At 42.9% G+C, this 144,179-nt stretch overlaps 2 protein-coding genes and 1 long non-coding RNA gene across 5 annotated transcripts; 2 read left to right on the top strand and 1 right to left on the bottom strand.

The window, feature by feature from the left end:
* Positions 1 to 17,287: 17,287 nt before the first annotated feature.
* Positions 17,288 to 18,727, top strand: NEUROG1 (neurogenin 1). The gene is made up of 2 exons (XM_081903554.1): positions 17,288 to 17,472; positions 17,911 to 18,727. The coding sequence occupies exon 2, from the start codon at positions 17,912 to 17,914 to the stop codon at positions 18,593 to 18,595; it is 684 nt and encodes a 227-aa protein (XP_081759680.1). The 5' UTR covers positions 17,288 to 17,472; position 17,911; the 3' UTR covers positions 18,596 to 18,727.
* Positions 18,728 to 88,803: 70,076 nt separating this feature from the next.
* On the top strand, positions 88,804 to 134,443 carry MACROH2A1 (macroH2A.1 histone). Of its 3 annotated transcripts, none has more exons than XM_081894143.1 (9): positions 88,804 to 89,039; positions 100,622 to 100,829; positions 115,958 to 116,064; positions 116,331 to 116,528; positions 118,205 to 118,312; positions 124,589 to 124,679; positions 129,541 to 129,630; positions 131,122 to 131,296; positions 133,758 to 134,443. In XM_081894143.1, the coding sequence occupies exons 2-9, from the start codon at positions 100,658 to 100,660 to the stop codon at positions 133,921 to 133,923; spliced, it is 1,107 nt and encodes a 368-aa protein (XP_081750269.1). In that variant the 5' UTR covers positions 88,804 to 89,039; positions 100,622 to 100,657; the 3' UTR covers positions 133,924 to 134,443. The 3 variants fall into 3 exon arrangements, with proteins under 3 accessions (XP_081750269.1, XP_081750267.1, XP_081750268.1); XM_081894141.1 differs by lacking the exon at positions 124,589 to 124,679 and adding an exon at positions 122,682 to 122,781 and having other exon boundaries at positions 88,805 to 89,039; XM_081894142.1 differs by lacking the exons at positions 88,804 to 89,039; positions 124,589 to 124,679 and adding exons at positions 89,562 to 89,808; positions 122,682 to 122,781.
* On the bottom strand, positions 111,545 to 118,198 carry LOC309360224. The gene is made up of 2 exons (XR_014163954.1): positions 117,132 to 118,198; positions 111,545 to 111,990 (listed from the first exon to the last, which is right to left on the bottom strand). It is a non-coding gene; the product is annotated as an uncharacterized lncRNA (long non-coding RNA).
* Positions 134,444 to 144,179: the final 9,736 nt, after the last annotated feature.

The following is a 144,179-nucleotide window of genomic DNA, read 5'->3' as shown; positions in this document are numbered from 1 at the left end:
CTTAACTTGAAGCACCACTTTAGCTAATGGGGCCTCCTGCTGCCGCCACACTGCCACCGCATGATTTCTGTTCTCACCCTGAAGCAAAGTTCTTAACCTGAAGCACTATTTCTGGGTTAGCGGAGTCTGTAACCTGAAGTGTATGTAACCTGAGGTACCACTGTACTTCTTGCTCCTACAGCAGCTTTCCTTTCTTACAGCCTTCCTAAGGTTGTTGTTTTTGTTACATGTAATAACTTTTTATGTCTGTTTCTTTAAACACCTCCCCTGTCCTTTTCCTCTCAGAGACTTCTTTTCCCTCTCCAAAACTCTCTGTCTCCCAGTCACCTTTACTCAGCATGTGAGGAGTTGCTGGTGCCAGCATCAGTCCATTGCGGATGGGGAAATAGTATTATTTATTTATTTATTTATTTATTTATTTATTTATTTATTTATTTATTTTATCATCATCATCAAACATAAAAAACGTCCCTAAACAGTGAGTGAGCACAGGGCAAGCTGTGGCAAAAAAACCCCACATGAAGGTGGACTGAGCCCCACTGGCACATCCCATTGTTTGCGGAATGTTGGAATATAATAAGTAAGTATCATCATCATTTTGTAGATGATACCTGTATCAAAGCTGTTTTAGATACAGTGGTACCTCGGGTTACAGACTCTGCTAACCCAGAAATAGTACCTCGGGTTAAGAACTTCGCTTCAGGATGAGAACAGAAATCGTGCTCCAGCGGCGCGGCAGCAGCAGGAGGCCCCATTAGCTAAAGTGGTGCTTCAGGTTAAGAACAGTTTCAGGTTAAGAACGGACCTCCAGAACGAATTAATATCTTAACCCGAGGTACCACTGTACTGGGAGATGTGGGACAATAGAATTTCTTCAGATTTCCCCCCTCTCCCCTGCATTTCTAAAACAAGCATTCACAAGTTAATAAAAATGATGAGTGTTGTATGCAATGCTAATCCTACCCAGAGCAGACCCATTGAAATTAATGCACCTAAGAGAGTCACATTCATTAAATTCAGTGGGTCTACTTTGGGTAGGATTAGCATTGGATACAACCCAGAAAATATTTATTCTAATTGGCACATATAATTAAATCACTTCCAATGCCACTTCTTGATTTGTCAAAAATGATCTTTTCCTTGTAATCTAAGGCTCCCACACAACTAAATCATTTTTTGGGAAGGGGGGGGGGTGTTCCAGCTATAGAACCCTGCACATCTTATGCTGCAGTCATCATATCTGACAGCAGTGGAATAAAATATTTTCAGTGCAGAAAGAAGGAACCAATTTCTTCAGAAAATACATTTTTTTAAAAAAATCTCACACACACCCATAGAGATCTTTTAAATTCAAATGCATTAAAGAAACGTCATACTTTTATCCATTCCCATAAGGCAATGCTGTTTACAGGAAACTGCAAGGGACATTACAGTATTAACCAGCAAAGGAGCATTAAGGCTCTGACCACTCAGTTACCTGATCACAGGCTCTTTCATAGCCATCCAGACAACTAAACTCAACAATATCATATATAAAAGGAGCTCACTATCTACTCTATTGCCTTGCCGTACTTTGGCCTTAGATTAATAGGAATGTAATGCACATCTCATTAGAAGTATTGTCCTCAGCAACAGCTGTGAATTAGCCAAGCTCTTGAATTAATTGGGATTAAATGTATGCTGAATTGAAGAGGGCTTAAAAAAAAACCACCCAAGAATCCTAAACAGAATACAAGATTAACCATGCCTTCTGATTACAGTGCATATATCCTACTCATTCACCCTTCCATGTTTCTTTAGAAATTATTCTAAAAGATCACTGATAAATATGCTATCACTTCCACACTTTCAGGAAAGAAGTTGAACATAAATGTGGCAGATCTGCTCACTTATGGTGTTAAATATTCAAATACTACTCAGCTGGTCTAAACAGAATTTCTGGTCCTGACCAGAGATGAATGGCTGATGAAGATGATGGACTACACTGAAATAGCGAAAATGACCAGGAAAATCAGAAACCAGGAAGAGAGGAACTTTAATAAGGAATGGGGGGAAATTTACAATTAAGAGAACACTGGAAACAACTAAAAACTTTGGTAGGATTTGAGTAACGCTTGTAATATACTGAAAAACTAAGGTAAAAATGGATTGTTTAAAGAAAAATAGAGAAAATGTGTAATGCAGTTGAAAAAGATTAAAAATGGAAACCATAAAAGGATGGAGTCTAAAGATTCAGGGAATCCTAAATTCTGGTGATTATGTCTAATGTTTGAATTTAAATATGTAGTGTAAAACTGAATAAAAATTGTATAAAATAAATAAATTAACAGAATTTCTGGAGGAGTAAGAAGAGAAATTCAGCTGTTGCCATGAACAGACTTCTTTGTAATGTTGTGGTGCATGCAGCCATGCTACAACTTTTTTCATCCCAAAGAAAAGAGGAGAATGTATTCCAAACATGTCAGCCATCAGATACGTAGCAATCGTCAGAACAGTGCCATGTTCCTTGTTGCACGGGCACCTTTTAACTTTCTATGCTCGCTGATATGGCCCTGGATGTGCCTGGAAATGTACCCCATGACAAGTTACAAAACTAGGAGTTCACAAGCAGCAGGTAGCAGCTCAAGTCACATCACAAGAAGATGCTTTGGAATACATTGATGAACTCTTCCACAACAGAGAAACCTGAAAACTAAGGCTGCAGTCCTATGAATACTTAGAAGTAAGTCCTATTGAATTCAATGGCAGTTACTCCTAGGTAAGTGGGGTTAGCATTGCAGCCCAGGACAGTAGTTTTACTATTTAATACAGTCAATTGAAAAAGATACTGATTTTCTTCCAAACTTCTCCTAAACTTAACTCTCCTCCCACATCTACTTGACATACAGGTCATCAATCTTCTTCTTCTTCTTCTTCTTCTTCTTCTTCTTCTTCTTCTTCTTCTTCTTCTTCTTCTTCTTCTATCACTCATAGCCGAGTAAGATTATCTTCCATAAACATAAATTGGCTGTTCTCCAATTGGAGCACTGGCAGGCCAGTGTTTCCCAGTTGTCAGTGTTTATACTACTTTTTTTAAGATTTGCCTTGAGAAAGTCTTTAAACCTCTTTTGTTGACCACCAGCATTGCGCTTTCCATAGTAGTTGCTTTGGAAGACAATAATGAGGCATCCGCACAACATGACCAGTCCAACAAAGTTGATGTTGAAGAATCCCCCATCTAACTGATGTACAAGTCATCAATATTATCTAGCCGTCTACTGCCATTCAGCATTTCTTCAAAACATTGCCAACCATAATAGCTGGATATTAGCTAGGTGGGTTGGTGAAAAAAGGGAATGCATCCCTCAACAGGAAAACCATATGCTAATCCTTGATGCATATCATAAATGGCAGTAGAAAGTATTAGCAAACAACACTTCACATTTACCTTAACCTCCTCCTTTGGGAAGAGTGGTGGGATGTAAATTCAATCAATCCATCCATCCATCCATCCATCAATCAACCAATCAAATAATATTCAATCAGATCTAATAGGCATGTTTTCTGATATTAGAATCATAGGGTTGGAAGAGACCTTGGAAGTCAACAAGAATGCTCCTAGGATCTGCATGGAAGGAAGCAGCTGACGTAACTCTGAGAGATGGCCATCTGGCTGGATCCAGTTCCCCGCCCCTGGTCCAGAGAGAAGAGAGCAAAAACCCCTTGCTGTTGTGTCATAGCTTCTTCTAGTCTTGGCCCTAGCTGTTGCAGTTCCATCTAGACTTAGTCTGATTGCATTAGTCTCTGCTAGAGAAGTCTTTAATGTTTGATGTCTTACTGTGCTTTAATTTTTAGGAAGCCACCCAAAATGGATGGGGTAACCATTAAAATTAAAATTAATTAAAATTAAAAGATGCCTGCTTCTTGGGAGAAAAGTGATGACAAACCTAAAGCAGAGACATCACCTTGCTGACAAAGGTCCGCATAAATAAAGCTATGGTTTTCCCAGTAGTGATGTATGGAAGTGAGAGCTGGACCATAAAGAAGGCTGATCGCCGAAGAATTGATGCTTTTGAATTATGGTGCTGGAGGAGACTCTTGAGAGTCCCATGGACTGCAGGAAGATCAAACCGATCCATTCTGAAGGAAATCAGCCCTGAGTGCTCACTAGAAGGACAGATCGTCAAGCTGAGGCTCCAATACTTTAGCCACCTCATGAGAAGAGAAGACTCCCTGGAAAATACCCTGATGTTGGGAAAGATGGAGGGCACAAGGAGAAGGGGATGACAGAGGACGAGATGGTTGGATAGTGTTCTTGAAGCTACGAACCTGAGTTTGACCAAACTGCGGAAGGCAGTGGAAGACAGGAGTGCCTGGCGTACTCTGGTCCATGGGGTCACGAAGAGTCAGATACGACTAAGCGAATAAACAACAACAACAACCCAGTCTTATAGGTGGAAGAAGAAGAAGAAGAAGAAGAAGAAGAAGAAGAAGAAGAAGAAGAAGAAGAAGAAGAAGAAGAAGAAGAATGTAACAGGTCCCTGGTAATACCTAAAATTCTCTGACAAAGAAGCAATGGGAGACCCTCATTTTTTGCCACATAAAGTCCAGCGTTTACCCAGATTTGTCTCCAGGCTAAATACACACAGGATGATTGTGAGACAGAGTGCAGAATTTAAAAAGAAACACTGCCACCTTTTAAATCCAGCAACTTGAAGAAATGCTCTTATTCCAGAAAGAGGGTTGAAGATATAATTTGGAGATATTATTAAATTATTGGACTCAGTGAAAACTTAAGTCCTGCAAAATTGGCCAAATTCTGTGGTGACATGTCCAGCTACCTTAAGTATCTCACCAACCTCTGGCCTCTGCAGAATGTAAGGGCCATCTCTCTCTCTCTCTCTCTCTCTCTCTCTCTCTCTCTCTCTCTCTCTCTCTCTCTCCCCCCCCCCCAGGGTATCAACAAATTTAACATTTTAGTTACAGAGCCAGTCACTGACAGCTACTGGGAGCCCTGAGCTGAGCATTATGACTATAGCATCACAACATCCAGAACCATAGCAATAGTTCACACATTTTCAGTTGATGCAGTTTTGGGTAGCGAAGCACCATTATTTCACAGGCAGACTGATCATGGGAGAGCTATCTTATTTGCAGTGGCAAAAAAGCAGGTGTTTGCACAGCTGCAGCTAATGCAACATCTTCAGCTTAGCGAGTGCTTCAGAGCTGACCGACTTGTCTCTATTTATGACCTTCTCTACATTCCTACATTCCTATTTGCACTCCATGGCAATACCTTGCTTAATAGTTCTAATCTTAGTTTTAGGCTAGTGATGGAGATCTGGCACAAGAGATGGGCTGTCTTCATGTGTGATCTTAGGATCCAGTTCCCCAATTCAACGGCCATTGTGTCCATGAAGAAACTATTGGGACTGCTTCATAGGGGGTGAGATTTTGTCCTCTGCTATTGGAATCTAATAATGTAGTTTTCAGAGTTGCACTGCTGAGGAATAGTATCACAAAGTGGGAAAACTAGTAGTTCTATGATACACATACTTATGGACGAGATTCAGTATTAGTTACATTCAAGAATTAGTGGCCCCAGAAAATGCATTCAGTGTGTTCATAAGCCTGGCTCACTACCAGCATATAGATGTACAACCTGATTTCCAGCTCCAGCTCTGCATTCACACCAACCACAGAAGCCAGTTTCCATATGCAGATTTCCCTGGCTGAAGTGGGAAGTACAACTTTTTGTGGGATTGGTCTTACTCTTTGGCCTTTAGGGAAAGATCCAGTTGCCATGAGGGATTACTGAGGAGAAGAGGCATCGAGTTTGTCAGTAAATCTCTGGGTTTGTTTCAGAGATTTCAGTTTCCTTCTGACTTTTTCCCTGTTTCCTGCACACAGTTCAAGGGATGTTTAAGGACCGTGGTGGCAATGGAAATTGGTCGTGTTTTCTCATCCTCCACCACACACACTGCTGTCCTTAATTCTGTCTATGAAGACTAAAACATGCCATTTATGAGATCCTACATGGGGATCCTACAAGGGATCCCACTGCATGCAGGGGGGCGGGGGGGGGAATGCTTGATTCTCTCCAGGCTAACCCTCAGTACTAATGAGGTAAGGATTTATGCTTGTGCAAAACCCACGGACGGCATAGAGCAGTATTTTTGTGCATATCTCAGATGAGTCTGACCCTCCCTCAAAATGCAGGATTTGTCTGCAAAGCTCAGAGGGGGCTGCCTTCACTGCCTCTGTTCATTTTGGGGTCCAGCCCATCTGCTTGTGATATATCCACTCCACTGCTGAGAAGAATGATTAGGATAGATTAACATGGGATGCTTCATTGCCTGTGTACAGGAGATTCTGTCTGAGTTCCATGCACAGAAAACCCCAGTGTCCTTTTTTGTTTTCCATATACAGTGGTACCTTGGGTTACAGATGCTTCAGGTTACAGACGCTTCAGGTTACAGACTCTGCTAGCCCAGAAATAGTACCTTGGGTTAAGAACTTTGCTTCAGGATGAGAACAGAAATCGTGCGGCGGTGGCACGGTGGCAGCAGGAGGCCCCATTAGCTAAAGTGGTACCTCAGGTTAAGAGCAGTTTCAGGTTAAGAACGGACCTCTGGAACGAATTAAGTTCTTAACCTGAGGTACCACTGTATAATGGCATCCTGTAGGGAGCTGTGCTCTTAGAACAGCTATATCACATGGGAAGAGGGCCACATGTACATTAAAAGTATACCTCATTCTTCACCAGACAATTCTTGTACCTGATAAAGAGTTATTTTATAATTTCTCTAGCAATTCAGGTAGAATTATATTATCTATTCCAATCCTCTTTCAGCACTTGGTCATCCTGGGAATGGGACCCTGGTGATCTTCCTGAATCTTCTAGCAGGTTTTGATGACCTCAGCTATGGAATCCTCTCGGTTACCTTTCCTAAGTAGGTCTTGCAGGTGCTGTGTGTTAATGGAGGCCCCAGTCCTTTCTGGAGGGACGTTCTCCATTCTCAGACGGTAGTGCTGAGAAACTACCTTATGGTCTTGGTGTCAACATTAGTTGACAGGGACTTTGGGGCGGTGGCTCCACAGCTGTGGGCTAATTCCTTGGGGAAATAGTGCCAACTTTAGATGTGCTGGGGAACTCTTTTTGTACTCCCAAGCCATTTGTTTGTTTGTTTGATGCTGTCTTTTGCATTCCATTTTAGAACTTTGTAATGTCAATGTACTTTAGTATGTTCCCTTTTAATTGCTTTGATTGCTTATGTTTCAAGGTGGGATATATACATGAAATAATTGAAACTACTTGAGATATCATCATGCCTATGTTGTATTCTGGAGTGTGTGGGAGTTTTTTGTTTTCTTTGGGGGTTTGTTTGTTTTTTGGCAATAAAACTGGCAATAAAATAAAAGACCAGTGCTCTAAGGAACCAAAATTTGTAAAAAAAACGAGCAAGCCAAATTACGAGGAAGAATAATTCTGCTTGTGTGGAACTTTGCAGAGGTTGCCAAAGAGAAGGCATGATACTAGTTTCCAATAGAATAGTGCCTGAACACCAAGTTATAAAGGAATCAGATACTACAGCAGTTGTAAATGCACAGGCGTTCTGGTCTGTCGTCCCCCCCCCAGCAATTCCATCGCTGTGCACACACTATGCCCCCTCCCTCCCGGTCAGCCCCTCTCCTACCAAGATGAAGGAGAGCCCTCCCAGGATCGTGAGCTGCAACGAAACACAATTGAAGCACTGAAGTAAAGCATTCATTATGATTCCAAGCAATGGGCCTATTTTGCCTGGCTTGATTCCCCCCTCCCTTCTTCCCCCCTTCAAAAAACAAGAGGAGAAGAAAAATAGGAAAATCTCTTGTGGCTGCAGCACTTGTACAATGCCAAAGGAAAGGATTATGCCAGGGATTAACATTTTAAACTCTCCTATCAGAGTTTCTGACTCAAAGATCTGTGGGACAGTAATCGTATTACTGTCTTCTTTGGGATTATTGCTTAACCAGATTCGAGCTTGGATTTTAGAGACCGGCCGAAGAAAGTTATTTTGTTTTTTACTGAACTCCAAGAGAAAGTGCAGAATATTGTTGCTGTTGTTGATCAGTACGGTCTTTAGCTTTTCTTTGCCTTCCAGGCTGGGAGAAGCCTATAAGTCCCTCTGCTTATTTCCTGCCTCCACCTAATTCCTAGCAATTTATCCCATATTAAAAGTTCTTTAACGAAGAATGAACAAGAATCAAGCACCTGCTATGCAAATGACAGCAAATCCATCCCCACTTCTGCTGAGGGAAAGGGAGGGCTGAGAGGGAGAAAGGAAGAAGAGAGAGGCAGGGCCCAAAGCAAGCAATGTGCATTCATTCCGCTTGAAGGTTAGGGTTTGCAGGCTGTTCATATGTAAACAGGCTTCAAGACCTGACAGATTGCTAAATGCTAACCGAGGAAAAGCCGATATTGACCAGAAGTCCTCACTCTTGCCATTTGGGAAACAAACCTCGTCACACAGCTACATTTCCTTTCCTTTCCCCTTGCCCTTAATTTCACTCTCATACCATATTCGTCTCCTTTCCTACCTTATCCATGCATTTGATTCAAAAGCCCACCTTTCATGAAACGATGAGAGAAGGGCATGTTACACATGAAATGTGTTTTTTGTTTTTAAAAAGGCTTAATGCAAAATATTATCAAATAGCAACAATAATGCATAGTTTGTCTTTTTTTGTAAACTGCTTAAGAGGGTTTATTTGCAATTAACAGGGACACAAATCCTGTTAAATAAATAAATAAATGTTACACACTTACACTTACACACACACACACACACACACACACAACACACCATACCCCAAACCCCAAACCCAGTAAATATACAGGAAGCAATGAAATCAACTAACAAATGGCCCAATCACCCAAATCCTACCAAAAGCCTGTTATTTATTTCCTTCCTTATATTTGGTGGTCTTACTCAGAGGGGACTTACTGGAATTAATGGGCATAACTTAGCTGTGGTCTACTCTGTGTAAATCTTAGTTCAATACTATAGTAATTCTTTTTTCCTTCCCCCCCCCCTTTTTAAAATTTCATTACAATTCTACCACATCTGTCTCTTCATGCTTAAAAAAAGGGGGGAGGCTGTATCAATGTTCCCATATAAAGCAATACACACAAATGAGGAAACAATCAAATCGGGTTTTTCTTAAAGCTCTGCTAATGTTCCAACCATGGTGGGAGAAAAATTACAGTCAAAGTTAACTTTTCCCTTGAATTCTCTGCCTCCTCTCCCAACTTCTCCCACGGCACCTTTTTGAATAACATACCTAGGTGTTTCGTTGAAACTTTTTTTTTTTAAGTTCTGTTTTTCCCTGTCTCGTGTGGCCCTGTATTGAATTGCAATCCTATCTCGTGCAGGTCTAATCCTATCAGAGGATCGCCTTGTAGAATCCTCTTGGCTGATCTCTTTCATCCCCAGGCAGAAACGCCAGACACGAGGACCTCTTCAACTCAAGATGCTGCAGGCCTTTCTCCCCACGATTGTGATCTAGCTTTAAAAAAAAAGAAGAAGCATCGTATTCTGTCACTTTATAGGGGGTAATAAGGTTAAATTGCACCTATTGCCAATACAACATTACCGTCAACATTAGACTCTCTTTGAAAATGGCCTCTTCCATCAATCGCTGGGTGGGGAAGCTTTTACACTGTCCTGTGTCGGGATCATTTATTTTCAACCACTGAGAGCTTGACTGACATTTAAACTGTTACTCGGGCACAGATATTGTTTGGGTTGAAAATGTATTGTTTAGGCTGCTCATAAAAGAAATAAGTTAAATGCCTTGCGAAGCCCCCCACCCCTCGCCCTCCTCAAATACACACCCTGATAACCATAAAATCCGTGGAATAGGAATATTGTTGAGGGAGACAAAACCCAGCCAATGGTTATCAGTCGGTGTGCTCACTCACTCTCTCCTGCTTCTTTAAAGAAAGCCCCACCACCAAGGAAGTGAGACTTTGAAAGCTCCCTCTTTTAATATACACCAGGAGCACCAATAATTGATGGATGTTATAATTCTTCATTGGGCCACTCATCAATAGTCTGGGAAAATTGGAAGTGAGGTGGGGGGGATGTCCAAAAGTGATGGTAAAAACTTAAGATGCGACAGAAGTAGCTTTCTTTGCTCATGCTGTGAGTGTTTGAAGAAGAATAAGAGTGCCTCTGCACTGTAACACGCTAAAAGAATGAAGAAGACAAAGGATTTCGAGAAAAAGGTTTGGATAGAATACAGGGCAAGTGAAACTGAAAGGAAGCAAAGGGGGGAAAGCCCCATTTACAATGGAACAATGAGTGTACTAATCGCTTTGATATATTATACAAGCCCAAAGACCCAAAACATTGTGTAATTATTTATAAATGACTTCTCCACTCCTGTGTATAATACTGAAGAAAGAATAAAACTGCAGGCTACTCTCTAAACTATTTCTAAATAGGCCTGCCTCAAAAGGACACAGAAGTGTTTGAAACAAAATAATTAATGGTTGATTTTATGGTTGTCTCATTAAAACATTGTAATTGCGGCAAACAAAATGCACGGTGCTCGCAGGGAACACTAATCCAGTCTGAGTTCCAAAAATGTATATAAAATAAAAAGGAGGAAATATGGAACCACTGCGTCTCTTCCAAACTTGTCAGTGTAGAATGTAGATCTCTGCACTACAATTTCCATGTAAATGTGGTGTGTATGCAAAATCCCTTAGGAGCATCTTTTCTGACCTCTTTGCTTGACTATTTATCTTCCCAGATACTAAAACCCTTTCAGTTTACGGGGGGGGGGGAGGCGAGGACTGTTTGAATCAACACTCCCAAATGCCGGACATAAAATTTAAGAGAAAATGAGAAGTAGGATACCAGAGGAGGGGAATACTTCACCGTCAAGATTTGCCGCCCTGCAACTCCCATCATCTCTGCCCCTTGACTATGCTGGCTGCAATGTGTGAGCTGAAATGAAACATAACATCATTGAAAAAGACAGCACTGAGAACTGCATCATTTAGCTGGAAAATTAATCTGAGAATTTATTTCTATGATCATCCTTAAATTTGGGGAACAAGGGCTTGGGCATGATTCATATATTGCCACCATGACAGAAATTGTACCAGTGTACTGGAAGAAGCAAAGATCACCAGTGTTGAAGCAATGATTCTTCAACATCAACTTTGTTGGACTGGTCATGTTGTGCGGATGCCTGATTATCGTCTTCCAAAGCAACTACAGTGGTACCTCGGGTTAAGTACTTAATTCGTTCCGGAGGTCCATTCTTAACCCGAAACTGTTCTTAACCTGAAGCACCACTTTAGCTAATGGGGCCTCCTGCTGCCGCCGCACCGCTGGAGCATGATTTCTGTTCTCATCCTGAAGCAAAGTTCTTAACCTGAAGCACTATTTCTGGGTTCGCGGAGTCTGTAACCTGAAGCGTATGTAACCTGAGGTACTACTGTACTCTATTCCAAACTTAAAAATGGAAAGTGTAATGCTAGTGGTCAACAGAAGAGGTTTAAAGATTGTCTCTAGGCAAATCTTTTTAAATGTATTATAAACACCAACAATTGGGGAACACTTGCCTGTGAGCACTCCAATTGAAGAACAGCCTTTACCAAAGGTGTCATGGGCTTTGAAGACACTCGAACTCAGGACGCAAGATAGAAACATGCTAAGAGGAAGGCACGCTTGGCAAATCCACACCATGATCAACTCCCGCCCAGAAAACTATGGCCCTACTGTGGAAGGATGTGTGGATCCAGAACTGGCCTCCACAGTCACTTACAGACTCATTGTTAAAACCGTGTTTATGGAAGACAATCTTACTCGGCTACGAGTGATCGCCAAAGAAAGAAGAGTCATAGGCAGACAAATTGTTTGGTTCCTTTCCATGCCAGCATTATCACCCTTCCTTGGGTAGACAATGTTGCCACGGGGAGTAACCCTGTTATTAAACATACCTCTGAATGGTATTACCAGAGTGGAGTGGGGTCAGACCATCGGGAATTAGTTCCAGTGCTGCTGTGGCAGCCTGTGAATTAAGCCTGTGAGTATTGAAGCATCCAGATGTTGGCCACTGGAAACCAATCCCTTAAAAACCGACTATCCGAGGGCAGTCACTTAACCATAACATGGCCATTGTGCCAGTTTCACCAACAGGTCATTTTGGGGAGATTTGCGGTGGCCTGGTGGTGTTGTATGTGACAGGTCTGTGCAGTGAGAAGTTGATGCCCTTAATGAGAATCAACCTGTGAACACTGTCTGGCATGTGCAGTTCGAAAGTGAAGTGTCTGGCTTGGGTAAACTGGGCTGAATGATGATTTTGAAAAGGGAAGGTGGCTGGACTGCTTTTAACTAGTTAATCATGTGTCAGCAAACACAAGAGCCTCTGTTTCTTTCCATACTCTTAGCTATTGAACTGCAAAGTGATTCCGATATGTCTCATGGGGAAATCCCCTGATGTCTCTTGTTCGCTTGCTCAGAAGTGACAATTCTCAGTGCATAACGGTGTTCAAGATATCCCACCATTTCGAGGAGCAGCTCCTTAAAGCACACCCAGCGGCACAGTATCAATAAACATAGAGCAAGGGCAAAGCTCTTGTTGTGGAATAATCTCTTTAAGAACAGAATGGACAGGAAAGCATCGTAAATATACAATGCTTGTCTCCTCCCTTTCTTTCTTTCTTAATCCACACATCCTCAGCACTGAAACAATAAGTTCATTTGTACAAATGCCATAGTCACCATTTGCACATCTGTCTCTATAACCCTTATCACTAGACATTTATACACCTAAGAACATACTAAGCAAGCACAATGATTGGAATTCTAAATATGGAAATGAATTTAAGTTTATTTGGGTTCCAAGAGTCATGGAATTATTTATCATATCCAAGATACATTTGATATCTGAACTTTGGAAACTTTGAAAAAGGAACCATAATTAATTTTCTAAGGCTGTAATCCTTAACACGCTTACCATTTCTTACTCATTCACCATAGATTTGCATGTGGTGTAGCGGTTAAGAGCGGTAGATTTGTAATCTGGTGAACCGGGTTCGCGCCTCCGCTCCTCCACATGCAGCTGCACCTTGGGCTAGTCACACTTCTCTGAAGTCTCTCAGCCCCACTCACCTCACAGAGTGTTTGTTGTGGGGGAGGAAGGGAAAGGAGAATGTTAGCCGCTTTGAGACTCCTTAGGGTAGTGATAAAGTGGGGTATCAAATCCAGACTCTTCTATGGTGTTAGTGCTCCTGTTGCAACCCACCTTGAATCAGGCCGCAACCCACGAGTAAACATGCATATTACTGTGCTGCACAAGAACTCATTCTGAGCCTGCTCTTGTAGGAAAAGGTTGTTGACTGATTTTATACCTAATATAGACATATATTAGATAACTATTGAATTAAAAGCTGATGTCAAGGCATTGAAACAGCCATGGGAGAAGCTGCCAGAGTCTGGATAAACTCTAAAATGACAGCCATTGATTCAAAGAATGGAGAAACGCTTATTGTTGTGTCACTTTAATGAGATTGTTTTATTGTGTGTTTTAATTATGTATGTTCCTATTTTAATGTTTTCAAGTGATTGTTTTATTTTAATTATGGATGTTTTCTAAATGACAGCCTTCACCTATATGGAGGTCCTGTTTGTGTGGCAGCCAATTAAGATCAGAAAGCTATGCTTTGATGCTATGAGAGACAGGGTCTTCTTCGTAGTGGTCTAACAGTTACAGAAGTGCTTTCTGAATTCATTATGCTTGGCTTGTTCAGTGCAGACTTTCAAACAGGTCTTTAAAACATTTATCTTCCAGGCTTCCTTCCTTCAATGTGTTTCAAGTTATGTGAATCTGAGCTATGTATTTTCTGTGTTGAAATCTTCTGGCTTTGTTTAGACCTATGAATTACCTCTTAGCAATTCATACTTATTTGATTATCAAATTCTTGTCTATACATCTTCTTTGTTGTGTGTGCCACTTTGTGAGGTCATGGCCCTGAAATGCACACTAGAAATATTTTCAATTGATCAATAACAACTGCAGTAACTTCTACAAAAAAAAGCGTTCTGAATTTTGTGAAGCTACTTATACACCAAATGGACTGGAATGTTAGCAAATTATCTGGGCATCAGAATGCGAAAAACTAGGAACAAACTTACGCTGTTTCAAAAACCATTTTGAATAAGGAACAGTTGGGGGAAAGGAAAAAATCATTTTACAAAAGACCAGAGAATAGATCAATTATCAAAGTTAATATCACATCCCTTGAATACCCATCAATGTTAAAATTTTAAAAATTAAGCACAATATAAGCTGATGTTTTGACGGAAATGGAGTTACTTTCAAATATTTTTCAGTGAAACAGGGAAATCTGAGCACATGCTAACAACTATCTTAATATATTCTCCAGTCAAATGCCCATTCTTGATCTTCTACATGTCAATGAGTCTTCTCCAATTGACTTCCATCAAACACAGACCCCAAAAGTGCAAGTGGTATTATCTTTGCCGGCTTGCACAATTTATTCACAAAATTAGTAGACTGCCTACTATTGAGCGAATCTGAATTATTCATTGGGAATAAATTATCCAATAAATTTAGCATTTCTTTCTGTTTGCAAATGAATTAGTCCTCATTATTCCTGGGCATTTGCTATTCATAAGTGTTCACTGAATAGATTATTATGCAAACAAATTTCAACCTATGGGTGCTTCCAAAATTCTCTGCTATTTATGGTGAATTCTTACTGATCAATAAAGCACATGACTTTTTTCCTGCCTGACCCCTGGCTGGCTGAAGACAAAAATCTATTTAAACAAACAACAGAAATTTGGACAATAGCTAGGAACTGGTGAAAAGAATATCCTTCTAGATCCATTTTGAAGCAAATAATCAGTTGTGTGAATTTTCAAAGGGAGCCAACTAGTGCAAGTTCGCATAGGTAAGAGAAGCATATATTTACTATAGTAAGTGCATTGAAACCTCTCATTGGGAGACCTGTAACTTGCATCAATAGATGGCATTGTGCATTTACCCTTCTATAAAATGGGAGCAGTGGTATGCCTCACAGGGATATTGTGAATGAAAAATGAAAGAAATATGGTTAAAGGTCTTTACAAATTAAAATCCGTATATAGATACGGGTGGGCAACCTATTGCCTTAGGGCTGCAGGTAGCCCTTAGCCTCATTTCAAAAGCCTTCTGCAAGTGGTGGGTTCAAAGCTCTGTCAACTTGAACAGATCATCTGTCCCTCCCCCAGTAGCCTATTGGACAGGGAAAGGAAAGAGAGAAGCCAGAGACTGAAAGAGAGAGGAGGGAAGAGGGTAGCAAAAAGAGTATGAAAGTGGGGTGGTAGAAAGGGGGGGTGACCCCATCAAACTTTGGGCTCTGGCATCACTCACTGTTGACATGTGCCCCCTCTCCAAGATTACCCCAAAAAGGAAAAAAAGTATGTTGCAAATCATAAATTGCAGCAGAAAGTATTAGTAAACATCACTTCACATTTACCTTAACCTCCTCCTTTGGGAAGAATAGTGGAATGTAAATACAATCAATCAATCAATCAATCAATCAATCAATCAATCAAATAATATTCAGATAGATCTAATAGCATACTTTTCTGATATTAGAATCATAGGGTTGGAAGATACCTTGGGGGTCAACAAGAATGCTGCTAGGATCTGCACTTTGAGAGATGGCCACTCAGCATCTGCTTAAAAATACACCCAGTAAAGGCTGGCTAGTAGGCAAGGTGAGGTAGGAAATTTTGGGGTACCATTCATGACAGGAAATGGCCAGTTATATTTGGGTGTGATGCAACGAAAGCTTAGCACTTTTAGTAGCAACTAATTTCAATAACCTGCGGGGTGCGCTCCCGCTGCTCGGTCCCAGCGCCTGCCAACCTAGCAGTTCGAAAGCACCTCCGGGTGCAAGTAGATAAATAGGGGCCGCTTACCAGCGGGAAGGTAAACGGCGTTTCCGTGTGCGGCTCTGGCTCGCCAGATGCAGCTTTGTCACGCTGGCCACGTGACCCGGAAGTGTCTCCGGACAGCGCTGGCCCCTGGCCTCTTAAGTGAGATGGGCGCACAACCCCAGAGTCTGTCAAGACCGGCCCGTACGGGCAGGGGTACCTTTACCTTTACCTTTAATTTCAATAACAGAAGAAAGCACGATTCAACCTGCAATAGCCCAAGATTGTAGATTCAGACCCCACGTTGGGCAAAAGATCCCTTCATTGAGGGACTGGGCTGCATGACCCACTGGGTCCCTCCCAATTCTTTGGTTCTTTGAATCCCATATAGACTTAAAGCGGGACCAAGTGTCAACCGACCAAGTGGGACTGAGTAACCCTACATAGGACCAGACTTAATCTCTCTCTCTCATCAAATCTGTGTGTTCTACATGCAACAGAGTTCAAACGCGTTCTTTTAGCCAGAAATATATGAAAGCTTTAAATTGAGATGTATTTTGGAGTTTCAGCACAAGGCTGGCTGCCTAAGGGAAGAAGAACTTATATATCAAATCCGCTCCCCGTTCTGCCTCCGGCCTCTTTCTCTGCGGGGTCTGTCGAGAGAAGACAAGAGACCTCAAAACGGAGGTGATTTTTCTTTACCCCGTAAAAGCAGCGAGCATTGTGCCTCCCTGGAAATCTGCGGTGATACTATGTCTCTGCTGATGTCCTCCAGTGATCCCTCGCGCTTTTATTCACGAGGTGACAGAAAAGGTCTCCTCTGAAAGAACTAAGCCCCGCAGGAGAAAAGCGGGGATGGGATGAGGTGGGAGGCGGAGGAAGAACAGCCCCCCCCCCCGCATTCCCGCTTGGCGCACTGCTGAATGAATGAATGAATGAATGGCCCCTGGAACCTTCGGCTGCGAGCGCTCGGCCTCGCTCGCCCAGGCTCCTCCGGGGGCTCGCGAAGGCTAATCACTTTGTTCCCATCTCCCTCCCCCTCCCCCTCCCCTTTTAATAGACTAATGAAGCTCAAACAAGTAGGCTTAGCCCAGTGATAGCTCACGTGGCTCCCCGGCAGCTCTCCCTCGCCATTGGCCGGCGGTAATTATAGGCACACTCCCGTGAGAGCCCGGAATCCTCGGCGCATAAATTATGCAAATAGGGGAAAGTGCCGCACGGGGCAGACCTGATGCCTGGATTCATTCATTCATTCCGCCGGAGCTTGCCGGGGGGGGGGGCGCCGGGGGCCAGCCGCGCGAGAGAGGCCCATTGTTTTACGGGGTATATAAGATGTCTGAGGCCAGTCGTGTGCCACACTCGTTGCTCACACGACTTGATAGCGGCAGAGATCACTTCAGAGACAAGAGGGGTCGCGTGTCCCGCCCGTCGCTTTTCTCCCCGCCGGGATCTCCGAGGAAGAGAGACCTCGGCGCTCTCGCCGTCCTCCCGCTGCTGCACTCGGGGGCTGGGCGCGCGTGGATGTGCGGACGGCCGCCCTGAGCAAGTGAGTAGGAGCGGGGCAGGCAGGAGGGGTGGGCGCAGGGGCTGGGCGGGCAGAAGAGGGGGCAGCTCTGCTGGCTGGACACAAACGACAAACTTGAACTTCAGCCCTGAAAGGAAACGACACTGACGCTGGCAGAATAAAAGCTAAACATTTCTTACAGTTTCTTTTCTTGACTGGGCTTTTTTTTAAAAAAAAAACCCTCACATTCACACGTTATTTGTGTTTGGTTTGGGTTTTTTAAAAAAATACTATTCATTTTTAGTTTTCCTTTTTTCATAGAATTGTAAAAATGAAGGAACCCCAAGGATGATCTGGTCCAACACTCTGCAGTGCATCTCCTTATCTCCTTTTCTCGAGTTCACTTGTGGTTCTGTCTCCACTCTAGAGTTGGTAATAATGGTGCCCCCTTTCTTTTTCTCCTCTTCCTCCTCCTCACAGGATGTCCTCGGCCCTGGAGACCAGTTACTCTGACCTGGAGAGCAGCAGTGACGTGCCCTTTTGCCTCACGGACGACGAAGGCAGCCTCAGCGGCCTACAGACCCCTTCCCTGGCCGCCCCCGAGCGTCTCGCTTCCCCAGAGCGCGGCCTCGTGAAGGGCGAGGAAGAGAAGGACCGGAAGAGGCGTCGGGGGCGCACCAAGGTCAAGAACGAAGCTGTCCTGCACACGATCAAGAAGACCAGGCGGGTCAAGGCAAATGACCGGGAGAGGAACCGCATGCACAACCTCAACGCGGCCCTCGACGAGCTCAGAAGCGTCCTCCCCACCTTCCCTGACGACACCAAGCTGACCAAGATAGAGACCTTGCGCTTTGCCCACAACTACATCTGGGCCCTCTCTGAGACCCTGAGGCTGGCTGATCAGCGCCTCCAGAAACCTTCCAAAGAGATGGTCCTGCCCAGCTTCTTGAGCTCCGCAGACCCGCCCAGCCCTGGCAGTGACGCAGGCTCCTGGATATCCACTGCCTCTCCATCCACCTCTTCCCTCTCTGCCTGCACTTCGAGCCCTGGCAGCCCGACAACATCAGAAGACTGTTGTTACGGCCATACGGAGAACCTCTTCTCCTTCCGCTGCCTCCACAAAGACTTGTTGCAGAGCACTTCCTGCTTTGTGCAGTACCATTAGACGAGGGCGGTTTGCTCCTTGGGTGGGCAGTGCCCCTTCTCTTAGCATTGCGAAACGATCAGTGCTTGCCCCGGTGGCTTGGCCTGCTTGGGCTCTAGGCTCCCATGAAAACACAGGGAGGGGAGGTGTACTTTGGGCACATCAAAGCAACTCAGACTAATGTCATCTCCAACCCAAAAAGTCAGTGATGTTAAGAAATGTTCGCATACACACCCAGATATGTGAACAACGTAATGCAATGTTTAGGCTGGCCTCCAGTTGGCTGTCATGGCATCAAGATCCAGCTCACTAGAAGACCTTGCTCCCTTTGCTAAGATTTTCTTTCTCTCTCCCTGCCCCAGCTTTTTAAATTAATTTTTTTTTCCTTTGCACTTTTCTGAATGTCACAAATCCCACTTTGTTTCCTTCTTTTCCACTGGCCCTGAGCTCTTGGGCATCAATATGATTTAGAAAAGGGAATAAAAGGGACAGATTTGCTGCTACAGACAAGGTGAAAAGTCAATTTTACAATTTGTAGAACTCTAATGAAGAAAAATGAGCATGAAAATTTGGTTTGAACGCCCTGTGAATACAATGAAAAGGCTTAGGGAGGGCTGATTTGGCTGGGTGCACAAGGCCTCCTGCTAGGTACTTAGCTCACAAAATTCTCAATGACTCTAATTGCTGTGGATGGAGCTTTGCTTTTTTCTTGGCAGAGCTCTGAACCCTGACATGATCAGTCCCTAAAGAGGGCAGACAAGGAACTGGGTTCATGCATTATGGATCTTGACCTCTGCTGCTTCTGTCTTGTTTTTGAGTAGGACGAGACACAGAGCATTCACTGACGGGGTCTGATTCTAGCTTAATTTATTCAAGAACTTTCATTCATATGAAAATTGTATTTTTGTACATAAAGAGCTTTATTATTATTATTATGTCTGCATTGTCTTAAAACGAGATGCTGTACTTTTTATATAAAGAAAAGCTTGCTGTAAATAAATGTTGTTTTATACATTTATAATTTGGGTGCATTCAGATTTATCTTTTGTTCCAGAGGTTGTAATTTCATAAAAATGAGCCTGCATTTGTCAGAGGAGGCGATGCATTTTATTAGCGAACAGGAGAAATTGTGTCATGGCACAAACATCTGAAATCAAATTAAAAGCAGTTACCCGGGTAGCAATAAATATACACCATAGAATTCTCTTACATCATCTAAATTTGGACACACACATAAGCTATTAATACTTACAATAAAGCAAATTAAAATTGGTGGCCATGGTTTAGCTCTCAGCATGAGGCTACCTGTGGGGATACACATACTAAAAAACAGAGTTCTCTTTGGTGTAATGAAACATCAGCTGGCAACAGATTTTCAAAGAAAAAGGGATTAAAAGGATCAATAAAAAGTGACAATTATGTAGAAAGTGGGAAGTGACAGGTGGATGCCTTAGAGCAATGGGTTTTTGAAGGCTTTATAGTTTTGCACTTTCTGAAGGGGACCTTTCTTGAAGATTTCAAGCTTTTAATCCTTCCTCTTTAGTTAAATTAAACTTTTTGAAAACTTTGGACTGAGTTTTTACAAGTAACAACTAATCAACATATTGAAATAACATGGAACACATCCCCAAACCAGCTTTACATTTCATGCAGACACCTTTCATTTCATATTTTAGATTCTGGGCAATAAAGGTGTTTAAAATGGGTTTTGTTTTCTTAAGCACACAAATTATCTTTTCTTTCCTCCAATTTGTATTGTGTTTGTTTTCTTCTCCAAGGAATTAAGGGCAGCATGCATGGGAAACTAGCTCATTTTATCCCTGCAAAAAAAACCCTTTCAGATAGGTTAGACTAGAGCTTTCCAAACTTTTCATTTTGGTGACACACTTTTTGGTCATGCATCATTTTGTGACACAGTAATTAAGTTTTACTAGCAAACTGGAGGTTAAGCTAACCCCTTATAAGAGCATTCACACGACACACTGCAGCCAACACAGCAATGTGTCACGACATTTTGGAAAGCTCTGCCTTTCTGTGTGAAGGGGGCTCTACACCACAGCCATGCTTAATTATATTACACTGATGTCCTGCATTTCCTTGGCTGTGTTTCAATGTAGCCCAAGTGGTTCTTTCCATCTTATCCTCACTACAGCCCTGTGAGGTAGCGTTATACCAATGTTTTTAATCAGCAACCACATGGGTAGGGTAATATGTGTGGTAAGTCAAAATCCAGATTTTTGGATAAAGTGTTATAATCCTTAGCCCCTTTCCCCAGCTGAAACAAAGCCGTGCGTGTGTGTGTGTGTGTGTGTGTGTGTGTAGCTTCATTTTGCTCCCTTGTTGTCCTTGTCTCTCCCCTCCCTGTTGTAAAAATATAAGTCTGAGCTCCCCAGAGAAGAAATATGCTTTCCTTCCTTCTTGTATTACTTCATGAAATGGCACTGGTAAATATAAATTCCCAACCCTAGAACTGCAGGTTCTTTGGAGCCAGTGTACTGGCAAGGAAATTCACCCCCAAATCTTCCCACTCCATGATGTTCCCACGTGGTTGCATCACCCCATGGCAATGCTTTTCCACTGCAAAATGCATCATGATTAACATGAAGAGGAGAAACTGCAGAAAATGAGACCCTGGCTAAGCCTTATGTCTGAATCCTGAACAGTGGTGAATCTTAACTATGGTGAACAAGAGCGAGCCAGTTTCATCAACTATAGCTTAAATATGGCATGTTAAAACTAACCACAGTTAAGATCAACCACAGTTTGTCTGGGTTTTGATGACATGGCAGGCTGTGATTTATTAAAAAAATGGAAACAAAAGTTCCCAGACTCCTTGTGCTATGCTGAAGGAGTGAAAGGGGATCTCACAAGCTCAAAACACTATTCTCTCTATTGCGGCACATGACCCATCAAATATGGCCTTGGGGGAAGTACGACCATGTGCAAAATCCTTATCAGAGAAGAAATAAAAATAAATAGCTATTTTGGCGGGCACTGCTTTCCTTCCTGAGGCAAGTCAATCTGTGATAGCGTGCGTGCAACTTGGGACAAACATGCTCAGTGCACCGGTATGAAAAGAGCCGTTTTGTTCAGCAGAGAAATTGTTCGCACACTGGGTAGAAGCCAAGTTGCTTTGTCTTTGTATATATGTCACTTCATGTGTGAAAAGATTGTCAGGTTGTGATCCGAAGGAGAACAAACAAAGAAACTAAAGTCTGGCCTTAGGGCAGAGAAAATAAATAAAAAATAAAGATGGATTAACCCCTATTTTGAGACCCGCAGAAGTAAACTTATGGACTTGAAAATTATCTTCGCTTTACCTCGTCCATCTTTTCTCCATTTGAATTGTTCTGCCCCTTCCCTTTAATAGCTGGCGTAGGGTGTGCGAGACAGGATTTGGAGCTCCCATTATACTCTTTGGAAGCGAGTCAGCTCAGCCTTTTGCTTGAGAGCTTATTCCATTTCTATAGCGCAGGGTAAATCCTCTATTTGTGACTCCAGCAAGGGGTCTCTCCAATCCTGCTGTAGGTGCACGTGTCTGGGATAGAACACTGGTTTTTCTTCCCCCTTAAGCCCTCAGGAGACGCACCAGGAAGCAAGTGCCAAAAGCCCCGGCTCACATCCTGCTCCAAGGAGAGCACACGGTGCAATTGCAATTCTGAATTGGCAGCTGGCTGCAGCACTGCTGAATATAAACGGGAGCGATCAAATGGATGATTGCTACTGCATGCAAGGAAGCGTTCTGAGATGGCTGTGCCTAAGAATGTTGTTTTAAAACACAGCACCCAGGCCCAGTGCAGTTCAAATCAGGACACTCAACCCGTTAACGCAGAGGAATTGGCACGACCAGCTGCTTCTCCGTCTCTCACACAAATGTCACCCGTAAACTGTATAGGTTGTGCACCTGCAGAGTCAAAAAGCCTGAGATTCTGCTCAAAGCTACAGAGATGTCTTGACAGCAAGCCTGCTCTCGCTAACCTCAAACACCCCGTTTGCTAAGATTGTAGTTTTGAAAGACTCCATTGGACAGATTGCAATGGGTCTGCCTATAAAGTATGTCACAAATCAAGAGAGAGGGGAGGAGAGGCTAGCAAAGTTGTAACAAAAGAGGTATTGGGCATTGGCTAAAATGGAAACAAGTGTGACGGCAGCCTTTTAAGTGTGACATGATTTGTGGGTAGCTGCAGTTCAATAATTCTATGAGAGATTTTAGAAACAGTCCGTATGTTTTTGCAAAGTATATTTTTGCGATGTTGAAATATTGTTGATCTAGCATCTTGAGATATTCCTGGCTTATTTCCCACATAGTTTGCAAACTTTTGATATCACTTGGCATATGGATTTCATGGACCATTTGTGACAAATAAGTGTTTGTATGTTTATTACGGTAAATCATCAGTTCAGGTCTTGCAGATATAATGAATGTATCTCAAACACAGATTTGTATAAAGTCTTGATGTACACAGTCACAATTCATGCCCTGGAAAATTAGGGGAAATACCCTTCAGGGACTGAAATTTAGCCTATCTTCATGGAGATGAAAGATCCTGTAAACTCACAGGTGACCTAAGACGCACATTTTCAATATCAGAGAATAAGCAAAGCATTGAAACATCAAAGATGAGTTGGCAGCTTCAATTAGTACATAACACCGCTGCCTATCTCTTGACAGGTGTTGGGAGACAGGCACATATTTTTTCTTATTATTTTCATTATCATTACAGTAACAGTACAAAATTTGAAGGCAAGGGAAAGGGAAATTCAACTAAACCGACAGAGATAAGAAACAAACTAAATATGATTAGTAATACAGCAAACTAATTTGAAATGCTAGTAGTGTTTAGAAACATAAAAGAGGTAAAATGTCACACACAACAGCTACATGGTAATGCTACCATACACAGTAAAAAGTTATTCATTTATCAAGACTTGGGCTTTCTGTTATTATCTAGAGATGCAGATTTTTCATCTGTTTTGCCCTAGTTAGGTTGGCTGCCAATTTGCTTCTGGGCCCAATTCATGATGCTCATTTTATTTCAAGCTTTGCGCAGTCTGGGGTACTCAAATCTTAATGACCTTCTCTTCCAGTATGGATCTAAATGAGGATTCTTGCTTGTGTCATCCTTATGACAGGTTTGGACAGCAATAGGGAAGAGCTGGGCTTGCTCAGCAATCGCCTCAAAATTGTGGCACCTCTTTCCAGAAGAAGCAAGGAAGGCACTTAACTTAAGCACAGCGGGACTTAATTCTGAGTAGATATGTTTAGGATTGTGTTGTAATCATGGCTGGCTTTTTTGAAGAGGGTGTAAGATTTTTCTCATACAGTAGGCTTTTGAGCGGACAATGGGCTTTCTGTGCTTCTTTGTACATTGGTAGGGGTGCCATGTTGTTGCTGATATCTTTGCTCGTATGTAATGTGCGCACACAAAATCTATATTGAACAATTGGAAAAGGCAATAAAACTTTATATCCAATTATCTGCAGCCAGCGATCACTGCATGGAATTCTCCATCCAAACTAAAGCAGCAGTTTTAATAGCCAGAAATCTCAGCATAAAAATGACAGTTGAATTACTGATATTTCTGTTTGGCAAAAGTCTAGTGCAGAACCAAAATTTCCCACAGGCAACTGAACATAGTCATAATTTGGATTATAGGATGCTTCTGCTCTGCACACTTTTTAATTGTTGACATACTGCACTGCTCCTTTGTAAAGGAACATCTGTGACGTCTCCCAAGCCTAAAACCAGATCCCATTATTATGTACCAAACTCAATACTTCCTACTGCCTGCAAGTTCCCTGCTGCCAACTGGGATATTACTTGAAAAACTAAAGCATCTTTAATGCTGGTATTAAACCCTGAACAATACTTGGATTTCCACAACTAACAAGAGCATCTCTATAATAAGGGATCTCCTTGAATGGTAATCCGCTGTAGATTTGATTTAATGTCGACTTTCTCTGAAAGCCTACTTTGGTACCTGCGAGCGCATGAAAGGTAATACTATAATTATAGATCTCAGTCACTCTAATGAACCATTAAGATTGATTTGTATACGGGGGATAGATTATAAAGGCAGAAGCAGGTGAGAATTAAAATGTTCAGCATGAAGCCCTTTCTCACTGGGGGTTTGTGAAATCCAAAATAAATCATTTGGAGGATTAAAGCAACCATGATGACAAATTTCACTGATTTTAAAGGCAGTGTGAGAAATGCAAAAAGCAGCGTCATTCAATTTTTGTATGTTATTCAAGTATATCTGTGAACCAAACATGTTGGTGGGAAGCAAGTATGATGGGTGGTCACCACAAAATGGACTGGGCTGGAGTCCAGCTTAGGTTTAATGCCAGTGCCTGCAAGTGGTTGCATGGGAAGCTTCCTTCAGCAGGTAAAGGTAAAGGGACCCCTGACCATTAGGTCCAGTCGTGACCGACTCTGGGGTTGCGGCGCTCATCTCGCTTTACTGGCCTGATGGAGCCGGCGTACAGCTTCCGGGTCATGTGGCCAGCATGACTAAGCTGCTTCTGGCGAACCAGAGCAGCACACGGAAACGCCGTTTACCTTCCCGCCGGAGCAGTACCTACTTATCTACTTGCACTTTGACATGCTTTCAAACGGCTAGGAGCAGGAACCGAGCAACGGGAGCTCACCCCATCGCTGGGATTCGAACCGCCGACCTTCTGATCAGCAAGTCCTAGGCTCTGTGGTTTAACCCACAACGCCACCCGCGTCCCAGGAGTGAATAGGAGAATAGGTTGGACCAGAAAGGCTAGGGAAGGAAATGGCTTGGAAGAAGAACCCTTTATCCTTTGGACATGAAGGACAAGTGCATTTCTGGCCTCAAGACAAGGCAGTGGCAATGCTGGGTGGCCTGAGTTTGGCCACATAGCCACTGAGGGTCTTCTTTCTTCTTATTTGGCCATCACTTGTAGCCGAGTTTGCCAAGCATGCCTTCCTCTTAGCATGTTTCTCCCTTTCGTCCTGAGTTCGAGCGTCTTCAAAGCAATTGGAGCGCTCACAGGCTAATGTTTTCCAGTTGTTGGCCACAGTGGGTAAATGGTAGCTAATGGATGCCTTTTGGCACCCAGGCATCTTAGCTGACATGTTGACACACCACATCTAGTACTCATGGTAGTACCTCCATCGTAAACTCACACAGGCTGGATTAGCATATTTATGGATTAGCACATTAACAACATGGAGGGCTAAAATGCAGAATAGGAAAATTGAAGAAGGAAAACAGACTTTCATGGTTTCAATGCTTTTGATCAAGATGGGGTTTTTATTTTTTAATGATTATGGTATTATTCAACAAAACGACTATGTGACTTAGGAGAGCTACACATAGCCCACTTAAGCGAATTGATCAATGGCTGTTTAATGTTAATTAATTAGAAATGCACACTGACTGGAGCAAAACATCTTATTAGTCAAAAGATTTAGGGCAGGGCTCCTAAAGCTGTCAGAGAGGCAGCTTTTCTGCAGTTGCTCCATCTACCAGCACTTTCCAAGGTTGAGAAGGTCAATGGGTGAGACAGCAGAACCCAATTCACAAAGGCATCCATTTTGCTTGCACATGTACAAATATCTAAAGTTTGCACTAGTTGCCTTTGGTGAGTGTAGGTACTGCATGTGTCATGTGTGTGTGCATGCACGCATGCAGCAGGAGTATGTGTGGTATGTACATGTGGTGTCTGGGTGTAGGGCATGTGTGGGACAATTGCCCTTGACTACCCCTGACATTTGGTCCTCAGAGGATTGGCCAGCTTTGAGCTTGGCCCTCAGAATGAAGCACCTTGCAGAAGTTAAGCTATGCTGTGATGAGTCTAAATAAGTAGAAATAAGAATATCTTTTAAAATCTCTTTATGTGCAGTTTTTTCTTACTCTCATAAATATATGACTGATCATGTCAGAGTATATTTTTCCAAATGGGGATTTGTTAGTCTGCCTAACACTTTGCTATGTTATTTCTCAGCTTATAGCATACTTAGCATTCCAGATGGAGGCTACAGGACATTACACTCCGAAAAAGGGCACTGAGGGCTAGCTCAAAGCAATCTCAGGCTATTATTGAACAATATGATATGTTGCACAAATAATGGATTATGCTCAATTGGTATTAGTTAATAGTCCCCATTTGTGTAAACAAACAGCTTTTTTCACTTAATATGGCATTTCTGTTTAGAGCCTTTCTCCCACATTCCAAATTGGCTCCCAATATGTTTATGGACACAATTCAAAGTGTTGGTGATGATCTTTAAATCTCTAAACGGCCTTGACCCAGTATACCTGAAGGAGCGTCTCCACCCCCACCATTCAGCCCAGACACTGAGGTCCAGCTCCAAGGGCCTTCTGGTGGTTCCCTCACTGTGAGAAGTGAGGTTACAGGGAACCACGCAGAGGGCTTTCTCAGTAGTGGCGCCCACCCTGTGGAATGCCCACTCATCAGATGTCAAGGAAATAAGCAACTACCTGACTTTTAGAAGACATCTGAAGGCAGCCCTGTTTAGGGAAGTTTTTAAAGTTTGATGTTTTATTGTGTTTTTAATATTCTGTTGAGAGCCGCCCAAATATTATTATTATTATTATTATTATTATTATTATTATTATTATTCACTAAATGACAAGCAAACAGAGCGAATGCAAGAAGCAAACAGGTAGCACAGCCCCTGTCCCTTCTGTTATGGGGGTATGGTCACATATTCAACCTCCCATGGGTATTCTTGCTGGGATGTTGGCAGAGGCTTTAACTATGGAAAGGTGGCATACAAATAAAATTATGTATGCATGTACATTTCCTCCCTACCACATACCCACATCCCTATCGGGCTGGGATGAGGCTTTAGCTCACAGGGTGTGGGCTTTCATGCACACCTGAGCCTTGCCTACCTCAGTCTATTTTGTTCTTCTTAGCAATTTGTGTTTATCCATTTATTTCACCTGTGGACAACACTGAAAACATCTCTGTTTACACACACATTCACACATCTGCATGGCATTATTATTATTATTAAAATTTGTATACCATCCTATACCCATTGGTCTCAGGGAGGTTCACAACATAAAGTTACAATATAAAAAGCACAAAATAAACAATAGTAAAAACAATTAAAACAGTTAACAATACTAATGTATGCAAACTAATAAAAATACATCCCCCCAAGAAAAGCCCCCCTAAACAATGCTCCCAGCCCATAAATACAAATACAAAATAACATATAATATTTTTTAAAAAATTAAAATCCCCTGTTATATTTTCACATAGTCATAGATGGACTGGCTCAGCTACATAAATATCCATTCTCCCTCAGACATCCACATGCAGGTGTTAAAATATTTTCAGCTGTGTTTAAGTGCTTTGTTCAATTAAGGAGAAGTTCCTTGGATTTTATTTAGGATGTATATATCATACATCATTACTCTTCTTCACAAACAAAACTTGTTTTCCTCACAGGGCTGTGTTTACCTGGGGGTGTGGGGCACCCAGGCACCAAACTATGGGGTGCTCCAGGCGCCCACTGCTGAAGCTCTTATCTACCTGTTATGAAATAATAAATAATTTTGGTCAAGCTAGAAAAACAAAATACATATATACCTAGGTATTACCAAAATGTATACCTAATGTAAAGGACTTTCAACTTTGTGCGCTCATTTACCAGAGATGCGCTGCGCCAGCGGCAGCGCTTCAACGCACTGGGCAGATCTTTGCACCCCGGCGGTGCATCTGCTAAAGACACAGATGTTTCCTCATATATATTTTTTTTCTCATTTTCCTAAGTATCAGGACTTGCTTCGAACTTGTGTTTCAGGCTTGGGGTGAAATTTCCCCTGTCGGCGCTTCTGTCTGCCAGGACGGATCTCTCTTCCCTCGTTTATCCACTGCTTTCTGGGAGACTAACCAGTTTGCCTGTTTGTTTATCCAGGTCACTGAAGCTTTCAGCAGGTTGAAGGGAAAGGCAAACGAGTCTTTAATCAATTTTTGGACAGTACAATTTCCTCTCCCCTTGTTTGTGGCTCAGCTGGGACTGTCCTTCCCCGAGAAACATCATGTTACCAACCGAGTGACAATGGCTCCTTGATAAGTCAAGTGGCAGCTAATTAGTCCTGAGTGGCTCTCGAGGAGGAGGATCTGTGTTACCTGAATGGCTCTGCATCATCACCTGCGGCACTCTCCATGTCACTTCCTAAATGGGGAGCACTTGTTCAGGCCCTTGGAGACTCAGAGCAGTGTATCGGGTGCATCAGCTTGGCAAAGGGAGCTGTCAATCGAGGCCAGACGGCAGCAGCTGCTCTCATTCAGCCTGAGCCAACAGAGGCACTGTGTGATGTGTGTGCATTTTCCGCTATAGGAACTCCAAGGAGGAATGAGATATAGATCATGGAAATTCGATACACAGCCAGAGTCTAGGAACAAATGGACAGTCCTTTTTATAGGCATTCAGTGATAACCTTTGGGATACCGTTGCGCCAGCGTGGAACATTAGCACCTAAACCTATCAGATGAGTTGGGAACATTGCATTTACTGCCGATGGGCAAGAAAGCGCATTAATGGGTGTAAAAGAGAATGTTTGGAACAAACACATCAGCTTGGGGAAATGTCCCACTAAATACAGTGTGTGTACTTTTTTCACCACATGGAAAACTTTCTAAAATTATCTTATTCCTAATGGTACATGAATGTTAAGGTAGAAAATAAGGCTTTTATTTATTTATTACTCATATTTATATCCTGTCATTAATCTGAAAATCTCAGGATAGTTAACAACAAAATATAATTAAATAAGAATTAACATGATAATAAAATCACTAAAAATACAAGGAGAAATTTAAAAATACAACATGCCCCAGATATCATTTCAGCTGACATTAGTGTTACCTTAGTACAGTGATACCTCGGGTTACAGACGCTTCAGGTTACAGACACTTCAGGTTAGAGACTCCACTAACCCAGAAATAGTACCTCGGGTTAAGAACTTTGCTTCAGGATGAGAACAGAAATTGCACTGCTGCGGCAGCGGTGGCACAGCAGCGGGAGGCCACATTAGCTAAAGTGGTACCTCAGGTTAAGAACAGTTTCAGGTTAAGAACAAACCTCCAGAACGAATTAAGTTCTTAACCAGAGGTACCACTGTATTGGCCTCTAAAGCCAAGCTGGCATCTAAATGCCAACATCAAAGCTGTCAGATGGATTCAAAAAGTGAGGAATTCTAAAGATTGGGTGCCACAGCTAAAAAGGCTCACCCTAAGTCACTGTCAAATGTGTAGATTCAAACAGCAGGATATGAAGAATCTTAACTCTCATGCAGAAACATATAGGGGAGACACTCTTTCAGGACGTTATATGCCATCTGTATAAACCTGAACTCAGATTGGAAATATATTGGCAGTCATTTTGAGTTTTCAGGGTCCCATTAACAGCTCCACTCCAAAGATGAGCCACGACATTTTGCACTGCCTGCAATTTTGTATTATCATATTCAAGGGTAGCTTCTTGATTATTATTATTATTATTATTATTACTATTATTATTATTTACAATAATAATTCAAATACCTAATTTGGTCCATGCGCCAGAGGTTCCCCATGCCTTACAACAATGCCACTCCCATCCAGGACAAACATATCTCATGTTTGGGTCTGACAACCACTGTGTGGTGCTCCAAAGAAATAAAATACATACAAAGGACAAAACTACTTACCGACTCATAGCCTGAGCCATCAGTTTGCTTTCACTGCAGCAGCTTCCACCCTTGAAGAAACAAGCTGATGCCAAAATGGAGTTTTAAGGGTCGCTTGCCTCTGGCACAGTGCATGTGCTGTTTTCAAATATTTGACACCCTGGGTTCAATGTAGCCTGCTGTCAACTGCAGTAAGTATAATTCTGCTTATTCTCCTGTGCATCTGCACTCTGACACCATCAGCTCATTTTGGTTCTCCAGCAATGATTTGGACTTCCTTGATATTGAAGGAATGCCCAGGATTCCTCTACAGCTCCTCTTAATCATTAAGAAGAACACAGTATAAAGTTTAGTTCGGGTATGGACAGATCAGGATCCCCCCACCCCACCCAAATGGCAGGCACATTGACAATTTTGACGTAAGATCACAAACAGAAATAGTAACTGTTAGGGGTGTGCTTTGGCTCTGGGCATTCCCCAGATAATGGAGTGACTGGGGAAATTCAGGTCACAATCTCTTGTTCCTAAGTCTGATCACACCATTAACAAGGCAACTTAAGATCATACTTCCAAGGTGTTCTATGATTTCATTTTTTGGAAAAGGTTAATCACACCTCCCTCCACTCCAAGAAACAGAATGAAGCTGACAGGGGAAACATCCAGATTTTCAATAAGGCAGTGGTGTCCAAACTTCTTTCAAAGAGGGCCAGATTTGATGAAGTAAAGGGCCGTGAGGGCCGACCAAAGGGCTGACCAAAGTTGTTAGCCTTTTTTTTAAGGATTGAAGTTGTTGAGCTTTTTTTAGGATTTTACCCCAGGAAATAAACTGCCTCAGGGGCCAGATTAAACTGACTGGCAGGCCGGATTAGGCCCCCGAAACAGACTTTAGACATGCCCGCAATAAGGCAAAGGGTGAAAATGAGAAGCGAGGGTAGAGCAGTATGTAGTGTGAATCTTCCCATTTGATTACGATGTTTAGCTTATAATCATAGTGAGTTATTTTCTAAGGCCCATCAGAGTAATTTGGGGGAGAGAAGTATAAGTAAATAGAAAGAGTTGTTCTTCACAAGAGCTTTCAGTTTCCACTGAGTCTTGTGAGAGCAGAATGCAAGTTGCTTCTTTCCCAATTATTATTTTTTCTCACAAAGAATTAAAAATCACAGCTCTCTCCTTTTTCTTCACAGACCATCCATCCAGGAAGTTGAGGAGGGAAATAACCGTGACCTCCCTAGTTTTTTATTTTAAAAAGGGGAAATCCTCTAGCCGGTAGCTCCTGGACCTATCTGTCTGAACTTTGGCAGGCAACATTACCTCAGAAGAGGTGAGCGTGTTTCCAATTTGCATCCAATTCTGTCAGAAAACAAAACAAAAGTTAAATTTGGCAGACCTAATCCTCTCTGGAGGGACTCCTTTGGTCGAAAAAAATCATCCACTTATGTGGCAATAGTTATAGCCATTTTTAGATTTCCCATTGTAGTCAATGGGGGTGAAACAAAGCTTCGGACAGGTCAGATTGACAGGTCAGATTTGGATTCAGACAACGAATCAAACCAGACAACAGTGTGGCTCTGAAAGACATCAAAGCTACGCCTACATGCTACAGATACCAGGTGAATCGCGTGGTCGCTGCCCAGTACTAGTAACTGTGGATATTCTTTTGATCCAATGTTTCCTTTTCCAAAAAGCCCAGTGGAGCCAGGCAAGGAGGCCTCCTGTTGCCTGCCTAGGGAGCCACCGATGGTGTCGGTGGCATGGCGTACTCTCCTTCTCTTGTGTTGTAAATCAAGGGAGCGCGATGCACACAAGCCTGCTTTTCCAGAGCCATCCGGCGATGGCATCTTCCCCCTCCTCTCACTTTTGAAAAAGCTGAATTACTGCCTTTGAGTCCGTGTCTATTTTTCTCCAAAGTTACCATGAAGGGGGGGGGGGAGTATAAATCAGACTTTTAAGTGAGCCTGGCACTTGGTTCACAAAAAAAAGAGGGGGCTGGGCAAGAGAGGTAAAGCCATAATGTAAAATAGTTAAAAGCTTATTAGAGCTGTTCAGGGCAGTATGATTTCCACTTTGTTTCAGAACACCCTGAGCTCATCCTTTCATGCCATTGTGAAGGCAGCAATTCAAATCTCCCTTTGTCCGTATGAATGGCCCCTCTCAGAGCTCTTTTATGCCAACATATTCCCTACAGGCATATGCCCTTTAGCTCTATTACTGATTTACCCCAAGTATTCAACCTAGTACCTTCTGCGTTTCTTTCTCTCCCCCCCTTCTTTCTTTTACTTACCAAAGTTCCAAATGACACGAGCACAACATCACAACCCCCCCCCCCAATGTTCCCTCAGATGTGTAGCCTGGTGGGATGCCTCTGCCTGCCTTACAGAAGGGGGCAGAAAACATCTCCCCCACTTCCCCCATCCCACTGCTTTTAAGTACAAATGACTTAACAAGGACATCTTCTGCACCCTCTTCTGCCTCCCTCTCTCCCCCCCCCCCCAACTCCAGCCTATGCCTTCCACTAGTCACTCAGCAGCAGCCTTTTCAAGGGAGGGGGCAATTTGAAGGGGGAAACTCCAAGTGGGCCTATTACCTCTACTTACTCTAATGAGGCTGGCTTTGGAGAGCGATTCAGAGGTTCTGAAAGGCCAGAGTCTCCCTGAATTGCATTGTGTCATGTTTTTGCAGAGACATTTGCATCTGTTTGTGCTTCTGAAGACAGCAGTGGATGCTTTCAAGGCAGCGAAGCCGCCCATTTGCAAGCCTCCATCGCGCAAGCACCCCCTCCTCTTACGCCCAGCTCTTCTTGGTATTAAGCTTAAATTATGCAGCTGGGGCAAAGCTTAGGTATGTGAAGCTCAAGCTGGAATGGAGGGAGGGAGGGAGGGGGAGGCTTCAAAGATTTTAAAGCATTCTTTCCTGATCCAAATTTTAAACAATTGCTGTTAACAGCGCAACTTTGGGCATAAAATCTCCTAACTAGATTAAACCCAGATGACACAAGGGGGGAGAAAAAGAAAACACATGCCCTAAGAAAAGGAGCCCTCAGCATTCAAGTAAACGGTGGGCACCCTAACAGGATAGAAAGTGTGAAATCCATGCAGAGGTTGAGTGAATGGCTGGAAACTCAACCCATTCTTTCATACGCATATGGCCTTGACCATTTGACTCTGGATTCATTGAGCTGATCAGCTGGAATAAGGAGAGAGAGCACAACACACACACACACACACACAATGTGCTTGTCTATTAAGCAAGTTCTATGCAAGATAAATGGACACATCAAGTTTGGTTATGTAAAAGTCATCATAAATAGCCAAACATTATGTACTGTTAAATATAGCTGCGGGTCCCCTTTGCTACTGGGTCAGATTTATAATTAACAGCACCGCACCTTTTCAGACAATCCACAAAGAAATCCACAGTAAGACCTCAAAGGGAAGGAGAGGAGCAGAAACAAATGGGTTAATCGGGATACACAAAAGTAAGAAAGGGAAAGTAGGTGGGATTACAGGAGGTATTTAGGAGCCACTTTGGGAGATTCCCTCTTACCCCCCCCCCAAAAAAATCTATCTGGAGTTCCTTTTTTTGCTGGATTGTTTTAAAGCTACTGGCCATGGTGGGGCTGTTGGTGGGGGGATTCACAAAAGAGCTCATACTGATCTATTCTTACATTGCCCCTGGTTATGTGTAAGGGAGCACTGTGGGTGGATTAACCTGGGGTGGAGGAGAAAATATCGAATTTTTTTTTTAGAAAAAAATGTTTCTTATGAAAGACACTGCTTCCTCTGCAGTCGAAGGAAGGAAAGACTTCTGTGATTCCTATTTCAGGATTCAGGTATCTTGAGTATAACATAAAAGCATAACATAAAATAAAATAAAAAACAGGCAACGATCAGCCAAGCAAAGAGAGAACAAATGGATCCAACTGATTTCTGAATTTACCACAGCCAGGGGAAGAATACAATCAAGGAGTGTAGATCTTGTGTTTGAATAACTCAGTTCTGTTCAGTTTGTGGATTCCATCTTGCCCTGCCTGCCAACCACATCCTGAAAAATGTTGATGTATAAACATAAGAGATTCTAATTATTCTGAGATTCTGGTGGTAATTTAACTACAGTGCGGTCTGATATACAACTACTTGGAAATATGTGCCACTGAATTCAATGGGAGGCATGTATTCAACAATATGCATAAAGCCTTTGAGATGGTTGAGACCTTTAAAAACAACAGGGTACAATGAAACATGCAACCTTGTCAAGGATACAGAGGTACAACATAGAATACAGTTGAAACTATGAGGCAGTAGCTCAGTGCAGGGAAGAAGACAAGAAGGAATTCAGTCTAGGAGACCTACAACTTTGTAGAAAAACTAGAGTATTTTCAATAGCCAAAACTAATCTGAAACACAGTTCAAAATCTGCTTAAAGACAATAGTAACAGTTCCTATTACATTCAGCATACTTCAGAATTTTCTCTCTTTATTCATTGTTGTCTCTCCTGAAAAATATCAGTAAGTGATTTTGAGCATGTTCAAAGGGCATTTCCTACACTATAATTTGAGAAGAGATGAGTGGTTTCCAAGCAATTTGACTATCATTCATTTTAGAAATTAACCTCTCGTTGTATGGAAAGGGGATTTTTTTATTGGGTGGGGATAAGACATCTGCAGTACCCCTTTCAGTTTGGATTGGCTCTCCCAGCCCCCTGGATGAACTCCGGACTCTAATAAACCACTGGTCATATTGCATATTTGCTAAATGCCTAACTGTGAGAGAGATGATGGCTGGGGCTGTAAAAGACACATGATGTGCACTTTAATTCTGATGGAAGTGAAAGTGGAAGTTGATATGTAAAATGGTGTAAGCATGTAATGTTTGCCCCCGTCATTCATTCACTGAACACAGTCTCAAGACTGTGTTCAACAATACTAAGATACAGATCAAAACAGGATGAAAATGTAACTGAAATGCTAGGGCAGAGTTAAAACTATAACATACATTATGAATGCAACCTGACGTAAGGTCTCAGGGGCCTTTGGCAAGGTGGAAACGAAACCAGTCTTTTTTATTATTATTTTGAGTTATAATTGAATTAGGGCTGCAAAGGCTCGATTCTTCCTTGCAGTAGTGCTGAGCTTTGTGCTTTCTGTGTGTAAAGTGTCTCTGAATGTGTATCTCCCTCTCTATAGTTTTCCCTGTTCCTGGGACAGGACTTTCCCCCCCTGTTTCATTTTGTTTCTTTTCAGAACACACCATGTTTGTGTTCTTCTTTCTTTGGCACACAAAAGCCCTCTCCATTTCTTAGGACTGTGGTCACACACCCTTCAGATCTTCACAGAGGGAAGATGTGGGGGTCAAAGGTCAGCCCAGGGCATGGGTAGGAGACAAAGTCTCTTCAGCTGCTAATGTAAGCTGCGATAACAGTCTTCTCAAAGCGCATCCACTTGAGACCATCTACAAGACACTCAGACCTTTCTAAGAGCTTATAATGTTGACTCTTCTGTCATGAGATCCAGCTTCAGCATAAACCCTGAAGGTATGAGGAAAAACTTGGAAAGAATTCATTCAGAAACACCCAATCTCTTGCTGTCATTCACCATGAAGATTAAAATATGCCACAAGGGCAGTGCCAGATTTATGTACAGTGGTACCTCGGGTTAAGTACTTAATTTGTTCTGGAGGTCCGTTCTTAACCTGAAACTGTTCTTAACCTGAAGCACCACTTTAGCTAATGGGCCTCCCACTGCCGCTGCACCGCCGGAGCACAATTTCTGTTCTCATCCTGAAGCAAAGTTCTTAACCCGAGGTACTATTTCTGGGTGAGCGGAGTCTGTAACCTGAAGCGTATGTAACCTGAAGCATATGTAACCCGAGGTACCACTGTATAAGCTAAACAAGCTATAGCTTAGGGCCCCACTCTCTTGCCCCCCCAAATTTAAACTGGATGTACATTTCCGAAATATAAGATAAAAAACAAATAAAATAAAACCTACACACAGCAACAGTGTTTTGTGTTGTGTAGGCTCCTATGATGTAAGTAATGGTCCCTGCCTGCTAGCCTGCTCACTAAAATATCACTGGTTTGCTCATTTCTATATACAGTGGTACCTCGGGTTAAGTACTTAATTTGTTCCGGAGGTCCATACTTAACCTGAAACTGTTCTTAACCTGAAGCACCACTTTAGCTAATGGGGCCTCCTGCTGCCGCCGCACCGCCGGAGCACGATTTCTGTTCTTATCCTGAAGCAAAGTTCTTAACCTGAAGCACTATTTCTAGGTTAGTGGAATGTGTAACCTGAAGCATATGTAACCCGAGGTACCACTGTATACGGTGCCTACATTCTGCATGTGCAAATGGCTTTAGATACCTATTAGGTCCATAAATGACCATATAGCATATATTCAACACAAAAAACAACAACAATTTGTGGTTGACAAAGGACAGCTGGACATATAAAAGGCCCCTGTTACCTTCAGTAGCTTAGGCCCTCATCAAACCTAAATCCGGTGCTGCAGAAGGGTAACAGAAAGTAAAAGATTGCATCCACATCATATCAACGAAACAAATTCATTTAAGTGGATACATATTAATTTCCATTTCTCGCTGTCTTTCAAAACAAAAATATTTGTAGCGTATACAAGTATTGCAGTTAGAGGGTGAAAACCAATATTGTGTCTCACAACCACACAGAGCAGATTTGAGGGTGTAGGAGGGAGGAAATGGGGGAGGTGTTTGCTAATTCCAACTTTGTTACCAGCCCAGAATGCATTTCACCTGTTAGGTTGATGGACCAGATGTACAGAGATAGCCTGGCCTCAGTTATCCATGCTCTGCTAACCTTCAGGTTAGATTACTGAAATGCATTGTACATCCAGCTGCCTTTGAAGAAAGTTCAGAGATGGGATTTTGATCCACACAGAGCCATGAGGCTGCAAACTGGAACCAGGTTACGGGATCACATCTCACCGCTGCTTGAGCACCTGCACTGGCTCCTGCTTCACTTACAGACACAATTCAAAGTGGCAGCGCTTGCCTTGAAAGTATTGGTGGCTTAGGACTGGGGTAGCTGAGGTTTATGTACTTATGTACATATGAACATAATTGGAGGCTTTTCTCAGGGTGCTTCTGTTGCCTTAAGGTGTGGCGATTGGTGACTGAGGAGAGGGCCAGAGAGTGGGGGCATCCCTTCTGTGCAGTGTTCTCCTGGCACCTACAATAGTGTCACTATGATGTCACTCTAAACAAACAAAAATTAAAATTCAATATTAATTCTTAATCCCTTATAGCTGCTTTTAAGCAGTTCTCTCTGTCTGCTGTGCTCAGACAGCAGTGGCACATGTTGGAGGTTGCAGCAGCAGCAGGACCCACTTGGTGATGGTGGCACTACTGTACTTACCAGGACAGGGACAGGGCACACTGAGGTTGTGGGCACCCAGGTTGGCACTGGCAGCCAGACACTATAGAGTTTGCCACTGCTGATACCCCCCCCCCATGCACTACTGCTATAATTTTATTCACCCAATTGCCTTTGTTGCATCTGTTATCATTTTATCAGTTCTGTTAAGTCAGTGTGGAATATCTTTATCAAAGGTCGGAGTATAAATATGAAATAAATAAATAAATAGTAAAGTCTCAAGGTGAAGATGTGAATCAGGGCTTTCTGGCTCACAATGTCTAGTCCAAGCCAACACAGCACACCAGTTCTCACCTTCCCCAATCATTAAGATGTTAACGCACCAGCTGTGAACCAATTAATTCTACAGAGCTTTAACTAATCAGAGATTTAGAGGGGGTGTGCAGAGACAGTCTTTGCCAGTACAGGTGCATGGATTTGCCATCTCTTGTTTTTACCAACAGTTAATTTTTCCAGATCAATTAACTCAGATTATATCACTCTTAAGAAAGCCTTGCCACCCACTGCACTTTGGCTGGTTAAGAGGAGGTGCCATTTCATTTTTTTTAGATTACTTGAGCAACTTCATATTCTTCCTACTATAGTTTCCCAGAGGTTCCCTTCAGGAACTTTTAGTGGATCTTGCTGGTTCAAATAGGCTGGTTTTTCATGTAACACCACACCACAGTTTGGTGCTGTGTGCATAAACAGCAGCAGGGGACTCAGATGTCCACACTCTTCCCTCCCCTCTTATCCGCCAGTGAGGCTTCTGATCCCAGCTGTTAATAAACCATCGTTTAAGCCAGCCAGAATTCCCCCAGTTTGAATTTAATGGAGAACTCCTGTAAATTGAAAAAGTGGAATTAAGATGCCTCCAGACTCCTCCTTGTGGCCAGGCCGGGTGAAGAAATACGTAATGCAGAGCACCAAATGTCAATAAACTGTTCAGTTTGTTGACAGTTGGGTGCTCTGTGATATTTTATGAGCTACATTTGCTGAGTTTGTGGATATATTTTTCGTTATAAACTGCATTCTTTGGCTTTGGATATCAATATATATTGTTTGTTTCTAACTGCTACTCAATTATTTTGATGTATCAAATGAATTAATATTTATATCAGTCTGCAACTGTTGCTGTTTTAAAAAGGTTTTATAATTCATTTTTAGGTCAATAAAACTATACAACCAACAAAGAACATCACAACATGTCAGTTGTCACAGTGCCCTGCAAAAATAAGAGCTATAAATGATCCCAATCTAAGTCTGAGTTGGCCTTGAGATATCATCACATACCCAAACTAACTCTGAGGATGAGAAATGACAGAAAACCTGCTAGCAATGAGTTCTGTGGCTGCAATAGTCAAAGGGTCCTGTGTATAACCTCAGCCCCTAGGGGTTGCTGGGTGAGTCTCCCAGCCTCTGAATCCATACTTCCTGTTGTGTTATTAGAAATAAACTGGTTGCTGCCACCTGCTAGTGATAAACAGAAGGACTCTCCTTATGTTTCAGCAATGGGATTATGTGCCCCTCCCAAGGTTGCTGAGATTACAGTTTGTATAATCTCAGATATGCTGGCTGTGATTGATAGAGCTGGAGTCCAACAATCACTGGGTGGATTCCTCACCACTTGTGTATATGCTCAGCTATATAAATCAAAGGCTCCCAACCTTTTTCAGTTTGTGGCACATTTGGAAATCTAAACAAACTGTTATGGACATCAGGACACATTTCACAGAAGAAAAACTGGTGATGCTCAGAGACTACTACCCCCCAACGGGAAAAATACCCCCACCCCAAACAGATAAAACGTAAGACAAAAAAAGCAGTCAACACTTTCACCAAATAGCCAATACAGTGGTACCTCGGGTTACAAACACTTCGGGTTACAGACTCCGCTAACCCAGAAGTAGAACCTCGGGTTAAGAACTTTACCTCTGGATGAGAACAGAAATTGCGCAGTGGCAACGGGAGGCCCCATTACCTAAAGTGGTACCTCAGGTTAAGAACGGTTTCAGGTTAAGAACGGACCTCAGGAACGAATTACGTTTGTAACCAGAGGTACCACTGTACTCTGCTCCCAATATACACCCAACTAATCTGCTTTCTTTAAAAAAAAAAAAAACAATAACGGGAGGAGCAGGCACCAGAGGAGTCTGAACATCCCATGCTGCCCATGGGTGCAATATTAGAGACCACAGATGTAAATCAAGGCCAGAATATAAAATAAAACAAATTATCCTGGAATCCGCCCAGACCACAGAACTTCAGGAAGGTAAAGCAGGAAATATGTTCCTAGTATATTATTCATTGTTTTGGGAGCATTTACATGCAGTCTGATTAATCGTGTCCATGAGTTTGACTCAAGATATCACTATAACCAACATGAAAAACAACATCTACTAAAAGCTGGATCAGCCCAAAGATCAGTGTGAAACACCACAAGGAAAGTATAAAATCAGTCAGAACAATAAAAGAAGCATTCAGATTCGGAAAAGAGCAATAGGAAAACAGTTAAGAACTAAAATGTACTAGCCACAGTTATTAAAAGACTTGGGACCAGGCTTCACCTGGTGATGAAAAGATTCCAAGGTGTGACTCCCAAGAAGGCCTTTATCCTGGTTTCTCTTTGCCTCTCCTCACTGCATATAGAATAACCACCAGTGAAGATCTTAAGGTTCTGGCAGGCATATACAGGTATCCTAGCCCCTTGCTAATTAGGGATTTAAGTGGTTAATGTCCACATTTTAATTGGGCCTTGCAACAGAACGAAAGCTGTTCTAGATGAGAAACCATTGGTGCTAGTATCTACCAGTCCCCATTACAAATCTCCCTGAGCTGTTATGGCTGCAATTTTCAAAGGAAGGCCCATGCATGGAGCATTGTTCATCCAACTGGGAGGTAAGTATGGATAATGGTTGCAAAATTTATTTATGCATGTATGATGCATGGGCTAGAAATGTTTGTAATGAATGACAATAAATACAAAAGATCATAGCATTCTCAGACAGCAAAAGCTCATCTTAACTTCAGTGAAATGTGGAGTGCTAGTGGCAACGTAAATTATCTTAATTGTTCACCACTTACTTATCTATATGTTAAACAGTGTAGAAATTATGGATACTGATTATAATAATGATGATGATTAATAATAATAATACTGTGGTACCTCAGGTTAAGTACTTAATTCGTTCCAGAGGTCTGTTCTTAGCCTGAAACTGTTCTTAACCTGAAGCACCACTTTAGCTAATGGGGCCTCCTGCTGCAGCTGCGCCGCCAGAGCACGATTTCTGTTCTCATCCTGAAGCAAAGTTCTTAACCTGAAACACTATTTCTGGGTTAGCGGAGTCTGTAACCTGAAGCGTATGTAACCTGAAGCATATGTATGTAACCTGAAGCATATGTAATTCGAGGTACCACTGTAATAATAATAATGGTAATAATAATTTAAACTAGGTAGGCCATATAAAGCAGCTTATAACATCAGCATAAAAGAAAGTCAACAGTACAAAGTATAAAACTGAACCAATTCCTCCCCTACCCCTGTATATTATCAGTTATCCCTTGTGTGGATATATTTGGAGCTGCTGCTTGTAGCTTTACTGAAATTATACATACAAAGTTTAAGAATGATGTTTTTGGGTTCTGGAGCAAAAGTCAATGTGGCTTTCCACGTTCCACAGCTTGCTTATAACTCTTTGTGTTTTCTCCTGGTGGTGGAAGTAGCAGTCATCTGCAACTTTGATCCATTATGAATTTACACACAGGTATCTTTTTAAGTAAGCTCAGTGCTTTTGGGGGGGGGGAGAGACGCAGGGGTATGCATTCCCCTAAACATTTTGTGAATCTTTGTACTTTTGTCCATTTGCTGTATTTATTTTTCCCAATTTGAACTATAAAATGGTGATTTTCTTGAGTCAAAACATTTTTTAAGGGGAAAAAGCACTGATTAAGCTCACTGAAATTTTGGACTAAATCCTTGTATAAGTAAGTAGTATAGTCTTAAAAAAAATTAGTTCGCTTTTTCACTGAAAGGCCCATATGGTTGCTTCTCCTAACCTGCATTTGTTGCTTGCCTTCCCGGGTGAAGAAAGGTGCTGAAGGCTTTTCACGTCAGTGGACATGATCTACAGAACCTGGAGCTGGGGCGCAGGAGTGTGTTTGTGAGTGCGTGTGTGCACAGTGGACTATCCCAGGGATTCAGATCTCACAGAGACACGAGATGCACAAAGAGGAGAAAGTTGTTGCCTTGGGGAGAGGAAACGCTGAGCAGCTCAGGCTGCTGATCTAAAGGGGGAATAATGGGATTTTCCAGGATTCACATTGATCTTCAAATGAGAAAAGCCTCTGTGAGCCCCCACCTCCCCACCCCCCACCCCACAATGCCAGTGAACAAAAAGCCAAAGCCTCTTTAAAGTCTGCCTTTTCTAAGCTAATTATTAGCACAGGCAGGGGTTATTAGGGTAGAAGTTTGCAGCTCTCCCTGTTCCTCCGTCCAAGTGTGTATTTTTTTTGGAAATGGAGGGCAGGGCGCTTGAGCTGTTTCCTTTGTTGTGTTAGCTATTGCACAGCAAGTGTTGTTGTTTGCTGTTGTTTTCCAGTTGTTGATGCCGAAGCTATGACAATGTGAGGGCCTACCCCATTATTTCCATCCTCGATTCGGTGTCCTTGGTTTGAGATTCAGCCTAGCCTAGCTGAACGAATGCCATTTTTCGTTATTCTTGCTGAAATGTTTGATGAAGTTCCATCACAGGAGAAAGCTCTTGGATTTATATCTTTTACCTCAAAAAAGAAGAAAAGGAACAGAAACAGTGTTTTGAATAGCCAAGGCAGACTCAGGGTCACCCCAGTAGGAAGTCATATAACCTCTCCAAGACTATCCAATAACTCAACTCCAGGAAGGTCATTCACACCTTGTCCCCAAGGAGACAGTTGCTCCGATAAGTGACCAACCGCCTACCCTTTCCTGGGGCCACTGAAATAGAGAAGCATTTGTAGCCATTTCTATATAGCAAGGTCACTTAAGGGATCTCATGACACAGAACTTGCATGGAAATGTCAAACCCACAGGCTTTTGTTATCAGCGAAAGGTCTGAGATCTTGCTAAACAGATAACCTATTTCTTAGTAGGTTTTCCTTTTCTTTTCTTTTCTTTCTGTCCCCCTGCCTTTAAGACACAGCACTGACCTTTTCTTCCCCTGGATCAAACATTCAAAGGTTTGGGATTAATCTTTGAAATGAATTTTAAAATCTGGTGTTTTGTGCTAATCTCCTGGGAGAAAATTCAGGAACAAATTAAGGTACAGTCGTTTGACAGATGGAACTAAAAATTATTTCTGAAATCTTGGGCTTATAGGTATTCCTTGGTGACAAAGTTCAACTGCAGCTTTGTTATCCGTTTTGTTTTCTGCTAGAGGTGACAAATTTGTCCATCTCAGGGTGCTCTTCACTACCACTAATTGTGATTGGCCAGCTGTAAGTCGACCATGGTATCCTTCTGGAGCAGCGGTCCCAGTTAGGGGTGGGTGTCACCATTTTGTGGTGGTTTGAGTCCTAGTTGGATGGATGCTTCCAGAGGGTGATGCTTGGGGAGTGTTCTTTGGCCCCATGGAGTATTCGATCTGGTGTTCCTCAGGGTTCAGTTTTCTCCTCTATGGCCTATGCTGTTTAACATCTACATGAAACCACCGAGTGGGGTAATCCAGAGCTTTGTAGTACATGGTCAGCGATATGCTGCAATATTAAAATGTTGTGACTTGCTCTTGCCTCTGCTTCTCGGACTAGTAACATCGCCTGCCATTACCACCTTGTCAGCACTTTTGAGGCTGCAGTCCTACGGTGTAAGTCCTAGCAGAATCAGTGGGAATTAAATATGGAGAGGTCTGAGGCTACCTGGTACCATGGTGAGAAAAGACTTGAACTTAGTTCTCCCAAGCACAGGCCCAGCACTGTCCACCAAACCATGCTGTTTCTGTATTAGTTCTGCTTTGGTTAGCCCTCATTCTGAGTCTGAGGGAGGAGTATAAGGCGATCTCAACTCCTTCCCAGCATTCCCCTTTCTTCTCCCCACTCTGTTGGACCTTAACCTCAGATCTGAAAAGGGTCCAATTATAAGCAGTGGAGGTTGTTCTATTAGGGCAAATGAGACACTGCCCACCAACCTCAGTCTGCTATCAGCAATCCCCCCCACACCTACCTTCCTGCTTAAAACCAAGTCAGTGAGGGGCAAGGCCCGCCAGCTTCTTCCTCCTTAGTCTCAATGTTGCCCTTGTAGAGCATAGCATTTAGAATGGTGAGGAACAAAACTGAGATTTGCTTGGCTCTGGCTCCACCTTCTGTTGGTCTCCCTGCCTTCTGCCCTACCAGTCCCAATGGGCACCAGCCCCCACTGAGTCACAGATATGCTCAGACAGACAGATAATGCAGTCTTCTCAGGCATATTCTTGGTTAGTCTTACTTCACTATAGCTTCCGTCCACACTAGTGTCCTATCAGTTCTAAGGAGGAGCAACACTGGCATGGGAAGGAGCCATGGCATGAAATTCTTCTCCATGGGATTCTACCTCTGATATTCCTAAGTAAAATGGGAAAGACTCATACTGTAGCAGCTCCACCAGCATTTCGGGTAAAGTGTGAAAGGACCCCCCCCCCAAGCCTGCCCTGCATTTATCTAACAGCAATAGATATGATATGGTTGCTGATATTGTTCAATGCTATGCATTGAGACCAAAAAAATGTATAATTCGGCTCTGGGGAGTAAATGCAAAACTTTACTATGAGATTCAAGTAATCTCTACAGAAGTGTAAGTGTGATATCTCTAGCAGTGAGTGGGTTTGCTTATTGACTTGTACTAGGCTCAGATGGGGATTTAGCTGGGAGTGAAAATGAGGCTCAGGTTGTCAGATTAATTCCTCGTCCACATATGTTGCTTCTGAAAGGTGTCATCTTACCTACATTATCTCTGAGACTGCTAGGGTGGGAGAAGAGAAGAGAAGAGAAGAGAAGAGAAGAGAAGAGAAGAGAAGAGAAGAGAAGAGATGGGATTAGTTCTTTCAGGTTTATATAGGTGTTTTAGTCAGTTCTCATATTAGCACAGATTGCAAAGGACAATCTTTATCTCTCCAGCCTGGGTCACTGCCAGACCTATACAGAACTGGGCCAGCTACAACACTAGTTGTGTGGCATTTGTAAATCTCCATGCAATTAAATGGAAGAAATGCACGCAGGTGCAGCCAACAGACTTCTTGCTAGTTCCAACATGACCAGAAGGAAAGTGATGCTGAAGTTTTAGTAAATTGAAAGAAGATTGCCCCAGCCTTTCATGCAGGAAGCAGCAAAGCACTTCTTGCAAACATTTTCATTGCATCGTGCCCAGAGTGTGCAGCCACCTCCACTCATCAGAAGAAGATGAGTAAGTTCCTGTCCTTTTGCTAAAATGGGCTGTACTGGAGGTGAAGAGCCCCACTGCCAAGTAGCCACAGAACGGGAAACAGCGAAAGTGAAGGAAAGAGATGCCGGGAGAGAAACAATGAGATGCAGAACAGTCAGGAAAGTTACATTGACTCATAGTGCAAATGACCACATTCTCACAAACAGTGAAATGTTATCCTTCAGTGATGACTGTAGAGTAGACCAAGGAGGTGATGCATTCCAAACAGACCTCAGATGCTGGAGCTGGAGCAAGGCTAGAATGTTGCTACAGCACCAGGTGACCTCAAACTGAGCCACACCACTCAATTACCCCCCACCATGGGGAGGAGCTCTTCTGTTTAAAGGGACTCTTCCTCTTTTAGACTGTGGTTCTGTTGGAACTTCAGTCAGGTTGACAATGCAGCCTCCTCAGAAGGGAGAGGGGTTACTGGCAAACTGACTTTCTCATGTGCTGGACATTCTGGGGCAGTGGGGACCATCTTAGCTAGCTCTGTGAACAATTCACTCTCGCCATCTTCTCCTTGCTTCAGGTCCACCATGTCGTCCCCTGAAGATGGGAAGGTGGATCTCAAGGCCATGACACCAAGCTGGTGGCAAAACTGTTTATGGACTATGGGTTGTATTCAACGTAGTGCTAAGGAGAATGTTCTGTCAGGACAACAATTTCTCCTTGCTCAATGAGATGTTCTCCCGCTCGCCTCCTCCTCCTGTGCCCCCCAATCTGTGTTGAGAATCCCCACAAGCTTCCAGAGCAAATATGGGGATGGTGTTGCGCATGCACAGAGGAATGAGAGAGGTAAAAGTTCCATTGCACTAGTACAAATGCTTAGTTTAATACTGCCCTGTACAGTTGTACCTCAGGTTAAGTACTTAATTTGTTCCTGAGGTCCATACTTAACCTGAAACTGTTCTTAACCTGAAGCACCTCTTTAGCTAATGGGGCCTCCTGCTGCTGCTGCCAGAGCACGATTTTTGTTCTCATCCTGAAGCAAAGTTCTTAACCTGAAGCACTATTTCTGGGTTAGCGGAGTCTGTAACCTGAAGCGTATGTGACCTGAAGCATTATACCACTGTATTACTTCAGACTACAGATGGGAACTCACAGACTACATACCAAAACAAAACAACAACCCAGTTCATAGAAAACAAGAGAAAAGTGATAACATGCTAGCTTTCTAAGTGCATGGATTTTCCCTGCTCTATGGAAAAGCTTTCACTTATGTGAACTTCAGAAACAGGTTTGCAACCTCACCTGTTGTTAGTGACCCCTAGCTAAGCCTATGTGGGGAATCTAGTTGGGGGCAGGATGAGGAGTGACAGGTGCATTTGGGTAGGTGATAAATAGAAAGGCAATGAATATTCTCCCAATGAATGACCCTGGCCGTTCGACTGAACTTTCCGAAAGCCCGTCTATTTTTTTATATTTTTTATTTGCTGTGTGTGTACATCAAAACACATGCCGTTTCCTCTGCATACCCCATTTAGCTATGACATCAAATTATTCTTCCTGCGAGTATCCCATCTGGTTCTTGGATTGTAACTCCTCCCCACCCAACTCCTATTCTTCCTCCGGGTCATTTCTGCTTCCTTAACGCTTTTCTCTGGCCTTCGGCCTGTGCACAGAAGTAGCAGGGGAGCTCTTATTAAAAGCCAGAGCCCCCTCGGCAGTGGCTTTCCAGCCAAACTGCTCTTGTATTACTTTTTGATGAGTTTTCAATTTAGGCCCTTTGGAGATAGGAGGAAGAAGGCGACATGAGAGGGAGGAGGGGAAGGGGGGGAGAATGCAACAGATGGGGCCAATTGTGCTCTCTAGGCAAATTAAGGAAGACATCTGTAGCTCCCAAATACTGGTGGTCTAAAGCAATTAGTCCCCTGTGAAAAGGGGCCTCTCGGAGACTCCTTTAGCCAATCCCATCCCATGGAGTGCTCACGTTACAATGGCCTTGACCACAATTCATTGAGTCCAAGAAAGTAAAAGAAAGAAGGGCTGGAGGGAGATTAATTCAGTAGGAGCAGAGCAGGAAGGCTGGAGTTTGTAGCCTTTAAAATGCAAGGTTGCTTACACCTCCTGCCTTAAAGCTTCTTTTTTTAAAAAAAAAAATACAAAATCCTGACATTCCCTAAGCACGCACCTCTCTTACGCTCCGGGCCCGAGACAGACACAAAATGATGGTTTGTGTATACTCTTCAGCATCTCTCTTGTATGGAGTGCATAATCTGAAAATTGCTCAGGGACTTCAATTTTCCACTGACTCGTTTGGGAAATAATGAATGAAGACACAAGTCTCTGCGGTTGGAAGGATCTCTCCACCCACCCCTTCTGTCTCCCCTTAGGAAAGGGGGAGGGGAAAAAAAAGAAGCTGTTATATGATAAGCCCCCTTCTGTAAGTGATAATTATAATGATTGTTATGATTCTGCATAGAACAGGAACACCGGCTGGGTTAATCCGGTGGTGTGGTCCTCTAATTTCTATGCCAGGAAGTTGAAAGTGGAAAACTCAGAAAGGACTTTACCTAAGCTAGTTATGAGCCCCCACTGAGGGGTTCTTTTTTTCCATGCATATTTATGATCAGGCGAGATCTCGTGGGGGGGGGGGGAGAAATCCCCAAACAACAATGGATGAAGCTGCTCACGGGAGGTCAAAGCACCTTTAAATTACACCTCTTGGCTTTGTTCACCCAAGCACAATGGAGCTAAGAGATAGGGAGAAAGGCGTTCTGTGCTAGGGCACGTCACAATTCTCCCCACTTGTTTAGAAAATAAAATAAAAGCCCAAACTGATTTGATATCTTATTGGATTTCTCTTAACCTCGGACTATGTTCATGCTCTGCTATTGTAGCTGGTCAAGAGCTGATCTGTTTGGTCTCTGGAGAGGGGTGGGAATCTGTGTTTGTTGACCAAAAATTACCTTCGTCGGGATTTAAATGGCTAGGGTGCGGGAATACAAAAGAACCATCTGCCCTCTTAAACCGTTGCTTATTTTAATTAATTGATTACATTTCTTTCCTGTTGTTGCTGTGATACTATTTTGATAAACCCAAAAATGTGACTATCTCACCATAGGACTATATAAATATTCAGAGGGAGGAAGTTAAATAATGGAATGGAAAGCTGGATTTTTCTCCTTTTCGATGGGCAGATCTTCATTAAAAAATACCAGTTTCTTTAGGAGAGGGGACAATTGTCTGCCTGTGTATACAAGCACTTATTTCCACAAGTGTGATACTAATAACATTTATTGGGTTTGCCATAAATTTGCACTACACATATCTTAATTTATAGTTCAGCAAGCCAAAAAGAGGACAGATCAGAGTGATGATGAGCGTTTTAGACACAGTAGGACACAATTTCACTCATCCTTTCCAAGCCTGGAAGGGAAACAGAAGACACTATTTTTGACACTGCATTTTAGTGTAAAACAACCATGAGGACACATGATTGAGGGCTTGTCCACACTGGAGTTTACTATGTGTTGTAGCTGTTTTTGTTACTTCTTAATTTGCATAGACCACATGATGTTTCAAAGTCTCAATGTTTCCCCCCTGAAAATTAAGGTTTAAACAATACAGAGATACAATAAGTCAGGGAAAATCAGACCCAAAGCACTTCACTCAGGATCATAGACTATTTGTTTCAGTGTTTTGGGGCGGGTGGATCAATCCTCACTTTTTGCTACCCCACTTTCCATGCCCACTACTTCCTCAATGTTTTCCTTTCCATTCCTGCCCTCCTTTGAGTTATTTTCAGGGCACTCCTGAACTGAGGGATGCCTTAGATCCATATATATCTCTTTTGATCCCTTGGACTTTCAGAAAACTGTGCAAGCAAACCACATTAAAAATTGTGTGCCAAGTCTTTACAATTGCCTGGTGTTGTGTTTTTGTGCACTTACTCCAAAGGGAAAATCTGTTTTTTAAAAAATGAAACAAAATCAGGTGCATACGCAGATAGCTGTGTGCATGGGGGTGAGAGAATCAATAAATTAGAAAGTAGGGGCAAGTGCAAAAGGGAACACCTCGTGGCACGACAGGAAAAGACTGACGTTGCTCTTCATATTCAGTTTCAAATATGCATGTGTGGACTACTCTGGTCAAATTCAAACAAGGGAAAGTGGATTAGCAGCTAAATAATGCTCAAATGTAGACAAGCCCAGGGTAACATAAACCTAGTTCATGTGAACGTGTGTGTGTACACAAACACACACACACACACACAGAGAGAGAGAGAGAGAGAGAGAGAGAGAGAGACTTGTAAATTATGAGGTATTCTTCATGATCCCTCTTCGCCACACCCCTTCTAAGACTATATAACAAATTGAATTATTGACATATGCAGACCTTATGACACCCCACCCTTGATCCAGGCTGATGAAGAGTTCTGGTGGATTCAAAAGCTTCTTCACAATTTTGGTTGGTCATAATAAAGTGATTTTGGGGTTTCCCCCCCAAAATAAAAGCAGCAGTTTAACCCTTACCCAAACATGCTTTGTAACCCCCTATTGCCCCTTGAGTAGCTTATGCTGGTGGGCTTCTCTCCGAGAAGAGCTTATTTATTTGGCAATACAGAGGATTAGTCGATAGCACCCCAGGAGATGACATCGTTGTCGTCTGCTGTGAAATAAGTGGTGGTGCTTTGTCCCTGCCCACCCCTGACCCATTACACCACTATGGAGTGGGGGGGAAGGAATGAGCATACCTTGAGCATGTGCAAAAATGCCTTCCCTTCAAACGTAAATAAACATTTGGCATTAGTGGTGTGGCTTTTCAGAAACTGCACTGTACAGAAGTGCAGCTATGATTGTTTGGAAACCACATACCCTGTTCTTGTGAGGATATTTCTCATTTTAAAATCATGGGGTAAATACCAGGGGTAGCATGTTCATGTGAACATGACAATTAAAATAGGATAAAGAAGAGGTGTCAAAAGCTAAGCATACATCTCACCATTTGAAGTTAGTCCAACATAAGTTAGTCCGGTAACGTAATACTGCAGTGCCCTTTTGGTTTTATTTTGGCATTTTTGGGATCTAGTTCTCAGAAAGGAAGAAAGAACATACCTATGCAGCAGGTATCTCATCTGGAACAGCATCACTTTGCTAAATCTTTAGATGTAAAAGTAAAACAAGGATTTAGCGCCACTTGGTGGCAAAAACCTAAATTGCAATGTGAATGCTTTTAGTTTGGGTCTGCTTGTCTCCACATCTCTGTCGGTGTCCGAACATTTTTGTTCAAGCAAGCCAGAATAGAGTCATTTGACTTCAATTCATCCAGGAGACCACAAAATGTGTGTGTGTGAGTGTGAGTGTGTATGGCCCATATCGACTAACCTGGTGTGCTAGTGGAAGCTATGCTTACACTGATGGAAAGATCAGAAGAGCACTGCATTGAATTGTCCCACAGAGAGAATTTGTCATAGTTTTATAACCATTATTCCTTCATATACAAACATAAGTATATTGTCACATAAGTTCCTTGGCTGAAAGCAATTTTCATCCTTCCCTTTTCTACCTCTTAGCTACACTTTCCCACCAATATTGTTATCAGATTCCAGGATGTCGGTGACAGCTAAGAGTCGATATCACTAAAAATAACAGAAGGCAAATAATCTCTGTCCTGGATCTGCAGCGCGAAAAGCATGTCTGGTTCAAACCTGGTGTGACAGCCCTATTCAGTCATCATAGTCACAGTGTGCCCCAGCCACAGAGTTGTCCCAGACACTCTGGGCAGCTTCCCACAGATATAAACCATAATAAAAAGTCAAACATTAACAACTTCCCCATACAAGCGCTGCCTTCAGATGTCTTCTAAAAGTCGTGTAGTTCTTTATTTCGTTGACATCTGATAGGAGGGCATTTTGCAGGGAGGGCACCACTACTGAAAAGGCCCTCTGCCTGGTTCCCTGTAACTTCACTTCTCTTAGTGAGGGATCTGATGAGGGTCCCTAGGACTTAGCATTGCTCTATGCAACCTGTACCCTCCCTCCAAGATTCTGGCAGACTACATGGAGAATTATCTCATTTTGCAATGACAACAGTTTGGTTCAGTAGGTTAAGCTGGAGATGCAACAAAAGTATGTCCTTACCCAGCCAATAATTCCGGGCCAATGCATCAGAGTTAATTGGGCCTTCTAATCAGCACTTATATTTGCTCATCAGCAACCCAGTGAAACAGCAACTAAGGCATGACCAGTGACATAAAACTATGGACTCAAGACTGCAACTGAAACTAATGGTTGGGTTTATTTGTATATGATGCTTCTTTTAAGGCAGTGGTGGGAAACAGGATCTGACCAGCAGGCAGGATCCCCAGCTTACTTAAGGCCAGCTAGTTGACTTAAATTATTTCACAACAGTAAAATGATGGAGAACTTACCAGCACCATCAAAGTTTTAAAATATGACCCTAAGGCAGGGATTTGCTGAAATAACTTTCCTAATCTTGCATACTGGAATAAAGAGAGTCAGATATAGCCAGAAAATTAAGCATTTGCTTAACTCTTCCCAAAGACACCAAGGGGATTCAATTTTGAACCGATCGTGCCCATTATCTGCAAGCAGACCAAGGGTCTGCTCTAGTAAATATTTGCTTAATGTACAGATTATTTATTGCCTACGAATACTTCCATAGATCTTTTCCAGCAGATGGAGCTAGAAAGTAGGAGAAATAATTTATGAGTAATAATAATGCCACAATAATTTTCTATATATAATTGCTTGTGTAACTTTCAGCAGATGACGTGGCTGGTAGATCTAGCTCTCTAGTATCTTTGATTGCCAAGCTACCCAATGAAATGAGAACAATTGTCACTTTCAGCAATTACCTCTGATAGCAGCTATTTTAATTCAGTTCTAGCTTTGGGAATCAGAAATAATGTTGTTCATCACAGCCTTACTTCCTTCGTTAATGAAGACGCTAATGCAGAAGAACATAGGAGGTTGCCTTTTATAAAATCGGACCATGTCCACAATCTAGCTCACAGTGTTCACAGTGCTGTCCACTGTGGACTCTACAGTGACTAATAGTGGCTCTGAAGGTTCTCAGGTAGATATTAGGGATTGAACTAGGACCTTCAGCTTGCCAAGTATGTGCTCTGCCATGGTTAGATTCCCCCACCATCCATGATCATCTGTCATGCCAGTGCTCCTAGGGTATGGTCTGAAGGCACATGAGATCAGCACCTCGGTCAGTTCCTGGGTGGTGTCCACCTGGGAAATAAACCTACATTGCATTGATTTCCGTGATGGAAGGTAGGCTATAAATGTCTTCCTATACACATATAAACGTAAGGTTGTCGTCATACACTCCCCACCGGAGGATTTGACATGTTGCTCACAGCACGGCATGGAGTGATGGAGGAACTCCTGCATCGTACCAGCCCATAGCGTAGGAAACTATTAATCCAGACAAAGGGACATAGGGAACTGTTTTATTGGTCCTTTCAGCTTGTTTTTTTCTACACCATAATTCGGCACCCAAAGGTGAGTAAGGTGGGCAGCAATGCCAGCTCTGTGGCACCTCCCACCTGCTAGCCTATCCTAGGCTGAAGCCCTTTGTCCCAGCCTTGTATCTGAACTGGCTTCATTGTATGCTTGGTACCAATGACAGTTTTCATTTCAATGTCTGGATAGCAACAGGTGCGCCCCCTCCCCCACATGTACACTGCACTAGGATGGACTTCCTAATGCTTATTGGGTCCTTATCCATGACACATACATATAACTGCATGTTGCAGAGATGAGAGACTCATAATGGCCATGTTTCGACACCAACTTCTGTTACTGTAGATTTGGTTTCCCATGGACTCACTTCAGTCCACTACTTTATATTTCATTCACACACACAAACTCCAAATGCACCTCAATAGTAACACCTGTAAATTTGCACAAAACCTTCCTTGAAACATAAAGGTATCAACTGGGCCTGGTGGGGAAAACAAAACTAGACTCATTTTGCTACTTTCCAGAACCAAACACTGACAGCAGCTAACTTTTCCCCCTCCCCAAACATCAACATGATAAAATTAGTAGCTTGGTATTTAAAGAACTGAAGCGAGAGGAAGCAAATGACGTCTGATCTGATGAAATGTCCGCTGCCTCAGTTACAGCCTCCAGAAGTTCTCAGCAAACGCTCTAACCCAGGGGTGAGGAGTCAGGTGCTGCAGAACTACAACTTCCATCATCCTGACCATTAACCGTGCTGGGTAGGGCTGATGGGAGTTGGAGTTTAACAACATCTGGAGGGCCACAGGCTCCTCACACGCCTCATTTAACCACTACTTCTCTAATACTGTCCATTTCCTTACCAGACCATCTTACACTGAAATGATGGGCAAGTGGGCCATTCAGCTTCAAAGGAGACTAAGTTTGGACAAAATTTGCAGTGAGAAGAAGTGAAGGGAGGACAAAACAATACTCAAATGCAGCCCCTACACACACACACATGCACACACACCCAAAATAAACTCCCAGACGCTCCCTTTATTTATTTATTTTCAAAGCAAAAGCAAACCAGATTGCATTACCCAATAAGATTAGTGTTTTATTGAACCTCATTATAGGTTCATGTCCTCCCATAGTCATAACCTCCTGTGTTATTTTTGGCACATGTAACCTCCGTGATTTAGTGTCGTGTGTGAGAAAAATGAAGTCTGCCTCTAAAATATGTTGACTGTTATTCCAGATGTGGTAGTTGCATACGATTCGTTTCATGCTGGCTCTTTATGGTCTGAAACAGGCATTATTTATTTATACGCTCACGACAAAAGCAAGGCAGTGCAGAGTTGTTCCTAATGAGAGCAAAAGGAAAAGGAGCAGTAAATGTTATTTCACTGAAAACCAAATCTTTTTGTAAACCTTTTTTTTTTTTAGGTATGCCCCCTATTTTTTTTTTAAAGAAAAAGCATAATAGCTTAATTTTAAGAGTTACTTATCCACTAGCAGAACCCTCAAGGGAATGTTGCATTGAAATACAGTATAAAAATTAATAGCCTGGCTGTAATATGACAGGGTTATTGACAAATGAAAAGCAAAGAAACAAATAATCAGAATGAGCAGCAACCTGCAGGTGTGAAAGCCCTGATATATGCGTGAGATTCTTGCATGTACCAGAGCTTTTCTGTTTACTTCTGGTGTCCCCGCTGCATGCAGTGCTCACATTGCATTGAATGGGGATGTCACTGGGGGTCTTGTGTACATGATAGAGAGCCACTTTTGATCAGGCTCAAAGAACACAAGACCAACCCTGCTGGATTAAGTGAATAGCTCCTCTTGTCCAGCATCATGTTCTCACCGTGGCCAACCAGATGCTTATGGGATGCCCACCAGCTGGGCCTGAAGGCAACAGCACTCTCTCCACTCGTGAAACCCAGTGACTGGCATTCAGAGGCACACGGTCTCTGGCAATGGACGTTGAGCATAGCCATCATGGCTAATAGCCACTGAGAGCCTCTTAGAGAATTTGTCTAATTATCTTTGAAAGCCATCACTGCCTCTTGTAGGAGTGAGTACTGTAGATTCACTATGCTCTGTGAGAAGAAACACTTTCTTTTATCTCTCCTGAATTTGTGTGACCATTGAGTGACCATGAGGTTTGGTGTTATGAGAGAGAGGGAGAGAGAGAGAGAGAGAGAGAGAGAGAGAGAGAGAGAGAGAGAGAGAGAGTTTTCTCTATTTTCTTTCTCCATGCCATCCATAATCTTATACACTTCTCTTGCGTTGCCTCTCCTAACCCTTTCTCTAAACTTAAATGTCCCCAATGCTACAACCTTTCCTCACTGGGGATTTGCTCCACTCCCTTGGGCATTTTGGTTGCCTTTTTTGGACCTTTTCCAACTTGGCAATATCCTTTTTGAGGTGAGATGACCAGAACGGTACACAGTATTTCAAATTCAGTAGCACCATAGATTTGTATAACAGCCTTATTAGCAGTTTTACTTTCAATCCCTTTCCTGATGATCCCTAGCATGCAATTTGCCTTTTTCATGGCTGCTGCACCCTGGGTTAACATCTTCATTGAGTTATCCACTATGACCCCAATGTCTAGTTCCTGGTCAGACAACACCAGTTCAGACCCCATGAGCAGGTATGTGAATTTTTTATTTATTTTTTGACCAAATGTACATTTGTTTACACTGAATTGCATTGCATTTACCTCCCACTCACTCCATTTGGAGATATCCTTTTGGAGCTCTTCACAATCCCCTTTTGTTTTAACTAACCTGAACCATCAGGTCTCATCAGCAAACCTGGCCACCTCACAGCTCACTTGTAACTCTAGGTCAAAAAGCATAGGCCTCAATACTGATCCTTGAGGGACTCACCACCCCTCTAGTGGGAGAATTGCCCTTTTATTCCTACTTTCCGCTTCTTATTACTTAACCAGTTCATGATCCACAAGAGGACCTTGTCTCTTATTCCAGACTTCTAAACTTACTCTGAAGTCTTTGGTCCCATCATCCTTCTCTGTTCCTCTCGCCTCCTTCTTTGCCCATTCTGATTTTGACCTATAGATTTATCTACCGAAATGAAAGGGTCTTTTCACACCCTCTCGTTTCATATGATCTCATCCATTTTTTAAAAAGTATCATATCTGTTAGTAGTAAGTGCAAAGGTCTATGGCTTTAATAATAGACACTCAGTTTCTGGGAGAAGTAGGAGGGTTTTTTATAATTAAATATGTATTTCTTAAATGAGTTTGAGTGGCAGCGGGGGGCGGCATAGATATGTATGGTGATTCAGCTTTCGCTTGGATGACAATTCTCACAGGACATTGCACAATCTTCTAAGATTTTCACACTTTTCATAAAATATTGCCTCTACTGCAGCAGGCTGATAATGTCTAAACCCAAAGAATTCAGGTGGTGCCTCATAATGTTTTCGGTATCTTTACCCCCTCTCCACTCCCACTCAGTCGCTTTATTCCAGCATTTCATCCTAATGGTAACATCAACAAGCTGACAGGCTGACAACTGAAGCTATTCAGGATCTCCCATTGATCTTATGACATGTGCCAGCTTTAATGGACAAGGTCGTGCTCTTTCCTGTCCCTGCTCCACCCCTTTAATAGCAACTGCTTGCAGGGATGACCCTTTTGATAACAGAGTTGAAGAGGTCGAAAGGCAGTACTAATTGCTGGCCCTTAAGATCTCTCTAGCTGCCTTTTTGTATTTCCAACACATTCCCTCCAGGGTGTTGAAAATATGGCCTTTGAAACTGTCCGATTGTACTGAGCAGCAGACACCTTGGATTCTTACGGGCACCTGCTGTATCTCTCCAGATCTCCTCTATAAATGCAGACCTGAAAGAAAAGGAATACGGTGGAAACGGTCTTCTTGTACCTAAAATATTTATTGTGGGATGATTGCTGTGGTGCATGAAGTGTTATCTACTATACTATAAGTGTCTCCAAAACACACACACACATTGGAGGGAAAACCTGTAAATTGGTTTGGGGACCTTTTTCAGCTCAAGATCTACATTCCCTTTTGGGCAACCTTTGGGAGGTCCGATGCAACAGTGGAGCAACAAATGCAAATTTTAATTTTGCATCGAATAGTGTACTTTGTATGCTAGGCTAGTTTCCCCCCCCCCCCACACACACACACATACACCATGGTATGTCCTCCATCCAGACAAGCAAGAGGCGTTCACAGAGCTCAAGGGCACTTACCAACCAAGTGTAAACACAAGCAGGGCTAGAGAGTGGTGTGGCCTTTGTGGAGTTCCAAGCAGGGCCAGCCTGGGATGTTTTGTCACTTAAGCTGCTACTGCTGCCATGGGCATGCCGCACCCCTGCCTCGGCTGGCGTGCCCTCCCCACTGTGGGTATTCTACCTGCAGCAGTGGCAGTACACACCTGTGATGGAGGAGGCAGTGGTAGAACAGGAATGGAAGTGACGGCTTTCTTAATCCTTCCAGCTCTGTGATTTCAAAGAGAGGAGAGCAGTGCTTCAACTGTCAAGGATGAAGAGGAGTGGTGGGTGGCATCAGCTGGGAAACCCACCAAGGGAAAGCCCAGAGAAGGGAGGCTCAGAGCCAGGGGATTGGTGGTGGGACACAGAGGAGCAGTCAGAGGGAGAAGATTGGGGAGAGGAAGTGTCAGATGCTGAAGGGGCAACAGGAGTTGGTGAGCAAGGGGAGCTGGTGGCAGGGAGCAGTTCAGACTCTGAGGCTGAAGTGGAGGAGGCAGGTCAGGGGACTGCTTAAGACTCCGGGGAGTCTCCCTCTCCTACTGCAGCAAGCTCCCCTCCCCACTGGTCTCCAAGGATAGGCAGGATAATGAGCAGAGCAGAACAGTGACCAGAGGTGTTCAGGCATAGTGTGAGCTTGGGCAACAGATTTAGAGCAGTGCAGAGGGAAGGGAAACCCTCAGTCCTGGCAACTGCTCTATAGGGGCAAGTCCTGCTAGGAAGAGTTGCATGCCATTTCCTTGAATAAGGAGTTAACTTTACTGACAACCTGCTTCTTGCATGCTGACCTGCGTCTGCCTCCAGCCCTGACAGCTACCTTGCTTGAAAGGGCACCCATTGACATTAATAGAGATGGCTAACTTAGGTTCATTAATTTCAGTGAGCCTACTCTGCGTAGAACTTAGTTGGACATAACCCATGACCTCCAATATTTCACACATAAATAGAGGGAAGCTCTTGAGGATGTATAAGAGGCTTATTCTCACAGAGGGCCTTGCTAATAGAACCTTTAGCCACTGCCAAACACAGCTGATGGCACTTCTCAGCCTGGGACAAGTGGGACGGAGAAAGGTTTTTATCCCACTCTCATAATACTAGAAGCCATGGATGTCCAATGAAGCTGAATGCTGGAAGATAAAATAAAGCACTTTTTCATGTGGTATATAGTTAAACCATGGAACTCGCTTGCACAGGAGGAAGTAATGGCCACCAACCTAGATGGCTTTAAAAGATTAGACAAATTAATGGAGGAGATGGCTATTAACAGCTACAAGCCATGAAGGCTCTGCTCTGCCCACATGGTTAGAGGCAGTTATATTTCTGAATACCAGTTGCAGGAGACCACAAGAGGGAAGAGTGCTCTTGCCCTCAGGTCCTGCTTGTGGCCTTTCAACAGGTATCTGGTTGGCCACTGTGAGAACAGGATGCTGGACGAGATGGGCCACTGGCCTGATCCAGCAGGCTCTTCTTACATTCTTCATGAGAGAGATGGGGATGTGTCTTTGGGAAACATGGACCATATGCATGATGATTATCCGGATCTGGGACCAGTGCTTTCCCCCACTAAATGTTTAGGGGTACTCTCATTTTCCTACTCATATTGAAATACTGCCCCTCAATGAGGCCAAACTTAGATTCACAAAATGTTTAGGGGTATGCATACTCCTGCATCCCCCCCCCCCCAGAAAAAAGCACTGTCTGGGGCACACAGTCTGGGGCACACATTCAGTCAGAAACCTGTGGTTCTTGTTATCTCCAGTCATCGGGTGTGTCACTGGAGCTCCTCAGATTAATAGACTTTTGCTAGGGTAGCATTAGGACAAACCTGTGACAGCTGGTTGGGAAATTCACTCATGCACTTGAAAGCCAGCTAGGATATCAATAGCTGAGGGAAAACAGCTTCAGGCAAGACAGCGAGGGGAAAAACCTTAAGCTCCCTGAAATGTCACTTCACACTCAGATTCCAACTCAGAAACAAACAATGCCATTCTTGTTTACTGCTAGCCAAACACAGATGCGGAGTGACACCATGCCACAGGAAATATGCTTGGATCAAGCACCATTTCAAAGTACAACCAGCCAATACAAAAATAACATTCCTGTAGAATTGCTCTGGGCCCTTGAACATACTGTCTCATTTACGTGTACTGAGATGTGCTTGTGGGGTGGGTAGACAAATCTGCTGTTCGGTTGCCTGGAAGCAGCAATAACATAGTAGAAGAAGAGTTTGGATTTGATATCCCGCTTTATCACTACCCTAAGGAGTCTCAAACAATCTCCTTTCCCTTCCTCCCCCACAACAAACACTCTGTGAGGTGAGTGAGGCTGAGAGACTTCAGAGAAGTGTGACTGGCCCAAGGTCACCCAGCAGCCGCATGTGGAGGAGCGGAGACGCGAACCCAGTTCACCAGATTATGAGTCCACCACTCTTAACCACTACACCACACTGGCTTGGTATCAGTGTGGTATCAGTTGTATAAACAGCATATTAGAGACCCGTAGTCCATGTTTGGCTGATTATTTAGAATCGATATGAGAAGTTAGTCCTGTGGATAGCTTAGATGGTAGGGAAAGAGACTCCTAAGCACAGGGTCGTGGGTTTGAGCCCCACGTTGGGCAAAAGTTTCCTACATTGCAAGGGGATGGGCTAGATGATCCTCGTGGTCCCTTCCAACTCTACATTTCTATGGTCCCCCTCATTATTCTACATCCCTTTCCACACAACATGGGTATAGAGAAGCAAAACAGGCACAATTTCACTTGTACACAGTAAGTCAAAATTCATAGCTTACCATGATGTGTGAACAAGGTTACTGGAAAATTAATCCCAGGGGAGTTTTGCCCAAGCCCTAAGATTTGATTCCAGAAATAAGTTTATTTTTTGCTATCTACCACCCTTCCCAGTGTGTTCAAGAAGTATCCCTTTCTTCCTTTAAGCAGTCCAAGCCTGTTAGGTGTTCATCTTAGAAATACTTAAGTTAGTGATTTTGACTTTGGGACAAATTAAAAAGAGGACCCAGACAGACTGGAAGTGTTGTCCCCATAAGCTGCCTCAAACGTGTGGAAGCGCCCACAGGATGGTTTCAGGTAGATGAAACGCCTGGCTTTCTTTTCTTCCTCTGCATATGAATGAACAGATTCATTCATATAAGAGCCTACAAGAGATCAGAGGTGGTCCTGGCAGATGCATTTTCCTGTATTGAGGCATCATGCCAAACCCTTTAGCAGGTTCTTTGCACATCTGCAGGAGGTATAGTATACCCAGGGATAGTATATTATGCACAGTTCCTGGTATTCGGTTAGGAACTTCTCAAACCTTATTCAGAACATTGAGAATAAATGCCCCCCCCCCCGTCATGCCTCTGAATTTCAGTGAACACAAAGGATTCAAACCTCTCCATGAACATTTCCTCATATTGATTGGTCCCCAGGTAGAACAGATGAGGCTGAGGTAAATTTATAACTAGCTTGTGAAATAAACCCAGCGTCTAGTAAAGATATTACATTGAACAGGAAACTAGCCTATAACAACTCATTATGTTCCCAGAATTAAATGAAAACAATATTGTTTATGGATTGTAGAGGAGAATGAAATAAAAACAAATTCCCAAATTGCCATGAAAGGAGGGGTCCTTTACTGAAAGCACATTTTCCTTGCTACCACCTCAGCGTACAAGTCTTCCTGAAAACTGGCTGGAGTGTAATTACAAAACTAAGGACTATGCTCCTGTGCTTTGCCAAACTCCTGAAAGGGTTAGGTCCATTTTTCAGAGATGAATATGACTTTATAAAGAGATGCATTCCATGAATTATTCTTGTTTATTTCATTTATGAGCCCCTTCCCATGAGGCATCTCAACGTGATTTACAATACAATAAAAACGTACACAGAACAACTGCATATGTCAAAACAGCTAAAAGATTTGCATACATGAGAACATGTATACAATTTAAAAACAATTGTATATTTAACAAAATTAAAACAATGGATGGAATTCAGTGGAGCACTAAGTGAAATATGTGTGTACAGAATGAGGTCCATTCGCACAATGAGATTGCACCCCTTCTTCTAGGCACCCTCACACACCCTAAATCTGTTCTAGGAGTTCCCCTCCACAGCAAATTTAGAGAGGGGGAGTATAGGGGGGAAAGCCCCATTGCATAAGTGGACCTCATTCCGTGCAAACAGCTTAGTTGAATTTTACCCATTACCACCACCACCACCGCTGCCACCACACACATTTAAAACCAATTCGTATTAAACTTCTGTTTCAGGGAATGCTGTCGTGACAAAGATAAAGCCTGCAAACTCCAAGATCAGGTGACCAAGATCGTGAATGGAGGTTGGAGGATCCTGGCAGGTTCACGAACTATTCTAACCCTCCTTCCATATACCCAATCTACAAGGCCGGCTCTAGGTTGGGGGTGGGAGCACTGGTAATCTGCCCTCTGGTGCAGGGCCGGACCATTCATCAGGCAAGGTGAGGTGTCCACTTCAGGTGGTGGGATCCACAGGAAGAGCAGATCCCAATGTTGATCTTTATTATCCCCCTTGTTCCTGATTCAGATCTTCACTCAATCCTTTTTCCATGGTGGGGAAGGGGCGCCATTTTGTGGTTTGCCTCAGGTGCCAAAATGTATTGAACTAAGCCTACTCTAGTGGACCTTTCTGATATGGATGGGCTTCTGGCTGCAGTAGCAAGCAGTCATTTTAATTTCTCCTAATACCCTGGATCACCCAAGACAGCATTACTTGAAGGCACTGGGAGGAAATTAAAATGGCTTCCTGAAGCTAGTTGGGAGTGGCCTTGAACACTGATACAGTGGTACCTCGGGTAAAGAACTTACTGGTAATTCATTCTAGAGGTCCGTTCTTAACCTGAAACTGTTCTTAACCTGAGGTACCACTTTAGCTAATGGGGCCTCCTGCTGCCACCACGCCACCGCCGCACAATTTCTGTTCTCATCCTGAAGCAAAGTTCTTAACCCGAGGTACTATTTCTGGATTAGCGGAGTCTGTAACCTGAAGTGTCTGTAACCCAAGGTACCACTGTAATGCTTCTTGGTTGACAGGATGGAAGACAGATAAGGGGTATGTGTGTGTAGAAACTAGTCTCCTGTACGAAGGTAAAATGTACCGTAATTGTTCTGCCCAGTTTTGTCTCTGACACAGACATGGTTGCCGAGATGGGAATGTGTCCCACAGCCTGAACAAAAGTTCCCCACCTCTGTTGTAAAAAGTCATTCAGATACCATATATGGGTTGCAGGCCACAGGATTTTTTAACTCCGGATTGTCCCTGGAAAGGGTAAATCTTGATTAGCTGAGGGAAAGAATAGAACGGCATTTTGATGCCGATGATGTCATGTGGATATTGCAAAAAGAATTGCATTCATGAAGAGCAGCCATTCCACAGCACCCTGGGATAGGAGGTAGCACAGTACTCAATAAAAATATAATTTAATTGAGATTTCAGACACAACAAACTATTGCTCGAAGTTCCTGCCCTTTGACTCTGGGAACAAAAATGACCACACAATGGTTTTAAGTGAACCGTTTTACGTGCCTTCCACAGCAATCTGTCAGCTGTGATGTACAAAATTTGTTGCCTTCTGCATTAGGTCATTCCCAGCCGTTTCCTTCCTCGCCTGAACTAACACAGAATCTAACAATACCGTCCTGCTCTCTGTAAACAAAGCAGAATATTTCATTGACAGCAGCCTATGCTGCCTTGTGATTTAACGGTGACAGGTCCAGCAGTAGCATTGCTTGGCTTTCGTATTAGTATTACACACAGTGCAACAGCTGGCCTTTCCGTCACACCATGGGATGGAGGAATTTTGATTGCTGATTTTGCCAGTGGGAATAATTAACTTTTGATTAGCGGGGTCAGCAGGAACAGAAAGAGTGTAAAACAATAGGTGAGAAAAAGGGGAGAGGAACTGGCAGAGAGCTGACAAAGTGGCTTAGGATTACTACTGCTGGCAGGCTTCAAGGTCTCTGGGAAGTGAAGAGTAAAAGGAGGAGAAGGGAATAGCAATGTTTTTTATTTCCCTAGGATTGGGATATTGGAGATGTGGAAAGGACCGGGGCAGCAAGGGGATGAGGAAGATGCAGGCCTTCCAAATGCCTCTTGACTCCAACCCCCAGGGATGGGAGAGCCATTGGGTTGCATTGGCATCTGAATACGAACCCATCTAACTTGCAATTCTCAAAACAATTCACAGACCTAAAGGCAGAGATCCTTCAACAGTTACACTCTTCCAAATGTTGTCACTGGCTTCACAGAATTGTAGAGCTGGAAGGGACCCCAAAGATCATACAGTCCAACCCCCTGCAATGCAGGAATATTTTTCCCAATGTGGGGCTCAAACCCACAACCCTGAGATTGAGAGTCTTGTGCTCTGCCGACTGAGCTATACTGGACTATGCTGGGTTCTCCAGCAGCAGCAGCAAAAGTGTAGAAGAATGCATATAGTGAGGGAAAGTGTTGACAAAATTCAAGCATCCGTGAAATTTACATCCCAAAAAGGCATTATGTGAGGCAATCGTGCATACAAAAATATGCACTTTAGAAGAAATGACCACTAAACTGGTGGTTAATTTTTGTGAGAACCTTTTATTAAAAAGAAAAATAGCAAACTGATACAGAAATTTGGGGAGCTGAACTCATAATTGGAGAAACTGAGAGAAAACAGGCAGATTCATCCACCCCCCCCTCCAGCTAGCATGGCTAATGGTCAGAGATGATAGGAGTGGTAGTTCAACAACTGTAGGTCTCTGGGTTCCCCATTGCTGGTACGGAGGAATAAAACATACAATGAGAATGGAAAATAAAGTGAAGATTAGAATAGTTCTGTTCCAGCTTCAGTGCTGTGAGCATTGACATAAAAGAATTTATAGTTTCTTTTATGAAGAAGATTTATTAAAATGACAGTGCGCTATGAAAGCGATAATGGATGTTTCGCAGGCAAAAGAATTCATTGCTCTGCAGATAAGACAGTCAAAATGTGCTTTAAAAAGCAATCAGTCATATAAAATGTACACTTAGTTAGCAGTATAATGGAGAAATTGCAAATCTGGATATATAATCTATGCTTGGAAGCATTTTGAAGGGCCATTCCTACACTGAATTCAGTTATCAAGCACCTGTCACTCACTAGCTTTGCAAAACCCAGTCTGCTCATGCCAGCAAAGCCACACTTGAAGAGCAGGGCCTGTGATGGTGGGTTGGGGGTAACAAGACCAGTAGCACAGAGCAACTGAAGGCCCAGCATAGAATTTCAGAAAACAGCAGTTTTAGGGACATGATCCATGGTGCTCTTCCATGGTGTATTATAAAATGAGGAGTGATGATGCAAGGAATTTACCAATCTCCCACAACAGAGCACCCATTTAGCTTACACATGTTTAAATTTATTTGCCATCCTCCAAAATGTCCTTTTCTAGTGCCTAAACTGGTTCATTGAAAGCAAAATGTTCTCCAGTTAAAGCAGTAAGCAATTAGTGCTTGTTCTAGTTATCTTTCCACCAGCATCACACTGGAATTCATGGAGCATCTGATGGGCACACGTAGGACCCTCCCTGCTTGGCGAAAAATGTGTTGGCCTGCTATGGCTCTGCTAGTGCCTTGGGACATACCCTGCCTCTTACAGGAGGACCCTCCCATGCCTAATGTTGGTTCATCCAGTATCCTCCTTCTTGCGTGACAGGGCAGAGCTGTGGAGCTGCCCTCCTGACTTGGTGTTGCTGCTGCTTAGCTGGATAGTGCAGGGTAGCAGCAAAGTCAGTGGTCCACATATGCACTAGCAAAGCCAACCCAGTGTTGCTGCCATCACTCCGCCATGGCCTTTCTCCACCCCAATCCTGTCCAGGTAATCTCCAGCAATGCCAGTGTCTGGAGAACAGCCTCACAGCTCTGCTCCCCAATGCTGCTTTCTCCTGCTACTGTTCTTATGCGATTGCTTGATGCAAGGTATGCGCACAGTGAGTACAATTAGTTTGTTGAATGTGGGCCTAGGGAGAAGCAGGCAGCTGAGTGCGGCAAGGAGAGACCTAGTAGGGCCTCTTGGTCTCTGTAAATGGATGGGTGTGCCACCCATTGACCAGCCTAATATTTATTAAATTCATAACCCACTTTGCTTCTTTGGAACTCAAGGGGACATATCCAGCTGGTCATCCATCCAGACATGATCAGAGTCAGATCTGCTTCATTTCAGAGTCACTGCTGAGTTAGGTGTCTTCAGATTTTGCCCTGATGACAATTAATTATAATGGGAAAGGTATGAACATCTGTTTCCTCTGCTGGCCGACTCTGAACAACCAGTGGTGTGGCATGTCAGGGGGCAAAGGGATGGTTGCCCTGGGCTCAAAATGGTTAAGGCCACAACATTTCAACACCCGGTGCTGCCTCAATACAGCTGCTTGTCTCCATCGCTGGGATCCATTGAAAATGGCTTCCCCATGCAAACCAGGATGTGACCTCTCCAGACAACGGAATGACTCTTCTTATCTCTCTGGCTGCAGTCTTCCTGGGTGATGTGGATTCCAGTAGGCAGTTGAATACATATGTGTACTCTGTCCATTTCCCTCCTTCCCACCCCACCCATCTCACAGCCCCGGGCACTCGCAACCCATGCTATGCTACTGTGAACAACAGATTGTCACAAATCCCCAAATAATAACTTGCAGGTGTGGATTAATTCCTAAGCAACATAAACGTTATTCTTACCAGTTCATGAAAGGGAACCAAGGCAAAATGGTCCAGACTAGAAACATGCCACTTTATGGTTCAGAACCAGCAACATCGCTGACAAAGAGTATCTGAAGAATGTGCACAGCCAAGGCTGACAGTCTGAAACCACACAACTGTTGGTCATAAGGTTAATAGAGAGACACTCTTGGCTAATAGCAACATTACCTTTCCTAGCCAAGCGTATCAAGCGTCTTCTTTCCAGCCTCTTCCTTCAACATGATAACAGGAAAAAGTCATTAACTAAGAGTGACTGTGGCTGAATGAATAGACTGCTTGGTACAAACACAGCTCTAAGCCCCTCAAGGCTTATAGTTCAGAGCCTTATGTGGAATTTTCTTGTCTCCTCTCCATCCAAGCGATAACATAAACTAATATAAATCATGGAAGACGACACATGCCATTCTTGAGTCAAGCACTCAGCTTCAGTTACATTCTGTCTGCCTCCCTTATCAGCATAAATTATTACAGTAGAAATAATAATATGTTCAAATTACTAAATGTATCTTTCCCCCACCTTCGATGACAATTCCAGAAGTGATTTCTCTCCTTTCAGAAATTCCTTTTTTTAAAGTCACTCAGCCAACTTTGATACCATTTATTCAGTAGCCCCATTGAAACAACCAATGGAACAGTAAAGTCAAGCTGAGTGACTTTCACCGATTGGTGATACTTCACACCCAACCTCCAGCTGACTTACCTCTGCAGTTTTATGTAGATGTTGAATATCATGAGGAACAGTGATCTCTGGGACCCTGTAGATCAATGCCCAAAAGATGAATGAAAAGTCTTCCATTGCTACCATTCCAGGAAAGACCAGAGCCATCATAACTGCATTCCTCCAAGTCCGAACCCAGACAATTTGTCGAGGGGGGGCATGGTCTGTAATATCCATAGTCAATGAGATATATAGGTATGTGTTACAGAAAATACCTACATTTAGCTTCACTAGACTTTACTGTATGGCAATAAATCATTAACATATAGGATTAGGAGTACTGCAGATATTGGATGAATGCCCATCACTGAAATAATTTCCAGCTACTGAGGGATAAATCAAGAGGCTGTTAATGTAAATAAAAATATAATTGGTTGGCTCTATTCTGGAAGATCTCATATTCTGCTTCCATGTGTTGGACCCTATATGAAACTTTTACACAACTGACTAGTAATTATGGCCATATGTAACCCTTTCACTCACCAGGGGCTCCTCTCTTCAGAATTTCTTGCTGCCTTGTTTCTGTCTAAATGATGCCCATAGAGTCTTGAGGTTTCTTCTATTATAATTCATAAGATACTTATAATATTAATTGAAGACATGTATTATAAGTTGTATTAAATGCCAGCAGCATTCTAAAATATTCCACCTTATTGGAATACTCCAAAATGGCACACCGCTTGTTCAGTATGAAAAGCAGGCTATGTAAAATATAACTGAAATGGGAACAGAGTATTCCCCCAGATCACATTTTCTCTCAGCGAGATTAAATCAGCCAAGGCAATAAGGAGCTTACAAAGTCACTAAAGAGCCATAATAATTTCCCTCTTTCACTGCCAGGTCAAGGAAAGGCAATCCATGTTTCCAATCAGTTTTGAATTGAACTCAAATTGTAAGTTTTATTTCCCTTTAATCCGCATGTGAGTTCATGTTAATGGTAAGAGAAATCACAGGGCTGCAAACATGGGGCAGAGTTAATTAAATTCTGAAATCCGTTTGAAAGACACCCTGACTTTAACCTTTCACATAAACCCCTGCATGGCTGCTGGAAGGGCAGCATGAACTATGGTATGGCCGCATCAAGGGCCATGACCATCAGCAAAACACCAGGGCCCTCTACTATTTGTTTATGTTTCCTTTCAGTAAGATATCCCCCGGAAAAGAAAAATCCACATGGAACTGCAAACTGCATATCATTCAAAGGAAGGCGACAGGCTTTGTAGCCAGTTTTGAGCTAGTGTCTTCAATTTTGGAGTGCAATCTAGATTTCAGCAGTATCAAACTTCACCACTGAATCACGTTCTCAGTCTTCTGGGCAATTTTCACAGGTGGAGGAATTGCTTGTGTTTCAGGGAGTGTCTTGTTTGTCGGCTTGCTTGCTTCGCAAATCTCTTTAAGTTTGGCTACGGGATGCACAGTTATAAATGCTCATTTGGGGCTCCATCTAGCCATACACTTTCAAAATGCACCCTAGGCCTTAAGGGGTAGAACATTAATAATAATAATAATACCCCACCCATCTGGCTGGGTTTCCACTGTGGGCGGCTCCCAACAGAATATTAAAAACATGATAAAACATCAGACATTAAAAACTTCCCTAAACAGGGCTGCCTTCAGATGTCTTCTGAAGTCAGGTAGTTGTTTATTTCCTTGATGTCTGATGGGGGGGGGTGTTCCACAGGGCAGGCGCCACTACTGAAAAGGCCCTCTGCCTGGTTCCCTGTAACCTCACTTCTCACAGTGAGGGAACCACCACAAGGCCCTTGGAGCTGGACCTCAGTGTATGGGCTGAACGATGGGGGTGGAGACACTCCTTCAACAATGACAGGTTGTTGTAGTGTAGTTGTTGTTGTTAATATTTGTATACTGTCCTTTATCCATAGATTTCAGGGCAGTTCACAACCTAAAATTACAATATAAAAAACACAAAAGACATAATAAGAATAAGAACAAGAACAAACCAATAATCCCCCCTCCCACAACATATTTTAAAGGGCATAGGATGTCAATCAGCCAGAGAGCTGGTTGAAGAGGAACATTTTTGCCTAGCACTTCAACAGTTATTGTAATTGGCTGTCGAAATTGTAATTAATATACTTTATGCTTTATCCTAGGTGCTATATTTTTAAATTGTATAGGTATGTTGATCTGGGAGTATTGATGCAATAAAAAACGGATAACACACATTTCAAACTAATAAATAACCCAGCAGCCACTTTTGGAATGATCCAGTATCTAACTGTAAAACAAACAGTGTTGTATTCAGTCATTTGTGCAAGATTCAATACATTATTATTGGTTGTGGATGTGAATCAGCACCTTGCTACTTCAGTATATGAGCCTAAGAAAAAGCCTTCAGCTAACTCTCTAAAATCGAGCTATGTCCACAAGCATGTCCTGAAAGGATTCGGTTCACGGCACTTTAGAACACAAAAATTTGCATGTATCCCATTCTCGATCCTGCTGTAACCAAGAACCTCAGCCCCACTGACCAATTTAAATGTGAATCATTAACAAGATGCCTTCTGAGCCACAGTACCCCTTCAGTAGGTTTACGTGAGCTGCACTCGTCTAACCTCTACTGATTCATGTCCGCAGCTAACTCATTAGAGCTAAAGAAGCAGGACTGACAAGTCACTAGGTATTTTAACTATTGGTTGCAGTGGAGATGAGGATCGTTTCAATGAAATATAATCCGACTTGGTAGGCAATAAGACTATAAGGTTCATAATTGCTTGCAGTAAATCTTGTACAAATGAGTACCTCATGAATGTGGATCATTGGTTCTTTATACGGGCTGCATTAACTTTTCACAAGCCAGCAAAGTCTTGTCTCCGCAATGCTTCTGATCCCAAGAGTAGCAGGGAGTGTAGCACTTGTGGAAGCTGGAAAAGGTAGCAACAGTGTACACACAAACACCCACCCACACCCCACTCTCTGACAACGTCATCTATCCACACACACACATCACTCAGGAGACCAGAGTTTGTGAGTAATTTCACTGTTCAGGATTAGAATTAGTTTTCCTCTCTGCTATTTAAATAATGTGTTGGGCAGGGAGGGGAGTAGAGGTGGGTTTCCAAATTGGGTTGAAATAACCATGGTTTAATACAAATGCTTAGGGACGCGGGTGGCACTGTGGGTTAAACCACAGAGCCTAGGACTTGCCAATCAGAAGGTCGGTGGTTTGAATCCCCGCGATGGGGTGAGCTCCCGTTGCTCGGTCCCTGCTCCTGCCAACCTAGCAGTTCGAAAGCACGTCAAAGTGCAAGTAGATAAATAGGCACTGCTCCGGCGGGAAGGTAAATGGCGTTTCCGTGCGCTGCTGTAGTTCGCCAGAAGCGGCTTAGTTATGCTGGCCACATGATCCGGAAGCTGTATGCTGGCTCCCTCGGCCAATAAAGCGAGATGAGCGCCGTAACCCCAGAGTCGGCCACGACTGGACCTAATGGTCAGGGGTCCTTTTACCTTTAGTACAAATGCTTATTATTTATTTGTTTGTTTGTTTGTTCCCCACCCATCTGACTGGGGGGCTTCCAACACATATAAAAGCATAATAAAACATCAAACATTAAAAACCTCCCGACATGGGGCTGCCTTCAGGTGTCTTCTAATAGTTGTGTAACTATTTATCTCCTTGACATCTGATAGGAGGGTGATCCACAGGGAGGGCGCCACTGCTGAGAAGGCCCTTTGGCCTGGTTCTCTGTAGCCTCACTTGTCTCAGTGAGGGAACCACCAGAGGGCATCCCAATGCATTCCCCCTAGTGGGACGTGCCCCAGCCATTCTGTTGTCTGGGGCCCACTCCCAGACAGCCCTATACCTCTCCCCTTAAAACAAAATAACTTAACTTCAGGGTTAACTCCAGGATTTCAGAGGTAGGGGGTCTCTTCCAGCCTTATATAGGGATGCCAGGGATTGAACCTGGACCCTCCTCATGCATAATATGTGTTGTTATACCGTTAAGCCATGGCCCCTTTTCCATGGTGTGGATCAGGACTGGACCCACATGTGAAAGAGAAGGGATGGCACAAGCCCAGAGGACACCCCACAATCTGCAAATAATGATTAGCAGATCAGGCAGGATGGGGTTACTGTGCTGGCAGTTCTGCCAATGTGCTTTATCAAACTGAAACACCCAGCACAGATCCCAGCCCCGGGTGTGAGTTACATTCCCACACTGGGAGGAGCGACTTTGCCCAATTGCAGCTCTTTCCTTCTGAATCCCTCTCTCCTCCTAAACCTCCCAGCTGAAAGCAAATGAAATAAGTAAATCCAGATACAATGTGTGCATGTTAAAATAGAGCAGGGCATCTTTACACTTTTGTACTCTTCATCTAGCGGCCATAACTTACCTTCCTCTTCTTTCCCTTGCAGCAGTCATTAAAAACAAGCAATACTTTCCGGGAACATTGGAAACAGACATGAAGGACTTTAAGTTTTTTCCCTTCCTTATTCCTTCCTTTGAAGGATGCCTATCTGGTTCACATTAATAACTTATGTATCGTGGTTGTAGCTTCGGCCATTATACTCTCCAAATATTGGAGTAAATAACTCGGTTATATATTTCCAGGGGAGGATTCCTATTGAATTAGCGCCTTTTTTCATAAGGCACAGGGGGGCCTGCGGCAGCTTAAGAATGTCATGTTTGGGCATGAGATTTAGAGCCTCTTAAGCCCTAGGTTCCTGTAAGTCGGGGGAAGCCAATGTGGTACCCTCTAGATGTTGCCAGACCACAACTCCCATCACCTCTGCCCACTGGCTGGGACTGATGTCCCCTGCTCTGCACCAAGTTACCTCCCTTGCTCTAACCAAGTGTGGTGAATCTGTGGCCCTCCAGATATTGGTTGGTTCCAGCTTCCAGGTCATGTTGACTGGGCTGATGGGAGTTGTGAGACTAACAACAATTGGAGAGTCACAAGTTCCTGTTCTTGCTGTAAGCAGGTGTGATGTGAAATGCATTCAATGTGCCTGCTTCCTTCTTTCTTTCTTTCTTTCTTTCTTTCTTTCTTTCTTTCTTTCTTTCTTTCTTTCTTTCTTTCTCTCTTTCTCTCTTTCTTTCTCTCTTTCTCTCTTTCTCTCTTTCTCTCTCTCTTTCTCTCTTTCTCTCTTTCTCTCTCTCTTTCTACAAAACCATTTACACCAGCTCAGGCATAGGCAAACTTGGCCCTCCAGATGTTTTGGGACTACAACTCCCATCATCCCTGACCACTGGTCCTGTTAGCTAGGGATGATGGGAGTTGTAGTCCCAAAACATCTGGAGGGCCGAGTTTGCCTATACCTGAGCTACACCAAGCAGGGGCCAAGTAGAATTCAGACTGTGTGACAGCTAAAAGTTAAAGCTTCTCTTCCTCCATGCTTTAGGTCTGTTCTGGGTCCAACCAATCCATACCTCTGTGACTACTATTTACCTAATTCCAGGAATAACCTCAGTTTGGGTCTCAGGTAACAGGCCTGGTGCCTGAAACTTTGGAGAGTTACTACCAACCACTGCAGACAATACTGAGGTAGATGAGCCAAAGGTCTGCATAAAGATCAGCTTATCAAAACAACTGAAATTGTTCTTTAGATGTTTTTAGATATCCTACTGCTTGTGCTTTTGCTGCCTCGGACTCCTTTGGGAGGAAGGGTGAACTATACATTCAATAAATAAACTACATGATCACATCCACAGTGTTAGCTTTTGACACTTGCTGATTCCAGGGGATTAAAAGTGTCTAGCACACAACTTAATACACATGGGTCTGCCTTAATACACACAGATTTGTCATCCGGTCTTAACACACCAAGCATTGATTAAATTCTAGCACCTACTGGAGCCAGGAATTAAGGGTGTCTTTCACTCACAAACTCATAACAATATACAGTGGTACCTCAGGTTACATACGCTTCAGGTTACAGACTCCGCTAACCCAGAAATAGTGCTTCAGGTTAAGAACTTTGCTTCAGGATGAGAACAGAAATCATGCTCCGGCGGCGCGGCAGCAGCAGGAGGCCCCATTAGCTAAAGTGGTGCTTCAGGTTAAGAACAGACCTCCGGAACGAATTAAGTACTTAACCTGAGGTACCACTGTAATAAGGAATGTAGCAAGGAATGTAGATCAATCTGAGTGCAACTTTACAATATTATACACTTACTCCTCTCCATCACTTTCAGTTTCCTAGATTTAAATACATCTTACAGCTAAATGAATCAGTCTTTTGCTCTCAATTCTTCACCATCACCATTTGTTTTGAGTTAAGCATCAAACCAATATATATAACTTTTTTAAAGGTCTGCTCTTAAAAAAAATATGCCCTCATTTTAGATGAGGAAAGACTTTTGTGGCAATTGCCGTTATGGATAAATAGGCAAATTAGTATATTTTAAAGTAGCTTTACCTGTATACATGTTCGAACATTAAAGGGAGTAGATCTAGCAAGTCATAAAGCAACCAAGGAGGTGAAAAAGAGAGCTAGGTGGCTGCTATATAACAGAGCCGGGAGGAGACTAGTCCCACCTGTGAATGATTTTGTAGTTGCTCCAACTTGCAAGTCCAGAGTTTGATCTAACAAAATCTTTGCTGAATTCAGCAGGAACAAACAACAATACAGGTGTTCTCTCTCTCTTTTTCTGAAGAGACAAATTGGCTGCTCATATATCATCATGGTTAGAGGGCCAACTTACAGGCTCCACCATTCATCTTAATGGCAATTTGTAGCACATGGAACTTGATTTCTTACAGGCAGACACTGTGAAGTACAAACGGGCTCTTTTTGTGGGTAACAGTAAAGGATCAATCCATTTACTAATATCTCTCCATTCCAGCACCCATTTAACCTGCCCCATCTTCTTTAACTATGCATGGAAATTGCTGCACTGTAGTCCCGCAGTAAGTATTCCAAAATCCCCTAATATTTCTTACCATGGCAGGTATTTTAAAGACTAAATTAGGCGCCCCCCATAATGTATGACAGCCATCACCTTTGTTGGTTAATGATGAAAGTATTTCCACATGGCTGGCAGAATCTGCTTATATGCGCTCAAGTGCCTTGTCTATACACTCCCACATGGCACCGATGTTAAGTTATCCTCCTCTATTCATTGGTTTTGCAGGCAGTTGCATTTTCATTTCACAACTGCAGCCCTCGTTGAAAACAATGGCGCCTTTTGCTGTTTTTACTTTTATTTTCACAATGGTTTCTACCCGATCTTTCAGGACAAAAATAACCCCTCTTGTGTTTTGCAGCACTAGATCTGTGGTTATTTGAGGCCCATGGAAATTCAGATCTTCCACTCAGCTGGAATCCAAGCAGTACTTGAAGCCAGAAGCAGTCTTCTGAAGACCTCCAACAAAATGGTAGCCTTAAAAGGGTGTTACTTCTTTTGATGATTCCTGAAAAGGAATTCAAAGTATAGCCTTCAGAAGACTATAATGTATAGCTGCACATTTTTCTTTTGAAAGAACCTCTTCTATGTCAGAATGCCTAGAGTCGTTGTTTTTTATTCATTGAGTCACTCAACCAACCTCTGGAGCAGGAGTGGCTAACCTGTGGCTCACCAGAAGTTGTTAAACTTCAACTCCCATCAGCCCCAGCCAGCATAGCCCAGGGATGATGAGAGTTATAGTCCAGCAACAACTAGAGCGGCACAGGCTAGTCAACCTTGCACTAGAACCTTTCCTGGGCTATGTATCACTTCAGTTTGCAGTTGTGGGTGTTGCATGTGTGAACATTTTGAGACAGCTACACTGGGTTGCCTGTTAACCATAAGGTGTAATACAGGAAGATTACATCCTAGTAAAATATAGCAGCAGGGAAGCTAAGAAAGGGTCTATTTTGGAAGACGCAGCAAGTTTCTTTGCTCACTTCCCTCCTAAAACCTTAAGAATTCCGTGATTATTTAATTGGGAATATTTATAAAAGGAAAGGGGAACATGGCACCCAAAAATGTTGTAGGACTCCAGTTGTCACCAGACTTACGGTAGCTAGCGCAAATAATCGAAAGGTATGATGGACATTGCAGTCCAGCAATATCCAGAAGACAGGAGTGCTGGATTGACAATCATTTTCCCAACAGGGCATCCATGCGGCCCTGAATTCACCACTGCCCTGTCCAAGTAAGAAGTAGTGATGCCAGTGTTAGGACACCATAATTTCCACCCACACACCACTATTGATGCAGGAGGCTCTGGGGCAGCAAAGCCTCTCTTCCAGTCCTTCAATCAACATGCACCAATTTTCCACTGTATTTGTGTATGTGTTAAAATATGTCGAAGAGTGTCTAACTTCTGCCTTGTAATGTCTTGAAACAACAGCAATTTATCCCATTTTTTCATGACCATAGTATTTTGTAGCATTTGCATTTCCTATATGGCTTACGGCTGTCATGATCCCTTGTTTGATGCACAGTTTTCCTCAACCTTGTGCCCTCCAAATGTTGTTGCACTCCAGCTCCCATCAGCATCAGCTAGCAGAGCTCAACAGTCAGGGCTAAAGGTAGTGATGGGTTTGGCAACATCTGCCAGGTATGATTTGTTCCATTATCTTCCTTCTTGCCATTGAGTTGACACTGATTTGAGCACCTTAAAAAGGAGAAGATGTTGAGTACGTTGCCATTCTCTTGGCTTGTTTCTTTAGGATCTCTGAGTGAAGAGAGAATTTAATTGTACAGTAATGTGCTGTGATGGATTGAAATGAGCAAATATTGAGTCAAAGCACAGAAGCATCAGACTTTAGCAGAGAAACCCCCAACCCCAAGAGAATCCAATCCATCACTTGTTGCTGAGTTCAATGAGTGAGACAATGCAATAAAATGAGCTTTTCACCTTTTTCGTTGGGACTTTTGCCACAGAACAATGAAATGATCCATTTCCTCTACTCGCTGCTCAGCCCTAAGGAACTTTTCTCATCCCTGCTTAGAAACAACTCAAATAGCTGCCAGAATGGCAGTTTGTGATACTAAGCAACAAGCAATCATTTAGATTCCCACCCCCCAAGGAAAAAAAATAAACCTTGTGTCCCCTCTCTAGAGGAATTATTTCTTGGATAACCAGAAACACCTGGGTACAAGGAATTTCCTGCTGCAATTCAGCCTTAATTTCCTCAGATAGTAAAAACCGAAGGCTCACAAAGGTGAAAGAAAGCAGCAATCAATCAAATAAATCGCCACTGCACCACGGCAGTGATAGTACCTTCTAAATTAAATTTTAATTCCCACCTGATGGCTCACTATAAGTTACTTTTATTCAAACCATTCATCTGACCCACCTTTGTGTTTCAGACAATTTGTTGGAGTCCCATAATTATTAACACCATTCCCAGGTTCCCAGGCCACCATTTCTGTACTTGTGATCAAAAATGAAATGAGAACCAAAGGCTCCCTATATTTCAGCTGGCTGTAGGGCTACCAAGAGGCTCTCTGGGTTGATTTGGCATCAAGGCTGCCAGCCATAATGTTCTCATCATCGGCATTAACGGAAACAATGGGGTACAAGAAAGAGGTCTCTATCGCACTTGAGAATGTGGTGCAGGATTCACTAAAAGCCCAGGGCCAGCTGGTTCTGTTTTGAACTGCTCTAATCTGGGGGTTTTAAATTAAGACGATTGCTCCCACCTTTGTCATCCCTAGCACCAGGGCAGATATAGACCCAGGTCACAACAAAAGATCAAGGACTAATTCCAGATTCTCTACACCAGGGCGACTGCTAGGTAAAGAACAGAACTGATCACAGTTTGGTGGGGACACCAAAGGCCAACTAATGTCCAGTCCACCCATAATGCTAAACCAAATCATGTAATCAGCAGGATGCAGATGATGCCCAGTCTTATGTCTCCTGATCATCAGATGCAGGCGAGGTGCTGGCTCCCCTGCAACCAGTGTTTATGTGTGCTTATGGACTGGATGCCGGTGAGCAAACTGAATCTCAGCCAATACAAGAAGGAGGCCAATGGCTCAACCACCTGGGTGAATGATGTTTAGATGATAAGGATGAGTAGCATTAGTACAGACAGCCCTTCCTTCCAAAGGAGCCCACGGCGGCAACCAATGTGATAAAGCAATAAAAAAATTGAAGTGATTCCAGTACACATGCAGACTGGGAAAGATGGGGGTCACATTCATTGGTCCAGTGCTAAATGCTGATGCTCAGGAGCGCCTCATGGGACTCCCCATAGCTATGACCTCAAAAATGCAGACATCTGTGGGGATCTCTTATATACAGTCATACCTCGGGTTGAATATGCTTCAGGTTGAACGTTTTCAGGTTACACTCTGCGGCGACCCGGAAGTAATGGAGCGTGTTACTTCCGGGTTTCGCTGTTCGCGCATGCACAGACACTCAAAATGACATCACGCGCATGCGTGGAAGCGGCAAATCGCGACCCATGCAGACGCAGGTTGCATTCACTTCTGGATGCAAATGGGGCTCCGGAACGGATCCCGTTCGCATCCAGAGGTACCACTGTACACACAAACACACCAACTAGCAGCAGTGCATAGAAATTTGCCCAGATCTTAAAAAGCAGAGACATCATCATGCCAACAAAGGTCCGTATAGTTAAAGCTATGGTTTTCCCAGTAGTGATGTATGGAAGTGAGAGATGGACCATAAAGAAGGCTGATAGCCGAAGAATTGATGCTTTTAAGTTATGGTGCTGGAGGAGACTCTTGAGAGTCCCATGGACTGCAAGAAGATCAAACCTATCAGTTCAAATCAGTCCTGAGTGCTCAATGGAAGGACAGACGCTGAAGCTGAGGCTCCAATACTTTGGCCACCTCATAAGAAGAGAAGACTCCCTGGAAAATACCCTGATGTTAGGAAAGATGGAGGGCACAAGGAGAAGGTGACGACAGAGGACAAGAAGGGTGGAAGACAGGAGTGCCTGGCGGGAGGCAGTGGAAGACAGGAGTGCCTGGCGTGCTCTGGTCCATGGGGTCACGAAGAGTCGGACACGACTAAATGACTAAACAACAACAATTAGGATCAGCTGACAGTTTCTGACATAAGGGCATAAGAAGAGCCTTCAGGGCCATCTATTCTAGCATTCTGTTCTCATAGAGGCCAACCAGATGCCCATAGGAATCCCACAAGCAGAATCTAAGACTTTGTCCATGCTTATCTGTCACATAAAATAGTATAACTTGAAAGCCTCGTTATCACATTTATTTACTAGACCTTGTTTTATCCTCCCAACCAATGTGTGAGGTGGCTTGGGTTAGAGAAGGTGGCTGACTTTGTGAATATCAGGGCTAAGTTGGGATTTGTGCCTCGGTCTCCCCACTCGTAGTTATTTTTACTTCACACAGGTTCTCATATTTATTACATACAATTTGGAAATCTACATAATAGGGCCTTTCCCCCTAATTACTGTGTTCCCAACTAAGGAAACACGTAGGTATCTTCAACGGAGAGAATCTTAACGAATATGCTTTAAGAAAGACTCTGAACTCAAAGAATATCTTGTTGGAAGGTCAAGTAAAATGGGCTGGAAATAATTAGTGCTGTTTTAAAGGTCAAGAGACTTTGTTTTCTTTATTCAAACTTTCCTTTATGCCTATTTACTCTAATTAGGATGGAGAGAGTTTTGTGGGAGAGAAAAGGAATTCTCCAGGTGGAGTTTTATCAACTGTCCATTTGGAGTACATTAACTTGACTTCTAAATTGGTACTTGGTGAGAAATATTTCTCTCTCATTCATCTAAACAAATGTCAAAGCCTTCGTGAGTTGCCAAGCAACAAAAGAATACTTGCTGCCGGTTCTTCCTTAGCATTAGCAGAGAAACAAAGGGTTGTAATCACTCAGTGTCACTCTCTTCACTAATAATTTGGTTAATTATCTCCAAGGAAATTCCTAACCCGAAAACTGCTGTAATTGCTTTAACTTCCACCTGCAGGCTCATGTCGCAGCCTCCTTTTGAAAAGGTGATGAATAAATCAGCCCATATTTCACACTCGGCATTGTCTGGTCATGAAAGCAGAAATATTTTAGGCTCTTCATTCATGCACAGATCAGTACGCTAGGCGAGTCATCGTGCGATGCTTCTTCGAGCCTTGAATGAATTCTGAAAAAACTCTGTGGGGTGCTAGCAAAAATTATGAATAGTCAGATAAACTGCCAGTGCAATCCTATTCACGGCTATAGACATGTCCCATTGAGTCCTGTGGATGCTACCCTCAGGTATAGTGGAGGTAGGAGAGCCCAGAGGGAGAGGAGGAGGGGGAAACCATGGAAATGGAGGAATCGGGGGTGGGGGGTGGGGGGCGGGGCAGGGTACATTTTTGCAAACAATCAGTTCAGACATGGGGGAAGACCAATATGTGCCTCTGCAGGCAGCCCACAAAGTTGGGGTGGTGTGGGGAAGAGTAACAGGATTTTCTGGGCCCAGTATAGCTCCTTAGGACCCCAGAAATTCCTACTGTCTTGTATCCAAACAACTCATTCATGATTGACAGCTCTGACTTCATTCACTGTCTAAAAGCGCTGGAACTGGGAAGCAGCCAGACTGGCTCATCTCACAGAAATTACATGCGCATATTTTGCTTCATAACTGTCTTCCAAGGAGAGATATAGGCTTACTTAAAAAAAATTAGTCACCAGAGTCTGGCATTCCTGCTGGTAGTGTTTTTTCCTGGGGATACTCAAGGCTAAGCAGTACCAGCACCCCCCAAATATTAAAAGTGTGGCACTTACTGTAACAAGTTCATGGTACCTCTTTTTTCTTTTTTAAAGCACTGTCTGCTGGCTGTAGACCTAGTACAACAAGACCTTTTCGGGGAGAGGAACAACTCTGCCCACCACTGACTTCCTCTTCCTCTCTGGAAGTAATATGGCCATGGACAGAAGATTGGTTTCTCACCCCTGCTGTATAAGATTGCAGTCTGAAATAATATGGAAGGCGTAGGTTCCAATCCACCACATTATTCTGTACAAACATAAGCGAACTAGAATTTTCACAAGCAACGCCTTTCTGGTCACCTGATAAGTGCAATGTGTCCCTTTGTCAAATTTCATTATACTCATCCTCAGTTAATGAATCTACAAGAACTAAAGGTACCCCTATCATGTTCCCCCAAGAATGGTGATGTATTTCCTAGATAGTTTTCCTTTTCTTTTTTTAAAAAATATAATATTTTATTAAGTTTTACAAGAGAAAAACAATACAAAAGAAAAACAATACATATTAAAACACCAACAGATACAAACAATTAAAACACAACAAAGAGAAAAAAATATAGCAAAACAGGAAAAAAGAGAAAAATATTTTTAAAAAATTTAAAAAAAGAAAAAAACCTCTTTTCAGTTTCTTATCATTCATTGCCTTATTTTCCTGACTTCCACCCGCCTCCCTTTCTTGTATTCCACTTTAAAATTGATCAGCAAATTCATTTTTTATTAATTTTATCCTTAAATAATTTCCCTCACGTATTATACTTTCCCGATTTTCATCCAATATCTATCCCTTCTTTCATACTCTTGTTTCCCTTATTTACTAGAACCCCTTCATTTCATTTCAATGTCATCAGCATTCAAAAATTTTATGTTTTTGTAAGTAGGTTTTAAACTTTTTCCAATCCTCCTCCACCCGCTCTTTTCCTTGATCTTGTATTCTGCCGGTCATTTATGCCATTTCCATGTAGTCCATTACTTGCATCTGCCATTCTTCCAAGGTGGGTAGATCTTGTGTCTTCCAATGCTTTGCAATAAGTATTCTTGCTGCTGCTGTGGTGTACATAAAGTCCTATCCTTCTTTGACACCAGTTGGCCGACCATGCCCAGGAGAAAGGCCTCTGGTTTCTTCAGGAAGGTATACTTAAATACCTTTTTCATTTCATTATAAATCATCTCCCAGAAAGCCTTGATCCTTGGGCACGTCCACCAAAGGTGAAAAAATGTACCTTCAGTTTCTTTACATTTCCAGCATTTATTATCGGGCAAATGATAAATTTTTGCAAGCTTGACTGGGGTCATGTACCATCTGTACATCATTTTCATAATATTCTCTCTTAAGGCATTACATGCCGTAAATTTAATTCCAGTGGTCCATAACTGTTCCCAGTCAGCAAACATGATATTATGTCCGACATCTTGTGCCCATTTTATCATAGCTGATTTCACTGTTTCATCCTGTGTATTCCATTTCAACAGCAAGTTATACATTCTTGACAATATCTTGGCATTGGGTTCTAACGGTTCTGTTTCTAATTTTGATTTTTCCACCTGGAAGCCAATTTTTTTATCCAAGTTATAGGCCTCTGATAGTTTTCCTTTTCCTGGCTTTCTCTCTCTTGTACACAATCCAGGATGCCACAGGTTTGCCTTCAATTTAGCAGCATCCTGCACCAAACAATGGCATTATAGGATGCACCTACTGAAATCCCCTCTTCCAGAATAATTAAAGGTGCAAGAACCTTGTCCTCTTTTGTGCCGGGCCACCCTATTGTGAAGCCACCTGTCTTGACTCTTGAAAATGTACTTGGTGCAATATTGACTGTTACCAATGTGTATTATTGATGGCCTCCTTTGCCTGATTACTCTTCCAAGGAATGCCTGCATCACTGGTAGAACGTTTTATTACCTGCTGTTTATTATCATACTGGCTTGTTTAGGACTGTTCAAGTTGCTGAAATGACTTGATTAAGTATCAGGTCATTCTAACATCCACTAGGTGGTGCAGGAAATCAAGACATTGAATTTACCAACTTCCAAAGCACAGCTATATGTAGAAAGCCCTACTTTTCCTTAGGATTGTAGAATCATAGAAGATGGCCCTGAGGTCATCCCCTGAAACGCAGGAATAAGGGGATCGAACCTGCCACCTTGGTATTGTCAGTACCACACTCTAACCAATTACCACTACCAATGCATTATGTTAAAAATAAATTCTACTCAAGATAATCAGAAATGACCTATCACATGTAGGAGAAAAGTATTTTCTTTAGATAAGGAAAGCATACTAAATGCTGTATTGTTTTAGTGATGATCCTTGGGGTGGGGTGGGGGAACCCCAGTAATCCCAGTTTGGTAGCATCTCCACACTGCCATTTGCAGATTTTGTTTCAACAGCATGATTAGATGATACACCATTTACGAAGGAATGATTTTGCATTATTTAAACGCAATATGGTAGAATTATGTATTTTCATGGAAGCTGCAAGCAAATGAACTACAGGTGACAAAAAAAGCACCCACACACAAATGCTCTCTTTCTAAGGACCCTGTACCATCTTTTTGCAACTTTATAGAAGAAAACATCTTTTTGCAACCTGGTACACCACAGTGTCCACATCACTGCAGTTCACGCATGTTTTGGAAAAACAATTCTGAAGTTCACACACACAGAATGTAAGCTGCAATTTTTACACTGATGTTAAAAGCATGTCACTTGTGTAATGAAGTTGCACATGTGTTCATTACAAAGCTTTTTGAGTTATATGGCAACCCTGGGTAATAACAAGCCACGCCATAATTTCAAGGCAAAAAATGATCTGATTTGGCATGTTACTGTTTCTTTTCAACTAGGCAAAATCATATTTTTCATTGACATTTTAGAAACATACCAGGAATCCTATACTATCTTACCTGGGAGTATGTCCTATTGAAGTCAGTGGGGTTTACTTCTGAGTTAAACATGTAGAGGATTACACTGTAAACGACTTGGAATAAGGGGAGCTTGACAAAAATAAAATTATCCGATGAATGTATTGTATGTTTTAGTCTCCACAAGTGCCATCTCCTGGTGGAAACATTTAACTGCACAATTTCCACCCCAATAAAGTCTCATTCTCAAAGAAATGCAGGCTCCCTTGTACATCAAAGGATTTAGAGATATTGATTTATTTTGAAAATGTATATGATGTGAGGACAACCAGTTCTGGGTCACAGCTTGTCTCTCTTCCATCCCACATTTATTATGACATTCATAGGTCAAGCATCTGGAGCTGAATAGTCTGCATGTGTAGTCCTTTATGGGAACTGGAACCATACATGATTGAGGTTCCAGCTCTCATGGAAGGCTATGCATGTGGAGGCGCTTTGGAGATGGGCTATTGTTCAGTGTTAGAGCAGAAGGTCCCCAGCATCTTAATGTAGGGTTGGGAATGTCCTTAGTAGTCTGAAAAGTGATAAGACAGTGTAGACAATACTTAGCTTGATGGACCAGTAGTCTGACTCAGTATAAGACAGTTTTTGATGTTCCTCTGTTCCTCGCTGCAGATAGCGAAGCTCAATGCACAGATGTTGGAGGTGGGTGCTGGAGTCATGCGATGTTGTGGGCAGGGCTAACAGCCCTGTCCCTGTTTTTCAGCCATCTCCTACATCAATCAAAGCTCTGACTCCATAGGCTAAAAGGTAGGAAAAGCCTGGCTGGCTCATCTCAGAGAAATGGCTAAGAAAGGTACATGCAAGTTTTGCTTCACAACTTTCTAGGAGGGCTAGAAACTTGCTTTAAAAAAAGAAAAAGCTCAGAGTCTGGTGCCCTTGGTAGCTGAAGGCACCCCCCCCCCCCGTTCCTACCTGTTGGTGAACCCAGTCTAATACAAGCTCCTTGTCCTTACCTTTAAAGCTCTCCAAGACCTTAACCCGCTTTTTTTGTTATATACTGCCAGTGGCCTTCTTGCACTATAAGGAATTCCTGTCTGGGGTGGGATCTCTCCTAAGGAACAAGGTCTTCCTGATTCTTTCTTGCACGTTCCTTGGTTCTTACTCTCAGGCCCAGCATAGACCCTCAGATCTGATTTCCTGGCTCTTGCCTCTGCCATGACAAGATAGAAAGTCTGTAACTTGTACCACCTCAAACTAGAACTTGATGGAAGACTCCCTGCACATAGAAATTCTGCATGTTAAGGAAAGGGTCAGGCTAAAAACCTTTCTCCCTGACATCCACTTTTCTTTTTGTAAGGTGGTTTTTTTCTATATGGAGGAGTAACCATGCAATGTGAAGTGGTACCATCCAAACACAGGTTCATCGAGTCAGTGAGAACTCTGATTTTGATGCAAATGAAGAAGGAAGGAAGTTCCACTCAACACGGTCAATAGCTGAGTATAAAGGACCAAAGCTGCTACTACAAGCCAACATGATTTTAACAATTAAAAAAACCATTGTAGAATCTGATTGCAGTACTTTCTCCATTATTGTTCCCGGAAGGCATGATGGACAGAAAAGAAATTGGTTACTTTCAAAGAATTTGATACCTCTCTCCTAAAAAATCACCCACTAAAACAGTTAAGTCATAGTTTAGCAATGCTACTTGGTGGCAGGAATCATGCTACATTTCCCCCTCCAGGGAAGCACCTTTGTACACAGGATTACAATTCACACAGTGATCCATGTATAGAAACTGGTTTTCACGCATGGATCATCTCTGATGGATTAGGGTGCAACACTACAGCAGAATTCTATTTTTGAGCAGGGAAGCGGAACCTCTTGACAGGTTTTGCCTCTTGAAAACTGCCACAGTGACACAGTTCCTGTGAAAGAATGAGTTCTGTGAAATAGGCTTTAAGAAGTTACATTTATATGGCTTCACTTGGATTAGAACACTAACCTCCAGTTTTGTTTTGCGATTCCCCCCCAATTAAATATACATAATTTCACACATTGCAATAGTGTGGGCCCCGTCCCAAAGGTGTGGGTAGCCAGATGGTTTGGATAAAGGATTTTGTTATCCCTACAAGGTTCCAGTGACATAGAGTAAAGATCCTAGAAACATACTCAAACTTTATTATCAAGTATTTTGATTAGAATCAGTTTTTCCATTCTTTGTAAGGAAACTTTCCAATTAAGGAACTCGGCTACATTGAAGTTTGTGATTCACTTGATCACAGACTAAATACACATCACCAGGACATTCAGAAATCACTGGGAACATTACGCCCAAACTGAGGAAGTCAACAATAGTCTAATATATGGCTGAAAAAATCCAAGACCTCTAGGTCATTGAAACAATAGTAGCCTAGTGGTCTAGGGGAGGAAACCACAATACAGACATTGACTGACTATATTTGTGCCTGGAAAAAATACTGCAAGGATTCAACTTTTGCAACAGAATAATCTTACAATGGGGAAATGCTGGTATGCCTGCATGTTTTTTATATATATTGGTAAGTATAGGTGCAGCAGATGGAGTCCAGATGTGTTCCTAAGGCACAGGGTCTTCTCAAATGCCCACTGGGTCAGCAAACCTCTTACTACATTCAGTGTGAATCTGTGTCTAATAAATGCAATTTGGAGAGCAATCACTGTAACAAACAAGATCACAGCTCTGTACTATATTAATTCCATACTTCTTTCTCTTTCCAAAGAGAAATCCGACACTAAATTAAAATCAAGAACTAGCAAGGCAATCAACAGAGGTAGATTTAGGGGAGCGCAACTGGTTTGCCCACACCGAGCGCTGAGCCGAGAGAGCGCTCCAACAATGATGTAGAATGGAATGCAAAAATGCAGACTGGGAAGCCAAAGAGAGACCAAGAGATGTTCGATTTCTACTTAAATCCAAGGCTGTAGCTATGAGCGAAATAAGACCCTTTTAGGGTGTTGATACTGCAAACCCCTCCATCATAGGCAAAGGGTGTAAATACAGTGGTACCTTGGTTCTCGAACAGCTTGGCTCCCGAACAAATAGCTCCCGAACGCCGCAAACCCGGAAGTGAGTGTGCTGGTTTGCGAACGTTTTTTGGAAGCTGAACGTCCAATACGGCTTCCAATTGAGTGCAGGAAGCTCCTGCAGCCAATCGGAAGCCATGCTTTGGTTTCTGAATCATTTTCGAATTTATTGAGTTCAACAACCAAGGTACCACTGTATATATAAATAAGCCATCACAGTCTCTGCTGTGTCTCATTTCCAAAAGGAAACGCAAACCCTGGGTAAGCGTCTGGAACCCCTGGAATCTTGCACTGTTCAGAGACTGGGGTGGCTTGCAACAATAAGTAAGACACTACAGACAGTTAATGCATGCCGAAACATAGATCTGAATGGGATTGGCGCAGCCTATAAAGATCCCTGCCTGCTGTTGCTTACTTTCTTTCAAACAGAGACATGAGGCAATGGCAGTCTGTTCCAGAGATTTATGTGGAACAGGAGTTTGTTGTGTTTTTTTAAAAAAAAGTAGTTCTGGACATTTTTAGTTAAATTTTAAATGCCAAGTTTCTTTAAATTACAATAATTTACTATGAAAATACATGTTTTGTTGCATTTATTGATTTATTTACTTAAATGTGTGTTTAATTATTCACCATGAACATTAAAGAAGCCATTTTGCATGATTTTCAAGTGTCCTCAAGTTCATCTCCATCCACGCCTACCCCAGAATATTTCTCTAAAAAAGCTCTGAGTCAATCCATTATTTTTCAGTAACAGCTTGCATTTCTGGTGTTCTATTTTTGATTAGTAGCATTTGTGCCTGCAGGATGATGGGTTAATTACTAAGTTGAACACGATCCCCTTCTGTTTTCAATGGTACCATCCACTGTGATCATTTCAGTTTTCTGAAGAATTATATTGCCATCTACTTTGTAGATCTGCTATTGCTTTAATTCTCTATAACAAAGTGATTGCAAAGTTGTGACCTTAAGCTTCTCTCCTGTTTTTAATTGCACATCCCTGTACAAAACATACAAAGGTTTACAGCAATACGCTTTCTCTCCCTCAAATGAATCACAACAAACTTCTCATGAATACAAAAAAAATTACTATCAGGTTGTTCTGTCTAATGTCACAGGAACAGTAGGCTGCTTATGCAGTGGAGCTTTCCCACCTTTTTCTGCCTTCACTGACCCACCCTGCACTTCTGAAAGAGCCCCCCTGAAGAGGAGGAGAATTTCAGGAGGCCTGCAGTGTGATGCAGGGGGATGCAGCAGAATGAGTGGGGTATTGCAAAGAACTGGGTGCAGGATGCAAAATCAAGCAGATCTGGTAGAACAAGCAATTATGATATGTTGTGCCAGCTTTAAGGAGTCCTGGGCTGCTTACAGTAAGGTTAGTCAGTTTTAATAAATCACTGATCCTTAACAGCCCAACCTCACCTTACACTAACCTACAAAGTCCACTTTGCAGAAGCATTTTAAGCTACCTCTGGTCCGAACTGAATACTGCAGGATTTAATTTGAACTGTAGGATGTATCGAATAATGTACTCACAGCAAAACAACAGGAAGCTATTGTGGGATGATCAGAGGCAAAGGGACTGAGTTTCTGTATTACCGGGCGGGGGGGGGGAGGCAGCTGCTGATGGTTTCAGACGTGATTGGCTGAAAAGGAGGATTTCTATAGGCGCTTCTACACCAGGTACTTACTGTGTTAATCTGGAGATTCAATCAGTTTGTCCTTACTAGGGGCAGACTATAGCCCAAATTCAAAGTGCTAATTTTGACCTATAAAGTCCATATGGCTCAGGACCCCAATACCCTAAGAATTGCCTATCCCCCTATAAACTGACCAGGACTCTGCAGTCATCATCTGAGACCCATCTTCATGTGCTCCCTCCATGCAAGGTCTGGAGAGTGGCAACACAAAGCAGGGCCTTTTCAGTGGTGGCATCCTGCTTGTGAAACATTCTTCCCAGGGAGACTCCCCCAGTGCCATTGTTACATAGCTTTAGGTGCCAAGCAAAAGCATTCCTTTTCATCAGACCTTTGGTTTTTAATTATCTGTATTTTTGTGTGGGTGTCCTATTTTAAACTAGTTTTTTAAAAAAAGAATTGTCCTTTAAATTCCCTTACCTACCCTACTGGGAGACTGCAGGTGATGAGCAATTGAGGGGGAAAGCTGTGGCACCTTTACACTCTCTGGGGAAGATGGTGGGTTTTTTACCTGGAATTAGGCCTGGGGTGGTACTTTCCAGTACAGCATAGAGGGAGAGGGCAGGCAGTGGCTGTTCCTTGCCATAGTCAGTCGTTTTCTCACTTCTTGGTAAGCAAGCATGAACAGTGTGGGATGCGGGTGGCGCTGTGGGTTAAACCACAGAGCCTAGGACTTGCCGATCAGAGGTTGGCGGTTCAAATACCCGCGACGGGGTGAGCTCCCTTTGCTCAGTCCCTGCTCCTGTCCACCTAGCGGTTCGAAAGCACGTCAAAGTGCAAGTAGATAAATCTACTTGCACCGCTCCAGTGGGAAGGTAAACGGTATTTCTGTGTGCTGCTCTGGTTCGCCAGAAGCGGCTTAGTCATGTTGGCCACATGACCCGGAAGCTGTACGCCGGCTCCCTTGGCCAATAAAGCAAGATGAGCGCCGCAACCCCAGAATCGGTCACGACTGGACCTAATGGCCAGGGGTCCCTTTACCTTTACTTTACTCTCACCAACGCCCAGTGGTAGATGGCAGGTGAGCAATCAGTAGCGGCTATTCTTTGCCATAAACTGAAGTTAGGGGTGTCCAGGATTGTTGGTGGTTGTGAGTTCCAACAGGATCCCTGCAAAGTGAGGGAACTGGCATGTAAAGGACGAAATATTATTTAAGTGCAAAGTGATGCACATTGGCTAATGGGATTGGAACTGACCAGGAAAAAAGCCATGTAGTTCTCGTGATAAAGGTCTTGACTTGGTGTCTGACGGCTATGAAAAAGCTGGATTCCATGTTAGGGATTATTAGGACAGGGATTGAAAATAAAAATGTGAATAATGCTGTTACACAAATCTATAGTGTGATCACACTTGGAATACAGTGTAGTTCTGGTTGCCTCATCTCAGAAAGGATATTGTAGAGCTGGGAAAGGTTCAGAAAAGAGCAACCAAAACAACCAAGGTGCTGGAGCAACTGTCTTGTGAGCAAAGGTTTGGGGCTTTTACTTTTTTTTAAAAAAAGGCAAGTAAGCAGGCCATTTTAGGTGCATAAAATTGTAAGTTTCTCTCTGGTGCCCACGATACTTGAACGTGGGGTGTCATCTGAATGTTGGAAGATCCAGGGCGGACAAAAGAACTTCCCACAAACATGAAATTTGCTACCACAGGACGTAGCAGTGGCCACCAACATGGATAGCTTGAGAAGATTAGACAAATTCACAGAGGCTGCCCAGCCACGATGGCTGTGTACTTTGCGTCAGAAGTGCTTATTGCGACTATATCCTGCTTGCAGGCTTTCTACAGCCGCTATTGAGAACAGGGTGTAGATGGGCCTTGGGCCTAACCCAGCAAGTCTTTTATTATGGGTCCCAGCAGGGAAAACTATAGCAAGTGATGTTTCTTGCGCACTTTGTTGGACCAGCGAGTGGCGACCCCGCTGCCTCTCTCCGGACAGGCGGGGAGCGAGGCGCAGGTGCTATTCCTGACCAGAGGGGAGGGCTGCGTGCACGTCCAGTTATCCGAAGGGGGAGGACTAAGCCGGGTCTAGACACCGGCCCTTCAGCACCGCCTCTTAGGGACTAGCGCCTTGAGCCTCTCCCGAGGCGACGCCGCAGCCGAGGGCGCCCACTGCGAGGAGTCGAAGCGGCGGAGGAAGAGAACGGCCGGATTCGCTGTGTCCCTCCCAACTCCACGCCATTGGCTTCTCCCTGCCAGGATGGGGCGGAGGTCTCAGGGGCGCCACTGCGGAGCAAGGCCCCGCCTGTGTCCTCCTCAACCGACGGCGGCGGCACTGCAGGAGGAGGAGGAGGCGGCGACGGCTCTCCTGCCGCGCTCCTTCCCTCACGCCGCGCGCCCCTCGGCGTGGCAGGCGGCAGGCCTGGGCGCCGATTTAAAGGAGGGGATGTGACGAGCGCTGCGCTGTGCATTGTGGGACTTCATGCACATTACAGTCGGCTTGTTCCAGTTTACACGGCGGCTGAGCGAAGTCGGGAGGGAGAGGCGCAGGGAGACATATTGCTGCCGCTGCCGCCGCCGCTATTGCTGGGAGCTGCGCTGTAAGTGATTGACTGACGCCCCCTTCCTTTGCCAGGGACCCTGTCCTGCGCGAAACCTGCGCTCGTTGTTTGAGCACAATGCGATTTCCCTGCCAGCCGCTTGCCCTGTCCGCTTTGGGGAGGTGGGGCTGGGATCGAGCGGATCGTCCCCCTGCCTCCCTTTCTCTGTGTGTCGTATTGCAACACTTGCAGCAGCTGGAGGTGGTCCTTTGGGGCAGCCACCTGCCTTGGGTGCGGGCGTATCTTGCAATCCAGAGAAGCTCCCGACAGGTTCCAGGAGGGCGTTACTGGTGGTGGTGGTGTTATTGTTGTTACTGGTATTGTTAGTAACCGAGGCTCCTGCGATTCCATGATTCTTTGCAATCTGGGGGGACGTAGGGGAAAAGGGATTTCCTCCGATCCGAATCCGGAGCGGAACCGAGGGGGTTAAAGGAGAGCGGAGAGACTTCCATGCGCCCTTAAGGAAACCAGGAAATAAAACTCTCCTCTGCGCGGTGTCGTGGGGGCTTTCTTGTTCCGATTTCATTCTGGGCTAGGGAATCCGGATTTCGGGAGTGGATTGTGGCCCTCGGATTCCAAGAATACGCGATCGTTTGCACAAGGGTGTTAGATCATGCGAGGCTGGACTTCTGCCCCAGCCACCCACCCACCTCCTTTTCTTTCCCCTCAATTTTTCTCCTTCCTCCTCCTCCTCGGGTCATTGAGCACGAGAAGATAATGCACAGAGACTGCAAGCTGAATAACTAGGAAGCTGCAGAGGACATATTTGGTACGTTTCACTTTCACATGGCATGTCCCAAAGTTGCTTGTTTGCAAATGGGGAAGGGCTAAACCCAAACATACCCCCCCCCCAAAAAAAAGAGAGAGGCTGCTTAGAACAAAGTGGGAGAAAATAGTGGAAGGGGCACTGTGCAAGGTATTTTATCCAGAGCCTGTGATTGTTGGGCCTGCTGCAATGTGACCTGGTCCTGGAAGTGTGGGATGGGAGTGGTTGCTCCCTGCAGCAGAGGGCTGCCAGAAACATGGGTGATCCATCAGTGTTGCCTACACTGACTGACAGCAGCTGTCCAGGGTTCCATGTACAAGGCTTTTCACTATCTCCCTAGAGATGCTGGGGATTGAACCCTGGAACATTTGCCAGCCAAACAGGTGCTCTACCACTGAACTACAGCCCCCTCCCATAGGTATTTTAAAGAGCAGAATACATGACGAAAAAAGAACAAACCCAATGCACTTTGAGATACAAACTGCTTAAACTGACCTGATCCTGTGGACTTCATTCTGTTGCAAGGCCCTTGTTGCATACTCTCTTATTGGAGGACTGCTTTTGAGTAAATGTATGACGATGCAGGTTTGCAAGCTGCATCACTTTTCTTGTGTGCTAGCATTTAATTTGTGGATCTCACCGTGTTTTTTTCCCTGTAATGCAAATAAATATTTAAACTTTACTAGCTGGGTGGCATACGCTGTCACTTGACGCTTGTGGATGTGGCCAAATTATGACCTTGGCTTATATCAGAAATGACTCCGTCTATCCCCTTGTCTATAGAGCTTTGAGTTTCAGAGCATATTCAAATTGTGTTGTCTGTCGTGATTTCACATTTTCCTCATCTGACCCAAGTGTTCATGCTTGGATTATGCAATTGTCACTTAGCAACAGGTGTGTAGGGATTGCTCCAGTTCATGTGCTTTCCCCCTCTTGTTTCTCTGGGACTGAAAAAAAATAAACCAAAAGGCAAATCTGTAATTAGAGAAAGAACACCTGAGTGTAAAGGAGGAGATATATTTAAGCAAATACTATATTCAACTGCAGGTGTCTTGTATCCATGGGCTAGTCATCGTTGAAGTAAAACAATACATGAATTAATTCAACTCAAGGATTCAGTGTGATTTACATGTGACATATTTGCTTTTTGCATTGCTTTTGACATATTTTGCTAAGATTTCAGTTTGTTTTCTTGTTCTGAACTTAGCTGGATAGGGGAAGTAAAGGGAAACATAGCAATGCTCTCAGTTTCTATATTATCTGTAAAGACTGAATATGCCACTCTGTGTTTGGCTTAATACACATGTGGGCTAATTCTACTCCAGATTTACACCAGTGTTACTGAGAACATAATTTGAACCAGTGACATTAAACACTGAAAAATGTAGCTCAGGGGTTCGTAACTTGAGCACAAAATGATGCATGCACTATTGATTAGAAAATATATCAAACATTTATGGAGTCATAGGAATATAGTGTGCACTTTGGGAACTCTTCCAATGTCATAAAATAAATTCTGTTGCACAAAAGAGAGTTCTTGGAAATAAAAGGAGCACTCCATTATAGTAAGTAAAGAGGATGTAGACTTCTGCGGAACTATAAAAAAATGAGTGCTTCTAACCTTAATAACAACATTATGGGATTTTTTTTTCAAGTTGCATAATTCCTTCTGATTACAATTTCTTTTTTGGGTGGGAGAAACTTGGGCAGGTGTGGGTGTCCTCCAGATATTGTTGGACTACAACTCCCATCATTTGGTCCATGAGCAAATGGGAAAGTCCAGGTACCCTAACTCTTTTCTTTAACTGAAGAGTGGAGAACTCTTCAGGGGGCCAAATCTGATAGCTGAGCAGGATGCCCACCTGTCAGTTACATGATGTCACAGTGACATTAGCAGTGAGCCCAATGTGGTGTTTTGAAGTGCCATTCATCAGCAGGCTTGAAGCCACTCACTGCCTATCAGGCAGTGACTTCATGCTTGCTTTCTGCAGGGATGGGTTGTGCAGTTGAATTCCCCTCAGTTCCCCACAGGGAACTTAGTCATGTCAGGTGTGATGCTGGTAGGTGTGGTTTCATGGAAATGGCATCATGGGACAAATTGGGGCCCTGGTTGAGGCAGATTTGGCATGCAGGCCAGAGGTTGCCCAGCCTGACTTTAACTGAACATGCTTTGGTTCTAGAATACAGATCTGTGTAGCACAAGGCTACCTTCCTCAGGCTATTTGCAGCCAAAGTAGAGTTATAGTGGCAATATCATATCCCTGCAGATGGGGACAGCAAACAGAGGAAGCACAGAGACTGGGCGCAGTGGGGTAGGATAGGAGGGAGCAGCTACACTATGCATGTTCAGGTGGAATAGCCTTCCCATATGAAGAGGGTCGATACAGATCAAGTTCTCCACTCCTTGGTCAAATAGAAGAGTTAAGGTACTTGCCATTTTGCTCCTGAACCAAAAAGCACAGAAATTTTAAGTCAAGGTTCCTGCTGTAATTTACATGCCATGGAAGCAGGAAATTAACGTACACCCTCGTTGTATATTGTGCTTCTTCGCACAGTGTATAAGCAAGCATGCAAATATTAACTTTGAACCAAAATGAACTTTTATCTGGCTCTGTAATAAATGAGGAGCTGTTGCAAAGCTCTGACAGTACAGATTCAAAAAAATGGCAGATTCAAGGTCAGCTGTAGGATTGCTCACAAGAAAACCTCTCTAGTATTAAGTAAATGCAGGAAGAGGAAGAAAGGCAGCCTTTTTTTAGTCCTGCCCCTGATGCTGATACACCCAGTGGCCCATGTCCCTTTGGCACCTGCATGTGCAGCATACACCCAAAATGGGTCCTTTGCACTTGGACCGATGCTGCATGTGAGGCTGCCAGTGGGTGTGTTGTGAGTCAGGCTAGTGAGGCAGTCCCTCTTGCACTTCACACGTTTGCTGAACATGTGGGAGCTCTGCTTGTGAACAGTCCCTTTGGGCTAAAATTGTAGCCACAAACAGGAGAAATTTGCCTTTTGAGGGAGCGAATGGTCATCTACTGCATCTCAACCATTTTGTACTGATGATTTTCTATGTTGAATTTTCCATGCCAAGTTGGGAGAAGTCTTCTTGATTTTAATAGATAGAATGTCCAGGGTTTGTTCCCTTAACTATCCCATATCCTTCATGTGCAGCCTCCATCAAATAGCACTGTGGTGTAAGCCAAAACTGGCAGAAGGAGAAAAAGAGCAGAATCCAAAGTTTGCCTAATGCAGTCCTGGTTAGCCGGGGCTGGCCTTTTCGAAGCTGTATTTAACTTTAGTGCGGTGCCAGTGTTGCTATCCCTGTTCTCTCCCTGCCTTAGGGAAGTTCAGGGAATGGAGAGGTGGGTAAGTGCCAACAGGAGCATAGGGGGCTATGGAACACAGTATGAAAGAGGCAATTTTTATTATTTATATTTATTCCAGCAAGCTATATAGCACTTAATTACAACCGTCTCTAAGTATACAAGTAACTCAGCAATACAACAAAGATAAAAATAAGTTAAAATGCTTTCTGGAATGATGATGATCATGTCTTCAGTTGGTGTCAGAAGTTCTAAAGGAAGGGATCGTGCTGGACCTCAATGGAGTTCTACAAAATTGGGCCCACGTTACTGAACACACAGCTCCTGGTGGACACGAGCCATGTCTCTCAGCCATGAGGGAAAACTAACAGTGACTCCCCCCAAGACCCTAGTGATCAGGCAGTCCTCAAGGTATCCTGGACCCAAGTTGCCTTGTAGTAAGACAAGAACCTTGAACCTGGCCTCGTAGTAGCAGCCGGTGTGGTGAGGCAGAGCTGCCCCCCACACACACCAGTGTTGCTGCAGCTTACCTAGTTGGTGCTGAGTTGGTACAGGTGGTGAGGTCAGGGCTGCATAGATGCACTGGCAGCACTTCCACTGATGCGTCTGCCCAGCCTTGACTTATGCCATTTCCCCACCCCACTGCTGTCCAGGTAAGCTGCAGCGACTTCGGTGTGGAGAGGATGGCTTCCTGGCTCTGCCCTCATACACCATTCGCTATTGCCCTTATCATGTTTGTGAAGATAAAATGGGATAATCTCATATCTCCTGCCATGGGCCGCTTGAAGGAAGAGTGGGGCAAAGCAGCTTTAATGTGCAAGGCTGAAATAATAGTATTTGACGGTTGCAAACAAAACATTGTCTGCTGGCAGTGAAGAGAAGGTGATGGAAAAGGAAACACACCAAATGCCTCTCTAGTTTCATCTTGGCATTTATCCAGTCCCAGGAGATCATTATCTAGTGTGAATGCCCCATTGATGCCATTATACATATCTAGCGAAATCTGTCATCTGTGTATGAAGGCAATTACTGTCCATATGCATGCTTACCTTGGACCAGGCAAGCCTCTGCCTCAAACCTATTAGGATGAATGTTAATTGCTCCGCTGAAATCAACTCGGCATCTGATTGCCTATTAATAGCCTGCCATTACCTTGACCCTCTTACAGTTCGGCATTTGCTTGACCCTCTTGCCAAGTGTTAGTCAGATGCTAGCCTAGCCGGTGTGAAATGAGTGGCCCAGAAGGACATGCAGCCACAGCAGCCTTCCCTAAGCAGTGAGGTTTGGTGGCCAGAGATCGGATGAGTAAGAGTGTGTTCCTCCTCAATCAATCCAGAAAGTGACAACAAGCCTGAGCATACTACAGGAATTTGTGGAGGAAGGGATGTAGCTGAGCAGTAGAGCATCTGCTTTGCATGTGTTAAGGTACCAGCTTCAGTCCTTGGCATCTCCAGGTGGGGCTGTGAGAGACCCTGAAGATGCCCGTCAGTGTGGATGGGGCTGAGCTAGATGGACCAATAGTCTGATTGCTGCTGCTTCTGTTCCTACCTTAACTACATAACAGCCTGATCCTCTGTTTGTGAAGACTGTGACTTCAACAGCTGTAGCAGAATCCTAAATGAAGCAATGAAAACCAGGGCTGCTCTGCTTGGGTGCTTCCAACCTTTCAGCTTCCACCACCTTCCATTCCTCTTGTGGTTTGCTTTGCTAAGGCTCACTGGAAGCCTCCTTCTCTTCACTCCATCTTTGCCAAATTGCAGGCACCAGACTACCTACACCCGTGGCTGCTGCTGAGCCGGCAGAAAAGGCAGAGCAGGTCAAGAGTTGCTTTGTGCTGGTCTTGGGGCCCCCTCTGTGCCTAACGCTCTTGCCTGTGTATGGAGCTGGGCTGTTCATCCAGATTGAAAAAGAAAGGAAGGAGAAATAAAAATACAGAGATGCATTTGAATCCCTCCAATAGGCAGTAATTCTGTGATTGCTGATTAATCTGCTTATGAAAATTGCCTGTATACCTTACTCCGTACGTAAAGCATGTTCATTTTCTTACCGGAGGTGCCTAGTTATTGTTTAACACTAATTGGAGCTATTTGTAGCTCTGTGGGGTGGGGATGGGGGGGGGAGGAAACCCTTCCAATTTGCAGAAGATCTGTTAAGCTGCACGGAAGCTGTATCTCACACGCCGTATTGTTTCTTCAAGAGGAAGTCTTGCACAATTAAATGAAGAGTAGGCGAAGCAATTGGGAAATGCAGCCATACGCGCTGTGTGGAAGATTTATTGTGATTAGTTGTATGCTAAGGACCAACTTGATGTCACACTCTGATGTTGAAATTTATGTTTCCATCCATTCTGTTGTTTCAAACGAGGTCCAAAGGTTAATAGTGAAAGTTCCAGTAAACCTCCTCCACACCTTATGGTCCAGGTAAAAAAAAGGGCCCTAGCTTGGTAGTGGAGCATATGCACGGCATGCAGAAGATTCCATATGCAATCCTTGAAATATCTAGCCAAAGGCATCAGGTAGCAGCTGAAGGGTGAGACCTTGGCCTGAGACCCTGGAGAGCTGCTGGAGAGTCAGTGACAACAGGGCTAGATGGACAGGTGATCTGATCTGGTCTGAAGCAGGTTTCTGTGCTCTTAAGAAATTTGAGAGACAAGAAAACTCAGTGTGTTTCAGGTTCATGATACAGGCTGTTAATGCCATGAGTTTTGTCAGATTGTCCCTTGATAGTTATCATCACAAAAAGGAATTCCCCCGGGTTGCTTTGAATTCCATAGCATCCTCTCCTTGTTAGAGGAGCTCTCTCATCAGGGATTACTCTGTTGATGGAAGTTATAGGCTCTCTGGGTGTATGCCATTTCTATTTCATCTCTCTGAAAAACGAGAAGGTATGTTCACTTTCCCGTGCTCCTGCCAGTAGCTTCTCTGACAAAGAACCGTGCTAGCTTTTCAAGAAGTAGAAAGGTAGAAACGCTCAAGAAAATTGTCTAACTGTCCTCCCTCTTTTTGTTTGGAATAAATATAAACAGTTCTGGCAGACGCTAGAAGGGCATTAGATGGTTTGAACCTTGGTTACATAGCCATTATTCAGATGGAATGCTGAACCATGGTTTGGTGGTATGAAGACAGGTCTTGGGCTATGGAAAAGTGAGATGAAAGAAGGGTGTTGACACAGTAACTCCCAAGCATCCTCTCTTGGTTTTGCACTTGTTGCAGCTCTGTTTGAAGTACCCAGTGCCACTATTGAGGGTGTGCTATGGAATCAGTTTCATCCCGTGCAATCCACTGATGTGGACAAGGTGTTGGCGGCAATATGTCCGACCACATGCTCCTTTGACCCCGTCCTTCCTGGCTCATTAAATTAGCAGAGGAGGACTGCTATTTGTGAGAGGAAGGTCCCTGCAGCTTAAAAAATACATGTGACTACATCTACCAGAAGGGCCAATTGGAATAAATAACCCATGCCACATAAATCACTAAGTCCTGTTCAGATGTAACTGGAAACAATGGCTTTCCATTACCTGGACAAGTGTTCACTAACTTTGGGCTCAAACAGTCTCTTTCTCTCTCCCCTCCTCCTCTTCTGTGATCTTGCAGAGATCAAAAGCACCCTTTCTATTATAAATGTCAAATTCAAGCTCTGGGAACTGTGGTTTGTTTAAACTGTGGTTTAGTAAGAACAATGCAGGATCTGTTTCATCTGTTCATTATAAGCATCTACTATGTAACTCTGAGCATGGGTGTCTGAGTTTGCCAGTCATCATCTTCCCTCCCCACTTCTTTTTCCATTTGTGTTGTGACTTTTTGACTGTACACCTATGGACAGGGACTATATTATAATAATTAATTTTTAATTGATCGTACGTAAGCCACTGTGGTAGCCTTTTTAACTGAAGACCCGGGTAAAATGCTTTAAATGCTTTGAATCATGGAGCGAATAACAAATAACATTATAACAATAATATTAGTAATAAAAAGATAACACTTTGCGACATCTCTGTTTGTAACTGTTTGTAACAATGTGGCTTATTCCAGTGACTGGCAAATGTTTGATCTTTTTTAATTTTTCATTTATAAAGGACCTTTTTCTTTTTTAATCGCATTGAAAACTCCAGATTGAAATTCCAGGGTAAAATATTATTAGCTAATTGGCCATTTGTGTTCCATTAACTGGACATGAAGTGTCTGAGAATGCTCTGCTCTCCAGGGTTTTTGTGGTTTATACATATTTTTAAGGGCCATCTTAGAAGCCATAATTAGCCAGATGGTTAATAGAGACTTGCTAGTTATAGGCCTACGAAGATCCATATGGAGGGAAAGTGTGTTTTGCTGGGTTGTTTTTCCAAGTTAAGGAATGGAAAAGTGGAAAGTGGGGAAAGCTTTCTATATCTTTACTTCATTTTTCTTCACAACGTTTTCCTTAAAAGTACTTTGAACACATGTGGTAATAAGCTATGGTTACATTCCTAGACACACCTGCAAGTAAGCCATGTTGAACTCTGCGGCATGCTTTTAAGAAGATATGCCTAGGACTGTGGTGTATGATTAGTAACCCTAAAAACTGCGGGTATGAGAGTTTGAACAGAGGCAAACCTGTGTTTAGCCACAATCCTATCAGTTGCCTTGGGCCGACGTGATGTGTCCAATGGTAGACTTCCTTATGGGTTGCCTTTAACAAGATAGACGTTTCTCTTTGTTTCATCTCCTTGTTTGGGAAGTCTAGGAATCGAGGTTAACAAGAGTGTGGGAGGATGGAATCAATAGACGCTGGAATTTATATTCTTAGTCGACAAAAGACTCCTGGTCTGAAATTTAGACAGGTTTTATGTAATAGCTGAAAGTGTATTTAAAAGCCTGCATGACGCGTTAGCACAGGTCAGAAATTGCATAGTAGCAAAAGTTGCAAAAGTAAGGCTTGCTTCACTTCATTTGGAAGTCAGTCCATCGGAGGTGCCTGGCGCATATATTGATAGGTTTGTGTTGCAGGGGGAAGTAGGGAGGGAGAGGGAGAACGCAATGGAGCAAGGTGGGGACAAATAGCTAATGGAGCGAACAAGCAGAAAGAATTCAGAACCTAGACATGATGATTTAATAATCGCAAGGAGGTGAAGGGGGAATTGGTTTGAGAAAGGGGGGGTGATACTGTGAAAAAGCACCCCTTTGTGCCAAGCCAGCTTTGGGTCACGAGGAGGTTTTCCTATGGCTAATACACACCGTTGGGGTTTCCTTTGGCTTATAAAACATTGTTTATAAAACTGTCTATCTCCATAGGGGTGAAGGAAAAAGCCACTACAGGCTTCTCTTACAGGAAATCAAAGGTTTAGGAATTTGGACTAGTTTTCTAAACCACCAGCTCCCAGAAGAGCAACGGTTTCTGAGCTTGTAAACCGCCCCTCTCTGCGGAGCTTTTTAACATTTTAATTTAATGCCTACATACCCTTGCAAAAACACAACTTGAGAATGACAGACACTCGGCAGAACGATCAGCAACATGTTTGTGGATGGTAGTAAATTAGCATGCGATTGCTGGCCATCATTCTCCGGTGTCAAGTCCAATTATGCTGGTGGAAGGAAGTTGTCAGATTGGAGTTTGTGAAACTCCTGCAGGGGACTGGAATGAAAACAACTGTGATTGGTAGGCGGATAAATTCCACAATTTCAAATCCCAGGCAGTTAATTGCAATCCTTTCCCTTTTCCAAAGAGAGAAACAAACAAAACAGTACTTTTGTATGCAAGCATTCTTGACTCCACCTTGAGACCTTAAGCTTTACCTGGCATTTTATCATCATCATCATCACCTTCTAAACCACCACTTGAAGGCTATTTACACATAAAATAACTAAAATCAGTTGAAAACATAAAAAACAACAAATGCACTTAAAACAAGATTAAAACCCTAATAAGTGGGCACTCACGTTAAAGACCCAATTCATCCAGGGAAAGCTTGTCAGAACCAAAACATCTTCATTTGCTTCCAGAAAATGCAGACAGCGGGTGCCTGTCGTATCTCAACAGGGATGCTGTTCCACAGAACGGGAGCCATCACATTGAAAGCCCTGCTTTGAGTTACTGCAGAGCAGGCTTCTGAGATGTTTGGAACGTGCAGGAGAAACTGTCCCAATGACTGCAGCGATCTACTGACTATATAAGGGATAATGTGGTCTCTCAAGTAACGTGGTCTCAAGGTTTCCTACCAACACCAACACCCAGTAGCAAACTGGCAGCCAGGCCAAATCCCACAAGCAAGGTGTTATATGCTGGAGGTAGTTTGCCAGTCTTCTTTCAAGAACATGAAATGATAATAAGGATGAGAGTACCTTTGAGCGTGTGCAAAGTGTCTTTCTGTCACAACCGCTAGCACATCTGGGACTAGTTGCTACATCAGACGATATGATCTTTGCAGGATGGTTACTTTTCTCAGAATGTTCGGTTTGGACATACTTGTCAGTAGAACAGGCAAGATAATCCACTCATTACCAGAAAGACAAAATCTGGGAACAATTCTGTTTGCATCATCAGTGTGTTAAAAAATAACATTATCGTCCAAGCAGCTCTCATAACCCTGGTGATGACTGGGAATGGCGCCGGCACAGTGTCAGGATTCAAGGCATGTTTTATAAATATTATTGGAGTTTATTTTTGTATGGTCATTGGTGTTTTTACAATGACTTCATTTTTGTATTTGCTACTGTATCTAGTACTGTAAAATTACCGTTTGCTTTAAAAAAAAGAGTAGAAAGTTTAACACCTTGAGCAATATAAAGTCATCTGTTCAGAGCATTTAAAAAAAAATTTTTTTTACAAAGATGAAATTTGTTTTGTCAGGTGTAATGGAGAGACGAAATACTAAAAATTACCTTCCATTCAATCAGCAAGCATTCACTCCTCCCCCAGCCTTCATAACTGTTTTTTTTAAAAATAATAATATTTTTCTTTTCTCTCATTACATACATATAGATGTTATATACTTATAACATACAACTTAATAACATCTCTCCCTCCCCCCTTTTGGACTTCCCTCAACTTCCATTTCTGATTTATTAACCAATTGTAAACTGATATGTGTGTTGTTGTTTTTTAAAAGCCTGTCTTTCTATTGTTTTCTAACAAACAAACAAATTGTTTTACCACTGCTGGATCAATGAGTTTTCCGTCTGTAGAGGGACCCCATTGGATACAACCATAAAGAATGAATGCTGGGATTCTCAGGGTGTTGGATTTTGCACCCAGCACCAAAGTCCTCTGACACACAGTCTGATCAGCCTTGCCCACAGAAATCTCTTTGAATTTTATGTGTTAGAGGCACAGATAAGGCACTAAAAGCCCTACCTCAACATAACACTGCAGCTTTCCATGTGATGTATAGCAGCGTTTAACTCAGTGCAGCTGAAAGCCTGTGGGCCCGATTTTAAGAGACTGCTGAGGTATCGTTTCGCCATTTGAAAGCAACTGTCTCAGGCTTGATTTGTAACCTTACCCTTTCTCCCTTTTGTTTCTAGTTTCTAGATTGTTGACCCAGACCCACGTAAAAGAAAATGTCCAGCAGGGGTGGGAAGAAAAAGTCGACGAAGACCTCTCGCTCGGCAAAAGCCGGGGTCATATTCCCTGTCGGACGAATGCTCCGTTATATTAAGAAAGGTCATCCGAAGTACAGGATTGGCGTCGGTGCTCCAGTGTATATGGCAGCTGTACTTGAATACCTGACTGGTAAGTTTTGCCTCGACAAGAGCCAAGGCAGTTCAGTGGAATCATTTGCAAACGCGAGAGAGAATTTGCGGAAGATAAAAGCAGCAGGGTGAGGCACGTTGCATCTGCAGCAACATTAACTTCGTAATGAATGTAAATCCAAAATACTGATCTTGCATCCCAGTTCAGATTTCTGTGTCTCGGAAGCATTGCATTAGCTAACTTTCACAGCTGTAAACCCTGCGTTGCATTTATAATGGGTTCCTGGTAAGATTAGTTGGCTTTTGGTTGAGCATTCTGTAATGCTAAATTGGACACCTGTTGGCGTCATGTCAGAAGAGGTGAAAGGCCTGCAGGCTCCAAAGTCCCCTTGTTCCTCTGGCATGCCCCAGGAATGGGGTGCAAGCGAAAACAGCCCTGGAGCTGACATGGGTATTTCACTTGCATTGTAATCGACAAGAGGGGAACTTTTTAAAAACAGTAACCGTATGAACCTGGTATAACCCCCCCCCCCCCAATTTTTAACTGTTCTGTAAAATGCACAAAATAATGCACACTAGATAAGAGTTTCAAAAAGCATGGGGAAAATGTAGAGAATACTTCACAGTGCCCTAAAATACATACCTGGACTTGTTTCGATTAATGTCTGCAGGAGACTTTGTGGATATTTAAGTTATAATTAGAAAAATCTTAATAATTATTCATAAAGGAAACAGTTTCTAAGAAGTAAATAAGGAGGCCAGATACAGGATCAAGGAAGTTTTTTATTTGGTTGTTTGTATTGTTGTATGTTATGCTCATTGTATGTTATGTTCATGTTTATTGAGGGTGGATCTCTGTATTGGGGGGGGTTATGTTATGTTGTAAATAAAATTTCCAGAAAAAATTAATAATAATAATAAAAATGTGCTTTGCCACTAGCAAGCTTCATTCACTAGAGCAGAGCTAGGGAACCTTCAGTCAAAGGACCGCATTCCCTTTATTAATAATGGTTTAAAACAACCTACAACCACAACGATAAGGTACAACATGCCAGTGGTAGCTGGGACCAGAGGCAAAAAGTGAACAAAGCCACAAATGTGATTTCCCCCCCTTTGTGCGGTAGGCTAGTGTCCGTTCACAGCCCTCTCTGTCCTCTCCCCAGGCTAGCAGGAAGTGTTACCAGAATTCAAAGATGTATTTCAGCCAGGCAAAAACACTTAGGTAGGATATGCAGAAGGGATGATAAGGGGAGAGGGGATGTATCTGGGGGTGAGTCTCGGGGGCCAGAAATAGGAACATGGAGGGCAGGGTTTGGCTCCCCAGGCCTGAGGTTCCTCATCCCTGTACATCTCTGTTGTGGCACCCCACTGTAGAATTCCCTCCCACTGGAGACCTGGAAAGCGACCAGCCTGATGGGCTTCTGCCACCAAGCGAAAACATCTCTCTCCTCCTGTGCCTTTGGAGGAAATTAGTTAATGCTTTCTAAGAGGGGGTGGGGTTGTGTGTGTGTTTTTTTTGGGGGGGGTGTTTCCTGTGCTACTGCATTTTATTAATGATTGGTTTAAATATTTTATTGTATTGTTTTATATTGGAAACTGCCCTGAGGTCTTGATATGTGCAAGGAAGGGCAGTCTTGAAATTTTGTAAATAAGCAAATTAATAATTGGGCAATGAGTTGGTTTGCTGCTGAGCCGTCAGTCAAAACAGCTGCAGGAGCAGCTTTTTTGAAATGGGGCCAATAATGCAATTAGAACATGATGCTTTCACTCTCCATATACTACAGCAGGGCCTCCTTTTGCCGGGGCTGCTATACATGGCGTGCTCTTATTGAACAAAGAGAGGTCTAAGAGTCTGTTTGAACGTTAGAGCCACCACATGAAGACTGCCAGTGAACATTTCTCTGGTGCTGGCAAGAAATGCCACGCACCCGGTGGAGGCACACCAATAATTGACAAGCAGTTTTCAGATGGTAGACCCACTCTGTGAAGTGCTTCCATGCAGAACCAAGGATCTTTAAGAATTACAATTAGCCCTCAGGTGTAGTATTAATAGAGGGGGAAAGCAATAGCTTTAAGGACTTGGTGTTATGTACAAGCAGTGGCACCGTTGTAAAAAGAGGGTGGTAGAGAACAGGCTAAAGAGATGGCAGTGATTTCAGCAAGATGAAGTATCCAGAAATGGAACGTTAGACCTAAGTTCTCAGGGTGGGGAGGGATTCGGTAAGAGATTAAATTTGATGGTCTTTCATCTTTGTGGCTTATTGGAGCAATTTAAGTAAGTTTAAGGATATAATAAAAATGCCCTAAACTATATTAAAAAAAATAGTGTTCCAGAGCAAGCTGACTGACTTTACATGCACAATCTTAGAATCATAGATTTGTCCCTATTACATTTGTCCCAACTGAATTCATTTTGTTAGTTTGGGCCCAGTTCTCCAATCTGTTAAAAGCATCTTTAATCCTGATTCTGTCATCTGCAGCATTAGCCCTCCCAGTTTGGTGCTGTCTGCAAATTTGATGAGCATTCCCTCAGTTCATCCATCGAAGTCGTTTATAAATTTTAGAAATCCACCTGTGTAGCCTCCCCTCCCAGTACTTAGGCAATTCACTACTTTAAGGAAGTTACTTGTGAGAGGAGTAATGGATTTCTTGAACGTTTAAACAGGTTGCTAAGCTTGTCTGTATTGACCTGTATTTGTCCATCTAGCTCAGTATCATCTACTCTTCTATTATTGTAATCACTATGTAACTCAGATGATATGCATATATATTTAGATTCTAAACTTCATGCCTTTTATAAAATAGCCTGCACTGAGTGTTTCTTAATATATAAAAAACTCCAAGCTGAACTAGCAACTGAGATGTATTACAAGTAATGTTAATGAGCAGAACATGGTACCAATTTTAGAGAGAGAGAGATTTGCACACTTCTGTGAGATGAAGAACCTTGAGCGAGGGAAGAATACAATAGAGCATAAACACTTTTTTGTGGAGGGTGGGAACCCTGGGAATTTGTAAACATGGTTTACAATCCCAGCTAGATTATCCCCAAGGAAGATATTATAAAGAAAGCTGAAATGAAAATGATTCTCTGCCTTTAATTATTTCCATTCCAAGGAACTAAGATTATTGTGGGTTTTAAAAATGATTTATTTTTTTACTATTTATGTTTTCTGTCTAACACTCCCCCCCCCCTAAAAAGCAAAACTCAGAAAAGGACATTTGCATTTGTCTGTTTCCCCTGGTGGCTGCATTCATTTAAAATGTATCGTGATAAAAAGTTAATATGTTTATTCCAAACCAGAATAAGATATTTCCCCCATCTCTCCTTTATTTAAAAGACGATGCCAATCCAAGCTTCATTAAAGTGACTGTGAGGATTAGGCTGCCAAAGTTATTGCTCACGACCTTATGATAAAGGTTATTGTCTGCAATCCTCCAATTTTCTGATAAATTCCTCTGTCTTACAGCTCCCACTTTCATCACGCACCATGTATGGTTTTGACTTCATGGCCTTTCCTTTTTCTTCATTTTGTGTGGTAGATTTCTGTTGTATGTTGTGAGTTGTGCTGACTGCTGAAAAAGCAAGGGATTGTTGGCATCGCTGAAGGTCACACAGTATCCCTAGGGACTTTTCTGAACTGACCATCGGTTTTGCCTGATAGGGAGCAGCTACAGAACATAAAAAAAGAAGGAACACCACCTTTGTCTCCAAGGGTGCTCTCAGAGAGCTTCCTTTGTTGTCGCTGATGAGATTGTGGCAGAGTTGAGAGAACAGCTAGAGAGGACAGAGTGATCTGTAGTGGAAGGTGAAATGGCAATAAGATCGCTGCCAGATTCAAGGAAAATATAATATCAGAAGCCAAAGGGCGACATTCAACCAAGTTGTTGCATGTGCAGAACAAGGTTCGCTAGTGCAGTGGGACTCCCCTCCCCCCACGCTTTCCTTTCCCTGTGTGTCCTGCATCTATACTAAATCTTTTTTTAGGAGGAGAGGGGGAAAACTCTTGCTGCACAAGCTCACCTTGTTCCATGAGTGATTACTCCATTGAATTCCACTCAGGATATTCACATTTACATTTTGACTCAAGGCTCTTGAGATTGCTAGTTTACTTTGTTCGTTGCTCATAATCACCCGTTTTTCATACTCGACCTGAAAGAGAAGTTCCAAATTTCAGAGGAGTTATTATATATTCATTAAAAAGAAGCATAGGTTCCCGTGGTGCCCTAAAGGTTTTAATTGCTTCTTTGTGGCATACGCTTCTTTCATCCTGCCCACACTTCAACCTGTGTCTCACACAGACATATTTTGCTGTGCGGTTTCTTAGCTGTAACCCATATCACTGGTCATTATAATATAATTTCCCCTTCTTGCTAGCCCTTGAGAAGTTCAAAAGGTGACAGCACGTGAGAGGGCCTTCTCTGTGGTGGCTCCTCACCTCTGAAACTTCCTCCCCTGGAAGATCCATGTCACTCTTTCACTGCTTGCACTTAGGAGGGCAGTTAAAACACCTGTTTTTAATCAGGCTTTGAGCCCTACTGTGAACGTGAGTGTTTTCTATTGCTTGTTTATAAGTTTGTACAGTTGAACTGCTTTTTATAAATGGTGCTCTAATCTCCTTAGGGAGAGAGGGTTGGATATAAATTATTTTAAATAAATAAGTAAATACATTTTCCTAACCAGAGGGGGAAAACACCCTGCAGACACTTAGCAGAATCTCATGTCTTGCAGCTACACCAGAGGCTGTACTAAATAAGAACTAAATAAGACCTAGTGTTTTTGTCTTGATAGCTTCCTAACCAAAGGGACTGCAAAGATCTCTTAGTACTTCCACAAATCTTTTGTACTAAACATCTGGAGCAGTTTTCCCTGTTGTTTGGTATTAAAACAGACATAGAAAAATAAGGCATTGTGTCATCTAATAAACAGTTTTCTCCTATCTTCACTTTTCATCTGACATCTCCAAAGAGGATCCTTTTATTACTTTTCAGTTATGTAATGTAAGTCTCTTGTCAGCTCTTTTTAGGCTGAACAAGTCACCATTTTTCCAAGCACATTTCAAAAACATCGTTTTCTGGCATTTTGATACAAGACATAATATCAAAGATAACCCTGAAACTAGCACTAACAAACTCAAATGTGGGGACTGGTTGAGGCTGGGACAGCTTGTGCTGTTTAAACCCAGCTGAAGCAAGGCCTGGATTATCAAGTCAAGTACAGTCAACCATAGTTTAACACTTGTAGGGTATTCTGTGGTAATATTGTGATTTTTTGAACTTGTCCGTGGAGTAATACCTGCAGGAAAGGGCCAAACCCAGTGCCCCACCAACTGTGGGAACATGGGTGACAGTCTTCTCAGTGGTGGCACCACTCAGACTCTGGAATTCTTAGCACATTTGTTATTGGCCTTGTAATAAATTGCAAAGACCTTCCTTTTCCAGAGGCTTTTGGCCTGCTAGGTTAGGTATTTGTTTTCTTGCGCTGCAGTGTTTTATTATCTTGTGGTTCTGAATTTGGTTTATGCTGACTGCAGTTTTGAATCTTCTTTTTCTGTTTAATTAGATTTGTTTAATCTGAATGCACTACATTTTCTATCTTTTTTTCAGTCTGCCTAGTTTATCTATCTATTTATCGATCTATCTGTCTGTCTATCCATCTATCTTAATGCAGAAAAAGAACTAGAAAGCTTATGGGCATAATTTAAATAGCAGACAGAAATGAAGCTTGTGGGAATTTCTGTCAATAAAAAAATAATTCAACAGCAAATTAGGAAAGAGTGAAGTTTATAAAACAGCAGGTGATATACAATAACACCCCACTCCTAAAAAAAGGTGCTGTGATTTACATTGTTCCACAGCTAGAAAAAGTCAGGTAGGGCGAAAACTTGAAATGTCTGCTTTCTCCATTAACATTTTTCCACCACTGTATTTTATTGCCAATCCATTCATTTTGTAAAATTTAAAACATGCACTATTTTTTTTTTTAGAGTTCCAGACCATAACTCTCTCTTGGGTGTTCTGGTGACTTTTATGCTTTGTTCTCGTGCTTTATGACATCACCAGATTCCCTGAGTGGAGTTTCAGATACTCCAGCAAGTCATTTGCTTGCTATTTAATCATGATTCATTTTCTGTGTGGAAACCTGTCCCAAGCCATTGAGTGCCTGAAAAATAAGAACGTATCCAGTTAGTGCAGTTAACCAGTTATCCCAAGTGCTTGCCATGTTTTCTGTCAGAATTCATTATGTGGAAGTGCCATTCCACTCTTCTTTCTTTTCAGAAGGAAGGCAATAATTTAAAGGCAAACGACAGTCGTGTTTGTTTCTTAAAATATATATATTTTAGTGCACACTGCTTTTTTAAAAAGGACAGTGGCTGTAGCCACAGTGATCTGCCATAAAAATAATTTGATTCATAGAATGTGACTTCAAAGTTCGGAGTGTTATTTATAGGCTGCACAGTAAGGAAAGGAAGCAGAAAGTTTCTTAAACAATGAAGAATCCATTACAGTGACAGCATTCTTTGGAACATTTGACATATTTCCTGCATGTCATTGCACATTGATTTGTGTGTATGTGTAGCCTACCCTAAATAGAAAAATCAGGTTGAGCAAGACTGAAAAACAACAATAAAGATATATAGAGAGATCAATACATTTAGACTGAGTGGCACAATACTGTATTTTATCTTTAACCTTATCCCTGGAAATAGAAAGTCAGTGATAGAGAAAGACCTTGTGATTAAGGCTGAAATTTTGCTCAATACCTGGGAGTTCAGTAGGGCTTACCTCAGAGTCGACATGTATAAATTTGCACTGTAAATTATTCTGCTTTTAAAACAGAATTTACTCCTTTGCTAACAACACAGGTTTTTAAGACTGTGACATAAATATGGACCTAATATGGGCAAAAGTCCCCCTCCCTCTTGATGTAAATAAGAAATGCGTTGGGGTTTGCTTGCTTGCTTGTTTGTTTTTACAATCAAGCAGTTTATAAATTTTATGAAATAAATCAAGGAGCTGTGGTTGGGATGCAGATAGCCTCTCAACTACTACTTCTGTGAAATCAAAGAGCCTTGGATGGTCAAGGGTCACACTTCAGCATCTCCAGGTAGGCATGGGAAGGTCCTTTGCCTGAAACCAGTCAGTGGCAACAGTACTGAGCCAGGTGGCCCAATGGCCTAAGTCACTTCCTGTGCTCTTATCCTAGTCTTGGCTAGTGTTAGCGATGCCAGCAAAGAACCACTTAAGACTTTTGTATCAGTTGTTGTTGTTGTTTAGTCATTTAGTCGTGTCCGACTCTTGGTGACCCCATGGACCATGGCACGCCCGGCACTCCCGTCTTCCACTGCCTCCTGCAGTTTAGTCAAACTCATGTTAGTAGCTTCGAGAACACTGTCCAACCATCTTGTCCTCTGTTGTCCCCTTCTCCTTGTGCCCTCCATCTTTCCCAACATCAGGGTCTTTTCCAGGGAGCCTTCTCTTCTCATGAGGTGGCCAAAGTATTGAAGCCTCAGCTTCAGGATCTGTCCTTCCAGTGAGCACTCAGGGCTGATTTCCTTTAGAATGGATAGGTTTGATCTTCTTGCAGTCCATGGGACTCTCAAGAGCCTCCTCCAGCAGCATAATTCAGAAGCATCAATTCAGCCTTCTTCATGGTCCAGCATCAGTTGTAGCACTTGGAAATTCGGAATTGATAGCCTTCCTGTAGTATTGTTGACGGATTCAGTGGTGTAAATGTTTGAGATAGAGATTAACTGCCCTCAGAGTGCATAACAAATGATGTGACACTTTTTGTTCAGTATCAGAACCGATTTGGCCTCCACAGATTAAAATATGTGTCTCTTAGAGTTGGCATTAGGTTGGGGGACGGTGTGTGCCGTACATAAATGTTGTCTTCACGTGTTAATATGCACAAGATACAGTGGTACCTCGGGTTGAGTACTTAATTCGTTCCGGAGGTCCGTTCTTAAGCTGAAACTGTTCTTAACCTGAAGCACCACTTTAGCTAATGGGGCCTCCCGCTACTGCCGCGCCACCGGAGCACGATTTCTGTTCTCATCCTGAAGCAAAGTTCTTAACCCGAGGTACTGTTTCTGAGTTAGCGGAGTCTGTAACCTGAAGCGTATGTACAGTTACCTGAAGCCTATGTAACCCGAAGTACCACTGTACATTTTAATAAGCAAACACAGCACTCCCTGCAAACTTTTTCAGCTGCTCCTGCACAAAGAAAGGAGAGCCATCTGCAACATTGTATTATTAAATGCCAGGTTATCCTTTTAGTTTGTCTCTCTTTGTATTCATATGCAAGAGGTGGTTGGGTGGGTGGCATGGTGGGCATTCAGTTTGTGTAAATGCAGGTTTATAACAAATGTCCCTAAAAATCAGAGCATAATCCAAGGCGCTGGACTTGTCCTGAGTTGTAAACCAGTCGAGCCAAACCATACACGTTGCATTAGCACAAGCAACATCTGGCAGTGCTTAGACTAATCATGTTTAAATGCATTTAAAAGTAGGGGGAGAAGCATGTGTAAACTGTTAAGAGTAACAGTGAAGTGTAAACTGGTAGGCAAAGGAAACACCATTTTATATATACACACACATATGCAGAGAGCAAGTGAACACAGGATGCTCGGTATGAAAATATCAAGATGGCTTGGGCTTCCTGTTAGCAGGCACCAAAAGCAGACTGCACTTCCATTTGAATTCAGTTTCTGCTCAGCTCTTGTAGATTGTGTTCTTTAGATTACTTATGGAGGCTACGGTCCTAAACTAACCTGCTAAGAGAGAAAGCCCCATTGAATGCCGTGTATGATTTACTTCAGAGCAAACATGGCTATAGCATTGCAGTGATTCACTTGGCACTCCAAGCATCTGATAGGAGCACAACTTGAGATTTCTATCAAAAAAGTGGGGTGGTTTGCGGATTGAGTATGAATGATGAGGAAGAACAGTGCTGACTTTGAGACACACACATCCCGCCCCCCCCCAAAAAGGTCTAGTTGTTAAACAGCTTTGATAGTTCCATGTAAATTACATTGCATTAATACAGAACCTTCAGTTATTTGACGTAGTTGAGCAGTTAACTGGATAAACAGGTTTACCAGCATATGAATATCCTGAAACTGAACTGAACTTCTTCAAATATCTGTAATTGTAAGACCAAGGCTGGTATTTATTTGTTTTTATGAGGAGTGTGCATAGGGAAAAGAAATGTTAAGTGGTCCTCTTTCAAGGATATTAAGGAAGATTGTAAGGAATGTACAAGAAAATGAACGTAGGGAAGTCTTAACTATTATAGTTGATTGAGTCTGATTGGGTTAAGATTTTTCAGAATAATAGAATGTTCTGGATTCAGTAAATCATTGATGGAACAATGTGTGATTGTTTTTCAAAATAAAATAAAATAGATGAAATCCTTCTTCTGGAGTCAGAATGGCATTGCCTGGGATTTCTAAATGGGATTATACCAATGTCCCTCCTTTGGTTTCCAGAGATGCTTCTCAGATTTCTTTTGGATCAAGGTTTCAGTTTCACACATTTTTCAGAAACCCCTTTTCTCATGTTGAAAGTTTTTTTGTTGTTGAAAATGCTGGCTGTTGCTCAACATATCATCTGTTAGCTGTTAGCAACTAAATTCTGAGCGTTATGACTTCATTTCACTGAAGTGGAGAAAGGCAAAAGGTTTTGAAATAGGAGAAATGGTTTTCCTCAAGACATGAAATCTTTACCCCAAAAGAGGAAATAAAATTAAGCTAATCAGCATTTGGACGCAGTTAGAGTTCAGAGCTGTCAGGTATATTCACATTTGCATAGCAAAAATCCAGGTCTTGAACACCTGACAAGTACATGGACTTTTTCCCTTGTCCAAAATGCTGGGCATGGGGAAGCTATCAAGCAAATTTGGAATCTTACGTCTTCTTTTTACACACAACAGATTGGACTTGAAATGATTTCTATGTGTGTGCATGAGAGGGATATGACATTTGCTCCAAATCAGTTTTGATGATATTAAAACCTGCGTAATAGTTCCTCAAGGGTCATGGGTGGCGCTGTGGGTTAAACCACAGAGCCTAGGACTTGCCGATCAGAAGGTCAGCAGTTCGAATCCCTGCGACGGGGTGAGATCCCGTTGTTCGGTCCCTGCTCCTGCCAACCCAGCAGTTTGAAAGCACGTCAAAGTGAAGTAGATAAATAGGTACCGCTCCGGCGGGAAGGTAAACGGCGTTTCCGTGTGCTGCTCTGGTTCACCGGTAGCGGCTTAGTCATGCTGGCCACATGACCCGGAAACTGTCTGCGGACAAACGCCAGCTCCCTCGGCCAATAAAGCGAGATGAGTGCCGCAACCCCAGAGTCGGTCATGACTGGACCTAATGGTCAGGGCTCCCTTTACCTTTAATAGTTCCTCAAGAATTTTCACATTGGACGCTTAATAGTTTTAAGTGTTTTCTGTGAAGCTGATCAGTTATGTTCATATCTATGCTAGGTAAAAATGGTTTAAAGCAGGAGAGGCCAATTTTCAGCAGCTTCAGTCTTCATGGCCAATGAATAGAGACAGGGGAGGTTTAACAGCATCTAGAGGGGGAACCACATTGGCTCTTCTGTTTTAAAGCATCCGTAAAGAGGCCCTGCTACATTGTGTTTATTTGCTTCCCCCCTCCCCCCCAAAAAAGGTTTGTTTGTTTGCTTGTTTATTGTTGTGGATGAGGGATCTCACTGGAAATCCTTTGTGCACATTAAAAATTCTGCTGTGAATGCTGCAGTTCAACTTTTGTTTAATTACAGAAAAAGAGCATTTATTGGGCAAGACTTTTTAAAATCAGAACGCCAGGCGGAACTCCTCGAGCTAGCTGTGAAAGTGCTACTCAAGGACCCTTAAAATGGAGCGTGTGCGTGACCACACAATCCTGTGCACACCTACTGAGACGTAAGCCCCATTGAGCTCAAGGAGTGTTGCTCCAAGATAAATGCAGAAGAGCAGCCTGAGTGCGCAGAACATAATGCTTCTCCCTCTGTGCTCCTCATTTTACTTCTTTCTGTTCTTCACAAGCTTCTACCCTTCCTCTTAAACCACACTTTCTTCCCGAGTCTGAAAAGCAAGTGGGGTGTGTAGACTTCCCTGAAGGGCCATTAGGAAACAGTGCTTTCAAAATTGCTTCCTGCACATGGAGAAAAACTTCATGCTTTTCAAAAACAGGTGTCCCCTGAAAGAGACAGATAAAGGACAAATAAAATGTTCCTTTTAGATATTGAAGAGCAACACTTAACACAGACTCTCTGGTTACAATATAACTTCTCTGTATACAGTGGTACCTCGGGTTAAGTACTTAATTTGTTCCGGAGGTCCGTTCTTAACCTGAAACTGTTCTTAACCTGAAGCACCACTTTAGCTAATGGAGCCTCCTGCCACTGCTACCGCCAGAGCCCACTTTCTGTTCTCATCCTGAAGCAAAGTTCTTAACCAGAGGTACTATTTCTGGGTTAGCGGAGTCTATAACCTGAAATGTATGTAACCCAAGGTACCACTGTAGTTGTATCAGATGTCAAGAGTAAAAAAGGCAAATTTGTTACTAGTGCATAATAAATACAGAGGGTTGTATTTGTCCCCACTTGGAGGAGATCCGCAGAAATTGACATACAGTCATACCTTGGAAGGACGCAGGTGGCGCTGTGGGTTAAAGCCTCAGCGCCTAGGACTTGCCGATCGAAAGGTCGCGGTTCGAATCCCTGCGGCGGGGTGCGCTCCCGCTGCTCGGTCCCAGCGCCTGCCAACCTAGCAGTTCGAAAGCACCTCCGGGTGCAAGTAGATAAATAGGGACCGCTTACCAGCGGGAAGGTAAACGGCGTTTCCGTGTGCGGCTCTGGCTCGCCAGAGCAGCGATGTCACACTGGCCATGTGACCCGGAAGTGTCTCCGGACAGCGCTGGCCCCTGGCCTCTTAAGTGAGATGGGCGCACAACCCCAGAGTCTGTCAAGACTGGCCCGTACGGGCAGGGGTAACTTTACCTTTTACCTTTACATACCTTGGAAGTCAAACGGAATCCATTCCAGAAGTCCATTTGACTTCCAAAATGTTTCAGAAACCAAGGCACAGCTTCCAGTTGGCTACAGGAAGCACCTGCAGCCAACGGAAGCCCCAGAGGTCATGACAGACGTTTGGGTTCGAAAGAACGTTCCCAAACCAGAAACAATCATGTCCAATTGTGCCTTTGGGAGCCAAAACATTCAACCTGCAAGGCATTCAACTTCCAAGGAACGACTGTACTTGACTAATTTGGGGTCATTGATTTCAATGAGTAGTCTGTGAGAGGAATTGCTAATAATAAAATATACTCTATATATATTGTGGGGCCTGCTTGAAGCAGAGGGAAAATGAGGTCCTCATCATTTTAGCTGTCCCAAATGTATGTTGTCAGGATAAGATCAATCTGCCTTCCCAAGCTGGTGGAGTTGCTTTTCCATTTCTTTTCTGCAGCCTCTTAGTTCCCTCAGGGCCTCACTCTGTCTCATCAGTACTTCTTGCTGCACACTGTGGATTTGGCTTGCTGGCAAAGGATGCCATATTAACCAATATTCCATGCCTGGATATTCCATCTCTGAACTGTACACATAGTTTATTATATTATAGCTCTGTCCTCCAGAGGAGGGGGGCATGATGAATCCTGAGTGAGAACTACTGAGTTTAGCTTCATCTTTTCTGTATATGAGAGGAATAGGATTGGATGCTCAGGATTAAGGTATTTACCCCTCCAGTGACCTTGCTGTACTCAAGATGAACTTGGAGAGAAGCCTCCTTCCAAGGAAGAAATGTACTGTAATGTTGCTAGACGATTGGCGCCATGAGAGCTTTTCCTCTGGGGTTAACAGCTCCATGACTGGGGTATTAGATATTGAAACTCCACCCATTTGCTGTTGTCCCATTAAAAACCCAGACCCTCAGCACCTGCTCTTGGGGTGTACATGGTCCATCCTCCCTCCATTTTCTCCTTGCAGCAATTCTGTAAGGTATAGTGGTACCTCAGGTTAAGTACTTAATTCGTTCCGGAGGTCCGTACTTAACCTGAAACTGTTCTTAACCTGAAGCACCACTTTAGCTAATGGGGCCTCCTGCTGCTGCCGCGCCACCGGAGCACAATTTCTGTTCTCACCCTGAAGCAAAGTTCTTAACCTTTTCTGGGTTAGCGGAGTCTTTAACCTGAAGCGTATGTAACCTGAAGCGTATGTAACCTGAGGTACTACTGTACTGAGGTACTACTGTACTGTACTTAGGCTGAGAGACAGTGACTGGTCCAAGATCTCCCCCACTGAAATCCTTACAGCAACGTTGAATAATTATTATTCCTTCCCTCCCCAAGAGGGTGCTTGATGACTCACGGTTAAATGTTTGAACTGCCTCTCTTGAAAAATATTGTGTTTGAGTTGGCGCAAGCCAATGAACTGAGAGATTGACTTGCTGCTCACCATTTGCATAGGCAAGTTGTCACTTGAAGCTACAGCCAGTGAATGATGGGCGTGCATCAATTCACAAACCAGTACACAGGACCTCCTCAGCACATGCTGACCTACCAGGGTATTCCCAAGTACTCCCAAGCCCTAAGATCTGCCCTGCTGTTAATATGCTATCAAACATAAAGGATTGTATTTTCGTTCCTCCTTGACCTTGGAGACCACTTGGCTTACGGTAGCAGAGTCCTATTGGACGCAGGTGAGAAAAGGAGCAGAAGTGGGTTCCTTGGAGTATTTCAGCATCTGTACCACTGCAGGTGTTTAGCTCCTATAATACATGGCCTTAGGGCTGATTCATGTGTTACAATTCCAGGCTGGAGGTGATAATAGCAAAACAATTTCGCTGCCTTGTCTGGAATTATGACAAGTGACTTGACCCTGAATATTCAACACGCAGGGATGCTGTGAGCATTAATAGCGCCTCACAGAAATGACATTCAATTTTGAATTAACTTTCCAGGTTTTTAAATTAAAAGTTGGTCTGTCATAAAAAAAAATTAGCCACACATATGTGGAATCGTGTTAAGTCATCAACCTAGAGAAACAAAATACTCTCTTAGTACCACATCTTTAAGAAATATTACACTGAACAATTCTTAATATCATTGATAAAAATACATCTGTTGCTGTAGTCAAAGGTTTTCCAGTAAGTGTCATAAGAGGCTTATCACAGGAATATTATAAAGGGCCGCTTACCTAGTATATGTACTGAAGCTAATCCTTTATATCATGCAAACTATAGTTTAATGGTTTTCTTTTTTTTTACTAGACATTATTGCCCTCCCTACATATTCTCCAAAGCGGGTGCATGTTACACATGTAATCTGTTTTTATCTGTTAAAGAATAAATGATTAAATAACACTCATGCCACTTGATATTTTTTATGTATGAATGCATGGAAGACTCCTAATAGGCAAAACGGACTACCCAAGATGTACAGAATATGTATTAAAACATGAAAATATCCATAGTTGTTTCTGTATTTCAGTTAGGTTAAAAAACAATAGTACTTCTGGTTTGAACATTGTGCAAAAATTATCTGGACCAAAAGATGGATTAAAAAAAAAATACAACACACACAGATAAATACAGTTATGTATTAGGTCTTTCCTTAGTTCCCAATAAATAATTTCTCTTATATTGGTTTGTTATATTTTAGTTTGTCATCAGAATAAATAGGCTGTCATATAGGCTGGCAGATTCCACATGCATGTTTGTTAGGTGAGCGTTCACATAATGAGTTGACAATTTTAATTGATTCCTACTGGGAAATTTCTAATGCATGCCTGACCATGAAATTTTGACCCCAAAATGATGACAAAACCCAAAATAACCCTCTGAAATCTTGCAAAGGCAAAGAAGAAATGCTGTCTTGATCCTGTTGTGAGACAGGTTTAGTTTTGTACATAAATTCCTATGGTCTTTTTTATAAATCTGGAGGATTAATAATGGAGCCAGGGTTGCGTATCTATGATTACAATCTACTATCAGGCAAATAATACTGTGGTTTGCGACCACGAGGTACTTGGTGAGTCAGGTGGCTGCATACCTTTTGTCAACTGCTAGAAAATCAACTATATGCTACTTCGTTCCCTTATTTACCAAACAAAGGCCAGGTGTTTTTCTTTTGTTTTGAATTGAGAAAGTCTTCTCTTCCTTGACAGCGGAAATTCTTGAATTGGCTGGAAATGCCGCACGGGACAACAAGAAGGGTCGTGTCACACCTAGACATATCCTGTTGGCTGTAGCAAACGACGAAGAATTAAATCAGGTAAAAAGATTTCCCTTTTGAGTCTTTCCTTTCTCTTCTTCACCCAAAGTCATAATTCAGAATATAAGGCGTAGTTTGCGGTTGGCCCGGCTTTATGACATTAATGGGAAATGTATCAGCAACTCTTCAGGTTGAAATTGTCACATAATCTCCCTGCTCTTGAGCTTTTCATCTGTGCGTTTCCCTTGCCTTTGGTGGCCAGGTGCCTGGTTTCTCCCAGTTTCAAAGCCATTCAGCATTGCCTGTTTGTTCCGTTTCCATTTAAGCTGTTGAAAGGCGTCACCATAGCCAGTGGCGGTGTATTACCAAATATTCACCCAGAATTGTTGGCGAAGAAACGGGGTTCGAAAGGAAAACTGGAAGCGATCATCACTCCGCCGCCGGCGAAAAAGGCAAAATCTCCATCACAGAAGAAAACCACAACAAAGAAAACGGGTGGCAAGAAAGGAGCAAGAAAGTCGAAGGTATGCTTCCATTTCTTCTACAGCCCAGTTTGTTTACCTGGAAGCAAACCTCATTGTGCTTCATGAGACAAAGTTAGTGCTTGTGTATAACATGGGGATTATTTCTAGCTGTTTGGATGACACTTGATCCGACCCTAGCTAGTCGCAGAAGCAGCCTGTCAGGTGAGGTGGAGTTGCTGTGCTAGCTTCCTGGCAGGAGGGTCCCTGTTGGTTGCTGGGTGGGAGGGAGAGGCGGTGGAGAGGTTGGCATTGTGCAAATGCGTTGGTGGAGCCAACCCAGTGTGCCTACTGACCTATTTGCCCCATGCTGACCTCCCCTGCACCTCTTCTCTCCCTCTCTCTTTCCTGGTAAGCAGCAACAACCCACCTGATAGAGTAGCGCTATCTCCCCTCCTGGCAAGCCACTTCCGCCTTATAAATGTTACGGACAACATGCTATAGAGAGCAGTGGGCCATATACCGCTTGGTCATTCTTGGAGGTGAAGGTGAGCACATAATAGAGTCTAGAACATTTAGCTTCCTAATGTACCCTTTCTAACTGGGATGGGGAACCTCTGGCTGCAGGCCGCATTTGCCAAGCTGTTTCCCCCAAGCCATGCCTACCTGCCCCACACCTGACGTCTTATGCAATATCAGGGCCAGGGCAGGTAGAGATGTGGCTGGATTGGTTTCTCATGCGGCCGATCGCTGCAGAAGTCTGGCTTGAACTCCCTTTGTCTTAGCTGATGGGTGAGGAGGTCAGCCCTGCTTGGTTCAGATATGCAAGCAAGTTTCCCACAGAGAACTTGCTGGTGCACCCAAACCCTGCAGAAAGCAGCATTGATCTTCACACACGTCAGCTGATGCACAGGGAGTTCAACCTACTTGGTTGCTCTCTCCCTCCTCCCCTGCAACCCTACCAGCCAATGTTGACTGGTGAGCAGGACAATCCACTTGCCAGTCAGCCGACATCATGATGACATCAGGTGACTGAGAGGTGGGTAGTCCCACCGGCCTGCCAGAGTTGACCTACAGGGCAGCAGGATATAAAGATCTGGCCCAATGGGCACAAAAGGTTATCCGCTCCTGCTTTATACCATGATTACAAAAGCAGAGTTCTTCAACAGCTTTACATGGAAACATAAGAAGTTGCCTTCTTGGGCCATCTAGCTTCCCTGGCAGTGGCTCACCACTGTTTCAGATAGGAATCTTTTCCCAGCCCGGCCTGGGACTGAAACTGGTCCCTTCTTCATGCAAAGGAAATTTATGCAAATAAAAATACCTTTTGTTGCTTATACCTTTGGGGAAGAAACACGACATGGATTTGCCTTTGACATCACACCTTTAGAGGAATCCAATCACGAGTATTCTTTTAGCTATACGAGAGTCACTCAGCTGATATATGACGGAGACAGATTCCCACTCACACTGCTAGATGGATGGTAAAACACATTCCGTATAGTAAAGCATATGGATTACCAACACAGTGAGAAGTTTTATTTGTATCTAAAATTCGTGAATACATCTAGCATGTGTCTAGTCTAGCAGTGGGGGCTTTGCAAACTTGTTCCCTCTGTGGAGTAGCTGCAATAGAGTAGTATGCATGCAGTTCATGAGCATATGATTAATTGTGCTGCGTTGGTCTGTTTAATTGTGGATTTTACTAACTGATTTCTTGGTTGATTTTGACTGAGAAGAAACAGGGAGAAGTCAGCAAATCAGCGAGTGCTGACAGCACAACAGAAGGCACCCCGACAGATGGCTTCACCGTCCTTTCCACAAAAAGTCTATTCCTTGGGCAGAAGGTAGGTTTGTGCAATATGTTCACAGTTTTTAATAGTACATAGCTAAATAGATATACAGGATTGCATCCAGTGCTTGTCCTGCTCAGAGCAGATCCACGGAAGCTAGTAAGCTGGCACACTTAGGCTTATCAATTTAATTGGGTTTACTCTGTGTAGAAGTTAGTTGGGTGCAACGCAACTTCCTTGCTTCTTCAATGGCTTGGCACACACCCAAGTTCCCCATTCTCCCCCACCTGCCGTGATTAACACATCTGGCAAACTATCCTCTTGGAAACAATGGAATCTTTTATAGATTGCACTCATTGTTTCTTCAGTACACATAGCACAAAGTGTTGGGGGGTGAGGGAAAGAAAAGGGAGGGAAAGTCCAAAAAAGATTGCTGTCTAAATATAAACAAACAGGAGAAGGAGAAGGAGAAATGAAGGTATCAATGGATGACCATGGGCAAATGCAGCTGCATGTAATTAAAAATGTAGTTATAGGTGTGAATGGGGATTCAGGGGTTAAGCCAAAGGCCTCACAGAAAATATGGGGTTTCAGTAGCAATCTGAAAGGGGAGGAAGAAGTGGCAACACATAAAATTTCAGGGAGACATGCTAGGGAGGCAGGAAGGGGAAATGGGTGGAGTCATAAATATTCCCACTCGTGCAAGAAGGCTTCCCTGCTCCTTCCCAAAATCTGCTCTGGAGGATCACTAAAACCCCCAGAAGAGTGTGTGAGGGGAAGGGAAGGGAGAGCTATCAGGCAAGATGGAAATCTATTCATCTTAGCACTACATTGAATCGCCTCCATGGTGCCCAGCAAGAAACCTCTGAGTGGTTGGTAGTAGTAGAGGGGAAGGAGCTGAGGATGGGGGGAAAGGTGTAATGGGTAAGAAAAGGAGAAATATATTGGGGACAGATGCTATAGAGAGCTTTAAAAGGGGCATCATGGAATCAGCAAATTAAAGAATTCTGGTGGTGGAGTTTTGGATAGATGTGAAAAGACTGACTAGCGAAGGAGAGGGAGGAATAAATAAACAAAGCTATGTGCCTAGCCAAAAAGGTTAATTGTGATAATGACTGATGCTGACATCCCTGGATGCAGGTGGTCACCAGAGGAGCACACATAGCCTCCTAGTTGAAGGCAACAGCATGTTCTGTGATTTAAAAAGCATCTGCACATGACAGCGTACTTGTTTTAGTGAACTTGTGCTGAAAATGAAATGGCTTTGCTATACAGTCATCTATGTCTGTTAGGCCCTGTTGATACGGCCCCAGTAAATTAAATTTTGGAGAAAAATGCCAGGTGGCATTGCACTAATTAATTCAGTAAATACGTTTGCGGTCTTTCATTCCAACATGCCTTACAATTTAGCTGGCATGCAATATGTGTTTTCCAAGCATTGTTGCCAGTTAATGATAATTTAGAGATTTTTGCAGGGTTGGAGGCATTTGCAGTGAGATCGCTTAACCCTTTTCCCATCTGCTGCGTCTCCTGCAAGCATCCTCCAAAGTATTCTACACACATTCGAGCTAACTCCTAATACTGGAAATGCCCATCCAGAGGAGGGTGGGAAACTGGATAGTGATTGGAAGGAAAAATCAGTGGTGGGAGAAGGGTTAAGCAGCTCCCCTTCCCAGCCTCCTCCACAAAGGCCTATCCCTCCTGCGTTAAAACTTAAGAGGCAAATGCAGAATTGGAAACTCTGCAATTGCCTTGTAATATCATGTAGATCTTATTATATTACAAGGCAATTGCAGAGTTTCCAATTCTGCATTTGCCTTGTAATATCATGTAGATCAGGGACGCGGGTGGCGCTGTGGGTAAAAGCCTCAGCGCCTAGGGCTTGCCGATCGAAAGGTCGGCGGTTCGAATCCCCGCGGCGGGGTGCGCTCCCGTTGCTCGGTCCCAGCGCCTGCCAACCTAGCAGTTCGAAAGCACCTCGGGTGCAAGTAGATAAATAGGGACCACTTACCAGCGGGAAGGTAAACGGCGTTTCCGTGTGCAGCTCTGGCTCGCCAGAGCAGCGATGTCATGCTGGCCACGTGACCCGGAAGTGTCTTCGGACAGCGCTGGCCCCTGGCCTCTTGAGTGAGATGGGCGCACAACCCCAGAGTCTGGCAAGACTGGCCCGTACGGGCAGGGGTACCTTTACCTTTATATCATGTAGATCCGTTCTTATTGCATAAACCAAAACACTCAGGAAAGGTTTCAGAAACACCCTTCAGAAACTTGATTGTATGTCTGTGTTACAGTGAGAAAATGTTTTAAAGTGGGGTGTTACATGTTCAGTTACATAAATCACAAAATGATATGTTCCTTTTGCTGTCTTACCAGGGGTGCACTTTCTTCTAGCTAATTATTATTTCATATTGAATAATAGTCCCTTTTCCCAGTGAAGAAAGTAGCTTGGAAGGCATGTTTATATGTGCATCTAACCTCCAAAGTCATATTTTTCATTTGGAAATGGAGAAGGTTTAGGGATTTGCACTGAGAAATGCTAACATTTTGTATTTGTTGATATTTTGTATGTCTATTACATGTGTGTTTTTTTTGTTCTACTGAAGAAAATATTATTTTAGTACTTTGTCAAGTTTCATCCGCCACACATTAAAAACTGCATTTAGTTCTAATTCTGGTTACAACAGGCTGGTTTATGAATATATTAAGAAATTGAGTCCCTTGGGATTTTTGCCTTCTCTCTGCCAACACCAGTTGTGCCAATGCAAGACTCAAACAGTAGAGTATGAGAAAACATAGAAATTATTATAAGTGCATGAAGTAATTCCCATAGATTCTGTTTAAAAACAGGCCTCGGCATAATTCATTCCAATTCAGAATAAATACATATCTTACATTCGAAAACTGCAGGAATAATTTTTGCGCACACATCTCTGATTCTCCATCTGCACCGCTCCCTTCATTTCAGTTGATTCCTTACTTCCACTTTGAAGGCTGGGCCGCTCCCCACAGCATGTCAATGCTTTTTGGCACTTTGTATTTTGTTTGCATTTGAAAAACGGCTATTTTATTTTTCTCCCTTCGCATTGACAAAAAAAAAAAAAAAATTTGGAATAAGTAGTAATACAAGAGGGGACTTTGGCAGGTGGGTGGCCCTCCCCACCTGTCAATCATGTGACTCACAATGGCTTCATGTCAAATTTGGCCCGCAAGGCAGTTCCTGATATGGATCTGGCCCATGGAGCCAAAAGAGTTCCCTGCTCCAAAGAATGTAAGGTACAAATCATGTAGGGATTTTTAAAAGTACAAAATTGGGAGCCTATGCCACATAAACATTCCCATTTGAAGATTTAATCCCAGGAAGGTTTTTTTTTAAAGGCTTCACCTGAAAGACTATTCTGAAAATACCATCAAGAAGGCACCAGGAAAGACTCTTGTAGGGAGGACATTCCATAACTGGGGGTGCCACCACTGACAAGGCCCTCTCCCTAGCAGCCACCCACCTCACTTTCCTTGGTGGGGGCTTCCCTACCAAACTGACTTGTGTGAAAGCTCTTATACTTGGTTTCCTGCAGCATCCTGCCAAACAGAAAGGGGACACTGTCTTATTTTGGTTACCCATTTATAGAAAGTTTACCGTGCCCATAGCACACTGGGTTCATTGGGGCTTGATTCCTAAATAAGAGAGCACTGCAGCCTTTAAGGTATATCCTTATCAAAATTACACACACATGCAAAACCATCCCTTCTCTTCCCTACCCACCATATGCAACAGTGAACCAAAATGTCCGTTGGTCACTGTAAGCAGATCAGATACATGTCATGTAAAATGATTGCTGGTCACTTCCTGTAGTTGCAGTAGCAGGTGGTGGGGTGGGATGCCACTGCTCAGGTTGGTTGCTGCTACTTATTGAGGGGGTAGAGGGGGAGAGGTGAAACCAGGGTGGTGCAAACACGCCAGCAGAGAGAATCCAGCAGTTCTGCCAGCGGGTTTGCACCACACCAACCTCTCTGCTGCTTTACCCCTCTAACTCCCGGTAGGCAGTTGTGACATGACCAATCAGAGTTGAAGCAAGCACTATAGTGCCCAGACATCCACTACTGCCTGGTAGGAAGCCAGCAGACGTGGTAGCGACCGGATATCCTAGCCTCTTACTAGCTCGTGCCCATCAGGCATTAAAGCTTGGCAAGTTAAAGCTCTGACCTGACACAAGTGCTTCCTTTCCGTGTACAGAATCATGTCCTAGTCTTGAGTTTGAAGCATATTCCATTTTGTTTGTTTACCAGTTAACCTGCCATTTATTTCTGCACCTTTGTTTGCAGTGATGCTACCCCCACCTGCGTTGCAAGTCTTACTTTTCTACAGCCTCTCTGTGATTTCCCAACTGTCCTGTCGTTATTTCCCACCTCATGCTTTTCTTTTCAGCTGAACCTTATTCACAGTGAAATCAGTAATTTAGCCGGCTTCGAAGTGGAGGCCATTATCAATCCCACCAATGCTGACATTGACCTTAAAGATGATCTAGGTAAATGGGGAATGGGCTGCCATAACTAACAGTCACATGGAAATTATGGAATGCTCACACTACTCTCATGTAATAAATGCAAGATTTTGAAAGCCTCAAAATACATAAAAGGGTGGATTATTATATGTGACTATTACCTCATTAACTTATTGTTCCATAATAATCGAATGTGACTGTTGGTTCTTTTGGGGATGTTTCGTATATGGATTCTTTGAGAGCTAAAACGGTTAAATATCCGTCATCAAAATAAGTAGTTTCTCCATTCTGATTATTCTTTTCATTGAAGTAGGTAGGGATAGAAACTGATAGTGAGAGATAATGACCTAATATGCTCCCCTGCTTCCTTCCCTGCTTTTAATTCAATCAGCTTCTTGTTCAGTTATAAACAGATTATTTTAATCATACATTTTTGACACTACCTGTATTTTTTAAAAAATGCTTTGCTCAAAAAGAAAGTTGTCTTGTCATTCAAAGGACGTACATTTAATAATAATAATCTACGTGATTTTGTGGAGTAGCTCAATCTTCCCGCCATCCCGCTGTTCCCCGACCTGGTTTTGGGGGAGAAATAAAGGAAAACATTTTTTCCTTTATTTCCCCCCAAAAAATCTATGTGCGTCCTATGGGACGGAGCGTCCTATGGGACGAAAAATACAGTATACAACACTTTGTTGTTTTTTAAAAGAAACCCAGACAGTTAACAACACATAAATACTAATACTTTAAAAAAAAGCCAATAAATACAGCACAGACTACATTTAAAAATAAGTTGATGTCAATGACCAGTAAAGGCCTGTGTGAATAAATATATCTCCAGGAGGCGCTAGAAACACTGCAGAGTTGGCACCTGCCTTATTTTGCTGTGTGCAGAGGAGGGGATTGCTGTTTTTAATGATTCCACAAGTTTTTAATAGTTTCTTAATGAAACGGTGAATTTGATTTTGACAACCTGATGATTTTTCTCAATGCTAGCATGTTCATCAGTAAACAGAGGGCACAAGAAAGTTTTATTTAGACCAGTCTTCACCTAAAATATTTCATGGGTTTTTTTCCTTATCTTTGAAATTTAAACAAACTATCAAAGTGAAAGTGATCAACTGTTTATAAACTATTAATGAATAAACTTTATCATAACTTCAAATAATGTGGTCTTAGGCTGTAAATTAAAACACACACACACACTTGTTCTAATCTCAGACAAGTTTTACAACAGGCACCATCTAACCAAAGTTAAGCAATTTCATAACACAATCCTATACATGTCTATTTGGAAGTAATTCCCATTGAATTCAGTGGGGCTTATGCCCAGGTAAGTGTATATAGGATTGCAGCCTTAGTCCCATTTTCAAGAGATCAGCATAAGTCAACTGGATCACTGCTCACCCCCAGTATGTCTAGGGAGTTGTGTACGGGAAAATGCAAATAATCATCAAACTGGAGAAGCTAGTTGTTTTGTTGGGCTGGATTATCCAGGTATTGGATGTTGTTACCACATTCCGTAAGATTCCAGTTTCACAGGTTTCGGCAAGGTCAAGAAGGTTGTAGCTGCTGTTGACACATGCTGAAACGCTTGCCTTGCCCTTGTCCTGTCGGTCAGCTGCTAAAGTTGATGTATTTGATACTTCTCTGCTTCCTCCTTACATTCCCCCCTTTTCTTCGCATACACCTGTACAAAGATTTTTGGGGTTTGGTTGTTATTGTTAATGGCACACATTTTGAAGCCCAAAGGTAGGATAACAAGGAAATGTAGATCCTGTTTTGGGTCTTTGACCAACATGGTTGATGCACATTTGTTTACCTGTTGTAGTTGCAAGTTGTTCAGGCTGACATTGCCACGATCGACAGTGATGCTGTCGTTCACCCGACAAACTCTGACTTCTACACCGGTGGTGAAGTAGGTAATGGAGAGTTCGGTGCTGCAGAGTTTGTATGTGTATGCATGAACCAATCAGCAGCAACAAGCTTGCCCCTGCGGATCGGCATTCTTTTCTCACTTCCAGCAGTCCTGCCCTGTACCGAGTAAAGTCAGGGCCAAATTGGTTAAATGCAAAATGCCTGTCCAAACAAGACCTGGACCATCACTTTGCCTCACTGGCTTTGTTTTCCTGTGCAAAGCACATTGAGGTTAATATTATGGAAGAGGGAGGAAATAGGCTCTTACTAATAACAGAATTAGGGACGCGGGTGGTGCTGTGGGTTAAACCACAGAGCCTAGGACTTGCCGATCAGAAGGTCAGTGGTTCGAATCCCTGCGACGGGGTGAGCTCCCGTTGCTCAGTCCCTGCTCCTCCCAACCTAGCAGTTCGAAAGCATGTCAAAGTGCAAGTAGATCAATAGGTACTACTCTGGCGGGAAGGTAAACGGCGTTTCCGTGCGCTGCTCTGGTTCGCCAGAAGCGGCTTAGTCATGCTGGCCACATGACCCGGAAGCTGTACGCCGGCTCCCTTGGCCAATAAAGCGAGATGAGCGCCGCAACCCCAGAGTTGGCCACGACTGGACCTAATGGTCAGGGGTCCCTTTACCTTTTTAATAACAGAATTGGAGATCTTTAAGACACATTCATCACAACTACCCATAATTATTGGGGGGGGGGAGTGTACAGTTCCACTGGTGTAGTCAATTCAAAGCACTATTGAAGGCCCATTTAACTCACTACATTTCCCACATGATTTTTAAGAGAGGTATGTAGAGGGGGTCCACAAAATACTCAGAAGATTTCTGTTTCTTGTCTCATTAGGTAGATGCCTGATTTTTCAGAAGGTACAAAAAGCACATCTTTATATATTTTTTTAGGAAGCCATCCTCACTTAAATGGCAAGGTTGCTGCTTTAGAAACCCTGCAATTTTTCATTAGCCTGCCGGGGCCTATTTCTGATATTGCTCTTCCCACACGCTCCACGTTAGCGCGTGAAATGTGGTCCTAAGTGGTTTACACAAAATTGCACATGGAACAGCATAGGCAAAAACGCATCCTAAATAATAGGTTGTAGCTCGGCTAAGTTAGTAATGCGTATTCCCACTGAAATAAATGTGAATAGTTAGTCTCATTTGGATCCCAATGAAGTAATAACTAAGTTGGTCTAGCCAAGCCACTCATTTCTAAGAACTGCAAGTTTGTGTTAACCTAGGCTTGCCGTACATCAGGAAAATTCCTGACATGTCCTGGTTTTCACATGTAAAAATGGCGTCTGGGGGAATTTTGTAACGGAAAACCCAGGTGTATGGCAATGCAATGGAAAAAGCAGCAGAAGCAGCCCAAAAAACTGAAACTCACTATTTTGGGGTTAGGTGGCTTTCTAAAAAAAAGAGAAAAAGTTCATCAAATTTTGGTGGTTTCCTAAAAACAAACACAAAAAACCCCAACTCAACTTTGCAGGTGTCAGGAATTTTGCTTTTTGAAATATGACGACCTATAATGAAGATATGCCTTCATGTCAAGTCTCTAGTTGTGGGTGGGGAACCTGGGTTGTTTCATTCATTAGCACATGATCTTCTAATTCCCTTTGACTGCTGGAAGGAAGAACAGAAGTGCACACATGCTTAGCTTCAAATGATTAACTTTTATCCATAAAGGCCTTCTAACCACATTATATTTTGGGGGAATATCACAACAATTTTGCAGACTTGAATTTCTGCATAGCCTGTAGTCACCATTTTGCCAATGCCTGCTTTGTCAGCATGAAATAATGACTTTATTCTGTGGAAGTAACACATATATTTATGCCTGTGATGAGCAAGGAACCATTTAGCTGCAAGGTGCGAAGCTAATGATGTGTAAAGAGTTAATACACTATTCCCATTTCTTAAGTGCAACTAACCAGCAGTGGTACAGTACAGGTAGGACATGCCTCTCCAGTCTAAATGTTCCTTGTCCATTTTAAAGTAGCACCATAAACAAAAACGTTTATCAGGGTTAGCAGATCTGAATAAATCACTAAAAGGCAGCCAATTTCTAATTATTTATTATAATACTTTCAACCAGTGCTCCCCCCTTCAGAAAAACAAGTGCTCAAACTCACCTTGAAGTGAGTTTTTTTTAAGCCCCCCCCCCAAAAAAAAACATTTTAAACACCCCCAAGACATTCTAGTACCATGTATCCTTGAGTACCCCCTGAAAAAACATTGCTTTTAACCACTGTAGCAGTGCCGTTTGACTTTTACATCTCTAATGCTAATACATATAATTGATATACGTATGCACACAGGCAAAGATATAAGCAATTTAATGGAGGAACAAGTATCTGTTCTCCTGAATGCTATTAACCAGTGTTTAAACAATCCATAGATAGAGCTCAATAAATGCAAGATTCAATAATCAAACCCAAACTTGACAAAAACCATTTAATGAAACTTAGATTAGAGCCTTCTTATAAGGCAAAACCATTCAAAATAAGGTTGTACTTTATTAGAATTGTCTAGTTGCCCATTTGAGAGTAATTCAAGGTGAAGTGAACATATATATTCCTAGTAATCACTTTGCACTTGGGGAAGAGCTGCACAGAATCAGTGTCTACTGGGCAGTCATTTCTGGCCAATTTAGTATTCTTTCTACAGGAATATATCCCAACATCTTTGCTAAGGGGGTGTTGTTTGTCCTTTCTGCTTGCCTTGGAATTGTATATTAGACAAATTCTCTGGTTACAATTCCTAGAAACATTTCCATTAAGATTGTGCTAGGAGGTTGCTTTATACTATATTAAACCATTGGTCCATCTAGCTCAGTATGATCTACCCTGACTGGCAGTGGAGTCCAGGGTTTCAGACACAAATGTTTCTCAGTCCTACTTGGAGGTGCCAGGGATTGAACCTGGCACCCTTTGCTTGTTGTGAGCTACAGGTGTTGTCTTCAGTAGCTGCAGAAGTTGTCTGCATCTTGCCCATGTGAACATATTTAAAAGAATTACTTGGACTTTCACCTGCTGCTGTCGAGGCACTAACCAAGCTGAAGTCACCTGAAGTTTAAAAATGCCCTCAGAATGTTCTTTGGACCATTCATGATTACAGCAATGAATACATTAAGGGACGCGGGTGGCGCTGTCGGTTAAACCACAGAGCCTAGGACTTGCCGATCAGAAGGTTGGCGGTTCGAATCCCCGCGACAGGGTGAGTTCCTGTTGCTCGGTCCCTGCTCCTGCCAACCTAGCAGTTCAAAAGCACCTCAAAGTGCAAGTAGGTAAATAGGTACCGCTCTGGTGGGAAGGTAAACAGCATTTCCATGCGCTGCTCTGGTTCGCCAGAAGTGGTTCAGTCATGCTGGCCACATGACCCGGAAGCTGTACGCCGGCTCCCTCGGCCAATAAAGTGAGATGAGCGCCGCAACCCCAGAGTCGGTCACGGCTGGACCTAATGGTCAGGGGTCCCTTTACCTTTAATTATCTCTTAAGAGAATACCATAAACCTCTGAGCTGAAACTCGTTCCATATTCTTTACAAAGTAGAATAAAATGAATTAATACCTTGTTGGAAGTCTGCTAAGATTAGTCTGTGTTGTCAAGCAAAACATAACACATCTTCAGTAGCGTATGCAGAACTCTTCTTCTGAGGCACAATCCCAAATCCAAACGTATTTCACTGAGCATACAATATGTGCACTTCCATCAGAAACTGCAGTCCCCTTGTCTGTGTGACTAAAGTTAATTCATTTCACAAAGTATGGCAGCATTGTGGCTTTTAATACTAACAGCCCAATCCTATGCATGTTTACTTGGGTGTAAGGCTTGCAGAGTTCAGTAGTAAGTGTGTGTAGGGTTGCAGCCTTAATACCACAGCCTGTGACCCTGAGCACTTGAAAGTTCCACTGAAAGACGCATTTTACTTCCCAAGTAAATATGTTTACAATTAGGCTGCAGGAATCAATTTGCCAAGCATCTTTCTCAATCCAGAACCCAATGTCATTGTTTCCTTGCCTTGCTACTTGTACAACCTTTAAGCAAAATGCACTGTGGTTTGGGTGCTTATAATTAGGAAAAAAACATATATTTTTTTTGAGCTACTTTATATTTCTTCTGTGTTAAAGTAAAAGCTGCAAAATAAGATCTAAACCATTTAGTGGTGGACTGCCTTTGTGCAAACCTCAGGCTGTAATTGAAATTGTGCAGCTCCCTTCCTACACAAGAGCAGCTTTTGTCAAGCTTCTTTAGCCGCAGTTAAGCGATTCAGCAGAGGGATATGTTCCCCAGAGAATCTCCTTATTACTGAGGCTCTTCCTCTTGGTTAAAGGTGGTTCAACAAGCTGGGCAGTTGTCAAGTAAAGCAGCCCGCTGCACTCACAAGACTGTTTCACTCCCGGGGGCCATCTGTTGGGGTCAGGGATGAAGATGAGGTGAGTTTCAAGTTCTTCTTATGGCAAACTTGTCTTTAAAGCAATCTGTGACAGAAAGGGGATCTCGACCTCTAAGGGAAAAAGTTGGTGCATCGATTGAGTGGCACTGAATGAGCATGTTCTCTGGAACGTTGTCTGTTGCCTGGTGCAGATGAAGGCGCTAGGGATGTCACCGCCCTGCTGGCCGACATTGAGAATTGCATCAGAAAAGACTTTGAGACAGAATGAAAATGTGTGGGAGGGTGATCTTTAAAAAAAAAAAAAAACAGAGAGAAAGAGAGGGAGAGAACAGTTATTCTGGACTCGTCCCCAAAGGTTTAGATCTTACTTTGCAGTCCCCAAAATCTTTTTGCTCGGAGAAATTATGCCATGTAATTGCCTGAAGTGATGAATGCTCTCTCTTGGATGCGGAATAGTCACAACTCTATCCTTGCGCAGGGAGCACTTTGGAGAAGAAAGGCGGAAAAGAATTCCTGGAGGCCGTGGTCGAACTTCGCAAAAAGAACGGGCCATTGGACACAGCTGGAGGTGCAGTTTAAATCCCTGAGAAATCGGGGTGGGGGGGGAGTGTGAGTGAAATGTCTCTCTATGTGTGTGTATCATAGACTCCCAGTTGGCCTTTGCAGAAATTCATTATGGAAGAGTTACCTGTGTACATAGTTTTAACCTATCCGTAGTATGTGCATTTATTCAGGATTCTATGCTCACGTGGGAATCAGGGTTTAAAGATAATAATAATAATAATAATAATAATAATAATAATAATAATAATAATAATATTTTATTTATACCCTGCCCTCCCCAGCCAAGACCAGGCTCAGGGCGGCTAACAACCAATAATAAAAACAAGTTGATTAAAATACAATTTAAAAGATTAAGATACAACATTAAAACATTAGGATGCAGTCTCTTTATAGGAGGAAAAAGGAAAAAGAAAGAGGGGGGGTGAGAATCAAACTGATTCTAAGCCAAAGGCCAGGTGGAACAACTCTGTCTTACAGGCCCTGCGGAAAGAAATCAGATCCTGCAGGGCCCTGGTCTCATGAGACAGAGCATTCCAACCAGGCCGGAGCCAGTGTTAAGAAGGCCCTGGCTCTGGTTGAGGCTAATCTAACTTCCTTAGGGCCTGGGACCTCTAGGGTGTTGCTATATATGGACCTTAAGGTCCTCCCTCGGGCATACCAGGAGAGGCGGTCCCGTAGGTACGAGGGTCCTAGGCCATGAAGGGCTTTAAAGGTCAAAACCTTAAATCTGACCCTGTACTCCACCGGGAGCCAGTGCAGCTGGAAAAGCACTGGGTGAATATGCTCCCATGGCAGAGACCCTGTGAGGAGCCTCGCTGCAGCATTCTGCACCTGCTGGAGTTTCTGGGACAGCTTCAAGGGCAGCCCCGCGTAGAGCGCATTACAGTAGTCAAGCCTGGAGGTGACCGTCGCATGGATCACTGTGGCCAGGTTGGGGCGGGAAAGGTAAGGAACCAACTGCTTGATGCGGCGAAGGTGGAAAAATGTCGCCTTGGCTGTTGTTGTAACCTGTGCCTCCATGGAAAGGGAGGCGTCAAGGATTACACCCAAACGCTTAACGGAAGGCAATGGCACTAATTGGGCCTCCGGAAGAAAAGGGAGTTGGTCCCTCATTGTCTAGAACAGCTTGGTGTTTTGGACAGTAACTCCCATTGGTCCCATCCAACAGTGGATGGGGCTGATGGGAGTTGTGGGGCAAAACCTTGGGAGGGCACCAGATTGAGGGAGGCTGACTGAGTATCAGCAATTGAACCTACAGAGGATGTTGTGTTGTGCCCAATTTTAAAGTGGGAGGAGGTAATTAGGTCATGTGTTTCACAACCAATGTGCTCAGATGGGAGTTGACCATGGAGAACTGTCGTTCACGTAGTTCCATTCAGTCCACTGCAATTTAAGGATTAAAGTAGTAACTATATACATACTTCAGTCACATTTGCATTTTTCAAAACGTTGAGAAGATTGAAGCAAGCCATACTTACTTTCCTTTTCCAACCAGCTGTCGTCAGTGCAGGCCATGGATTGCCTGCTAAGTTTGTGATCCATTGCAATAGCCCCAGCTGGGGTGCAGACAAATGCGAGGAGCTATTGGAGAAGACAGTGAAGAACTGCTTGGCTCTGGCAGATGAGAAGAAGCTGAAGTCAATTGCGTTCCCTTCTATTGGAAGTGGCAGGTAAGGCTGGCCTATCAAACAAAACCCTATCAAATTTTGGGTGGTTTTGTTTTGCTTTGGGCTTTATGCACCTTTGTGTTCTGCCATCCTCTTAATCAAGCAGGCAAAAACATTTAAGATGGGTGCAAAGCAGGGACTGTGAGAGATGTGGGTGTGACTAGTGAGGGAGTGTGGCTTGAGAATCCTGAGTCCAGATAGATTCCATGAGGGAAAATACTTGTTGGACCATCTCTCCTACTGGTGACTTCTTCCAGAGTTCAAGGCAGGTGGCAGGTACGTTTTGCTACGTTAAAAAGTAATGTGTGAATGATATGTCAACTTTCCACAACATGCTGACCTCTGGATCTTTTGGGATACTTCTCTCGTCACCCCTGGCCACTATCTGTGCTGGTTGGGGATAGTAGAAGTGGCAATCAAAAATAACTAGCTTGGGGAAAGCTGGTTTTTCAGGAGAGTGCTACTTTCCCTTCCCTCCAGTCTCCCTCCCAGTAAGCAGCAGCGGAAGAAAGCTAGTTTTGCATTCACCTGTTCCAGAACTGTGAAAGCATTTTCCAAACACTCTGTATCTCTCTGTTCCTGCCTGCTTTCAAAACTGGCTGGTCAGTCTTGGAAGTGCAGGCTGAAAGAGCTTTTTCACTTTAGGTAGGAGCCAAAATGACAATGTTGAAAGAATGCGTAGATGGCAAATATTACGCAAAACACATTTGAAGAGGTACTGCAATCTGAAAAATGGCGTACTGTTTGCTTGATGGGTGGTGCCAACACTACCGTTTTTTCAAGGGAATAGGCTACTTTTCAAAGGTTGGCTCATCTCAGCGTAGGCTGTTGTCTTATGCTGAGTCCATTAGCCCATTAGCTCAGCAATGCAGCTGTTTAGGGTTTCAGTCATGACATGCCAAACCCTATCTAGATGCCAAGGGTTGAACCAGATCTTCTACATAGAAAGTAGATGCTTTCCCATTGAATTACGGCCCTTCCTGTCATTGGCTTCTTCAGAGAGCTGTTTTGCTCAAATTCTATCAAGTGCGAAGGAGCATGAAGGACTCAACTTTGTAAATAAAACAATAGGAAAAGGAGACAGTGTTTAGTAGAACTACATTGTGTGTGATGGAAGAGAAGTTTAATATTTAAATGAGAGAAGTCCCTTTCAATGACAAGTGTGTTCCTTCAAAGCATGACATGCCCATCTTTCTATTTCAGTTTACAAGTTTTAGGAAGTAACAAACCTATTTTAAAACAGGAACAGTTTCTAAGGCTAGCATTTTCTCTCTGAGCCAACACGGGTTCTGGGACAGGCATCTGTCAAGCAGACACTCCTCATTAAACCTTCATAAACAGCCCCATTCATGTTTATGACTGAAAAATGGGTTTACATGGGCATGAGATAGATCAATATTCCCTTTTCAACAGGATAGTGGGAGAATTAAACCATTTATAGCAGTTAGCCTGCCAGATGCTGTAATATACTAGAGCTAACTTATCTAGACCAAATGTGTAAGAGATCTCTGGAAAAAATAGTTGTAAAGTTCTGTATACCAGAACTAACAAATAATTACTATGGGTAGTTCAGATTTCAATATCAGACCTCCTTTTAGTGCAAAATTTCAGCATTAAATAATATCTGGTTTCCATTTTAGTGTCTGTCTCCCCCAAACCACCACCCCAAAACCCTGCAATACCCTATCCCAATCACACATTGACACAGGTATGGCTGTTCGCCCATAACCACATACACACATCTCCGTACGAGTGAGAAGCAGTTCTGTAAAACTGTAACATGAGCCTGCCTTATTGAGATATCCCTATTAGGACGACCAAGAATTCATTTTTCTCCTAGAATATACAAATACAGGTTGAAATGTTTCAGAGGTAATCTAACAAAGCTTGAGTTAAAATTAACATCGCATCTGCATAAACGATATATACTTCTGCACGTTTCTGTGGGGCACACTAGATGCAATGCCATTTGTGCAGTTTGCGATTGCATGAGTGGCTTATTAGAAGCAAATGATAGGACCCTGGCACCACGCTGTGGGCTTTAACCCTTTCCCTCCTCCCACTGTGGTCCTGGTCAATACACCAATGTAAATATTAAGCATACCAATGGGGAGGAATCCAGGGATGTCAATGATTTAAAAAACAAACCAATCTGCCACACTAGGGATCTGATCCCTGTTGGGGAATCTTGCACTTCAAAACGCCCATTTTTTGTCTTTGCTAATTGTATGAATGGCATCTCATCTAGTTTGGCACTCAGTGAATCTTGACATTAGACCTATGTCTTTTAGCCATCAGACTTTCCCCTGGAACTTGCAATCTAGGCATCCTGCTATAGAAGCCTGGTTACAATTTGGTAATATATATGGGGCAAATAAGTGTTCTTTGGAAAGTATGGTGTGGGAGACAGCAAGCTTATTGAGCCAACGTTATCTTTTTCTTTCTCCCTATTTTCTCCTAATAGGAATGGTTTCCCAAAACAGACTGCTGCCCAGCTGATCCTGAAAGCCATTTCCAGCTATTTTGTGTCAACAATGTCCTCTTCAATCAAGACCGTCTATTTTGTGCTCTTTGACAGTGAGAGTATAGGGATTTATGTGCAAGAAATGGCCAAGTTAGATGCCAACTAAGTCGTGAAAGCAAAGAGTCCCTGCCTCCTTGCCCCTGCCCCTCCAATTCTTTATTCCTCATTGTGAGACAGAGCGGCCCTTTTTTTAATTTTGCTCATCTAGGGGAATAGAGGTAGGGCTTTTTTGACTTTCTAAAATGTTTTTATGTTGGCACTGATAGTTGGCATTACTGCTGTTGATGCACTGTATTCCAGGCATTGTCTGAATTTAGTGTAATCTAGGAGATTTTATAGTTTTATTTTAATGAAGTACAGATTGATGCAGAAGTTGTTAGCAGTACATAGTCTGTTAATCGTGGAAGAAACCGGCAGACCCTATTTTGTAACTGTGTTGTGGTGCTTTTATCAAGTGGCGTTCCTTTCTCATTTTTTTAAAAGAAAAAGAAAAGATGCTACACATCTTATTTGTGTTTACGTCTTGTCCCGATGATGGATCTGAGGAGAAAAGAACCCTGTTGCCCTTAATTATAATTGCAATTTGGGATTTGTGTGAATTGATTTAGTAAAATGTTTAAAATGTTCTCGTTGGTGTGTTCTGAGTTAATGGGTTGCAAGCCTCTGACAAATATGCACCAACAGCTGTCCGATGTGAACTTGAATGAACAAACAATGCACTTGTCTTTCAATATAAATAATTACTAACCAAGTACTAATTGATTTAGCTCTTATTATGTAAATGTGCAAAAACACCCACAGGGTTATTCTGCATTAGTTTTCAATAGTCTATGGCCCTTGTTCCAAGAGGATTCACTTCCTTTTGGGCTGTGAGACATTTTCATTTCAGGTCTGGCTTCCATGTTTGCCTTGCTGCCTCCTTGACCTCCATTACACATACAGAAAGCTTTGCTAGAGCCACCCAGGCAGCTAGCCGGTGGCAAATTGGTTTTTGCACACCCAAAATTTAGCAAAAAGTGTGGTAGAATGTTGGGCATTTTGGAAAACTTCAAGAACAACCACAGAATGTAATTTAAGAGCTAAGAACATAAAAAAAAATCGCTGCTGGACCTAAAGGGGTTTGTGTAATCATGAGATGGAGAATGTGTGACCCTCCACACTTTTTGGAGTACCTTACCACTGGACACCCTGGCTGGTGCTGATGGGAGTTGGAGTCCCACAACATCTGAGGGCCACAGGTTACCCACCCCTGACTAGCCCAACATCCTGCCCAGTCAATGGCCAGCCGGATGCTACTAGGAAACCTACAACAGAGCTGTTGAACTGGTTGTAGGGAACAGGTAAGCATGAAATAACTGACCTGCAGGATCAAACCAAATGCCCTTAATCTAGTCCAGCATTCACCCTCCGTTTCCAGCGGCAGCCAGTTACATCACAGAAACTCTCAAGCAAGGCGCAAGCAAGGCTCTGTTGTCCCACCCCACCCCGGGCACCTAGTAACCAGAGTCATAAATAATAAAAATATGATGTGAAGCTGCATCCTGGTTTCTGTTTCTTTAACTTGTTATCTGACACTTACTGGAAATTATTTGTGAGGCTCGCATGTATTGCTTCTAATTCCAGAAGATATATTATCAGCTCAGTTGCTGCTTTTTTTAAAAAAAAAAATGCCTGGTTTGGAAGCTCACTCAGAGCAGTAGAAATCATTTCACAGTGTTTTATCCAGTTGGTGTTCCTCCAATGATGGAAGCAGAAGAGGGAGTGAGACCATTTCTTTTTATTCCAATTCTACTCTGGAGCCTGCCCTCCAGTCCCCACCCAGACTCCAAATCTGCTCTCCCAATTTTCCAGAGCGGATTAGGGGACACAGGGAAGAGAGGAATAGAAGTAAGTGGATGCACACCAATAGGATATCTCCCATGAACAGTAATGTAAGAACCCTTGAGAAACAAATTTTCTTTCAGAGTGTTCTCAGATTCATCCTATTACTTTTAGCTTCGGTCATAGCATTACTGAACAGAAAGATTGCATTAAAACAAAAAGTGTGGCTGAAGATTTTATTAATGAATACTTCCTTGGAACAGATCCCAAACTCAACTGACTTTGCTCCATCAATACTTGCATTATTAAACATTAGCTGAAAGTTAGTGTAAAAAGTAAAAAAAAGGATTGTTCTAGGCTTGCATACATTCCTGAAAGTGCATTTTGTATAAATGCCACTAGATGTCAGTAAAGGGATTGCAAGAACCTGGAGAATTGCTTTGGAACTTTCCTTGTTTAGTTTGTCAGCACTTTTCAAAGTGCCGTGGTATCTGTGATCTCCCTAACACAAATGGAGAATTAGATGCCCTATGTTATTTGCAAGGAAAATGCTGTGGGTGTGAGAATTTGAAACTACACCATGATATTGGATGTCAGGATTGTGAAATGACTGCATGCCATCTTGCATCATTTTTAGGCGGCAAATGGAAAGCAAATGTTCTCATCCAGCACAGTGTTCTGCAAGTGTAATTCAAATAGTGGGTAGAACATATAGTTTACATTATCTCTCATGCTGAAAAAGGTAATTGACAAATATATGCCTTTCTATTTTTTTCTAGTGGGATAGGAACATGGCATGTGGAAAGCTGAGTCAGACCATTTGTCCCTGAAGCCAAGTGTTGTCTGCAATGATAGGCAATGGCTCTTCAGGGTTTCAGACCTTTTGCATGCAAAGCAGATGCTCTACTACTGAGCTACTATCCTCATTTGGTGTACCTGGGGATGTTCTTTAGACATTAAACACTTTAAGTTGGCCTGTGGACCATGTCAAGAGTCTTCTTTGGCGATCACTCGTGGCCGAGTAAGATTGTCTTCCATAAACACGGTTTTAACAATGAGTCCGTAAGTGATTGTTGAGGCCAGTTCTGGATCCTCACGTCCTTCACAGTGGGGACGTAGGACTCCAGGCGGGAGTTGATCATGGTGAGGGCTTGCCAAGCGTGCCTTCCTCTTAGCACGTTTCTCCCTTGCGTCCTGAGTTCGAGTATCTTCAAAGCCCATGACACCTTTGGTAAAGGCTGTTCTCCAATTGAAGAGCTTGCAGGCAAGTGTTTCCCAATTGTTGATGTTTATACTACATTTTTAAAGAATTGCCTTGAGAGAGTCTTTGAACCTCTTTTGTTGACCACCAGCATTACACTTTCCATTTTTAAGTTCAGAATTGAGTAGTTGCTTTGGAAGACAATAATCAGGCATCCGAACATGACCAGTCCAACGACGTTGATGTTGAAGAATCATTGCTTTGACACTGGTGATCTTTGCTTCTCCCAGTACACTGGCACTAGTTCACCTTTCTTCCCAAATGATGTGTAAATTTTTTTGGAGACGCCATTGATGGAATCATGTCAAGAGTATTCACATGCTAGGACAGTGTTTCTGCTTATTTCCATCCAAAACACAAGTATGCATGTGTTCACTCTCACACACAGAGACACAGAGGTATGTAGTACATTTGTTCTGAGTTTATTCACAGCCTGAAATTCCAGGGTTTCTTAGCCCCAGTCTTCAGCAGCAAATGACAGCCAGGTCTGTCCAACCCAAGTCAACCAGTGAGATATTGCCAGCAGAGATTTTGCAGCCTCTTCTATTTCCGGGCAGACTATCCTGAACTGCAAATGACACCCACCTGTACAGAAGATGCCCCAGCGCCTCTTGTGGGCTCTGTGGCACTTACTTGAATTGGGGCTCACGTACTGCTCTCACCATTCCCAGCCAGAGGTAGATTATTTATTGAATTTATACTTACACCCTACTATTGCAGTCACAACCTTCGGGGCAGCTAGCCTCACAATCTGCAAATTTGTTTCCTCTGTATGTATGAAATAACCTCTATCCTGCTCTTCCTACATAGGGCAATTACAGCAGTGCCCAGGAAAACAGGAAAACAATATATTGTGCAACGATACAAAATAACTGATGCTAAAGCAGCCAAAATATCTAGGAGGACTCACAAACTTTCCTGAAATGGTACATTATGACTGCATCTAATATTCAAACTCACTTTCAAACAGGCTTACACTGACCCTAGCCCAACTGCACTTGGCTGCTGATTAGTTTCTAGGCCCAACTCAAAATGCTGGTTTTGATCTATAAAGCCTTAAACGCCTGAGGAGCGCAATACCTCAAGGACCCCTTCTCACTATATGAACTGACCCGGACCTTGCAATCATCAACTGAGACCCCGCTTTGGGTGCCCCCTCCATGAGAGGTCTAGAGTGTGGCAATACAAGAATGGGCCTTTTCTGTGGTGGCCCCCTGTTTGTGGAATTCCCTTCCAAGGAGGCTCACCTATCACCTTCATTACATACCGTATTGGCCCGAATATAAGCCGTACCCGAATATAAGCCACACCCTTAAAATTTTGGGGGGGAGTAAAAATACCCAAATATAAGCTGCTCCATTCCTTGCTGCTCCTGGCTGCATACTTGGGGGGGGGGGGAGCCTTGCTGCGTTGCCAGCGGCCTTTCCCCTTCCTTGCTCTCTGCCTTCCCAGCCTTGGGGGGGAGGACAGGGGACTACGGATGGGGCAGGCGCCACTTTGCCATGCTGATGGTGCTGTTTGCTCCACGGTCCTGGCTGCATACCATAAGGTTGAGAATATAAGCCACACTTTAACTTTTCATGATCAGAATTCGGGGGGAAAGTGAGGCTTATATTTAGGCCAGTACGGTATGTTTTAGCACCAAGTAAAATGTTTCTCTTCAGCCAAGCATGTGACTGATTAACATTCTATGTCCTTTTAAATGTGTCTATAGGGGATACTGATTTGTTTTGCTTTTGCTTTTGTTTTATTATGTATTTTGTGTTTTCACTATGCATTTTTATGTTGTGAACCGCCCTGTGATACTTGGGTGAAGGCTGGTGGTATAAAAATTTGATGATGATGATGATGAGTCTGAGCAATGATCAAATAGCTGACAAAGTTCACACACACACAGCTTACACACTCCTATTACAGGTTGCTTTCTTTGAAGGTAACTTAATTCAAGGCGCTTAGATGTGCCTCTTTTACGGTGAACGGTGCTCCTAGTCTAGCACTACTTAATATTTTTTTCATTGTAAGCCACAAGTAGAATTGCAACTGACCTTTCACACTTGGGGGACTGGTGCATTTTTTTCTAGTTGTACTAATGTTGCATTTTTTTCTATGTGTACCCTCTGTGTTCCATCCACTCAAGCCTCATTTGGAGGTTTTCAAGCAGAGGTTGGAAGGCCATCTGTCATGGATGCTTTAGCTGAGATTCCTGCATTGCAGGGGGTTGGTGATGTATCAGACCATTGGTCCCATTCCAGCTCTAAGATTCTATGCTTCTAAGCCATGGCACAGTTGCTGTGGTTGCGGGCATTTGAAGCTCCTCGTGATGGAGCTGACCTTGGTTAACTCCATTTATCCATCAACCAACAGACACACCCAATGCCTACGTCCGTCCATCTGACATCTGTCATCAATGAAAGCTGTGGCCTTATTTCATTCCAAAGCGCTTGTCCCATCTCTTTTGTATGTGCTGTCACCCCGCCACTAACTCCACTATGACTGGGCCCACAACAAACACTTTGGCGGAGACTTTGTCATCTAGTGGGGAAGGCTTGTTGAAACAAAGAAAACTCTCCAATTGTTCCCGGAAAGTGTAGGTAGTTGGCACCTCTTGTATCTTATAATACTCTATAGGTGCCTAGTTGCCGTGCGTTCACTTGTCTGATACATCACCACATCAGAAACCTTGTCCTTTTATAAAGATGGAGGAGAAGCACTAAAGGCATACAGTTGTGGAGATTTTGCTACTCTTCTTGTGGGGAGGGACTATGGGTTACAACAGGGGTCCGCAAACTTTTTCAGCAGGGGGCCGGTCCACTATCCCTCAGACCTTGTGAGGGGCAGGACTATATTTTGAAAAAAATAATGAACAAATTCCTATGCACCACAAATAACCCAGAGATGTGTTTTAAATAAAAGCACACATTCTACACATGTAAAAACACCAGGCAGGCCCCGCAGAGCCAGTGTGGTGTAGTGGTTAGGTTAAGAGTGGTAGACTCGTAATCTGGTGAACCGGGTTCACGTTTCCGTTCCTCCACATGCAGCTGCTGGGTGACCTTGGGCTAGTCACACTTCTCTGAAGTCTCTCAGCCCCACCCACCTCACAGAGTGTTTGTTGTGGGGGAGGAAGGGAAAGGAGAATGTTAGCCGCTTTGAGACTCCTTCAGGTAGTGATAAAGCGGGATATCAAATCCAAACTCTTCTTCGTCACAAATAACCCAGAGAATCATTTTAAAGAAAAGGACACATTCTACTCGTGTAAAAACATGCTGATTCCCGGACTGTCTGCAGGCTGGATTTAGAAGGCAACTGGGCCAGATCCTACCCATGGGTTAGAAGCAAAGCACAGATAACCTTCTGAACAAAAGTTGCCATGAAGACTATGATAGACCAAGAACCATCAACTTAATTTGATGTTTTGAGGTTAACATTCTAGATTTCAGCAGAGTATATCTGCTTAAAACAGACACAATTTAAATCAGACCTATATATTCCATGATTGCACACAAGCATAGTTGAAGCACAGAATTTGCTAATTTACAAAGCTAATTTCCAGCACATATGATTGGAAAGATGGGTGTTTTGAATGGTGCAAAACCAGTGGGCCCAAGAAAGATTTATTAGCAAGCTGGTTTTCAAATTTTCCTGTGTGTTCCGAACATCAGTGTAGTAGCCAAATATAGAGAGAGCAACTTCTCTATGGCCAGTAAACCTGAATGGAATGTTTTCTTTTCTTACAACTACTGAATAACTCTATTGATTCTGGAGGGGTAAGTTGGGGGAGGTAATTCAATCTGAATATAATTTTTTATTATTATTATTTGTCAAATAATTTCCCCTGAGGAAGATCACTTAAGTATGAAATGCTCTGGGAAATTTGGAATCCCTATGGTTAATAAATCTTCCCTGCACCAATCAGTTTTGCCTAATCATTATTATTCCAAATTATTTTTTACAAGCAGTGAGCAATGTTGCCTAATGCAAGTACAGAAAACAGATCTGCTCATTTTAATATTGTTGGGTTTTACTGACAGATATCAACCCCCTTAATATTAACCTTTCTTTTATTTGTTATCACATTAACTATAGGTCACTTTTGTGCACAGGTGCACTAAAAGCAGTATATGATTAAAAGCAATATGACAAATCAATTTAAACCATAATAAAACAAGCACTGAAAGGCAGCATCAAAACAGTAATGCCAGGCACTGCAGTCCAATCCTACACATGTCTACACAGAAGCAGCATTATCAGACAGGCACCTTCTCTGTTGTTTTTTGTGGTTGTTGTTGTTGTGTATTTGTTTTGGGGGGGGTGCTTGCTAAATACCTTCCTTGTTCAAACCTTCCAAAATCTTTATTCCAGTTGGTATCTTTCTTGGGTTTGAATTGACTTTATGTATGCACTGTTGTTGCTTTAAACTGTTTTCATAATTGTTTTATTTTTCCATTGTTTTAATTGCTTTTGTATGTGTAATTGTTTCATGATATTGTAAATCACTGGGATGCTTCATGGGAAGTGATTCATAAATGAATTTATTAATAATAACTCAATGAGGCTTACTGCTGAACGGACACATAGGATTGCCCTGGCAATAGCCCACTAAAAGTGAGTAGAGATTGTCATAGCTGGTGAACCAACCAACTCTGCTAAAAGGCGATCCTAGATATACACCTCAAGGAAGCTACTGGAGACCCTCTGATGGGGCCAATAGCACAAGCATCAAATGACTGGAAATTCTTTACAGTTGAGTTTCAACTCTTTTTTCTACTAGCCTTAGTTTTCCTGCGCTAGCTAAAGTTCATACTGGAGAAATGTGGGAGGATAATTTTCATGACATCTTCTACACACTGTCAGCAAAGAACACAGATGTTAGGCTCCATCAGCAGGTTTAACTTATTTATGGTGCATACTCCATGGTTTATTGTATAGGTATACACTAGAGAGTATAAATAGCAATGTATCAAGCTACAATCCTATAAAAAAAGGAAGGGAAATGTAACTAGTGTATTTTCTGGCCATCTTAAATGTTGCTTTTGGAACTATTGGCAGACTTTTGCATGTTATTTTACTGCTTCAAGCCTTATATATTATAATAAAACAAGGTCCAGGCATTGAAAATTGCTGCCTCCAAATGCAAAACAAGATATCTACCAATATTAATAAGATATGGATAATGTCTTACTTAAGATACCTACCAATAAATCTTGGAAAACACAATGTTTTAAAAATGCCTTTTTAGTTAACTCATTAGTAACATTTCTTCCTGTGTTTGGCTCAGAGGTTCTGATAATAAGTCTTCCTCTCTGCTACTTGGCTTTACCTTTAATCTGGTTTATCTCCAGTTGTCATCTAATATGGTTGGTTTATCAGAAAGAACAGCTGTCTTTATATTTTTCATTGTAAGGCCGGCTAACCTGTGGAGATATGAACTGCTCCTTTTTAAGGCATGAGCTACTCCTGTCAAATATTCAGGTGGTTGCCATGGCTAGTAAATTCAGCTATCCAACGTAAAGTAACGTTGGGTGTGTGGACTGGCCTCCTTCTCCCTGTGTTGAACACAGTGGAACAATCTGGTGGAGCACCTCTTTCATTTTTGTGATCCCGTTGCTCCCTTGCATGGCTCATGGGATTCTATCCAACTACAATACTTCATCTTATTCGATTTCCTTTGAGGAAAAAGCTTGCGGACCATTTATATTTGTAGGGGACGTTTTGTTGCCGCTACATTTATATCTCGCCTTTACTCCAAGGATCTTGTGCAAATGGCATGGTGGGGCAGTAGAACTTGCCTGACCTCCTGTCAGCTAAATTGCTGCTGCTTACCAGGAGGGGGAAGAGCAAGGTGGCGAGGAGGTCCATGTGGTGCAAACATACTAGCAGGAGTAGTGGATTGGCTCTGCCAATATCTTTGAACTATACCTACCTAAGGTAAAGGTAAAGGGACCCCTGACCATTAGGTCCAGTTGTGGCCGACTCTGGGGTTGCGGCGCTCATCTCGCTTTATTGGCCGAGGGAGCTGGCGTACAGCTTCCAGGTCATGTGGCCAACATGACTAAGCCGCTTCTGGTGAACCAGAGCAGTTCACGGAAATGCCGTTTACCTTCCCACCGGAGTGGTACCTATTTATCTACTTGCACTTTGACGTGCTTTCGAACTGCTAGGTTGGCAGGAGCAGGGACCGAGCAACGGGAGCTCACCCCGTCGCGGGGATTCGAACCGCTGACCTTCTGATTGGCAAGTCCTAGGCTCTGTGGTTTAACCCACAGCGCCACCCACGTCCCCCACCTACCTGCTGCCTAAACCCTTCTCCCTTCCATCCAGATAACAGCAGTGACGCAACTGTCAGGAGCAGGGGTCAGCAAACTTTTTCAGCAGGGGGCCGGTCCACTGTCCCTCAGACCTTGTGGGGATGGACTATATTGGAGGGGGGAATAAATGAAATCCTATGCCCCACAAATAACCCAGAGAAGCATTTTAAATAAAAGGACACATTCTATTCATGTAAAAACATGCTGATTCCCGGACTGTCAGCGCACTGGATTTAGAAGGCGATTGGGCTGGATCCGGCCCCTGGGCCTTAGTTTGCCTACCCATGGTCAGGAGGCCAGGTAAGCGCAGCCACCCAACAGCACTGCCTGCTGCTGGATGCATAGTTGACGTTGATACACAAGCATCCTTTTTTGTACTTCCTGCTCCAAAGGCTTGAGAAACTCCCTGCTCTAAGAGTTTAGATTATTTTCTTCTTCTGTTTTGCAGGTGCTGAAGTTATTATCAGCTGATTCTCAGAAGGGTTTTCATGTTGCTTTTAATCTGGTGATGTGCTGTTGTTTGTTAATTTCCATTGGAAGCGATTAATATTAGTTTTATTTTTGGGGCACCTTGTTGTTAGCCGATGTGAATGTTTCCATTAGGGAGGGAAAGCCAGATGGAAACAGGCATAAAATAAGTAAACATTGCGGGTGATAAACATCAGCCAGCTCTGGGAATTATGCTAGATTTTCCAGTTGGGTGAACTCTTGGATCTGGCCATTCTGAAGATAAACACTTAGTTCATTATCTTGATTACCTGCTGAATTGGCATATCTTGTGTTGCTTGAGTGGGGATGGTTCATACAACAAACTCCATATAACGGAAGGATGCAATTTTCCCCAAACCATCATATCTCTAAAGGGCACAGTGTATGCCCCCTTTCAGACACCCGAACTCCAGAGCACCCTTTACTTCTGAAATATTAAGCTGATCATTGTTTTGGATTGTAGCCCTGTTAGCAACATTCAAG

Source organism: Podarcis melisellensis (assembly GCF_964234715.1).
Source record: "Podarcis melisellensis genome assembly, chromosome: 2".
In the NCBI taxonomy this organism is placed as follows: domain Eukaryota; kingdom Metazoa; phylum Chordata; class Lepidosauria; order Squamata; family Lacertidae; genus Podarcis; species Podarcis melisellensis.
This window is presented reverse-complemented; position numbering and strand designations above follow the sequence as displayed.

What these genes read in the sequence shown, in the direction of transcription:
- NEUROG1 (XM_081903554.1), top strand. Translation starts at nt 17,912, where the DNA reads ATGTCCTCGGCCCTGGAGACCAGTTACTCTGACCTGGAGAGCAGCAGT.
- MACROH2A1 (XM_081894141.1), top strand. Translation starts at nt 100,658, where the DNA reads ATGTCCAGCAGGGGTGGGAAGAAAAAGTCGACGAAGACCTCTCGCTCG. An exon ending in AAGGAGCAAGAAAGTCGAAG is followed by an intron (nt 116,529 to 118,204) that starts GTATGCTTCCAT and finishes TTGACTGAGAAG; the next exon opens with AAACAGGGAGAAGTCAGCAA. An exon ending in TGACCTTAAAGATGATCTAG is followed by an intron (nt 122,782 to 129,540) that starts GTAAATGGGGAA and finishes ATCCTTGCGCAG; the next exon opens with GGAGCACTTTGGAGAAGAAA.